The 124,544-nt window shown below is 41.6% G+C and overlaps 1 protein-coding gene across 5 annotated transcripts; it reads left to right on the top strand.

Moving 5' to 3' along the window:
- The first annotated feature begins 33,487 nt into the window (after positions 1-33,487).
- On the top strand, positions 33,488-122,830 carry LOC137378171 (zinc finger and BTB domain-containing protein 46-like). 5 transcript variants are annotated; one of them, XM_068048319.1, is made up of 8 exons: positions 33,488-33,620; positions 51,110-51,221; positions 64,860-65,839; positions 87,251-87,496; positions 96,837-97,003; positions 97,313-97,376; positions 108,084-108,259; positions 119,645-122,830. In XM_068048319.1, exons 2-8 carry the CDS (start codon positions 51,163-51,165, stop codon positions 120,455-120,457), a joined length of 2,505 nt encoding a protein of 834 aa, XP_067904420.1. In that variant the 5' UTR covers positions 33,488-33,620; positions 51,110-51,162; the 3' UTR covers positions 120,458-122,830. The 5 variants fall into 5 exon arrangements, with proteins under 5 accessions (XP_067904420.1, XP_067904419.1, XP_067904422.1 ...); XM_068048318.1 differs by having other exon boundaries at positions 51,106-51,221; XM_068048321.1 differs by lacking the exons at positions 108,084-108,259; positions 119,645-122,830 and adding an exon at positions 97,462-99,637 and having other exon boundaries at positions 51,106-51,221.
- The last annotated feature ends 1,714 nt before the right edge of the window (positions 122,831-124,544 follow it).

The following is a 124,544-nucleotide window of genomic DNA, read 5'->3' as shown; positions in this document are numbered from 1 at the left end:
TGGTTGGGCAGAGGTGATAGTAGCACTGAGTGCTGGCTCCCCTGGTCCACAGCAGTGCAGAAGAGATAAAGAAAAATAATTGCATTTATATGGCGTCTTTCACGACCATTGGACGTCTCAAAGCGATTTACAGCCAATGAAGTACGTTTTGAAGTGTATTTACAGTGGAAAATAAGTTTAACAGCCTCATCAGGACCAGGACTGTAAACGAGACACTCTTCCTTTTCTCCCTGAACGTCACTCTTCACCCTCGTAAAACAACATTTAGTTTTAGTTTAGTTTAGAGATACAGCACTGAAACAGGCCCTTCGGCCCACCGAGTCTGTGCCGACCATCAACCACCCATTTATACTAATCCTACACTATTTCCATATTCCTACCACACCCCCCCCCGTCCCTATATTTCCCTACCACCTACCTAAACTAGGGGCAATTTTATAATGGCCAATTAACCTATCAACCTGCAAGTCTTTGGCATGTGGAAGGAAACCAGAGCACCTGGAGGAAACCCACACAGACACAGGGAGAACTTGCAAACTCCACACAGGCAGTGCCCAGAATTGAACCTGGGTCGCTGGAGCTGTGAGGCTGCGGTGCTAACCACTGCGCCACTGTGCCGCCTCACTACATTCACTTAAGGGGGTTCTAACTTGGGATCTTACACTATGACCACCCAGTTCTCCCATCAGCTATCACATATGCACAACCCTTCCTTTGCTTTAACAGGTTGATATCCCTACATCTCTTACTTCCAACAGTTTCATGCCTCTTGGTACATGCTCCTCAGCAGCTAGCCTTCCCCTCATTTACTCTAGCTGTTTGCTACACAAAATGGTGCACAATGCCTGACAGAGGTAGGCCATTGGAAAGTGCATTCCTACCCTTAATCCCTCACATCCTATGAGAAGGCAGCTATGGAGCAATGGGAAAGCACTCTGCTCCTGCCATGAGAGACAGCAAGATCAGAGGTATGTTGCTTGTGCCAGATTAGTAACTGAACACCTACACTGTCGCCCTGGCATCCTGGTGTAGACCAACTCAGAGATAACCTCCCAACCCATTCTCTGTCTCTTTAATCCCAAGGGAGTAATGCTCACATTCTTTGCATTTACCTTCCTTTCCTGCAGATCCATCACAGCAAGGGAGAGAGCAGAGGACAATGATGGAGAGGAAATGATGAGGATCAACAGCAAGGAAGACATTTCTTTCTTGTCAACTGTAGCTATTACAATGATGAGGAACAGGATGACGAGGGGGTAGGGGGGAATGTGGAGTAATCAGTTCAGCCATGAACCTACTAAATGGCAGAGCAGGCTTGAGGGGACAAGTGGCCTACTCCTCCTAATTTGTAAGTTCAGAGGCAATTGATAGTTAGTGCAGATGTGGCACCAGGTGATTCACAGAGCAAATGGAAGCGGAAGGACTAAGAAGTGGAAGTGTGTGTGTGACAGAGGCTAATGAGAATGCTGCCTATGGCTTCAGAATTATAGGACCCTGGACTCACGGTTACCAGCCTAAAGAGAAGGATGTCTGAAAAACATCGCAATTAGGTGCAGAATGCAAGGCCAATCTAGGATGGTGTGGGGCAACTGGCAGGTGTAGCTTTTGAGCCTACAAAAAAGTCTTTGCGGAAACATCTTTGAAATTTTGTCTTTATTGCAGGAACCGATGAAGTGAGTGGTAGCTTCATCAGAATCAGTAGCAGGTCCCAGAGTTGAAAAGTGACCAGGGACCAATCAGTGTCTCCACTTCCACAGAAGCACAAACTACAACTCTGGTCACAATAGGGGAGAGAATAGTGTGGGATTCTGGAATGCATCTAGTACCTGTGGAAATATACCCAACATAATGAGAGGAACAGAAAATTAGGATGGCGGTGGGGTGGGGGAATAGTCACTGATCTGCAAATAAGTAAAACACAATTGTATAACAAATAAGTAGAGAAAATATAAATATCCAGAAACTTGAGACATTGTTCAATACATTTTGTTAGTCTGAGTGCAATATTGATGATGTTTTGACTTCTTCCTGTTCTATAAAGCTGTGGCTGAGCATTAGCCTCCTAATCTTTTACCACATAGCTGAGAATTGAGAGATCAAAGCTTTCTTGAATCCTTGCATCAAACAAAAGTTGTCAGCAGTTTGTAAGATTCCAAATCTTTGGCAACACATGAAGGCAGCTAGCTCCATAGAAGTCTACTCTCCCTCCAGTTAAAAACATGCACTTCATTCTTTCCATTAGCACAACTAGATATCAGGAATTTGCTGTTTAAATGTAATACTTTGGAAGATAAGAACCTCAGAACTGTGACTTTTTGTAACCTGAGTTCAGAAGAAATATCAGAAATGGACTAAATAGGTATTGGGTAACAATTGGAATCACTGCAAGCCCAGACTCTCTTTCTTGAAGCACAAGTAAAGTGATTCCTACTTGCTTCTGTCATCACGGTGACAGGAATTTTGAAATCTAACCAGGGGAGTCACCGTTCATTAAATGAAACATACATCCTTTGTAGCCAAACAATAAAAATATTTAAAGCCAGCTTAAGACATGCAAATCCTATAAAGACATTGACCACAAGAATAAACTTGAGGCTGCTTGATACTGAGCTGCATAATTATTACATGGCCCCTTATGTATCTTCTCAATCTTACTAAGCTGCTAAATAATTCGATCAACTGCAGGTTGGGTTCACACACCCTTACTCGGGCATTTGTTTCTCAAGTATTGCCTTCACTCAAATGGCAGTACAATTGCCTATAAACCAGAAATTTGTTTGTTCAAGTATTTTAGGATTTAATCTGATAATCTAGAGTAACACTACTGAAGAAATTCTGCACGGTTAGAGATTCCATCCCTTAGATAAAACATTACAGTGAGGAGCTGTTTATTTCTGTTGTTCATGTGCATGTTACAGAACCCATGACACAATTTGAGAACAGGAAGTTCTACTGGTGTCCAGGGGTAACATTTCTCCCTCAAACGGCACCGATATTTACCTGCACAACGCTACTTCAGATAAATTTACTGTATGTGAATTGCTTTCAATGTTGGTAAGAGATATGATAACATAATATGATGCTGTATGAAGGCAAGTCATTTTTTCTTCTTTCTCCTGATTTCCTGACCCAGAACAAGTCTTCACCTGGATGGATCTGTAGGTGCAATGATACGGCTCCACCCAAAAACATTTGACTCCTCTACAGCCCTTAGCTCTGCCCTTGCAACCCTATAAGTACTTGGCTATACTCACATTAAAAATTCAAAGAGTAATTTTTAACTTTTCAGGAAACATAAAGGTTTCTGTAGCTGTTGCAATGCAATTTTTACAAAAATATACACCCTGACCTAATGTCCTTTCTTGCCTGCTCCAAGCTGCATAAATCCCTCCCATGAAATGGAGTGAAGGCAAGGTAGAAAAGAGGAGAAGATGTCAGGCTGTGAAGAGCTTGATGATGATGAATGAACAAGGATTGTGATGGTGCGTGGGTGGTTAAAATTAAGTCATGGAAAATACTGAAAAGATTCAGATAGAAAGTTATGAGTTACAGAAAATTTGGTAAGTGTGAGTATGGAAGAGGTTAGTGGGATTAGGTTTTAGTAGAAAAAGGTTAGCAATGAAAACGTAGTGAGCAAGTTAAAAGTAGTGGTCCTGAAAATGCATGGACTTGTCAGCAGATTCAGGGTCACCAAAAAGAACACAAATACCTTAAACAACAATGAACAAAAAACTCACAAACACAAAGAGTAGTGCTAACAAACAGTAGACTGTACTTTTAAAAAAGGACAATGAAAGTTGGAGCTGAAAGGAAACAACAGGGCTCCACCGAGAAACAGAAACATTGGGGGGAATTGGAGGCGGGGAGCCATATAATAGGGTGGGATGGTGGCAGAGTCCCGCCCCGCCCCCTTCCCACCAAAATTAAGTCCGTGGTGGGAAGGCCTATGAATGGCCTTCCTGTCCTGGTGCCAATTGAGGCCCTTAACTGAGAAATTAATGCCCAATTGAGAGCCTCATCCTGCCGCCATTAGCGGGCAGACCTGTCGCCACAAGGAAAGCATGGCAGAAAAAAACATGCAGCCTGCTTGCCGGCTCTGATGGGGGTTGGGGGGGCGGTCCCTCACTAAAACGCACTTAGCATCTGAACAAGGGACCCGGCATCGGGAAGGGCCCACCTCCTGTGCCACCCAACCCCTCGATGCACCTCCCGCCCTGACCTTCATGTGGCCTGGATCCAGCACCATTCCAGGGCCTCAGGTGGGTGTTCCACCGGCAGCAGCCGCCACCTCCGCAGTGGCATTGCTCAATTAAAGAAAGTCTGTGTGTAGACCTCCAGTACACAAACTCCAAGTGTCACTACGTGCTGAGGTTCTATCTGTCCCCGGTGTTGCAAAGGATGGGCCTGGTCACATTGCTGCAGAACGCTCCATGCAGTTGGACCGTGCCGTACTACCTATCCTTCGTGGAGCAGTTTCTGCGGGAAAACACCTTTGACCACCAATCCATCAGGCAGTGGTCTGCACGGAATGTCCTCAAGGCCCTACGGGAAAAGGAGACAGTGGATCCTGTCGGATGGTTCCCCGAGCAGACCGCCAAAGTCATTTGGCGGAATGCCTCATCACCAGAACTTTCAAACAAGCACCAAGATGTAGCTTGGCTGGTGGTGAGAAGAGCCCTCCCCGTCAAATCCTTCCTGCACGCCTGAAGTCTCGCCCCCTCCGCGCAATGCCCCCGCGGTGGCTGTGGTGGGGAAGAGATGGTTGCCCACCTCCTCCTGGAATGTGTCTTTGCAAAGCAGGTGTGGAAAGAGATGCAGTGGTTTTTGTCGAGGTTCATCCCAAGCAGCTCTGGAACACAGGAGTCTGTGCTCTACGGTCTGTTCCCAGGGACGCACACCGAGACAAACATCAACTGCTGCTGGAGGACTATCAATTCGGTGAAAGACGCCTTTTGGTCTGCCCAAAACTTGCTGGTCTTCCAGCACAAAGAGTTGTCCACGACCAAATGTTGCAGACTGGCACATTCCAAGGTCCAGGACTACGTGCTGAGGGACTCACTAAAGCTTGGGGCAGCCGCAGCAAAGTCTCAATGGGGAAAGACCACTGTGTAAGGTCCCCCCACCAAGCTGAACGGAGGGGCTGGATCCATGAGAAACCCCTCGAACTGTATCTGAAAAATTTTCATTTGCTGTAAAATGTAAAAATGAAATTGGCATGACAAATGTGAAATGGAAGGGTTGTGAGGCAACTCATGATTGTAATGAAGCAAACGGACCTCCTTTGCACTGTTTGTATTTTTGACTTGGTGCTGTTTGAAACTGGTAATGTTTTTTTTGCAGATTTTTATGAATAAAGTATATTTTGGAAATAAAAAAAAAATTAAAGGCTCAATGGGGAAAGACCACAGTGTAAGGTCCCCCCACCAAGCTGAACCGAGTGGCTGGATCCATGGGAAACCCCTCGAACTGTATCCGGAAAATTTTCATTTGCTGTAAAATGTAAAAATGTAATTGGCATGACAAATGTGAAATGGAAGGGTTGTGAGGCAACTCATGATTGTAATGAAGCAAACGGACCTCCTTTGCACTGTTTGTATTTTTGACTTGGTGCTGTTTGAAACTGGTAATGTTTTTTTTGCAGATTTTTATGAATAAAGTATATTTTGGAAATAAAAAAAAAATTAAAGGCTCAATGGGGAAAGACCACAGTGTAAGGTCCCCCCACCAAGCTGAACCGAGTGGCTGGATCCATGGGAAACCCCTCGAACTGTATCCGGAAAATTTTCATTTGCTGTAAAATGTAAAAATGTAATTGGCATGACAAATGTGAAATGGAAGGGTTGTGAGGCAACTCATGATTGTAATGAAGCAAACGGACCTCCTTTGCACTGTTTGTATTTTTTGACTTGGTGCTGTTTGAAACTGGTAATGTATTTTTTACAGATTTTATGAATAAAGTATATTTTGAAAATTAAAACAAAAAATTAAAGAGCTGTCTTTGCCTCGCTCTTTGCCACGGAAGCCTCCAAGATCATCTTCCAGTCCAGAGTCCGCTCCATTGAGCAGGATGAGACGTGCTCGCGTTACTTCTTCCAAAAGGTACACAGAGAGAGCTCTGTTATCAGCAGCCTGAAGGAAGAGGATGGCTCGGTAACGTCTTCGCAGTCCGACATACTAAGGATCAGCAAATCCTTTTATGCTGGGCTGTATGACGCGAAGCCCACAGACAGCAGAGCCTCCCAGTCCTTCCTGTCATCTATCACAGAGGTCTTAGATGACAGCAGGACGGAGAGACTGGTCAAGCCCCTAACTCTGGACGAGCTGACAAAGGCCGTCAAGTACTTCGAGACGAGTAGAACTCCCGGAAGCGATGGCTTACCGGTTGAGTTGTATTCAGCCCTGTGGGACTGTGTCAGCCCGGACCTGCTGGAAGTATACGAGAGTATGCTCCTGGCCGGGAGCATGTCAGAACCCATGAGGAAAGGCATCATCGCCCTCATCTACAAGCGGAAGGGGGAGAGGGCGGAAATCAGAAATTGGAGGCCCATCTCACTGCTTAATGTTGATTACAAGATTCTGTCCAAAGTCATAGCCAGTCGAGTCAAGTCTGCTCTGGAGTTGGTGATCCACCCTAATCAGACCTGCACTGTACCCGGCAGGAAAATCTCCGATAGTCTCGCGCTACTCAGGGATACGATCGTCTATGTACGGGACAGGAGGGTGGACACCTGCCTCATCAGCCTGGACCAGGAGAAGGCTTTTGACAGGATATCGCACACCTACATGATGGACATGCTTTCCAAAATGGGGTTTGGGGAGGAAATCTGCAATTGGATCAAACTGCTCTTCACAAACATCAATAGCACAGTCACAATCAATGGGTGGTAATCAGAAAGTTTCCCGATCCAATCTGGAGTCAGACAGGGCTGTCCTCTCTCCCCTGTCTTGTTTGTTTGCTGCATTGAACCCTTTGCTGAGTCTATTAGGAAGGATGTGAGCATAAGAGGGGTGACAATCCCAGGCAGTGGAGGCACTCAGGTTAAAACCTCTCTGTACATGGATGACGTCGCCGTCTTCTGCTCGGATCCGCTGTCTGTGCGCAGACTGATGAGCATCTCCGACCAGTTCGAACTGGCCTCGGGTGCCAAAGTTAACCACGGCAAGAGCAAGGCCATGTTCTTTGGGAACTGGGCTTACCGATCCTTTGTCCGCTTCACCGTCAGGTCAGATTACCTGAAGGTGCTGGGGATATGGCTCGGAAGGGACGGGGCGTGCACCAAAACCTGGGAGGAACGAATAGCTAGGGTACAACACAAGCTGAGCATGTGGGAGCAGTGATCTCTCTCCATTGTGAGCAAGAACCTGGTCATCAAGTGTGAGGCGCTCACGTTGTTGCTGTACGTAGCGCAGGTCTGGCCCATACCCCACTCCTGCGTTGTGGCGGTCACCCGAGCCATTTTCTGCTTCATCTGGGGATCCAAAATGGACCGGGTCCGGAGGGACACGATGTTCAAACCTCTGGATAAGGGCAGGAAAAATGTACCCAACATCGCCCTCATCCTGATGACCACCTTCGTGTGCGGCTGCATCAAGCTGTGTGTAGACGTCCCGTACGCAAACTCCAAGTGTCACTACGTGCTGAGGTTCCATCTGTCCCCGGTGTTGCAAAGGATGGGCTGGTCACATTGCCGCGGAACACTCCATCCAGTTGGACTGTGCCATACCACCTATCCTTCGTGGAGCACTTTCTGCGGAAAAACACCTTTGACCACCAATCCATCAGGCAGTGGTCTGCACAGAATGTCCTCAAGGCTCTACGGGAAAAGGAGATGGTGGATCCTGGCGGATGGTTCCCTGAGCAGACCGCCAAAGTCATTTGGCGGAATGCCTCATCACCAGAACTTTCAAACAAGCACCAAGATGTCGCTTGGCTGGTGGTGAGAAGAGCCCTCCTCGTCAGATCCTTCCTGCACGCCCAAAGTCTCACCCCTTCCTCACAATGCCCTCGAGGTGGCTGTGGTGGGGAAGTGATGATTGCCACTTCCTTCTGGAATGTGTCTTTGCAAAACAGGTGTGGAAAGTGGTTTTTGTCGAGGTTCATCCCAAGCAGTTCTGTAACACAGGAGTCTGTGCTCTACGGGCTGTTCCCAGGGACGCACACCGAGATAAACATCAACTGCTGCTGGAGGACTATCAATTCGGTGAAAGACGCCCTTTGGTCTGCCCGAAACTTACTGGTCTTCCAGCACAAAGAGTTGTCCACGCCCGAATGTTGCAGACTGGCACATTCCAAGGTCCAGGGCTACGTGCTGAGGGACGCACTAAAGCTTGGGGCAGCCGCAGCAAAGTCTCAATGGGAAAAGACCACTGTGTAAGGTCCCACCACCAAGCTGAATGGTGGAGCTGGATCCATGGAAAACCCCTTGAACTGTATCGGGAAAATTTTCATTTGCTGTAAAATGTATATGGCATGAAAAATGAAATGGAAGGGTTGTGAGACAACTCACTCCTGTATTGAAGGAAACTGACTTTCTTTGCGCTGTTTGTATTTTTTTGACTTGGTGCTGTTTGGAACTGTTTTGTCATGTATTTTTTACAGATTTTTATGAATAAATTATATTTTGGAAATTAAAAAAAATTAAAGAGCTGTCGGCCTCTGATTGGCTGGCAGCTCTCAGAGAGCAGGACTTCCGTTGCTCGAGTCCTTGATCCCGTGGAAGGCCCACTACTGTCCAGTTAAGTGCCTAATTGACTCTTGACTCAGCGGGCCTCCCACAGAAAAGGCAACGTGGTGTTCTTGCCGTCTCTTTTGCCAGACATCAAGATCCCCATCGCCTGGGTAAAATCTCGACCATTTAGTGCAAAACCAAAAGAACTACACAAATGTAACAAACAGGTTTTTTAAAAAGCACAAACACCATGAGAAGAACTAAAAAAGACACAAATCAATGGATAGTGGGACTCACACTTTTGCTGATATTTCACACTTCATTGTTGCAGCTTCACACTCAACTTTGTAAAGTTTGGAGTGTGAAAGGCAGCTGGAAGCATGGTGCGGGACCTAAACAGTATAGAATTTCTTTAAATTTTAAAAGGGGCCAGAAGAGAATGCAGCAGAGTGCAGTGTGAATGAGCCAGAGCTGGGAGCTAGGCCTCGACAGTCGGGAGCAGGGCCTGAATAAGCGTTTAAGTGTTGGAGCAACGCCAGCAGTGACTGGCTGGCATGGCACACTGTTAGTCAGAGGAGTGTTTCTCTTACCTGTCTTTGCTGTGTCGCTGCTCTTCTCTCTTTTTCTTTCTGCCTTCTTGTCCATGTCAACCACTTTAGTAAGCTCCTCTTTTCACATTTTGGGTGGAATGGGTGTTGGTGCATCACTGTTAGGGCGTGATAAAGCATTAAAATGCATTTCCAGTTCACTCATCCTCTGCCCTACATCCTATTGAATTCCAAGGCCTGTTCCTTTTACCATCAACCCTACCATTCTTGCTACTCATTCAGATTCCTCCTCACACCTTTGCCTTATCCCTCACAGCTCCCCACCGTCACCTATATGGACTATGCCGACCAGAATGTAAGATTATATATAAAACATGTACTACGTATTGTATGAGATACTATGTATACATTATATCATTAAGTGCATTCAACTTATCTATAAATCTTCTTCTTTGGCCTCCTTGTCTCGGGAGACAATGGGTAAGTGCCTGGAGGTGGTCAGTGGTTTGTGGAGCAGCGCCTGGAGTGGCTATAAAGGCCAAGACTAGAGTGACAGACTCTTCCACAAGGTCTGCAGAAAAGATTGGTTGTCGGGGCTGTTACACAGTTGGCTCTCCCCTTGCACTTCTGTCTTTTTTCCTGCCAACTGCTAAGTCTCTTCGACTCGCCACACTTTAGCCCCGCCTTTATGGCTGCCCGCCAGCTCTGGCAATCGCTGGCAACTGACTCCCACGACTTGTGTTCAATGTTACAAGACTTCATTTCACGTTTGCAGACGTCTTTAAAGCGGAGACATGGACAGCCGGTGGGTCTGATACAAGTGACGAGCTCTGTGTACAATATGTCCTTGGGGAACCTGCCATCTTCCATGCGGCTCACATGGCCAAGCCACCTCAAGCGCCGCTGACTCAGTAGTGTGTACAAGCTGGGGATGTTGGCCGCCTCGAGGACTACTGTGTTGGAGATGCGGTCCTGCCACCTGATACCAAGGATTCTCCGGAGGCAGCGAAGATGGAATGAATTGAGACGTCGCTCTTGGCTGACATACATTGCCCAGGCCTCGCTGCCGTAGAGCAAGGTACTGAGGACACAGGCTTGATACACTCGGACTTTTGTGTTCCGTGTCAGTGCGCCATTTTCCCACACTCTCTTGGCCAGTCTGGACATAGCAGTGGAAGCCTTTCCCATGCGCTTGTTGATTTCTGCATCTAGAGACAGGTTACTGGTGATATTTGAGCCTAGGTAGGTGAACTCTTGAAACACTTCCAGAACGTGGTCGCCGATATTGATGGATGGAGCATTTCTGACGTCCTGTCCCATGATGTTATTTTTCTTGAGGCTGATGGTTAGGCCAAATTCGTTGCAGGCAGCCGCAAACCTGTCGATGAGACTCTGCAGACACTCTTCAGTGTGAGATATTAATGCAGCATCGTCAGCAAAGACTATATAGATAAATACTATTCCAATATAAATACTTTTAGGATACAATTCATCAGAGTTGAATCGTGCCATTATTCCCAAGGAAATACATGTGTAAGTGATTTACGCCAAAGCATTACTACATGCATATTTCCTTAATCATTTGAGGCACTCCTGAGTTGCATCAGTAAAAGCCCTACTTAGCTTATTAACATAACTTCAAACCCTATGCAACCAGAAAACCCAGATTTCCAGCATTTATGCCAATTCTGAAAGTGCGTAAGTATATACCCAAAGTTCTAGCAGTAGCAGGACTCAAAGTCACTATTTCTGGTGTTTTATAGCATTATTAATTCTTAATGGCTTTTTTTTTGTTTCTCCTTACTGACTTCAAGGAAGTAAAAATTGGGAGAAATGTAAAATAGGCTTCCGACTCACTATCATGTATTTTACACTGCAGCACAAAATCAAGATCTACCTTTGTGATTTATTTACCACCTTTTTGACTTTTTTTCTGGTAATGTTATTTCTTATAAATACAGACTTGTCGGGCTGGGAAGGGGGGCCAACTCTGCATTTTTAGTGTGGGGGTAGGGTGAAAGGGTGACCTCTGCATTTTGTTTAGTTGGTAGGGAGAGGGGTGACCTCTGCACTTTGTGCAGTTGTGGGGAGAAGGGGCCAACTCTTCAATTTCAGTGAATTGGGGAGGGGGGAATGGGGCCATCATTTATTTTCTGTGTAGCGGGTTGGGGGCGGGGGGGGGCGCCATGGAAGAACTTGAAAACACGGATGAGAATTTTAAAATCAAGATGTTGCTTGACTGGGAGCCAACGTAGGCCAGCGAACACAGGGATGATAGGGGAATGGGACTTGGTGCAAGTTGGGAGATGGGTAGCAGGGTTTTAGATGACCTCAAGTTTAACAGAGAATATTACCATCTTTCGTGCAGCCTCTTTTTTAATAATTATGGCTAAGTCACAAATATCCCAGATATTATAAGGGTCTGGGAAACTCTCTTCAATACGTATCTCTCCACTTAAAGAGACACAGAGAGGGGGTTCTTGTAGTTGTATGTAGAATACTACATGAGACAATTCATTAACTTTTATATATTTATTAAAGAATTGAACATGGATAAGTATATCACAATATCAAATATTACTAAGAAATGTAACACATGATCTTATTTCTAAAATAGAATCCAAAAGCTCAACCTTGATATTGTTACAGCAAAATATCTTAGAATATCCAAAAATTTAAAGTAAACATTTACCTTAAATTCCCCGAGTAAGCCATAGGGTGAGAAGTATTGATGAGGAATTCAACACTTCTAATTTTTGCCTCAGAAACCCTCATATTTATACTGTTTCTAAGGTGTCATCTGACCTTTTAGCATACAGATGTTACCTTTTTGTGTGTGTTTTTCCTGCTTTTGAAATCTATATATTGTAGTATCATTAACTAACATCTCCACTTAATGTTTTGCTGGAATTCCTCTGCTCTTGAAGTTGTAAGCATTTATCTGGTCAAAATGTTTATAATTATGTTTACTTGACATCTGTTCCTGTAAGTATTGTTCCATTTATTATTTTATTATCTGTAATTGTGTTCTTTATGGTACCTTGAAGCAACCTTTTGAGTTGCTCTGTCTACATTTTACTAACACGATCAATTAAGTTTATTGTTACCTCTTACTGATATCACACAAGATGTTTCAATGTGTGTTTATCCTCCAAGTCCCTGGTAACAGAGATGCTGAAATGGATTTCCCAACTTAAAAGGTGTTTCTGGTTCACATCCTATTCTAACAGGGACCTTGAAAGACCTTGAAATTTCTAACTCTAACTTTCTTAAAGGGGAATTTCAGGGAGTCTTGAAAACTGACCATTTAGCATACCTTTAATTCTAAAAGGTATAATATATTAACTATATCTAAATTCTACCTAATTAAGTCTATTATACCTATGTTTCATCACAGAGGGGACAGGGGAGAGAGAGGAGTTTAAGAAGACTTAGAAGAACAAGGGCAGCAGATGCATGGAACACCACCACCTGCAAGTTCCCCTCCAAGTCACTGGACCTGGAACTATTTTGCCATTACGTTACTGGGTCAAAAATGTGGAACTCCCTCTCTAACAGCACTGCGAGTGTACCTACACCACATGGACCGCAACGGTTCAAAAAGGCAGCTCACCACCACCTTCACAAGGACAATTAGGGATGGGCAACAACTTCTTGCCTTGCCAGTGACACTTACATCCCATGAACAAATAAAACAAATTCCATGATGAAAGCTGTGGAAAATTCCTCAGGACATTTTCCCAGCCCCCGGAGCTCAGAAATTTCCCAGTCATGGAGTACCAGAATTAATTGGCAGCCCATTTGTTGAATACTATGCACCACTTACAGGTCTGACTGAACTGATATAGTGCAAAAAAATGTGGTCTTAAGGCCTTTCCACAACATCATGATAATTATAGATGAGGCAGGCCATTTAGCCATCTTAATTCAACCACCCAATTTTCACATTAAGTAAAATAAAAATAATAATTAATATATATGAGTAATTGTATAACAAATGTTCAGACAGTAAATACTTGTTTTTTGCTAACAGGGACTCTGCCAAATTTTTATAAGGGAAGGGGAGCTTCAGAAGCAAAAAAGGTTGAGAACCCCTGTAATAAATAACTTCGGAACCCAGCGTCATGGTCAAATTGGGGTCAGAACCCCACATTGTGGACTGGATTTCGGCACATTGGCGCAATGGTTAGCACCTCAGCCTCACAGCTCCAGTGACCCGGGTTTGGTTCAGGGTACTGCCTGTGACCGCGTAGGTTTCCGCTGGCTGCTCCGGTTTCGTCCCACAGACAAAGACTTGCAGGTTGATAGGTAAATTGGCCATTGTAAATTGCCCCTGGTGTAGGTAGGTGGTAGGAGAATGGTGAGGATGTGGTAGGGAATATAGGATTAGTATAAATGGGTGGTTGTTGGTCAGCACAGACTTGGTGGGCCAAAGGGCCTGTTTTGGTGCTGTATCTCTCTATGACGCTATAAAATTAACGCAAGCAATTGAAACCATATTGCAAAAGTCTGTCCTCCAGCTGTTACAACATCTGCTGTAGCACCACTTTCTGTGGCACTCAACATGACTGTATTATCAGAGCAGGTTGTTGAAGGAAGTAAGTCTGGCTGAGAACTCCTCAATTAAATGACAGCACAATGTTAAATAAGGAAAGAATCAGTTCCCTAACTTGGCTATGTCAGGCTCTGGGCTAGTTTGTGTCATATATTACACTGTGTCTTTATATACTATGCCCTGGACTGTTCAGGAAGCAGACTTGATTTCAATTTGGTTCAAAAGTACATCTGCAATTTGCTTAGCCATAAACATGCAAACTAGTGCCTCTAGTGGAATAATAGGGATCCTCCTCTGTTCATAATATTTAATATAAATTAAATGCCTATATTTTAAACAATTATTCGAGATAGAAACACAATATCAGAGACACTGATACCAGCAGTTTCAAATTAAGGCATACAACTGCTTTTAATAAAACACTTAACTGTTGAGAATATTTGTAATTCTAAGACTTAATTTTCCAAGGCTCCATTTCTGCTCAGACATGGACTAGAAAATCAATGGTGGATCTTGTATACTTGACTGTCAACATGAAGAATTTTCTCAACAGCAATACTGGAATGGGGACCAGGAAAAGTTGCATCCTGTTACAAGGTTTTGTTTTTGTATTAAAATCTTAGGATCCTGTGCGTTTTTTAAAAAATTGAATAAAAGGATGTTCAGTGGATATTTAAGACTTGCAAATAGTTGACATTTTTGCAATGTTTTCAAAGGAAGTTCATAACAAAAGCTGAACTTTATGAGTGCTTTGAAAGGAAGTTGAACTTGTATAAGGACAGGAAAGTAAGCAATGTGAAGGAAACCACAGGGGTTTGACCTTCCTCAGAGCAGCTTTTTTGAGTGAAAGGGGAGAGTCTGTGTCTGGACATGTGACTATGTTCAGGAAGGTTTTTTTCACTTTGAACCCTTTAAAAAGCCAGTGAGGTGGACAAAGAGCAGGCATTTGAAATCTTTGCTTTGACCTGCCTGGAGCAAGTGAGGAAGATCCAGAAAAGTGTTACCTCTCTCTGTAAAGAAATTGTACAAATCTTGAAAAGAAACACTGTATTTGAAAGGTGGCAGATTCCTGTTGCCCCCACCTCCCCCACGCCCCCACCCCCGCTCCATCTCAGAAGAATCCCTGCTGCCTCCTGTGTTTTGGGAGATCCTGAAATCTCAACAAAGTATCTACTGCTAGACTGCTGCTTCAAAACCCAAGCAGACCTGTTGCTACACCTTTGCTGAAAGACCTGTGTGATGCCTCCTGCGGTTAAGTTGCCGTAAATGCCTACCCATCACAGACGGTTCATTAACCTCGTCTGGACAGACTTCGAGTGGCATCCGACTATTCAACTCTGGGGACACTCACCATAGCAAAAACACCCTATCAGAATGTGGTAAACTCAATCATTTTATTTCTTTCTGTATATTCCTAAAAAACAGCTGTAAACCAAAAATCCTTTTCCCCGGTGAACCAGTTTTTTTGAATGTATGTGTGTGTGCATGAGGGTTAAGGAAATAAGACGTTTTTCATATATAGAGATTTATCTCATTATTGTTTAAAACTTATTATTTCTTTTCTAATAAATAGTTAATGTTGTTGTTGTTTAAACAAACCTGGTTTGGTGTGCTTTATTCTGGAGGACAAATAAAGTGTTTAATTTGGCTATTCCTCAGTAGGTGGGAAACTTTATTTGATATGCTATGACCGATGCAGTAGTGTGACTGAATTAACCGTGTATTTCTCCCACCTTGGACGTCACATATTAATTGAGGGCTCTTGCAGGATTAAAATCCAATGCTAATAACATTAATTATGAGGGGAGTAATAACTGAAAGAGAAAGAAATAAAGGAAGCAGGTTTCTTGTGTAATAGGGTAAAGTCAATACCACCAGAATAGCAGTTGTTGTAGCTTTTCTGGGAAAGGAGAACGTGTCCCTCAGTGACTTGAAAACTTTAACCAAGATTAAACTAAAAGATTTGGCAGCACAATTAGGGTTAGAATTGAAATCAGGTGCTAAAAAAGCAGAGATAATTGAGGTAATAGCCCAACATCTGAAATTGGTAGAAGAAGAGAATAGTAAATCAGAGGGTGATGCAGTTGAATTAGCTAAATTTCAGTTACAAATGAAACAACTTGAGCAGGAAAAATAAATAGCAATAAGAAAACTTGAACTTCAGAGAGAAAGTGAAAGAGAAGAGAGGGAATTTAGGTGAAAAGAGATGGAACTAAGACAAAAGGGTAGTCTTGACTCCAGGGAAAATTCTGGTCTGGAAGAATCTAAATCCAGCCCAGGACCCAGCAAAAAGCTGTTTAAATTAATACAAGCTCTCCCTAAGTTTGAGGAAAGGGACTTTGAGGCATTTTTCATTTCTTTTGAAAAAATAGCCAAACAATTGAAATGGCCAAAGGAAAGCTGGACACTGCTCATGCAAAGCAGGTTGATGGGCAGAGCTCATGATGTTTCTGCCATATATTCTGAAAAGGCTTCTGCAGATTATGAGCTGGCAAAAAAGGCTATTCTCGCTGTGTGTGAGTTAGTCCCTGAAGCATACCCACACAAGCTTCGGAACCTTTGAAGCTTCGGAAGCTTTGAAAGAGTGAAAATAGAAAAGTCCCCTGGGCCAGATGGGATTTATCCTAGGATTCTCTGGGAAGCCAGGGAGGAGATTGCAGAGCCGTTGTTGTTGATCTTTATGTCGTCATTGTCGACAGGAGTAGTGCCGGAGGACTGGAGGATAGCAAATGTTGTCCCCTTGTTCAAGAAGGGGAGTAGAGACAGCCCTGGTAATTATAGACCTGTGAGCCTTACTTCGGTTGTGGGTAAAATGTTGGAAAAGGTTATAAGAGATAGGATTTATAATCATCTTGAAAAGAATAAGTTCATTTGCGATAGTCAGCACGGTTTTGTGAAAGGTAGGTCGTGCCTCACAAACCTTATTGAGTTTTTCGAGAAGGTGACCAAACAGGTGGATGAGGGTAAAGCTGTGGATGTGGTGTATATGGATTTCAGTAAGGTGTTTGATAAGGTTCCCCACGGTAGGCTATTGCAGAAAATACGGAAGTATGGGGTTGAAGGTGATTTAGAGCTTTGGATCAGAAATTGGCTAGCTGAAAGAAGACAGAGGGTGGTGGTCGATGGCAAATGTTCATCCTGGAGTTTAGTTACTAGTGGTGTACCGCAAGGTTCTGTTTTGGGGCCACTGCTGTTTGTCATTTTTATAAATGACCTGGATGAGGGTGTAGAAGGGTGGGTTAGTAAATTTGCGGAAGACACGAAGGTCGGTGGAGTTGTGGATAGTGTCGAAGGGTATTGTAGGGTACAGAGGGACATAGATAGGCTGCAGAGCTGGGCTGAGAGATGGCAAATGGAGTTTAATGCGGAGAAGTGTGAGGTGATTCACTTTGGAAGGAGTAACAGCAATGCAGAGTACTGGGCTAATGGGAAGATTCTTGGTAGTGTAGATGAGCAGAGAGATCTTGGTGTCCAGGTACATAAATCCCTGAAAGTTGCTACCCAGGTTAATAGGGCTGTTAAGAAGGCATATGGTGTGTTAGCTTTTATTAGTAGGGGGATCGAGTTTCGGAGCCACGAGGTCATGATGCAGCTGTACAAAACTCTGGTGAGGCCGCACCTTGAGTATTGCATGCAGTTCTGGTCACCGCATTATAGGAAGGATGTGGAAGCTTTGGAAAGGGTGCAGAGGAGATTTACTAGGATGTTGCCTGGTATGGAAGGAAGGTCTTACGAGGAAAGGCTGAGGGACTTGGGGTTGTTTTCGTTAGAGAGAAGGAGGAGGAGAGGTGACTTAATAGAGACATACAAGATAATCAGAGGGTTAGATAGGGTGGATAGTGAGAGTCTTTTTCCTCGGATGATGATGGCAAACACGAGGGGACATAGCTTTAAGTTGAGGGGTGAAAGATATAGGACAGATGTCAGAGGTAGTTTCTTTACGCAGAGAGTAGTAGGGGCGTGGAACGCCCTGCCTGCAACAGTAGTAGACTCGCCAACTTTAAGGGCATTTAAGTGGTCATTGGATAGACATATGGATGAAAATGGAATAGTGTAGGTCAGATGGTCGGCGCAACATCGAGGGCCGAAGGGCCTGTACTGCGCTGTAATATTCTAAAAACCTACGGAGATTGGCTGGGCAGACTTGTGTAGAATTTGAGAGGGTAACGCAAATTAATTTTGATCATTGGATACGGGCAGTAAAGAAAGAAGCAACGTATGAGAACCTTAGAGAATTGATTCTCTTGGAAGAGTTTAAAAATTCAATCCCTCCAGTTGTGAAAACTTGTGTAGAGAACCAAAAATTTTCAAAAGCCAGGCAAGCAGCAGAAATCACTGATGCTTTTGAGCTTGTGAATAAGCCAAAACCCTTTGTCCAACACCCCCACAAACCCGAGAAGGATAGAAAATGGGAGAGTGAAAAGAAGGCAAGTAGGAACAGCTGGGAATGCCTGAGGATCCCCTCCTCAGGCCAGAAAGGAAGGTGCTGAGTGTAGAAGTAAGGTCCGAAAGCCGAAGTATTATCAGTGCCACAAGTTGGGACCATCTTCATTCAGAATGCTGGAAGTTGTGAGGTATAGCCATGAGACTTGTTGGGGTACACAAAGCTAATGCAGAGAAAGGGGCTCTGACTGAGCGTACAGTAGACCAGTCTGCAGCATTGATGGCAGCTGTAAAACCAGATACAAAAACCAAAGTGAGTGTAGAGGTTGAGAATAAGATATCTGAAAGTTATAATGAATTCTTGTCAAAAGGAAAAGTAACTCCATATCCCTCAAGTGAGGCAGGCAAACCTGTCATTATACTTAGGGATACAGGAGCAATCCAAACTCTTTTGCTGGGGAAAGGTATAACATTTCCACCAGAGAGCGCTCTGAATGCTAAAGTTTTAGATAATGGTATTGGCAGGGAGTATATACCCATACTTTTGTATCAAGTGCACCTAGAGCAGGGTTGTCCAATCTTTTCAGGCGGAGGGCCGCTTTGCGATTTTTGCTCGGCCCCGTGGAGGCGGTGAGCAAATTTAGAAAGATAAAGGCATCAAAAATTTATCTAACTAATAAAAGCAAATGTGCATTTTTGTGAAGAATTTTTAAATGAGAAGACTAATTTATTGACTTACTTTCTTGTCACAATATTGAAAACTGATTTCGTGATATACCTGGCATTATTTTTGCTTTAATAAGTTGTCAATCTCTGCCCACACACTTGATGTAGCGATGCAGGGTATTCTGGATAGATGTCTACCTTTCAGGAGAGACCTTGATCTCTCTTCCCCCTCTCCCCGTGCTCTCTGTGTATGTGTCTCATTCTCTCTCTCCCTTCCCCTCCCCTCTTGGACTAGGGGACACAGATTGAAAGTTTTGTGCAAAAGATGCAGAGGGAATATGAGGAAACACTTTTTTATACAGCTGGTGGTCATGACCTGGAACTCGCTGCCCACAAAGGTGGTGGAAGTGGAGACGATCAATGACTTCAAAAGGAAGTTGGATGGCCACCTGCGAGAAATAGACTTGCAAGGCTATGGGGATTGAGCCAGGGAGTGGGACTGACTGCATAGCTCGGTGGAGAGCCAGCATAGGTTCGATGAACAGAATAGTCTCCTTCTGTGCTGTAAATAAATGACTTTTTGACTCTCTGTCCACCCTCTCTCTCCTCTCTCTCTCTCTCTCTCTCCCTCTGTCTGCCTCTGTCTCCCTCTCCCCTTCTCTCTGATTCCCTTTCCCCCTCTCTCTGTCTCCCTCTCCATCCCCCTTCTCTCTTTATCTCTCCCCCACCTCCCTCAACCCCCATGTCTCCAGTGTTCCCCACTCCCCACTCAGTGTTCCCCACATTCTCTGTTGCCTCCTCTCTCTCTCTGTCCCCTCCTCTCTCTGTCCCTCCTCTCTCTCAGCCACCTCCCTCTCTCAGCCGCCTCCCTCTCTCTCTGCCCCTTCCCTCTCTCTCTCTGCCCCCTCCCCCATCTCCCCTCTCTCTCTGTCCACCCTCCGCTCTCTCTCTCTGTCCTCCTTCTCTCTCTGTCCCCATCCTCTCTCTCTCTGTCCCCCCCCCATATCTCTGTCCTCCCTCTCTTTCTCCCCCCTCTCTCTCTCTGTTCCCCCCTCTCCGTGTCTCTCCCCCTCTCTCCACCCTCTCTCTCTCGCTCTCTTTCACACAGTTGCAGAGAATTGAACGTTCTTTCAAAGTTCTTTTAAAAAAGATCGCTGTCAGTTTCAGAGCCGACAGCCGCTAATATTGGAAACAACCGTTTACCAACAGACTCAAGATTTTCCGGCAGGTTCTGACTTTTTTCAAAAAAAAGCCGGCTGGAAAACCCCAAGTCTGTTGGTAAATGGCTGTTCTCGATGTCAGCAGCTGTCGGCTCTGAAACTGACAACATGTTAGTTTAAAAGCCGGTTCTGACAATAGGAAATTTCTCATCTCCAGTCAGGATGAGGTTGAGGAACGGCCCCGGGTACAGTTTACATCCGTCGGCTGGTTGGAAACATTTGGCGGGCCAGATCCTGGCCTGTGGGCCATATATTGGACAACCCTGACCTAGAGTGTGACCTAATGTCTGGGATGTAATCATAGGAGTTGTCCATAGTTTGTCGGCAGAGGGAATTGACCTACTCTTGGGGAATGATTTGGCTGGAGCAAAAGTATCAGTTTCTCCTTTAGTCACAGAGAAACCAAGTGAAGTTAAAGAAACAGAACAATTACAGAAACAATTTCCAGGAATATTTCCTGCGAGTGTTGTAACCCGAACAATGGCTGAACACGTTCTATTGTCGGAGATAAAATTGGCACCACAAACAGATAGCCGAGTATCTGAAACTTTCCTTGGGGATTGGGTGGCACAGTGGCACAGTGGTTAGCACCGCAGCCTCACAGCTCCAGTGACCCAGGTTCAATTCTAGGTACTGCCTGTGTGGAGTTTGCAAGTTCTACCTGTGTCTGCGTGGGTTTCCTCTGGGTGCTCCGGTTTCCTCCCACATGCCAAAGACCTGCTGGTTGATAGGTTAATTGGCCATTATAAAATTGCCCCTAGTATAGGTAGGTGGTAGGGAATTATAGGGACAGGTGGGGATGTGGTAGGAGTGTGGAATTCGTGTAGGATTAGGTGGTTGATGGTCAGCACGGACTCGGTGGGCCGAAGGGCCTGTTTCAGTGCTGTATCTTAAAAAAATAAATTTAGATAATCCAAATGAGATGTTTAACAAATCTTCTATAATTGCAGCATAACAAGTGGATCCAGAGTTACATGGAATAGCACAGTTGGTTCTGACAGAAGCTGAGGCAAAAGGAGTTCCACAAAGCTATTATGTTGAAGATGGGGTTTTGAGGAGGAAATGGAGAACGCTTCATAGACCTGCAGACGAAGACTGGACGGTTGTTCGACAGGTAGTGGTACCATTTAAATATTGCTGGGAATTATTAAGGTTAGCACATGACATTCCTCTTGCAGGACACATGGGGATCACGTATAAGTCAACATTATTACTGGCCAGGCCTTACAAAGGATGTGGTGCAGTTTTGTAGGACATGCCATACGTGCCAAATGGTGGGATAAAGGGCTAGGCTCTCTTTTATTTGCCACTAGAGATTCTCCGAATGAGCAAACAGGTTTCGAATTTGTTTACGGACATGACATAAGAGATCCTCTAAAATTCATCAAAGACAGGTTCTTGGAACAAAAGAATGAATCTTCAGTACCAGAGTATGTGTCTGTGTTCTGGGAAAGGCTCACGAATACTCACAAAATGGCTCAGGAACACCTTAAGGCATGCCAAACCACCTATGAAAAAATGGGCAGACAAGAACGCAAAGACCCAAACTTTTCAAACAGGGGATGAAGTATTAGCATTATTACTTTTATAGGGTGAACCATTAAAACCACGGCTCAGTGGTCCATATAAAGTGGTAAAAAGAGTTGGCAAGGTAAATTATTTGATTGACACCCCAGATCACTGGAAACAGAATCAGCTGTGCCATATCAATATGTTAAAGCAATATTATCGCAGGGAGGAGGATAAGCTAGTACAGGTATGTCAGGTAGTGGGGACTGTTGAGAATGAAAGGGATAGTGAGGATGAGGCAGAAGGAGGCTTAAACAATTCACAAATTGAACCTCCTACTATCCAGTTACCTAATACAGAATGGCTAGGAATATTGGACAACATGTACTAAGATGCAGAACAACGAGAAGACCTAACAAGGCTACTCACAGCATTTAAAAGAGTCTGTAGCGATGCGCCAAGATATACAACCTTAGCCACACAATTTTTTGGCTCCCTGGTGATGCCACTTTACACCTTGCTTTATTTGAGTGTGTTAAACTTGCACAGAGTGGCAAATTCCTCTTGCAATACAAATAGCCCGAGGAAGGTTGAGAAAATGAGACTGGCTGTGTCATTTTCCACACTGTTGCATGTTTTGGATGAGAAGGACTACTTAGTCACTGGCCATCATCAGCAGTTGCAAAGGCACCTTAGGTGTTATGTATCCTCCTGCTATTACCATAGGACCCATCTTTATAGAGTATGTCACTCTTACCTGGGCACATCTGATGATATGTTTTTGTCACCTTCACTTCATTGCAGACCACAGGAACTGAGCTGTGCTGTCTGCTGCAGCCTGACTTACAGATGACCTCGAGGACTGGAAGTCCTCTTCCTGTTCCTGTGAAGATTACCATGCCATTAACCTTCTAGATAATAGGATTCTTCCAAGCCATCGCAAGTGACATCCACCAGAAAAGTCAATTTACTGTTCATTCCTGTATAACACAAGTGATTAATGACATGTTTGTGAGGGAAACATTGCTGTCACTTTCCCTGTGAAACAGATACACCAAATCGAGGGGGCACAGAACTTTTATCACCCGAATCTCGAATGCAGGATCTTACAGAAGGAACCAAAATAGCCTTCAGGGTTCTTCAGAACAACCACAATGCACAGATGGACATGAAGAGGTAGCTCTCCAATAATGTGCAGGTGTCACCCTGCATATTAATGACCATTACCCAGGCAGCAGTCATGATTGTTTTGTTCTGCAGCAGTGAACACTGCCATCATTGTTGGAGGGTTCCGAGTAAATGAACAGATGGCTATTGGGAATCTATAAGTAACCTTTGAAACTATGGCTCAGGCCCAAAATTAGAAACCACCAAAATGAAACAGAGTACAGATACAATGAAAGCAATGGGAATCCATGAACGCTTGAAAGCAACAGTTCCATTGCTTGCATTGCTTAGTGAGGTACTGCTTTATAATCTACTGAAGGTTTGTAAAAATCATTATTGTCTGTTGCATACTTGACAATTTTGTCCTTTGAAGTGGGATCATCTTGTTCTACTGCCATAAACTCCAAATCTTTCGTATTAATTTCATCCCCCTTCCTGGTTATCGTCTCAGTCTGAACCAGACTGCTTGTGATCTCAAGGTCCTATTCACCCGCAAGCTGTGCTTCTGACCCCATATACCCTCTATCACAAGTACGGTCTACTTACACCTCCATAACATCGCCCACCTCAGCACCTGCCTCAGCCCATCTGTTTTTGAAACACTCATCCATTCCCTTGTAACTTCTGGACTCAACTATTCCAATGCTCTCCTGGCTGGCCTCCCATTCTTCACCTTCCGTAAATGTCAGCCAAATCTTTGCTGCCAATGTTCTCACCCTCACCAAGTCCTGCTCACCTAGCACTCCCTTCCTCACTGACCTACATTGGCTCCTGGTCCACCATTACCTCAAATTAAAAATTCTTATCCCTTAGTTTAAATTGCTTAATGGCCTCGTCCTTCTCTATCTCTGTAACCTCTTCCATCCCTACAACCTCCCTGACAATGAACTCTCCATTCCTTTGATTATAGTCCCTTGTGTAATCCCTTCTCCTCTGCGTCATATGGGCGCCTGTGCCATCAGCCATGTAGGTTCCCCCCTCTGGCATCTTCTTCCCAAATCCCTTTGCCTTCTTGCTGCCTTCCTTCTTTAAGGTCTTCCTTAAAATGCACTTCTTTGACCAAGCTTTTGGAACCCCTCCTAATATCTCCTTCTTTGTGTTGGTATCCATTTTCATCTGATGGAGAGTGGGGAGCACAGAGTGATCTGGGAACTGAGTGCTTTGTGAACTGAGTGAGAAGTTGGGAATTTGGTGCAAGTGGGGATTCGGTGCAGACTGGTGGGGGTGTGTGCTGCTTTTTATTTTTTGTTTTACCCCCAGTAGTTGGTGAATGTTTGTGTTTTGTCTCCAAGCTAGGAGACTGTAACTTGATATTACTAACTAATCTAATAAATAAATAGGTCAGACAGACATGGCAAGGCAGGTGGTGTGCCATGACTGCAACATGCGGGGGTTGGTGGAATGCATTGCAGTCCTGGTCAACCATATCTGCGATAAATGTCTGCAGCTTGAGCAACTTCAGCTCAGAGTTGCTGAGCTGGAGTCTGAGTTGCAGACATTGCGGGGCATTAGGAAGGAGAAGAGTTACCTGGACACTTTGTTCCAAGAGGCAGTCACAACCCTTAGGTTAAGTAGAATTTTAGAGTTGGTCAATGGTCAGGGAAGGGATGGTGTGACTGTGAGTCAGGCAGGAATGGGGATCCAGCATGTAGTGATGAAGGGGCCTCAGCCCTTGACTTTACCAACAAGTATGAGGTACTTGGTACCTATGTAGATGAGAACAAGGACTGAGAACAAGGCCTGCAGGGTGGATGGGCAATCTTACCACGGCACCATGGTGCAAGATACCATTCAAGGGGGGCGGGGGGGAGGCAGTTAGTGAAAAGGAATGTGGTAGTGATAGTCAGAGCAATAGATACTGTTCTCTGCAGTCGCGACCGGAAGTTCCAAAGATTGTGTTTCCTGTCCAGTGCCAGGGTTAAGGGCATCTCCTTGCGGCTGGAGACGAACTTGCAGTGGGCGGAGGAGGATCTAGCTGTTGTGGTCCACGTAGGAACCAACTACATAAGTAGAACTAGGGATGATGTTCTACTGAGAGATTTGAGGAGTTAGGATCCAAATTAAAATGCAGCATCTCAAAGGTAATAATCTCTGGATTGTTACCTGAGCCAAGCGCCAATTGGCATTGGGTCAAGCAGATTACAGAATTAAATGCGTGACCCAAAGAGTGGTGTGGGAGGAAGGAGTTTTGATTCATGGGGCCCTGGCATTAGCACTTGGAAAAGAGGGAGCTGTTCTGTTAGGATGGGCTTCACTTAAACTGGGCAGGGATCAGTGTTCTGACGAATAATATGACTAGGGCAGTGGATAGGGCTTTAAACTAAAAGTTGGGGGGGGGGGCGGGGGGGTGGGGTGGAGGGTTCAAGTGAAGAAAAATTTGGAAATCTAATGAGAAAAGTCCAGACAATAGAATGGTGTAGCAAATTGGGAAAAGACAAGAAGAGGGAGACAGGTAAGCACCAAGAGATTAATGGTAATCGTGCATCAGCGATTAAGGTCCATGCAAAGTATAGGTGTACAAAAATAGAATTGAAGGTTCTTTTCTGAATGCGTAATGTATTTGCAATAAGGTAGATGAACTGGTGGCACAAATAAGATAAATGGCATAGACTTAATCACCATTACAGATGCATGGTTAAATGGTGACCAAGGTTGGGGAATAAATATTCCAGGATACTTTTTTTATTTTATTTTATTTCAGAGATCCAGCATTGAAACAGGCCCTTCAGCCCATCAAGTCAGTGCCGACCATCAACCACCCATTTATACTAGTCCTACATTAATCCCATGTTCCTACCTTCCCTTAATTTCCCTACCACCTACCTATACTAGGGGCAATTTACAATGGCCAATTTACCTATCAACCTGCAAACCTTTGGCTGTGGGAGGAAACCGGAGCACCCGGCGAAAACTCACGCGGTCACAGGGAGAACTTGCAAACTTCTCACAGACAGTACCCAGAATTGAACCCGGGTTGCTGGAGCTGTGAGGCTGCAGTGCTAACCATTGCGCCACTATGCCACCCGATTAATTAAATTTATATACCACCAGTTGCAGTGGTGGTATTTGAACCTATCCCCAGGACATTAGCTTGGGCTTCTGGATTACTAGATCAGTGACATTACCACTACGCGGCTGCCTCCCCTATCTGATTACACAGATACACAACATTTCAAAAAGACAGACAGAATGGAAAAGGAGGAGAAGTAGCCCTGATAGTAAAGGATGACATAAGGACAGTCATGAAAAAGAATTTTGGCTCAGAGATCAGGAAATAGAATCAGTATGGATGGAGATTAGGAATAGCAAGGGTTAGAAAATGCTAGTGGAAGTAGTTTATAGGCCCCCTCACAGTAGTTACACCAATGAACAAAGCATTAAGCAAGAAATAATTGGAGCTTGTAACAAGGCAAGACTTTAATCTTCTTTAGACTGGACCAAACAAATTGGCAAGGGTGGTCTGGAAGATGAGTTTGTAGAACACTTTTGTAACAGGTTCCAGGAAAAATACATTGTGGAACCAACTAGATATAAAGCTATTTTAAATCTAGTATTGTGCAATAAGGCATGGTTAATTAGTAATCTCATTGTAAAAGATCTTCTGGGGGAAAATGATCATAATACAACTGATTTCCATATTAAGTTTGAAAGTGACATACTCCAGTCCCAAACAAAAAGCTTAAACTTGCACAAAGCCAATTACACAAGTATGAATGGAGAACTGGGTAAGGATGATTAGGTAAATACACCAAAATGTAGGGTGGTAAATAAGTAGTGTGAAACATTTAAAGAAACAATTCAAAATGTTCAACAAAAATACATTTCATTAAAAAACAAAAACTCAGCAAGAACGATCCATCTTCGCTCACTATGGAAGTGAAGGATAGTATTAGATTAAAAGAAAAGACTTATAATGTGCAAATAACAGTAGTAACCCCAAGGATTGGGTGTGATTTAGAAACCAGCAAAGGGTGACCAAAAAGTTGATGAAAAGGGAAAAAATTACAGTGAAGTAGCCAGGAATATACAAACAGATTATTAGAGCTTTTACAAGTACATAAAAAGGAAAGTAGCTAAAGTATATGTTAGTTCATTCGAAGCAGAGAGGAGAAATTATGATGGAGAATGAAGAAATGGCAGAGACATTGAACAAATATTTTGTGTCTAACTTCACAGTAGAAGACATAAATTACATTCCAGAAATAGAGGGTAACCTAGAGACTAATAATAGTGAGGAACTTATGGTAATTAATATCAGTCGATGAAAAGTATTGGAGAAACTTTAGGGACTAAAATCTGACAAATCCCCAGGACCTGATGGCCTAACTCCTTGGGTTCTAAAAGAGGTAGCTGCAGAGATAGTGGAGGTGCTGGTTGTGATTTTCCAAAATTTCCTCGATTGCAGAACAGTCCCAGTGGATTGGAAGTTAGCAAATGTAAGAAAGGAGGGACAGAGAAAACAGGGAACTACAGGCCAGTTAGCCTGACATGAGTCATCGGGGAAATGCTGGAATCTATTTTTAGGGAATTATTAGCAATGCACTTAGAAGATCACAATATGATCAGACAAAGTCAACATGGTTTTACGAAAAGGAAATAGTGTTTGACAAATTTATTAGAGTATTTTGAGGATGTAATGAGTAGGGTAGATAAAGGGGAACCAGTGGATGTAATATACTTGATTTCCAAAAGGCATTCGATAACGTGCCACACAAAAGGTTAATATGCAAGACAAGGGCTCGTGGAATTGGGGGTAATATATTCGCATGAATAGAGGATTGGTTAATGGACAGGAAGCAGAGAGTAGGGATAAGCAGGGCATTTTCAAGTTGGCAGGCTGTGACTAATGGAGTGCTGCAAGGATCAGTGCTGGGATCTCAGCTATTTATGACTTAGACAAAGAGTCCGAGAGTAATGTTTCAAAGTTTGCCGACGATACAAAACTATGTGGGAATGTAAGCTGTGAGGACACAAATAAAGCCTGGCTCGGGTATAAAATTAAAACACGACCCGGGCCCAACCCATCCACAGCCAACCCGACCCCAACCCGAGCCCGAGTCCTTTAATTTTTTTTTCGCGCCCAACCCGACACGAATATTGTTCATTCGTTCCGGAAGCAGGCTATTCCTGCAGATGGAGTTGTGGGGAATCATGGGTAAGCCTGATTCCGTGACTTCCCAGAAGCAGCACTGTCTAGCCCGACCCGAGCCGAGCCTGAATGCTGGACTCGGAATACAGACCCGACCCAAACCAAGCAAGCAGTCGTGTCTCGTTGGGTTCGGGTCGGGTAGCCAGGCTTTAGACACAAAGCGGCTGCAAAGAGATATAGACAGGTTAGTTAAATGGGCAACAAGGTGGCAGATGGAGTATAATATGGGGAAGCGTGAGGTTATTCACTTTGGTACGAGAGTAGAAAAGCAGAATATTTTTTAAAAGGCATGAAACTTGTAAATGTTAATGTTCAGAGGGACTTGGGGGATGTACTTGTGCAAGAAACACAGAAAGTTAGCATGCGGGTACAACACGCAATTAGGAAGACAAATGACATGTTGGCTTTTATTGCAACAGGATTGGAGTACAAGAATAAGGAAGTCTTGCTACAATTGTATAGGGCTTTGGTGAGACCACACCTGGAGTACTATGCACAGTTTTGGTCTCCATATCGAGTTAAGGATTGGAAGCGGTACAGCGAAGGTTCATTAGATTGGTTGCTGGGATGAGAGGGTTGTCCTATGATGAAAGGCTGAGTAAATTGGGTCTATACTCTCTGGGCTTTAGAAGAATGAGAGGGGATCTCATCGAAACATACAAGATTCTGAAGGGGCTTGACAGGGTAGACACTGAGAGGTTGTTTTCCCTAGCTGGGGAATCTAGAACATTAAGGCATAGTCTCTGGATAAGGGGCAGATCATTTAGGACTGAGATGAGGAGAAATTCCTTCACTCAGAGGGTGTGAATCTTTGGAATGCTCTACCCCAAAGGGTTGTGAATGCTCCATCATTGAATATTTTTAAGACTGATATAGACAGATTTTTGGTCACTCAGGAAATCAAGAGGTATGGAGAGTGGGTAGAAAAATGGAGTTGTGGCAGAAGATCAGCCATGATTGTCTTGAATGGTGGCACGTGCTCAAGGGGCTATATGGTTTATTCCTGCTCCTATTTTTTATGTTCTTATGGTTGTGCCTCCATGAAGCACCTTAGCAAGTCTTTCAATGTTAGCAGTGCTGTATAAATGCAAGTTATTGTTGCTGGTTAAGCGTGTAACTACAGGACGAGGATATCGACAAGGAAAAGGAAGAGATGGAGAGTAGCCTGTTGACTGATGTGAAAGGTTACTTCCAGTTAGTCTACACTTATTCCTATTTGCCATCTTTTATCAACCTAAGATATTTTACGCGATCCCTTCAAATAACACATTCTCTTTCTCATGCTGACCTGTCAGGTTGCCCATAATAGCCAGCACCTTGAGCCTTTTCTTTCCCTCCAACCAACATTGGAATACCAAGTGAAAGCAGAAAAAAGTTTCAGAATTTATAACTGTGCCTATGGAACATTGAAGCAAGCTATTCCAGCACAGGCACAATGGGCTGAATGGTCTCCTTCAGTCTTTCATTCTATAATTTGTTACACTGTTGGTGACAGTGCATGGTGTGCTTGACCTACTCTTTCACCTTAAGTTGTGCTGAAGTGCTCTCCAACTGCAAGAAGCAACTGATAATGGCAGATAGCCTTGGCATGCTATGTGTCCACACGGATGGTCATTGCCATAGCTCTCTAGGTTGAAGGGCCCCAGATGGTCCTGCAACAGTTAGAACTGTGTGATAAGCAGCTGTGGTTGCCAATTCCTGTCCATTTCCAAACTTGCCTTTTCTGTTGGGCGGTGGGGGTGGGGGTGCTGTGCTGTGTACTTGCAACCAGTTGCAATGCTAATTTCAGATTCCCAGCATTTTCAGCTTATTCCTTTTTGTATATGCAGTTCTGCACTTAGAGGGTTCTGGCTTGAGTGCGAAGATATGTACCCCTTTTAGAGAAAGCCACCTCTTGGACTTTTCTGAATCCAGGCCACTAGTGTTCTGCACTACAAATGGAAGATTAATGCTCTCCAATAAAACAGTTGTTAGAGGATCTGTAATGTAGGTGAAGCTTACTGTCACTATTCTTTCCAAGCTAGATTCCTTTCTTTCCAAGTCAGCAATGATTGTCAGCAGCTGAGTGCCCAAGGTCCTCCTGGTGCCAGACACAATGTTTATGAGAGAATGCTGTTTTGCAATTGTTGCCCAGTGTCACCTTAATAGTTACTTAAAAATGGCAATGTGTGGGATTAGTATGGGCCAGAAGTGGAGAGTCAGAATCCATTTCCACTCCTGCCTTTTCTGTTGGGGGAGCCGGATGGCGGGTGCTGTGGTGTGCACTTGCAACCAGTTGTAAAGCTACTTTCAGATTCCCAGCATTTTCAGCTTGTTTCTGTTTTGTATAATGCACTTTTACAGCAGTATATGTATATGCTTGTCGACAAGTTCATGAAGCAGGCATGATCTGTAGTGTACCACATGTGTGCATGTGTATATATGCGTTGATGAAGCAGGCAGGAGATGTTGTATGTGAGTTCATGAAGAAGGCAGGGGCGGTTGTGTATATATGTGAATCTGAATGGATCAAGCAGGCAGGGGCTGTTGTCTATGAGTTGAAGCAGGTATGGAGGGTTGTACATGAGTCGATGAAGCAGGTGGGGTTGTTGTTTATGAGTTGATGAAGAAGGCAGAAGCTGTTTTATGTGTGTGTGAGATGATGAAACAGGCATGGGATGTTGCATAGGAGTCGATGAAGCAGACGGGGGCTGTAGTATGTGAGTTGCTGAAGCAGGCAGGTTCTGGTGTATATGTGGGTGTGAGTTGATGAAGCAGGCAGTGGTTGTTGTATATGAGTTGATGAAACAGGCAGGTGTTGTTGTATATTATTTGATGCAGTAGGCGGGAGCTGTTGTATATGTGTGTATGAGTTGATGAAACAGGTAGGGGCTGTTGTATATTAGTTGATGCAGTAGGCAGGGGCTATTTTATATGCGTGTGTGAGTTGATGAAGCAGGTAGGGGCTGTTGTATATGTGTGTGCGAGTTGATGAAGCAGGCAGGGGCTGCTGTATATGAGTTGATGAAGCAGGCAGGGGTTGTTGTATATGAGTTCATGAAGCAGACAGGGGCTGTTGTATGTGTGTTGATGAAGCAGGCAGGGGCTGTTGTATATGAGTTGATGAAGCAGGCAGGGGTTGTTGTATATGAGTTCATGAAGCAGGCATGGGGTGTTGTATATGAGTTGATGCAGCAGACAGGGACTGATGTATATGAGTTGAGGAAGCAGGCAGTGGCTGTTGTATATGCGTGTGAGTTGATGAAGCAGGCAGGGGTTGTTGTATATGAGTTGATGAAGCAGGCAGGGGCTGTTGTATGTGAGTTGATAAAGCAGGCAAGGGCTGTTGTATATGAGTTGATGAATCAGGCAGGGGCTGTTGTAAATGAGTTGATGAAGCAGACAGGGGCTGTTGTATGTGAGTTGATAAAGCAGGCAGGGGCTGTTGTATAGGAGTTGATGAAGCAGGCAGGGGCTGTTGTAAATGAGTTGATGAAGCAGGCAGGGGCTGTTGTATATGAGTTGATGAAGCAGGCAGGGATTGCTGTATGTGAGTTGATGAAGCAGGCAGGGGCTGTTGTATGTGCGTTGATGAAGCAGGGAGGGGCTGTTTTATATGAGTTGATGAAGCAGGCAGGGGCTGTTGTATATGAGTTGATGAAGCAGACGGGCTGTTGTACAACGGTTAATGAAGCAGGCAAGTGCTGTTGTATATGTGTGTGAGTTGATGAAGCAGGCAGGGGCTGTTGTATATGTGTGCGAGTTGATGAAGCAGGCAGGGTCTGTTGTATATGAGTTGATGAAGCAGGCAGGGGCTGTTGTATATAAGCTGATGAAGCAGGCAGGGTCTGTTGTATATGAGTTGATGAAGCAGGCAGGGTCTGTTGTATATGAGTTGATGAAGCAGACTGGGGCTATTGTACAAGGGTTAATGAAGCAGGCAAGTGCTGTTGTATATTTGTGTGAATTGATGTTGCAGGCAGGGGCTGTTGTCTGTATGTGTGAGTTGATGAAGCAGGTAAGAGCTGTTGTATGTGAGTTGATGTTGCAGGCGGGGGCTGTTGTCTGTGTGTGTGAGTTGATGAAGCAGGTAAGAGCTGTTGTATGTGAGTTGATGAAGCAGGCGGGGGCTGTTGTCTGTATGTGTGAGTTGATGAAGCAGGTAAGAGCTGTTGTATGTGAGTTGATGTTGCAGGCAGGGGCTGTTGTCTGTATGTGTGAGTTGATGAAACAGGTAAGAGCTGTTGTATGTGAGTTGATGAAGCAGGCGGGGGCTGTTGTCTGTATGTGTGAGTTGATGAAGCAGGTAAGAGCTGTTGTATGTGAGTTGATGTTGCAGGCAGGGGCTGTTGTCTGTATGTGTGAGTTGATGAAGCAGGTAAGAGCTGTTGTATGTGAGTTGATGTTGCAGGCAGGGGCTGTTGTCTGTATGTGTGAGTTGATGAAGCAGGTAAGAGCTGTTGTATGTGAGTTGATGTTGCAGGCAGGGGCTGTTGTCTGTATGTGTGAGTTGATGAAGCAGGTAAGAGCTGTTGTATGTGAGTTGATGAAGCAGGCGGGGGCTGTTGTCTGTATGTGTGAGTTGATGAAGCAGGTAAGAGCTGTTGTATGTGAGTTGATGAAGCAGGCAGGGGCTTTTCTATATGTGAGTGAGTTGATGAAGCAGGCAGGGGCTGTTGTATATGAGTTGATGATGCAGGCAGGGGCTGTTGTATATGAGTTGATGATGCAGGCAGGGGCTGTTGTATATGAGTTGATGATGCAGGCAGGGGCTGTTGTATGTGAGTTGATGAAGCAGGCAGGGGCTGTTGTATGTGAGCTGATGAAGCAGGCAGGGGCTGTTGTATATGAGTTGATGATGCAGGCAGGGGCTGTTGTATATGAGTTGATGAAGCAGGCAGGGGCTGTTGTATGTGAGCTGATGAAGCAGGCAGGGGCTGTTGTATATGAGTTGATGATGCAGGCAGGGGCTGTTGTATATGAGTTGATGATGCAGGCAGGGGCTGTTGTATGTGAGTTGATGAAGCAGGCAGGGGCTGTTGGATATGAGTTGATGAAGCAGGCAGGGGTTGTTGTATATGAGTTGATGAAGCAGGCAGGGGCTGTTGTATATGAGTTGATGATGCAGGCAGGGGCTGTTGTATGTCAGTTGATGAAGCAGGCAGGGGCTGTTGTATATGAGTTGATGAAGCAGGCAGGGGCTGTTGTATAGGAGTTGATGAGGCAGGCAGGGGCTGTTGTATAGGAGTTGATGAGGCAGGCAGGGGCTGTTGTTTGTGAGTTGATGAAGCAGGCAGGGGCTGTTGTATAGGAGTTGATGAAGCAGGCAGGGGCTGTTGTATAGGAGTTGATGAGGCAGGCAGGGGCTGTTGTTTGTGAGTTGATGAAGCAGGCAGGGGCTGTTGTATAGGAGTTGATGAGGCAGGCAGGGGCTGTTGTATAGGAGTTGATGAGGCAGGCAGGGGCTGTTGTATAGGAGTTGATGAAGCAGGCAGGGGCTGTTGTATAGGAGTTGATGAGGCAGGCAGGGGCTGTTGTTTGTGAGTTGATGAAGCAGGCAGGGGCTGTTGTCTGTTTGTGTGAGTTGATGAAGCAGGCAGGGGTGGGTCTATGCCTTACCCACAATACCAGGCTGTGGTTTCCGCTGGCGAGGGGGAGCAGGTTCCTGGTTACTCAGACTTGGAGGAGGAGGTGGCTTCTCGGGATCATTTCTTTTTCCCTCCTGTGCCGGAGTCATTGGTTTCGGGGCTGCTACACACATACATGGGTTAATCGGTGAGTGTTGGGTGGCGTTCGCTCATTTTGCTGAGGGAGCTTATTCACTGTATTTTATTTTGTTTTGTTTTGCTCCTTCCTGGTCTTTTACGGCGGCGGCTGGAAGGGTTTGAACCCGAACTGAGTGCAGCCTGCACCGCAGGGCCAGTGAACGGAGTGCTGGGGCTGCGGGGGGAGGGGGGGCGGGCCGAGCCTGAGCCTGAGCCTCCATTCGTGCTGCGTCAACGCCCGTCTTTTGGCTCCAAAAGCCCCTTGGCCTCGGCCGAACTGCGGTCAACTGTCCCTCGCCCTTTTCCCCCGTTTCCCTCCGGTTCGGGCCAAAGTCGGGGAGAGTTGAAACACGTCTTTAAAAAGTGAGGGGAGAGTGCGGTGTGAGGCCGCGGCCTGGCCGGGTATTGTCTCCCACTGAAGCCTGACTTTGTTTGGAGGGAGCTGGTGTTGGCTGAGGGGGGTGGGGGTATTATCCAGCAACTCAGACTTAAACCGGTAAATGCAAAACAGCTTCAGCATCTCGTTCTGTGAGAGAAATTCATCTTATTTTTAATTGGACTTTTATTTCTAAGGGGTATAATTTAATAAATCTGGTAACTTATTTAAAAATCTCGTTAACCCCATTTTATTATGTAAAACTCAGATTTGGAAGACTTCGTGATTAAAAGCTATTAGTCTGTACACATGATTTCACCATGTGCAACTTCCGTTTTGTTGCTGTTAAATAGGGTGATTCGGGTTATTTACTCATCTTTAAAATACTTATGAACGGTGGAATTTCTGTAAGTAACAGGTAGCATAATGAAGTGAATCCCACAGTGCTTAAATATAGAAAGCAAAGTTAGCTGTATATTTACGTACGACTTTTCACTATAAAATAAATACAAAAATCCTTCTGAACTTTTACGCCAATTGCTTCAGTCTTTTGATTTTCTTACTTTTCGGTTAAACATAAACTTAAGAATTTTTTCAGTTAATGTTAACCTCTTGGATTAAATGTGCGATTTTATTACTCAAGGAAATATGGTGAACATACTGACTTGATTATCTATACCATACGATGAAACTTTCCAAAATTTGAAATGTAAAATGATTTGGCAATATATAGCCAGTTATTATCTGTAAAAAAAAAAGTTGCGAGTTTGCTTTTTGTTGGAACCATGAGCATGCACTTTAGCAAGGTTTGATTCTTTTAAAAAATACAGTACTTTAAGATTATTTTTCTCACTTAGCTATGTTAATTAAATATATCTCGTGGGGGTTTCCACTTTGGTAGGAGAACCTGATACATTGGCTACCAGCCATAGTTGGGGGGTGTTGTTTGCCCACATCCTCCATTCTGTTGGCAAAAGTGTGCTCCAGCAGTTAATGCACACACACAGAGCTGTGGAGGCAGTCACAGTCCTACTCGACCACTTCCTGGTTGTAGTTTCCAGTGAGAGCAGAGATGTCCCAGAAAGGGCTTCCCCATTCTTTGAAATGTTCCACTGCTGGGGTTCTGAAATAAGTAGTAAAATAATATTTTATTTCACAGTTTATATTTTGTGAATGCATGTTTGAGGTATTTCCTTATGCAAGGGCTATAAGGGATAGTAGTTGCTGTGATACTATGTTTTAAATCACTTTTTATATAGGAAATGATTGGTTATGCCTGAGGATCTTTTGTAGGATGCACAACAGAATTAATTTGGACAGTAACATTTGTTTAATTAGACATTTATACATAACTAGGAATTTGTGCAAATAAATCCGTGTAAAAGATGTTAAAACTACTTCAAATTTGGGGAGAGTTGGAAGTTTGCAGTAATTATCATTCTCTATAATTTGTATTGGGATTTTTTTTGTTGATTTTGAACACTTGGAATATATGGTAGTTTTAAGGAAATTCATTGGTACATGTATACAGGTGGTTACGAACTGAGTGAAACTGCACAAGTAAATTTAGAGTAGATGGGATGTGGTAATTATTTTTAAGGGAAATTGTGGGCTGAGGAACTGGTGGGGTGGTGGCTAAGATGGAGAACTAAACTAACCCCTTATTTTGCTAGTGCAGCAAAATTGGCACAAGATCTAATATCACCTCCAGGATCCTTCTGCCAGCAATATTGATCTGTGCTGCACGAATACATGAATAGGATGGGAATAGAGGGATACGGTCCCTGGAAGTGCAGAAGGTTTTAGTTTAGGCAGGCATCAAGATCGGCGCAGGCTTGGAGGGCCGAATGGCCTGTTCCTGTGCTGTATTCTTGTTCTTTGTCAGGAGGCCTAGTCAAGAGATGATAAAGGTTAGGTCACTATAAGGCTACTGGTATCAAGTAAATTTGCCTAAATGTCGCATCTGCTCCACTCTTCTGCATCCATGCCCTTTTTTTTTCATTCCAAACGTAAAGAAATTACTAAACTCTTATTTGGTATGTTGTGATTAACAAATGTACCAGATGCTGAAACCACCAGAGATCTCGGAGCTTGGGCGATCAAGAAGAGGTACTGAAGCTCTTCTGATACTTCCTTTTGGAAAAAAAAGTGCAGTAAACTGATGCCAATATTTAAAATTTTGAGAAGCTGTGTAAATCTGCATATTTTACTCTGAGTTCATTATGAGAAAATTAGGCTGTTATTTGTTTCATCCAATGAAAGGAATAGATTAAAAGCTGTGCTACATGTTTGGCTGAATATATGAATGGGTAGAATGAGAACTTTGTGTTGTGATCCAGTAATACTCCCAGATATGGGGGAGGGGGGAATTATGTTTGGAATGCAGAGTATTTAAACAAATGCATTCTACATGTTTTTGAGATGAGGACTTGAGTATTAGGGTAGGCGGTAGCGTAGTGGTATCATCACTGGACTAGTAACCCAGAGACCCAGGGTATTTCTCTGGGGACATGGGTTCGAATCCCACCTCAGCAGAAGGTGGAATTTGAATTTAATTAATAAATCTGGAATTAAAAGCTAGTCTAATGATGGCCATGAAACCATTGTCGATTGTTGTAAAAACCCATCTGGTTCACTAATGTCCTTTCGGGAAGGAAATCTGCTGTCCTGACCTGGTCTGGCCTACATGTGACTCCAGACCCACAGCAATGTGGTTAACTCTTACATGCCCAGCAAGCCACTCAGTTCTTCCTAACCGCTACAAAGCCAATAAAAAGGAATGAAACCGGACGGAACACCCGGCATCAACCTCGGCACTGGAAACGACAATGGCAAACCCAGCCCAGTCGACCCTGCAAAGTCCTCTTTACTAACATTTGGGGGCTTGTGCCAAAGTTGGGAGAGCTGTCCCACAGACTAGTCAAGCAACAGCCTGACATAGTCATACTCACGGAATCATACCTAACAGACAATGTCCCAGACACTGCCATCACCATCCCCGGGTATATCCTGTCCCACCAGCAGGACAGACACACCAGAGGTGACGGGACAGTGGTATACAGTAGGGAGGGAGTTGCCCTTGGAGTCCTCAACATTGACTCGGGACCCCATGAAGTCTCATGGCATCAGGTCAAACATGGGCAAGGTAACCTCCTACTGATTACCACCTACCGCCCTCCCTCAGCTGATGACTCAGTACTCCATGTTGAACACCACTTGGAGGAAGCACTGAGGGTGGCAAGGGCACAAAATGTAGTCTGGGTGGGGGACTTCAATGTTCATCACCAAGAGTGGCTCGGTAGCACCACTACTGACCGAGCTGGCCGAGTCCTAAAGGACATAGCTGCGAGACTGGGTCTGTGGCAGGTGATGGGGGAACCAACACGAGGGAAAAACATACTTGACCTCGTCCTCACCAATCTGCCTGCTGCAGATGCATCTGTCCATGACTGTATTGGTAGGAGTGACCACTGCACAGTCCTTGTGGAGACGAAGTCCCACCTTCACATTGAGGATACCGTCCGTTGTGTTGTGTGGCACTATCACCGTGCTAAATGGGATAGATTTCGAACAGATTGAGCAATGCAAAACTGGGCATCCATGAGGTGCTGTGGGCCATCAGCAGCAGCAGAATTATACTTGACCATAATCTGTAACCTCATGGCCCGGCATATCCCCCACTCTATCATTACCATCAAGCCAGGAGACCAACCCTGGTTCAATGAAGAGTGCAGGAGGGCATGCCAGGAGCAGCACCAGGCATACCTCAAAATGAGGTGTCAACCTGGTGAAGCTACAACACAGGACTAACTGCGTGCCACACTGCGTAAGCAGCACGTGATAGACAGAGCTAAGCGATCCATAACTAACGGATCAGATCTAAGCTCTGCAGTCCTGCCACATCCAGCCGTGAATGGTGGTGGACAATTAAACAACTAACGGGAGGAAGTGGCTCCACAAATATCCCCATCCTCAATGATGGGGGAGCCCAGCACATCAGTGCAAAAGATAAGGCTGAAGCATTTGCAACAATCTTCAGCCAGAAGTGCCGAGTTGATGATTCATATCGGTCTCCGCCTGAAGTTGCCAGCATCACAGATGCCAGACTTCAGCCAATTCGATTCACTCCACGTGATATCAAGAAATGACTGAAGGCACTGGATACTGCAAAAGCTATGGGCCCTGACAATATTCCGGCAATAGTACTGAAGACCTGTACTCCAGAACTTGCCGCGCCCCTAGCCAAGCTGTTCCAGTACAGCTACAACACCGGGAAAATTGCCCAGTTATGTCCTGTACACACAAATCAGGACAAGTCCAACCCGGCCAATTACCACCCCATAAGCCTACTCTCAATCATCAGTAAAGTGATGGAAGGTGTCATCAACAGTGCCATCAAGCGGCACTTGCTTAGCAATAACCTGCTCAGTGACGCTGAGTTTGGGTTCTGCCAGGGCCACTCAGCTCTTGACTTCATTCAGCTCTTGACTTCATTACAGCCTTGGTTCAAACATGGCCAAAAGGGCTGAACTCTAGGTGAGGTGAGAGTGACTGCCCTTGACATCAAGGCAGCATTTGACCGAGTATGGCATCAATGAGCCCGAGCAAAACTGAGGTCAATGGGAATCGGGGGAAAACCCTCCGCTGGCTGGAGTGATACCTAGCGCAAAGGAAGATGGTTGTGGTTGTTGGAGGTCAATCATCTGAGCTCCTGGACATCACGGCAGGAGTTCCTCAGGGTAGTGTCCTGGGTCCAACCATCTTCAGCTGCTTCATCAATGACCTTCCTTCAATCATAAGGTCAGAAGTGGGGATGTTCGTTGATTGCGCAATGTTCACCATTCGCGACTCCTCAGATACTGAAGCAGTCCGTGTAGAAATGCAGCAAGACCTGGACAATATCCAGGCTTGGGCTGATATGTGGCAAGTAACTTTCGCGCCACACAAGTGCCAGGCAATGGCCATCTCCAACAAGAGAGAATCTAACCATCTCCCCTTGACGTTCAACGGCATTACCATTGCTGAATCCCCCACTATCAACATCCTAGGGGCTACCATTGACCAGAAACTGAACTGGAGTTGCGATATAAATACTGTGGCTACAAGAGCAGGTCAGAGGCTAGGAATCCTGAGGTGAGTAACTCACCTCCTGACTCTCCAAAGCTTGTCCACCATCTACAAGGCACAAGTCAGGAGTGTGATGGAATACTCTCCACTTGCTTGGATGGGTGCAGCTCCAACAACACTGAAGAAGCTCAACACCATCCAGCCCAAAGCAGGCTGCTTGATTGGCACCCCATCTACAAACATTCACTCCCTCCACTACCGATGCACAGTGGCAGCAGTGTGTACCATCTACAAGATGCACTGCAGCAATGCATCAAGGCTCCTTAGACAGCACCTTCCAAACCCGCGACCTCTACCAACTGGAAGGACAAGGGCAGCAAATGCATGGCAACATCACCACCTCCAAATTCCCCTCCAAGTCACACACCATCCTGACTTGGAACTATATCACCGTTCCTTCACTGTCGCTGGGTCAAAATCCTGGAACTCCCTTCCTAACAGCACTGTGGGTATACCTACCCCAAATGGACTGCAGCGGTTCAAGAAGGCAGCTCACCACCACCACCTCAAGGGCAATTGGGGATGGGCAATAAATGCTGGCCTGGCCAGCTTCACCCACATCCCATGAATGAATAAAAAAAAAATTACATTTCTGCTCATTTTTGTCTTTATTATTACTTCCAACCTCCTTCCTTCCATGCCCCCCTCCCCCCCCCCTCCCAATAATTATTTAGGGATTCACTTTCCAGTAGTTCCAACCTTTGTTCCTGTGGGTGATGATGGCTGTTGAATATAGTTTTACCAATGAATTCAAGTGCATTCTGCACTCCAAGGTTCTGTTTCAGGAGGTTTCTGCATCACAGCAAAACAATATTTAATCCATGACTATCAATTACTTCAAATGTTAATTGTTTGATTGACAGAAGTTAACAATCAGTGTAACTAGTTGAACTAAGATGGATTGGAGAGATTATTTCAGTAATGGTGATAGACCTTCACAGTTAGGTTTGAATAGTTCAGTGTGTGCTGTAATATTGGTTTATTGTACTTAACTATGTATTGTAGAAGAAAGCATATTTAGACAACAAATAGTGCCTCCATTGCAGCTTACTTAAGAGCATCTTCAAAAGTAGTGTAAATTCTGATGAACACACCTCACTTAATTTGTACTAGAAATATCTGCACCATCCATAGTTGGGCATACATGGTCAAGCTGTGACACAGTAACTTCTGATGCTGAACAGTTATCTCTGAGGGGATCATCTTTCGTGAACGGTGATGTCGTAGACTATGCATGGAATTTTGCAATCCGATTGGTAGTCTGGAGGAGTTGCAAATATAAAGGCAGCAAAATGTACCCATACTTGCACAGATTTTTTCACTTGGGGAATTTGTGCTAAAGTTATTTTTTAATTGTGTGCTTGTGGGTGTTTCCCATTACAAATTTCCTGTTCAAAATGGATGATGTGGGGGAGGAAGCCTCTATGACTGGAACACCCACTAAGGCAGTTAAGTGCTTAAACTGATTATAGGAACCTTTTTTGAAGATATACGTTTTTTAGCTTCAGTTTCAAATAGTGCGGTTTGGGGCCCCCAACAATGTTAACTTCAGAATAGGAAGATAACATTTTATCTTACATTTTGGATGTGGGCTGCTTATGGGTTCTTCCTGTCCACTTGAGCAACAGGAACATTCAAAGGAAAATTTTGGATGTAATCTTTCATCCAGAAATGTAATAAAACCACTCTGAGCACTCAAGTATATCAGTTCATTAGATGGTGATATTACAAGCACTTTTTTAGTCACTTTAGCCAGATGTAAACTTATATTTCTGTATGCAAACAAATGTTGCTGAATGCTGTGGAGCTAAAATAATTACTCTGTTCCCTTTGTTGCCTGATGCAAATCAGCAGTTTTTTTTGCACTTACCTGCAGAAATATGTTTTATTCTAATGATGTTTGCGCCAGTACTGAATCTTTGATTGTTTCCTTTGTACTTTAGTTTATGTTTCTGTGCTTTTTAGAAAGCAGTAACAGCTTAATAACACACATATTTTAAAATAAGGAAGAAATGAGATAATTCCAAGTGGAATTCTCATTTTTTACCATCATCCATCTGTTGCATTATGGAAATTGGCTACTAAGTGTCTTCAAAACTTGTTCTTGTATGGATACTTCAGGGATGAAGTGAAAAGTACAAAACAAATATTAGTTTTATTCTGGAAAAAGAGATAAATGGAAAAGAAATAAACCTTGGGCTTTGCCATAAGGAAATGCCTCATTTTTTTAGTAATCTCATGTAGAAACATTTCAAAAGAAATTTGAAGAGGATGATGTAAAAAAATTAGTATTTAAATCTGAAGTCAGTCACGCATCTTGCAAAGTTAGTTTTGTGATAGTTACCTTCAAGTAATAAATGCAGCATACTAACGTAACTTAGTATTGTACACATTTCAGTGTTTTTTTCAGTCAGGATGGCACTACAGTAGACGTGAAATCTGTGTCCCAAGTTTGCGTATTTGTGACGTCAAGTTACATTGCAGTCATGGTCTTATTGAATGTCGAAGTAGGTATGAGGGGCCGAATGGCTTACTTCTCCTAATTCGTATGTTCATTTAAGCTGTAACTTAAGAAACTAGGTTTTGTCTTTGTGTATCATACTTAATGCATCTCTTTTGATAGTTGCATAGCTAGCTTTGAGTGGAATTTTTCATAGACAAGGAAGTGACTGTCTCATCATTCTACTGTAACTGTACATGGTAGTCTGCAATGTGGCATGACTATTGGATAATTGGTATTGTTAGGACCAAGGTGGGACGAGTGCATTGTTAATTCAGTCCCACCTCTCCACAGGTCAAAACATATTCTTTGACTGTTTCAACAAGTAGAAAATTTAATCGGATACTCTATTTTTTTTCCCCCAGAATAGAACTCCTTAACCAGGTTTCTTTAATGAATAACAAAATTAATAGTTTATTATAAAACAAGTCTTAACTGGTAATGAAGTAAAACAATAACAAGCAGATCAAAATTTAAAATATTTAACTTTAAATTTTATAAAGTCCTCTTTTCTACCTTAACCAAGTTTTCAAGTCCCTTATTGCCTTAGTCCCTTCACACTCGCACCCCCACATGCTTGTATATATTCCTATACATAAATTGGTTAACCAGAAAAGGTAAAAAAGGATTTTTTTTCAGAGCTCTCTGATAGTCAAAAAAACACACAAATCACTTGCTTATTTTTTTGAAGTAAGCAGATGAGATATGTTTTTCCAAACTGGCATACAGTCCAACCTTCTGAGCACATGGATTTAAGATCTTCAGAATATTCCAGAAATTAGTTCTGTTTAGGTGGCTTTGAAAGTAATTTAGCAGGCCGCCTTGAAATACAGCAAGCAAGACGAATTCACAGAGGACTTCACTGGATCCTTCAGAGATATTGGAAAACGAAGCTGGGTTATGGTCTTTCTTGACTTCTGCTCCAGGTTTGATGGACACACTGACTAACAGCCGAACTGCTTGGCAGTTCTGTGCCTGCTACTATGCTTGTCCATCAAAGGAGAGTTGTTAATTTTGTGCCCCTGGGTGCCATGGCTTCTGCTCTAAGCCGAGCCAGAACCAACACTGTTGCTCATCAAGCCTTCACTGTCCTCTTGATTAAAACATTTATTTAGCTTAACTAAAAATTCCTTTTTTAAAAAAAAAAAAATTATTTTTAACAGAACAGTCACTTTCATAACAGTATAGGTAGTGCAAATGCATCCTGTTATTCTGACCATTTTCTAAAGGCTTGGCATTTTCTAAATGGGTCTCCTGCCTTATAGTCCCAAGTGTATCTAAGGCTAGAAAGTTAAAATTCCAATTTTGTAAGAACTTTGCCATATATTGTCCTCAAATATTATAACAGTTTAACATGGGGAAAATGGGTTATATCTGTATTGCTTTCTCATTGATAATACAGACCTTGAGTATTGCTTAAAACAAACATTTTGTCGAAGCTTTTCGTCTTGCACTCAGAATGCCAAAGTAAGGGAAGCAGCAGCAGCAGAGTGTTGATTGTTTGGCAAGTGGACTGATTATTAGAGCTATTGCCATGGAGAATGTGCCAATTTATGGTGAGTGACAGTTAACTGCCCAGCTTTGTTTGAGAATTCAACGAGGTAGCTTGATTCTGGTCAAGGCATCTCCCTGAGGAATGAACCAGCGAATGGCTGTCACTTATTATGTTTAGCTGAAACAGGTGCAATGTATGTACTTGTTCTTTCTGTCTGCTAAGAAAAGGGCCCTGTCTATTAATATATGTAGCTTCCAGTAAGTGCAAATGCACCACACTGCGAGCCCGACTGACCATCTTAAATTGGTTGTCAGCACAATTCATAGAACGCTGAGGATTATTTAGAAAATGTTCTCCAGAATCTCATTAATGTTAGACACTGTTGTGAGTTTTGCAAGCATGGGCTGATGGATACGGCTTGCACCATGCCTGTTCTGAACAGCGGAAGGGACATGTTTGATATGATCCGCCAGTCTTTGGGATGCACGGCCTATATACGTAACATCACACTGGCACTGAAATTCATATATCACATCACCCATTTGTGTGACAGGCAGAACGTCTTTTTGGCTTGAAGGCAGCATCCTGTTAGTGGCGAACACCACGTGTGTTGCTGCTGCATAGGAGCAGCGTGAAACAACTCGTGTCATTTTCGGCCCTGAAACGTGCCTAGTCTACCTCAGATTACCCTGGAAGGGTAATTTATCCCAAAAATTTGAGCAACAGGTGAAGCTAGCTGTTTCACTCTGCTACTATGCAGTGGCAATACATGTAGTGTTTGCCACTAACAGGATGCTGCTGCCAAGCCAAAACAATGTTCTGTCTGTCACACAAATGAGTAATGTGATGTATGAATTTCAATGCCAGTGTGATGCTAGGTATGTAGGCTGTATGTCCTGAAGACTGGCGGATCGTATCAAACGACATGTTCCTTCCGCTATTCGCCACGGGCAAGGTACAGGCCGTACACAACCAGCTTGTGCTTGCAAAACTCAAAACACAGTGTCCTGTGTAAGATGTGATTCTGCGATTGGACAGTGTTTTCTAAATCTTCAGTGTGCTAAGAATTATGCTGACAACCAATGTAAGACTATCAGTTGGGCTCACAGTGTGGAGCATTTGCACGTGCTGGAAGCGACATATATTAATAGACAGAACATGTACACACATTGCGCCTGTTTCAGCTAAACAAAATACGTGACAGCATTTGCTGGTTCATTCCTCAGGGCAACGGCTTGACCGGAGTCAAGCTGCCTGGTTTAAATTTCAAATGAAGCTTGGCAGTTAACTGTCAGTCAGCATAAACTGGTGCATTCTCCATGGCAACACCTCTGCCAATCAGCACTCTTTTCTCATACTGTATAAATATGTTGCTTCCCTTAAATTGGTATTCTTGCATATTGTCCAGATGAGTGCAAGATGAAAAGCTTTGACAAAATGTCTCTATTTTCAGCAATACTCAATTTCTCATTGGTTAAGCAGCCTTTCAGGAGGTTTGCTTACTGTAAAGATGGATGGAGTATGTGCTACACTCGCTGAAAGTTAAATGTAACAACAACTTATATTTATATATTACCTTTAATGTAATAAAACATTGCAAGGTGTTTCACAGGAGCGTTTTAAAACTAAATATGACACTGAGCCACATGGGGATTTTAGGTCAGATGACCAAAAGTTTGGTAGATTCCTTGGAGGAGATTAGAGATAGGGAGGGATGAGGCCGTGGACGGATTTGAAAATTAAGATGAGAATTTTAAAATCACAATGCCTGACACGTAATTGCAATTATTGGCTCAAGTGTGAAGAGAAATGTGAATCAAATGACCAGCTGTGGGGCTAGTCCAGTTGAGTGTATTTTTTTTTCCCTGCTTTTCTCCCTCCTTAAGGTAATGAATCATGCTGAGATATGGTTGCATGTGCTCTGGCAAGTCTCCAGTGCCCTGCCCAAATCAGCGTTCTTCAAATTTGAGCCAAGTCAGTGACTGGCAGCAGTGGAGTGAGGGAGGAAAGAAAAAAAAAAAGCATCAAAACTGAACTTGATTCTGTGTATACTTCCTAGCAGAGGTCATTGGCTTGCCTTCATATGCATAAAATCTGTCTCTTTATTTCCTATCCTTTTTGTTTTTCCTTTCTCCACCCTCTTTCCCCCCGCAACCTCCATCCCAGCTCGAATGTTATGATTGCTTGTAACTGATGAGAGTTTTTTTTAAAGGAGTTGTGATATGACTTGTTCAGTTGGGTTCTTAAAGGAAGTAAATTTATTTTATGCTCTTCTACATTTTACTATAAAAGTGGTAAATGACCTTTTGCGGATAAGAGCCTTGCTCTGTATGTTTCATTTCTGCATAGTATTCAGAGCAATACAGATAAAATTCTGGATTGGGTGGGGGAGGGAGGGTAGTTGCATTTCCTTTGGACCTGTGCCTTATTCTGCGACTGAATTTCAGATGCCCTGAAGTAATTTGTAGCTTTATTACAGGAAGTTGATGAAACAGTTTTCAATGAGAACAAGAAAATAAACAAGAAAAAGCTGATAGCATCAGTAAATATTAATGGTGCTTTACCTTCACAGATTGGCAGTCACGTTTTGAGGATTAATTTACTGTGGCATATTTTGAACTCTTGTTCCAATATGGTGAAAAATTGTTAAAGGTAATTGCTCTCCCAATAGCTAAGAGTAAATGCACCACCTGGTGCTCTATTGAACGGTACAGACTAAGGTGTCATTCTCCCAATGACACCTGCTGAAGTGTACATGTTGGAGTTGAGTGAGTCCAAGCTTGAACTTTCTTCTGGTGCTTGCCGAGGTCAAGTGACCTGTTGATATTTGTTTGGGCAACAAGAGGAGTGGCTTTTTGGATAGGTATATGAGGATGACCAATGTCCAAGTAACTATGCCCTATATAAATCATTGCCTTGGTGTTGTGAAAGAGAGGAGGAAGATGGTTTAGTTACTTTGACAATAGCAATGATGTGCCTGTTATCATGTCAGTAAACCTCTGGTTGTACTAAAGACTAGCAAATGTAGATATTCTGCATGCTGCTGCTATTTTTGTTGCTGTGACATTTCAAACTTTATCATGCTGAAGGAGATGAGTGATCAGTTGAAATGATTTGTATGGTACCCATGTGATTGGAGGGAGGATTTATTATGGCAGTGTTTGTTTTGGGATATGAAGTAGTGTTGAAAATAAGTGTAATACATTCATCACTTAAAAGATCTATGTTTAAAATGGGCATTCTAGTGCTTTTTGGCCAATTCATATTCTTGCACAATTTGCACTGCCAGCCATTGGCACTGAGAAGGTCACTGATTTTTATTTTGCAAGTCTTTTTCCGATTTCTGTTCCTTCAGCCTTCATTAGCTTAACCACAATGTGGCATGAATTATATTGTACGCATGGAGATCCCATATATAATATAATGGCTGGTTAAATGCCTGAAGAAAGTTTATTTTCTCCCTGTAACAAGCTACTCGCTCCTCCCTGAGTTCCAGCCTCTTCAGTGGGAGTGGTTCAGATGTCAGTGATCAATCAGTTTGTGATTCTGCTATGGTGACTGGGTATGTCAAAATTAAAAATTTTGCTAATGTCAACTTTGCAAGAACAACAAACATGTATAGCAGGCAAATCACATTCCCAGAACACGCCCACTATAAACAGTGGAAACTGTTAACCAATTGTATGACTGAAATAATGAGCATTGTTGAGGATCTTTGAATTTTCTCCTTGGAATGGTGCAGCAAAATTAACTTTGTGCAAGTTAAGCATATTTTGTGCATAAAAGGTTAGCCCTCTTTGTACGTATCAGAAATGTGAATGAGAAACCCATGAGCTATTTGACTTCAATATCATTGGATGCAAACAGCTCACTGAATAAAAGTTACAACGAGCCAATTCTTGAAATCCACAGTGAAGAAAAATGCCTGAATTTCCAAATGAAAATGAGGGATGGCTGAATTCCATTAAAAGGTGAACGTCATGTTTTGTGAAAATATTTATTGCATACTAACTGGCAGTGGTATTTTAGCCATTAATTGTAGTATTTTGGTAGTTTGCATGAAATTGAGTTAGTTTTTAATTTAATATCAGGACCCAGGGATTTCTGACTATGGAAAGTCAAAGTAAGACTTGCATTGATTTTTTGAAGTGTAAACACAAGTTTTCATTTTCGAGAAAGGATCTCAACTTAATAGATATCACGGCTTGCACAATTTTTTTTCTATATGTAAAGTCCTTACTTTAAATATAGTTAAGGATGAAATTGAGAAACATTTGTTCCAGTAGATTTGTTGCTTAACATGGCCAGTCATGGTAAAGCAACAGTTAACTGAGCTAATAGAATACAGAACATTGGAGTGAAAGTCAGAGGAAGTGATGCTGAAACTGCTGGTGCTCTGAGATAACACCCATGAGTGTTGTGCCCACTTCTGGCCACTGAGACAGGTTGTGATACCTAAGCTTTGAACATGATTCAGAGAAAGCCCATGAGACAGATGTTAGTTAGAGCTGTGAGGGGAAAAACTGGACCAAGTTGAGCAATTCACTTTGCAAAGAGTTGCCGTAGATTTGACCTCGTATAGAGATGTATAAAACAGAAAATGATATGGAAAAGGTAGATCTGGAACGCTAATTCAAACTCGACTCTTAACAGTGGAACAAGGTGGCACAGTTGCAATGGCAAACATCAAATTTAGAGTTGATACTGGAAAGGTTTTTTTCACACCTAGTGATTAATGTATTGAATGGACTAATAGGGTAGTGGAGACAAGAACACTGAAATAATACTGTGATTGAGAAAACCAGTTGGGTCTGTGTGGTTGAGCTAAGACAGGCCAATTCCATTCCCTAGTTATCTTGTGACTGTTGCTGATACCAGAACTCTTAAAAGGTTAAATGTATTCTTCTGCATAGCTCTGTAATTTTAGTTATTGGAAAGGGAAGCCATCTGTTATTTTCAATTATTTCTTTGCTTTAAAGCAAGCGCAGCCTAAAAATTCCTTCTGCAATAACCCACTGTCTAAATTCGAGATGGGAATGTCACAATATCACTAGGGAAATTCTGAACAAACAGTTCATTCCTCGTACATTTTCTGGTGTAAAATACAGAAAGGAAGGGTAACTGGAAAAAGTCCTGTAAAGTACGTTTCTGCACAATATTTCACTTAAAGATTATTCAGATGAGCTGTTAAATTTGTCCCCTCAGGTGGATGTCAAAGATCCTGTGACATTATTTGACGAAGAGCTTGGAAGGCCAGCATTTATCCTTCAATCAGCACCACTCGAGCAAATCTTATTATTTATCTCCTTGCAACTTGTGGGACCTTGATGTGTGTAAATTTTCTAACATTGCAACAGTGACTGCATTTCAAAAGTATATTAATTGGCTGTGAAGCATTTTGAGACATTTGAGGACATGGAAGATGCTTTATAAATGCAGTTTTGTTCTTTCTACATGAAAATGTTGTGTTTCTCCTGTCTTCTAAAATCTTAATAGGGCTTTATTTGTACATGTGTGCAAATTAGTTGGCACATTTCCCTCCATTACAATTCAGAGGTACCTCTCGAGCTGTAAAGCCATTTGGGGTGCCCTGAAGTCATGAAATGTGTTCTGTAAATGCAAGTTTTTCTCCTTGTTAATTAAGAAGGTTTAAGCACAAATCAGTTTCTGTTCGTTTGCCTACAGGGTGACATGTCGAAGGAAAATGGTGTGACACTGTTCTGCAAGTAGGACAGATTTACCCTGACAATTGATATTGCTTCAGAAATATGACCCTCTTAAAAATGTACATGCATACACAAATTGAGTTCATGTTTTTAAGGTTAACTGAAGAGTAGCATCAGTTTATTTTTTCCCATTCGTGCCTGGGATGTCAATGTCAGTGGCAAGGCCAGCATTTATTGCACATCCTAATTGCCCTTGAAGGTAGTGGTGAACTGCCTCCTTGAATAGCTGCAGTCTGTGGGGTGTAGGTACACCCACTGCACTGTTAATGAGGGAGTTCCAGGATTTTAAACCAGAGACAATGGCCGATATATTTCCATGTCAGGATGGTGCAAGACTTGGAAGGGGCACTTGCAGGTGGTGGTGTTTTCATGTGCCTGCTGCCCTTGTACTTCTAGGTGGTAGAGGTTGTGGGTTTGGAAGGTGCTGTCGAAGGAGCTTGGCGCAGTGCATTTCGTAGATGGTGCACATTGCAGCCATTGTACGTCTGGTGGCAGGGGTGATTATTTAGGGTGGTGGTGTCGGTCAAGTGGGCTGCTTTGTGCTGGATGGTGTCTAGCTTCTTGAGTGCTGTGGGAGCTACACTCATTCAGACACGTGGAGAGTATTCTGTCACACTCCTGACTTGTGCCTCATTGGTGGACAGGCTTTGATGAGTCAGGAGGCGAGATAGTTGCTGCAGAGCTCCCAACCTCTGATCTGCTCTTGCAGTCACAGTATGTGGCTGGACCAATTAAGTTTCTGTTCAGTGGTGATCCTCCAGGACGTTGTTGATGGGGCACTGGACAATAGTAATGCTGTTGAATATCGAGGGGAGCTGCCCAGCACTTGTGTGACGCGAATGCTACTTGTCTTTTATCAGCCCAGGTCTTGCTTCATGCAGACATGGACTGCTTCATGATATGAGGAGTTGCGAATGGAACTGAAAATTGCAGTCATCAGCAAACATCCCTACTTCTGACTTTGTGATAGAAGCAAGGTCATTGATGAAACATCTGAAGATGGTTGGTCCTAGGACACTGCCCCGAGGAACTCCTGTAGCGATGACCTGGGGCCTGCAACAACCACAATCATCATCCTTTGTGCTAGGTATGACTGCAACCAGTGGAGGCTTTACCCCTGGATTCCCATTGACTTCAATTTTACTAGGGCTCCATGATGCCACATTCTGTCACATGCTGCTTTGATGTCCAGGGTCGTCACTCTCCCCTCACTGCTCGAATTCAACTTTTTGGTCTGTTTGGATCAGGGCTGGAATGAGGTCTGGAGCTGAGTGGCCCTGGCAATATCAACTGAGCACTGGCCTCAATTTGGAATAAAAGTAAGTGTTTACTGGTGCTGTTTTGTGAATTCTTGTTGCAGTCTTGAAAATTTGTTGACTTAAGGTTCAGAGCTGACTCGTGTGCCTCTTCTAAGTGTGGCATGGTTTCATGTATAATTATGAATTTTGAACAAACTTTGAACTTTAGTTTAGATTTTATACAAAACCCAACTGACTAAAAGTTCATTTCTTTTCAATGTAAATTTGCATTGATATCAGGTGAATTATTGGTGATAAATTAGGGCCAAGGCACTGTAATTATTTCTTGGTTTATTCTGTATATTGCCATATTGTGGAATAAATTTGAACTTGTTACTTTTTATTCATGGAAAATATTTTTTATACGATTTTTTTGGAGAATGCTAGTCTTATAAATGTCTGAAAACTATTTTTATGGGGATTTGAATGCGGTGCTGCTAACAGATATGCAGCTGCAAGTACAATAAGTGTCTTCAGTAATGGCTGTTTTTCAGTAGTAAACTTCAGTATATTAAGTATTAAGATTATATATTGTTTGCAGTAATTATAATTTGCATAGATTGGTAAAAAATACTACCTTTTCAAAAATGACATTTAGGAGGCAATAAGGAAGTCACTCATTTTTAGGTAAAAATTACTCATTCAAGTTCCCTATATCCGAGTTTATCTGTTCCTGCTACTGTTAGACTTTTATGGACTAATTTTCATCTTTTGTGCTTTCCATTAGTATTTAAAAAAAAAAATGATGGCAGATTCATTGAAATGAGGTAGAAACAAGGAATAATTTGGTTACATTTTATGTTGGTTATTAAAATGGTTCATATTTCGTGGACAAATGTTCAAATTTGGGCTTCAACTGAATTCCGTAGCTTACTCAGCTATTTTTTGTTACTTTGTCCCTGGCTGCGAAAGACATTACATTAAAAGTGCTTATGTACAATGCGATATTTGCTAATCAGCTGTTTGGTTCCAGGTAGGATTCCTCTTCATATCAAAGCACTGGGAGATCGTGAACAATCCTGGGGACAGAATGGGGAGGAACTGGCACTACGTTGATGAAGGGGAGGGACAGCGCGAGAAAGAAAGACAGTAAGCAAAAATAAATTAAAATACTACAACAAAGAAATTGCAATGACTATTAAACTAAGTGGCTAACTTTTTTTTTAACAAGGAGGAAATACGGGAAAATCAGCAAAGATCTGATAACTGGTCTAGATTTGGTACTTGTAACCATTATCCTCCGTTAATTCAAAGCTACAGAGAAGTCTCTGATATCCAGTTCCTAAATGCACAAACGTGTACTCCAGAGGATCACAAAGTGTTAAAGGTGAAAGCACTGGTACAGTGATCTCGTCAGAAGCGATCGGCTAGGTGGCAGAGTAACTATTATAGCTGTGCACTGATGTTGGCAGGAAATGAAGTAACATTGCATTGGAATGGGGGCATGGTACTGCTGAGAGCGACCAAATGGTTGCTTTGCCACTCTTTAAGAATTTCATTGTGCTTAAAGCTGAGATGGAGACCACCATTAGGGGACTAATTGAAGCACCTTACTTTTATGGACAATTTATACCAATATAATCTCATACTTTTATAGTGCTTTGCTCTGGATTAGTCCACAGATGCTTCAATTCCAAAGTGATTTGGCACATCTACATTGTTAAGCAGGAATGTTGAGCACATTTCTTCCTCTCTTTCCCCCACTTGACCCATATGCATTTATTTTGTTTGTCACAGGAGGTTGTACCAGATGGCTGCTTGCTCTGAATTACTTTTACACTCTGCAAAATAGTGTGCAAAATTTCAGAATTACACAGAGCAGAAGTCCCTTTTATCTTTTCCTGTACCTTCTTGAAGTCAACAATGTGTTTGGTTTTGTGGGCAGCAGAAATATTTTGGGAAGTGCCTTTTATTGAGGTGTGAGACTTGGCATTGAGTATTTGACCCTCAAATACATTACAGCCAAGCCTATCCTGTCCACACATGCAGTTTTCAACAGTGGTAGCCAGGGATTCCTGGACAGTTGCCAAGAGTGGAAGCACTGAGCTTGTTTTGTTTCCTTCCTCTTAATTTGGCCATATGCAGGTCAGCTGTAGCACCCTTGCTGCTGCTAAGCTGTGATAGACCAGCTCAGTACATAGTCTGGATTGAAACTGAACCTTTTCCAGGATCAATGCTTCAAGGGGTACAGGAGCCAAACAATCCTTGTTGCAATCGTGATTTTACTGGCCCACTTGGATTTTAAGAAAATACCTTTCTGAGCTCTGCTTATTGTGCAGCTAGCACAAGGTGGTCTTTTTTTTTCTCTTTTTGTACCATTCCATTCCTAAAAGTCCCTCACTGTATGCAGATTTGAGCCATATCTAATTTGTAAATGGATTTCTGATTTTATGTTCTTTGCTTAAAATGTGCTGGCCAGAGATAGTGTTGGATCAGGCATCTGTGCACTGTTCCCCTTGCAATGATCTTGAAATTGTAGTCCAGTGTCATTCGGAATCAAAGGCCTGAATTTTATCAGCGTGCCGTGCTCCGCGGCGGCACGTTGTGAAAGCGGCAGCCTTCTAACATGGAAATGCTGCCGCACAGCCCCCGCAATATTGAGCTTGAGGCTGATTTAAATGGAAGGGGCGGAGCATCCGCCCCTGATGAGATAGAGAGGGCGGCCGCTGCATCCCCAGTGCTGTGCTGGTGCCATTTTTGTAGGGCATCAAGCCCTTCAGTAACATCTAAATTTTTCAAGCTCCTGGTCTCCGGGAAGTAAAAGTAAAATTTAAATACCACTTTAAATCCTGTCTCCTACCCGCCACTGGGGAAATCGATATACAAATTGCTATTTCCTGCCAGAAAAGACTTTTATTTATATCCTGAACTTTAACCCCAGAAATTTATTCCCTTTTGATCCTCAACCCCTTCCCTCCATCCTTGCAACCAATAGAGATAGTTTACCCTGCTCATTTTCCCCCCCCTCCCGTCACCAATGTCTCGCCTCGGAACTCCAACAGAGTTCTGAAGGCATGCGAGTGGCAGCCGGTTGGCCGTAAAATCGGCGTGGGACAACTGTTGGCATCAGGTAAGTTCATTAGCATGTAAATGTGGCTTATGGTGGCTGCACTGAGGCCTTGCCACCGTCGAAAAAATACAGCTGGGCTTTCTCGACGTTTGGGGTCGTGGTGGCCCTCTCCTGGCAGAATTTTATGACACCCCCCCCCCCCCCGCCCCACCCCACCACAACCCCTGCTGTCGAGGGGCTGGTAAAATTCAGCCCAAAATCTTGTTCATGTAGAATTCTGTACGGAAGATCGAATCCCACGTGGTCTCTGAAAAGCCATATTAGAATGTAAAACAATGGATGCTAGAGACTAATAAGTGTACATCTCTTAATTTCATTGGTTAACTAGCTATTCAAGGAGTGCTTTTCTTTACAAATGTTTTTCTTCTGGCCTTAAAGGGGAGAGGGAAGGGAGAGTTGACGTGGCAAACTTAGGAAGATTACGATGGGCTTGCTGCCAGATCTGCATGTTGGCAGTTAGCAGCCCTTTTAAGATCAATATAAAAGCAGCTCAACAGTCTTGGGTCATAGAAAAGCATTGACTTTGTTTTAAGAAAACTAACATTGAAATGTAGTTACTAATCTGATCAATCTGTTTTGCCAAAAACACAAAAATGATGCATTCAGAAGTTAGGTTTGGTTTGTATAGTTTGGCTAACATTTCAGCCAGGGCCTTTAGCATTCTGTTGCTGCTTGAGACCAATATCAGTGGCAAGCCAAAACAAGTCTGCGGCACAGGGAATGTAGATTCTCCACGTTTTCTAATGTTTGGGATATTTTGATATATTTACATTTAAAAGAAAAAAATTGGCTTTTGTTTAGAAGAATTATGTATTTAAAACTGGTTAAACTGTCTACTGTGCTCAGAATCTGCCATATCTGCTGCTGAGCAGTTTACAGTGCTGTGTCAGCAGACTTTTCACCTAGCCAGGTGACACAGCTAGATGTCAAGTGATGGCCAATATCTGAAACCAGTACGTGGTTTGAATATGTATGGCATCAGCTGACATCAATCTTTAAATTCCCATTGATTCGTTTTACGTTTCGCATCTTACGCATTGTGTGTAGGTGAAGTGTGCAAGGTATGAATTTGGGGTTAATGGAACCATTTGGACTCAACACCAAGGGTTGGTGTTGGGACATTGGGTATTGATTGCAATACAGTTAGAATGGAGAAAATGGGGAAAGTGGCAGGAGGTAAATTTTGTAGCAATTCCTATGGCATAGGAATTGTAGAGCACTGGGAACTAGTCATCATCCTACTGCACATTACTGTGTTGAGATTTTATAGGAGCACCAGTTCTGACCAAATACTGTTCATTGCTCCACTTCAGAAGTACTTCATTGGCTGTAAATCATTTTTGGGATGTCCTGAGGTCATGAAAGGTGCTATGTAAATGCAATTCATTCTTTTCACTTAAAAAAGTAAATTGTTACTGGCAGTTGAATTTTTTTTTGTACAACAGAGATTTGCATTTATATAGTGCCTTTTGGGGCCTCAGGACATTTGAAAGTGTCTTAGTGCCAATGAAGTATTTTTGACATGTCACTGTTGTAATATCGGGAAATGACTGAATATCAGAAACTCTGTCCACAGTACTACCAGCTATTGCGTTATTGACAACTGTGGACTAATTCTAAATAGTTTCATAGGCAGGTTTCCATGTTGACAACAGTGTGATCAAAAATCATGGCCACAGGAAAGGCACTCGGACAATTTTTTAAGTGTGTATGTATAAATATGTAATTTGCTTGAGTAGCCCTAGTGTTTAAATTAGTACAAGTGGTTAAAACGAAGTGGACAGTTGTATAAAGATGTGTCTCAGATATGCACAGCTTTCTTAGTATAAGATGAATTTCATTGGCAGGTTGAAGATTGACTACAATCAGTAAGGCATTAATCAATTCAAAAATGTATTGTTTCACAAATCAACTGTGCAAGTTAGTGATCAACTGAGTAACTTTTATAATTTTTCAGGCTCCAGATCTGAAATTAAGCCAAAAGTTTCCCAATGAAATTATTGTTGTTCTTCAAAATGCTAGGATATGGCATGATTTCTAGCCAGTGTCTGCTATCCAATGATCTAGTGTTATCATTGAGTACTTGCAGGTCAGTTATAGCTGGGTATTGGGTAAATCAAGTGAGAGTGTGATAATCATCTGTGCCAGCAAGCCTCTCAGAAGTTAAATTTTACTTTATTGGCTGTGGATAGCGATCTGCAGACTAGCCTGAAATCAATTTTTAAAAAAAACATCGCGAGACTCATGCTATATTTTATGGCATTATTTCAGTGATTCATGTCATCAGTGTTGAATTTTGCTTTTGATGGCAGATCATGAATACTGGGAGAAACTAGAAATAGTGTAACATCATCGTATAAAACAGTATAGGAAAATTGTTGTGAAGTTGAATTTATCAGCAGTCTATCTAGATATTAGAGATGTGGCCCAAATGATGGTACTGCTTATTTTTTGAATGCAGAACCAGAAGAAGCTGGCTAGTCTGGCAGTTGAATGGCCCAAATAAAGATGATCTGTGATTAGGATTATTTTTATGGAATGGATAAATCACATTTTATTTTTATGGCATGGGATGAAGGCATTGTCTGTAATTTTCGATCGATGTTTTGGGACTTGTATTATTTGTGTGCTGCACTGGGGAGATGAGTCAGAGAAAGGGCAACAAAATGCAAATTTTCAAACCTGAATGACAGTCAAGCTAGATCCAAAATAACTTGTAACGAATCTTAGAAACAACATTGGCCCAGAATTTGCTGCCAGAATAATGCTGGGTTTAATGTGTAAATTGTCCAGCAACTTGTGGCAATTCATAATTCACAACGTTACCTTTTTCCTTGCCCCAAGATGCTGGAAGATTTGTGTGTTTTACCATTTATCAAGTTGTTGCATTTGTGTATTAATTGCCAATTAAACTTGTCAAATATTAGGGTTGCTACTTAAATACCTTTTTAATGAGGCTACAAAATGTTTTATCATTGCTGGGCGATGTCGCCACTTCAGATGTTTATCTCATCATGGTGCACAATTCTGATTTATCCCATTGATTATATTGAGCTTTATTTACTACACTGAGCGCTGCTTAATTCTTGTATTAGAGATACAGCACTGAAACAGGCCCTTCGGCCCACCGGGTCTGTGCCGACCATCAACCACCCATTTATACCAATCCTACACTAATTCCATATTCCTACCACATCCCCACCTGTCCCTATATTTCCCTACCACCTACCTACACTAGGGGCAATTTATAATGGCCAATTTACCTATCAACCTGCAAGTCTTTGGCATGTGGGAGGAAACCGGAGCACCCGGAGGAAACCCACGCAGACACAGGGAGAACTTGCAAACTCCACACAGGCAGTACCCAGAATTGAACCCGGGTCGCTGGAGCTGTGAGGCTGCGGTGCTAACCACTGCGCCACTGTGGTTGAATGTTTTATGCATTGTGACTTCAATATTTTCTTCACTATAGTCACAATCCATCGTTGATGAAGCAAATCGGAGACATAATTTTCTGCTGTTGATAACAATGGATAGTACTGTGTGAGTGCCATTGTGGCGTATTTGGAGACTAGTAACTTAATCTGAAAACTGGTGATGGGGCAACTGTTGGCAGCTAAGTTCACTATTGTGGATGTAGAACCAGACATCCAAAGCATTTCAGGAAGGTAGGCTTGACGACTGGAACAAAGAATTCCAGATTAAGGGAACAGGCTGCAGAGAGAGCTCTTGATGGAGAATGAGACAAAGGGGAGAAATTCTCTGCTGAGGGGGGTGTCATGGATTCAAGTATTTCCAGTAATTCGGAAATTGGATTTTAAGAAAATTCAGTTCTTCAAGCATAGTTTGCATTGGTCCCAAGTATGGAAAAGAGACTATCAAGACCTGTGTAATCTGCAAATTTAACCAAGATTCATGCAATGAAAATTTAAGATAATTAAATGTAGGAAAACCACCTACATCTGTCCTGCAATTCCAAACAAAAACAACTTAAAAGTACTTTCAGATCACAATTTCTGTAATAATTGTGCAGGTTTTGCACTGCCTTTAAAAGCAGGGGCAGTTAATTTTTGATAATTTGGGACATCTATATTACATATTATGCAAATTCAACACTAGCATTATGCAAACTTAAAAAAAAATGGTTTGTCCTGCAAGAAATATTGCATGCACCTTTAGTTTTCAGAATCATTGGTTATTTTTGTGGGAGTTATTTGTGGAGCGGCAGATTAAGGCTGAATGACCTTTAGCCTTAAATAAGACTTATAAAAAATGGAACTTTGTTCGGTCTGTGCTATATTACCAACAAGTGAGTTTTTTTGGTCTTGTAACGATTGGTCAATTTGAGTTCCTTAACTATCATTGAAATTGCTGATTTTCGTTTTAAAGCAGCTATAAACGTTTTCAGATGTTTATGGAAACTTGTATTGGTAACTTATTTTTACCAACTATTTGAAATAGTTGGTTGTAACTCTGACCTAAAAATACGGTTGCTTGGCGATGCGCATTGTTTTTGTATCAAATCCTTTCTTGTCCAAATAGATGTGGCAACTTGTAAATAAATGGCAACATAAATATTTTCTTTTTTTTTTCAAGCAAACTACATGATTATCAAACAGTTAACTATGAATCCAGATAGTTCATTTGGTATAATCATATTCTGAAATTAGTGTGTGCAATTAGATCTGAGAACCACATATGTAATGAGTTTAAGGGTTACTGGAATTGGAGCATTGGATGGAACTTCTGATGAAAGCGTTTACCTGCTGGGTTGAAATGGAAAGAAAACCAAAAAGTTGATCTTGATACGTCAGTGTGGCACATATGATGCATTTTCCTGAAATCTGGAGTTCATTTAATTAAAAAAAAAGGCATCCTAAGTACAGCTAGGTTGTGAGAAGAGATGAAAATTTGTTGGTAAGGTAGCTTAAAACTTCGTGGAGAACTGTACTTTTTCCAAGTGGATTTGGCTATGTACTTGAGGAAATAATTGCAGGGCTATAGGAAACGAGTGGGGCTAAGAACAGGCACGAATGACTTAATCTGTACTGTAAGATACTATGTAAATCTGTTTCTGACAATCTTTGAAGTTGTAAAGCTCATGACATCTGGGGGTGACCTCATTCGCGAAATTGTTGACTGGAGCGCACCCTTGGTAAGGAGTGAGTTGGAGGGGGGGGGTGGGGAAAACAAGTAAAAGAAGAATTTATGTCGTGTTATTCATATTACCAAGCCGTCTCAAAGTGCTTCATAACTAGTAAATTATTTTCAATGTAATGCTGGTAGCAAGCACAGCAGCTAGTTTGCATGTTGTAAGGTAGGGAAAATATCAGTGATGAATGGCGGGTTAATCTATTTTGGTGCTGATTGAGGGATGAGTGTTAGCCAGGACACCAGGATAATTCCTTGCTCTTCAAATGTGATATGGGATCCACCTGAACTGATGAGCGGGGCCTTGGTTTAACATGTTGAAAAGACAAGGTCTTTGATGACAACTTGTATTTATATTGCCCTTTAACATTGTAAAATGTCACAAAGTGTTTCATAAGAGCACTATCAAACAAAATTTGACACCAGGTCACAAGGAGATATTAGGAAAGAGCTAGGTTTTAAGGAGTGTCTTAAAGGAGGAGAGAGAGAGGTTACGAGGTGGAGATGGTGAGGGAAGGAATTCCAGAGCTTGTGGACAAGGCAACTGAAGACATGGCTGCTAATGGTGGAACAGTTCAAAATTGAGGATGCGCAAGAGCCCAGAGCTGGAGCAGCACAGAGATCTCACAAGCTTGCAGAGTTGGAGGAGGTTACAGTAACAGAGGGGCAAGGCCATGGAACTAATTGTAAACAAGGATGAGAACTTCAAAATTCAAGTGTTGCTGGGATCGGATCCAACGTCAAAAGGCACGGGGTGATGGGTGAATGGGACTTAATGCAGGCTCAGTTACAGGAACACTAAATTTTGGATGAACCTAAATTTATGGAGTGTGGAAAATGGGAGCCCACCCAGTGGAGCATTGGAGTAGTCAAGTTTAGCAGTAACAAAGGCATAGTTGAGGGTTTCAGCAGCAGATGAGCTGAGGCAGGGGTGGCGCCTTGCTATGTTAGAAGTGGACATAGATGATCTTGATGATGTGGTGGATATGTGGTTGGAAGCTGATCTCCAGGGTTGAAAAAGGTCTGGTTCAACCTCAGACGGTGACCAGGGAGAAGAATATAGTTGGTGGCTGGAGACCAAAGTTCATGTTGGGGAGCACAGGTGCGTGTCATGGACAAGATGAACTCAGAGAGGTTATGAAGGGAGATGTGAGAGAAATGAGAGAAAGTTGAGAGTTCAGAGCTGGGGCAAAGGGGAAACCAAGGGCAATTTTGACTTGGGCTCAGGGAAGCAGCAGAGGCAGCCGACAAGGTGGTTTCAGTCTTAACGACAAATAAATCTGAGTGAAGGTGTGAGTGTGGAGGAGGCAGGGCTTTCTGAAGACTGCTTGAAGATAAGAGAATCCGAGAGTTATCTTTGCATTCCAGGTGGATCCTTGAATAGTGAGCAGCATTGTCAAGGCGAGCAGGGTCTTTTTTTTTTGTCCAGCCAGATCTGATGATGAATTGCTATACTTGTTGGTCATAAACATTCAAGTCTGCATCCCTTGTACTTAAGGGAGCTGTGGTGAGCGTACTCCCTGGGGAATGACCAGTGTGGGAGAGAATAATGGTCTTGGGGCCAAGTGCGTCAAAGGTAGAGGTGGGGTGTGATTGAGCCGATTGGTCATTGCAGAAATGTCATGGTGAATGGAGCCACAGGCTGTGCAGATGGGAATTGGAAAGTGCAGTTCCAAATGAATTTGGGAGTTCCTCCCCTGGGGAGGACACAGTAGGAAGTGGGATAGATAGGGGATCATGGAATCATAGAAAGTTTAAGGCACAAAGAGGCCACCAAGCCCATTGTGTCTGTGCCGGCTGAAATTCTAATCCCATCTTCCAGGATTTGGTCCGTAGCCCGTAGAAGGTGAGATGCTCAAAGGAGAGGGACAAGTGGCAGCTGAGCAGGGGGGTGCAGACCAAGGTGTGATTTGGTAATGAGGGCCACCCTGCCACCATAGTTAACTGAACCTGGTTGAAGGTATAGCCAGGTGGGAGGCTTCATTCGGAGGGGGAAGGTGTCATCACCCGTCAGCCAAATTTCTGTCAAAGCCATGATGATGCAATCATCTGCAACAAGCTGATGCATGACAAGAGTCTTCCTCACAATTGGAGATTCTGGAGGGGCATGCGGAGAGGGGCAGTGATTGACAGCTGATGCTTGTGTCCTAACTTGCATCAAGTCTGATTGACTCATAACTCCTATGTTCACTGACCTACATGGACACCCAGTTAAACGATGCCTTGATTTTCATAAAAGAAATTCTAGTTTTCAAATCCCTCCATGGCCTCACCGCTCCCTATCTTGGTAATCTTCTCCAGCCCCAAAACCGTCAGCTATCTGCGCTCTAGTTCTGGTCGCTTGAGCATTCCTGGTTTTAATTGCTTCATCACTGGTGGTTGTGTCTTCAGTTGCCTAGGCCTTGAGCTCTGGCATACCCTCCCCACATCTTTCCACCTCTGTACCTCACTTACCTTCTTTAAGACACTCCTTAAAACTTACCTCTTTGGCTAAGCTTTTGGTCATCAACACTAATATCTCCTGATATTTAGCTCAGTGTCATATTTTGTTTTATAATGCTCCTGTAAGTGCCTTGGACTGTTTTATTACATTAACGGCACTATATAAATACAAGTAGTTGTTCATTTGGCAGAGTCGACAGCATCAGCAGTGTGTTGAGTGAGTGGGATGTAAAGGAGATTTGCAAGGTTAGCCCCAAGCAGGTGTGCTGGGCAGGAAGTTCAGTGAGTGAGTGGAATTGGGCTTGCTGCAACTAAGGAGGCAGCATTGAAAAATGGACAGCATTGCATTTAAATGTCAGTGAATTGTGTTTATGTCCTGAAGTGAGCCTTGAACCCACAGCCATCTGTTTCCATAATTGAGAGGAACAGGATTAATCTCCACTTGGAGAGGCATGGATTAATCAAGGATAGTCAGCATGGCTTTGTCAGGGGGAGATCGTGTCTAACAAACATGATTGAATTTTTCGAGGAGGTGACTAGGTGTGTAGATGAGGGCGAAGCAGTTGACGTAGTCTACATGGACTTCACTAAGGCTTTTGATTGGGTCCCGCATGGGAGGTTGGTCAAGAAGTTAAGAGCTCATGGGGTCCAGAGCAATTTGGCAAATTGGATCCAAAATTGGCTTAGTAGCAGGAGGCAGAGGGTGATGGTCGAGGGTTGTTATTGCGAGCGGAAGCCTGTGACCAGTGGTGCACCACAGGGATCGGTGCTGGGACCCTTGCTGCGTGTAGTGTACAATAATGATTTAGGCGTGAATATATGAGATATGATCAGTAAGTTCGCAGATGACATGAAAATTGGTGGTGTCATAGTGAGGAGGAAAGCCTTAGATTACAGGACGATATCGATGGGCTGTTAAGATGGGCGGAGCTGTGGTAAATGGAATTTAATCCTGAAGTGTGAGGTGATGCATTTTAGGAGGACTAACAAGGCAAGGGAATATACAATGGATGGTCGGACCCTAGGAAGTACAGAGGGTCAGAGAGGCCTTGGTGTACTTGTCCATAGATCACTGAAGGCAGCAGGTAGATAAGGTGGTTAGGAAGGCATATGGGATACTTGCCTTTATTAGCCGAGGCATAGAATATAAGAACAGGGAGGTTATGATGGAGCTGTATAAAATGCTAGTTAGGCCACAGCTGGAGTACTGTGTACAGTTGTGGTCGTCGCACTATAGGAAGGATGTGGTTGCACTGGAGAGGGTGCAGAGGAGATTCAGCGGGTTGTCGCCTGGGCTGGATCATCTCAACGATGAAGAGAGACTGTAGAGGCTTGGGTTGGTTTCCTGAAAATAGAGAGGGCTGAGGGGGGACCTGATTGAGGTATACAAAATTATGAGGGGCATAGATAGGTTAGATGGGAAGAAACCTTTTCCTTCGTGGAGGTGTCAGTAACCAGGCGGCATAGATTTAAGGTAAGGGCAGGAGGTTTAGAGGGGATTTGAGGAAAAAAAATTTCACCCAGGGGGTGATTGGAATCTGGAACACACGACCTGTAGGGGCAGGAGCCCTCAACTTTTAGGAAGCATTTAGATGAGCACTTGAAATGCCATAGCATACAAGGCTATGGGCTAAGTGCTGGAAAATTGGATTAGAATAGATGGGCTTGATGGCGGGTGTGGACACGGTGGGCCGAAGGGCCTGTTTCTTTGCTGTATAACTATGACTCTGAGACAGTTGATACTACTTGGAGAGAAAAATTTGCTGTGTTTATGGTCAACAAATTGCATTAAAAATATTTGGTTTATGAAATTTGCAGATAATGAAGTCTTGGTATTAACAGTTTTGTTTAATTTGTGCATTGGATGTGGGTGTCAGTGGCGAGGTCGGCACTTATTATTATCCTTAGTTGTCCTTGAGAACGTAGTGGTTCACCTTGAACCCCTGCAGTCCATATGATGTCGGTACTCCCAACAGTGCTGCTGGGTAGGAAGTTCAAGGATTTTGATCCAGCAATACTGAAGGAGCAGTAATCTATTTCCAATTCAGGATGATGTGTGACTTGGGAGGGAAACTGACAGGTGGTGGTATTTGTGACTGCCTCATGTCCTTGTCCTTCTCACCGGTAGGGATCATGGATTTGGAAGACGCTGTTGAAGCAGCATTGGCATGTTCCTGTAGTGCATCTTGTAGATGGTGCACACTGCAGCCCCTATGTCCCAGTGGCAGAGGGCGTGAATGTTTCAGGTGGTGGATGGAGTGCCGATGAAGTGTGCTGCTTGGTTCTGGATTATGTCGAGCTTCTTGAATATTGTAGCTGTATGCATCCAGGCAAGGGGAGGGTATTCTGTCACACTCCTAAATTGTGTCTTGTAGATGGTGGCGAGGGGAGTCAGGAGGTGAATTACACGCTGCAGAGAACCAAGCTTCAGATCTTTCTTGTTCAGCCACATGTTGTGGCTACCAATTAAGCTTCTGGTCAGTGGTGACCCCAGGATGCTGATGGGACACTGAGCAATGGTAACAATGGTAAAATATGGACAATAGAGCTGAATTTCAGAGGCAAAGAGAGAGTGACTGCCCTTGACGTCAAGGCAGTATTAGACCAGTCAATGACGTCACGGAGCCCTAAATAAAACTGAAGCCAATGGGAATCGGGAGAATTCTTCACTGGTTGGATTCAACAGTGTTAACATTGCTGAATGTCAAGGAAAGGTGGTTAAACGCTCCTGTTGGAGATTGTCATTGCCTGGCAGTTCTGTGATGCCAGTGCTACTGCCACATGTCACCCAAGCCTGAAAGTTGCCCAGGTTTTGCATGCAGTCATGGACTTTGACATTATCTAAGGAGCTGTGAATGGAATTGAATATTGAATACTGTTCAAAACGTTGTCGAACATCCCCACTTCTGACTTTATGATGGAGGGAAGGTCATTGAAGCAGCTGAAGACAGTTGGGTTTAGGACACAGCCTTGAGGAGCTCCAGCAGTGTCCTGTGGCTGAGATGATTGGCCACAACCATTGTTTTGTGTTAGCTATGACTCTAACCAGTGAAGAATTTTCCCCTGATTCCCATTGGCTTCAATTTGATTTAGGGCTCAGTGATGTCATTGACTGGCTTAATACTGCTTTGATGTCAAGGGCAGTCACTCTCTCTTTGCCTCTGAAATTCAGCTCTATTGTCCATTTTTGGACCAAGACTATAATGAGGTCTGGAGCCGAATGGCCCTGGCGGTCTTCATATCTTCAATGTAAAATTGTTCATGTTCCCTTTTATCCTTGGAGCTTTATAAACTGAGTTAACATGAACATAAAATACAAAATGTACCCAGCCAATGGGTCAGAATAAAACTTCATGTATGCAACTTCAATTGTAATTAGGAATGGCTGCACAAATGATGTCTAGTGTAAAATTTGGTAATTTTTACCTGAGAAATTATTTTAATATATCGTAGTATTTCATAATGCATTGTTTATTTGCATAACTTTCTTCATTCTGTTTCATGAATTCTGTGCAAAGGTGCTTTTGTGCAGTGCCAGTCTTCTATGGGTAAGCTTTGATTCAGTGTAAGCAAGGAAGGCAGTACAGAGGAGGATGATACATAATAGATTATTTCTTGTGTGGACACCCTGAGTTGGGTATGAAAGCAAGCCAACTGAATGCTACTGCCTGTCCTGTTCGGTCTTTCATGGGCAATGTTTGTCATCTGACTATTAAATGCTGAGTACTAAACAGTGTAAGGAAATATTGTTTTTACAAGTTACATTCTTTGAAAAACTTCCCTCCCCCCCCCAAAAAAAATATTGTTACACTACATGCTGCAAGTTGCTGTGCTCTGCAATACATTTTGTCTGATAGAATGTAAAATATGCAGGAATTTTAATTGAAAATTGCTATTGTTGGTTCTGTTTACCTTACAAGATAACTTCGTATTCAGTAGAAACTATGTTGCCTTTATTAAGCACAAACCTACTTTTTTAAAATTAAGAATAGAGTTCTAATTTAATTTTGCCACCCAAGTCTTATAAAGTTTATATTAAAATTTTCTCCACTTTTTCCTGTTAGGATTCAGAAGCAGCAACAATATTTGTCAATGAACAACCGCAAGGACGACATGGAGATCACCTCCCATTATCGCCACTTACTGCAGGAATTGAATGAACAGCGGCAGCATGGCATCCTGTGTGATGTGTGCATCATCGTAGAGGGGAAAATCTTTAAAGCACACAAAAATGTTCTGCTTGGTAGTAGCCGCTACTTCAAGACTTTGTACTGTCAGGTGCAGAAGATGTCCTCGGACCAGGCTACTGTGACTCATTTGGACATAGTCACAGCTCAAGGTTTCAAAGTAATCATCGATTTTATGTATTCAGCACACCTAGCACTGACTAGCAAGAATGTCATTGAGGTAATGTCAGCTGCAAGCTATTTGCAGATGACCGACATAGTTCAGGCATGCCACAGTTTTATCAAGGCTGCTTTAGATATCAGCATAAAGACTGAGCCATCAGACGATATTATGGAGTATGATATGGGAGGCCCCTCAGGCAGCAGCATTGACGTTGTGACGCCAGTAGCAGTGGGCAGAAGTAGTTCTCCGTGGTTGGAAAGACGACGAACAAGCCCGGCAAATTCTTCTGGAGATTCGGCGATTGCAAGCTGTCATGATGGTGGGAGCAGTTACAGCAAAGAGGAACATGAGCAGAAAACGGACAGTCATGATGACATTTCATCACAGTCACTCTGGTCCAGTGATGTTGGTTACAATTCATTTAGAGTCAAGGAGGAACAGATATCTCCTTCGCATTATGGAGGTGCTGAACTGAGAGAATCTCACCTTGGCAAGAACAGCACTTCAACACAGAACACTCTTTCTGATCAGGTCCCTGAGGTGTGGCAGCTTCCTGGCCGGAAAAAGAATCGTAAAAATAAACAAACTGTGCGCCATATTACACAACACGTTGAAGTGGATAGCAGAGCCAGCTCCCCAATGCCATCAATGCTTACAGTTGCTGGATGGCCATATAATAGCCGTGATGGGACGGGTAAGCAAAAAATTAAATTCATGTTTGCATCACTCTTGTTAGGGGATGTACTTAAATTTTGATAGCTATTATCAAAGTCATTAAATCTTAAATCACAGAGCAAGGTTTTTCACTCCATAGTGCTTATGCTGGCTTTTTGAAAGAGCTATCCAATTAGTCCTACTCTCGCTTTTTCCCCATAGCCCTGTACTAACACTATAGTAAATCTGATTATATGTAATACTTTTATAACTTTGTAACTTAAAGTTAAATAGTCGTAGTATCAAGTAAAGTGCTTCAAATGAGAAATCATGAAACGCATTTTGGGGAAAAGCTTTGCAAATTAATAATGAAATGCTAATTTATTGAATTTTTATAGTGTTTAGATAAATTGTGGTACTGGGATTCCATCAATAATATGCCAATTAAGGACCTATAACTAAAATTATCCTCACTTTAAAAGTTTAAAATGGAATAGCACTCTGGCTACCAGTCATAACTGTCACTTTACCATAGGGTTGGTTGTGTAGCCTGCAACTGAGTGTTAACATGTCTAAATTCTTAGGTCGGTGGGATAGAACTATGGAGCGCTCTCTCATCAATTACTTCAGTTGATTTGGAAGCTGATGCTAGTTGGGTTGAGAATATATTGAATATCCTTCCCTTTACCCTTTCCAATATCTGAATATTCTTCTCTGTAGCCCAATAACTGAATAACATCAGCTGGAGTATTGCATCCAGTTCTGGGCGCTGCGTTTTAAGAAGGATGTGAAGGCATTAGAGAGGGCGCAGAAAAGATTCGCGAAAATAGTTCCAGGGATGAGGAATTTCAGTTATGAAGGTCGATTGGGCAAGTTGGGGACTGTTTTCCTTGGAGAAGAGAAGGCTGAGAGGTGATTTGATAGAGGTATTCAAAATCATGAGGGGTCTGGGCAGAGTAGATAGAGAGAAACTTACCACTCATGAAAGGATAGAGAACAAGAGGGCACAGATTTAAAGTAATTGGTAAAAGAAGCAAAAATGATATGAAAACTTTCTTCATGCAGTTAAGGTCTCGAATGCACTGCTTGAGTGTGTGGTGGAAGCAGGTTCAATTGAAGCATTCAAAAGGGAATTAGACAGTTGTCGGAAAAGGAAAAATGTGCAGGGTTACGGGGAGTAGGTGTGGGAGTGGCCCTAGGTGAAATGTTCATTAGGAGAGCTGGTACAAAAACGATGGGCCGAATGGCTCCCTCCTGTGCTGTGACAGTTCTGTTGTTCTATGAATTTTTCTACTGTTTGTGAAGAGATTTGACATCAACCATTCTCTTCTAGTGGTTGTGTTAGGTAGAATCCACTATTTTCTGAGTGCAGTTATTTCTTGGATGTGTTCCCAACCCCTTCTTAGAAGTGTACCCAGTCAGTCCTTGAGAGGGTAGAGAGGAGATTTTCCAGAATGATTCCAGGGATTGAGGGATTTTAGCTACAAGGTTAGGTTGGAGAAGCTGGGGTGGTTCTCTTAGGAGCAAAGGAGATTTCGGGGAGATTTGATAGAGATGTACAAGATTATGACAAGTTTAGGTAAGGTAGACAAAGAAAAGCTGCTCTTATTAGCTGATGGTACAAGGACTAGGGGACCCTTTTAAGGTTTTGGGCAAGTGATGCACGGGGGGGATGTGAGGAAGAATCTTTTTACACAGTGAGTGGTAGCGACCTGGAACATGCTGCCTAAGAGGGTGGTGGAAGCAGTGACGATTAACTACTTCAAATGGATATTGGATGGACACTTGAGGGAAGTAAATTTGCAGGGCTACGAGGATAGAATGGGGAAATTGGACTGATTGGATTGCTCTACAGGGAGCTGACGTCGACTTGATGGGCCGAATGGCCTGCTTCTGTGCCTTAATGACGGACAGTTACCTACTGGGTGTGTGAATGCTGTTCAGTACTTAACTGCATTAATAAGTTGATTGTAAAATTTTCTGCCAGCATTTCAAAATTCATAACTTAGAACAATTGTTGGATAAATGAAAAGAAAACATCTGTCTCTTTTGCCCCGCCTTGATTTGGAATGCATTCTCAGTATTCTTGCCATTGTTTCAGAAGTGGAAGCAGAACATGCCTGCTCGGGAAATCACAGTGTTTAGATGTTGCATTTAGGAGAATGCTGATATAACTTTGAGATTTGTGATATTGGTAACTGGAATCAGTATGTAATTAAAAATCATTCCAATTTCTCTTTTTTAAAATGCTCGTATATGTTAATTTTAACACTGGGTGTAAAGTTAGTTTTTATCTTTGAGTTTGTCTTGGTTCCAGAATAATTTTATTTGATGTTGAAGGCCTAATTTAACGTCTTGAAGCTTCAAATGTTCTGTTGTGTTGTCCCGTTGTGCTTTGGATGTCGAATGTTTGAATTTTACAGCGAAGCATTTTTGGGGTTTCTGTAATTTAAAGAAAAAACAGCTTTATTCGAGCCAATAAAATTACCCATTGCATTGCTCTGTAACCTAGGCTGAATATTCAGATTCAATTAATTCTGAACAGGTTTTTGTTAGTTTCTTCTATTAGTCCCACTTTTTCTTTGACTGGGTCCATTTGTGCTTTAACCAGCTTTCTTCAGTTTCTCTTTCGTACTGCCCCAATTTATGGTTGTAATATCTATATGGGAAGTTAAGTTCTATGAAAAGTAGTTCTGAACAATTAAAGGAAAGGAATCAGAGAAAGGCAAGGCTAGCTCTAGGGGAGCAGGTAGCTCGAGATAAATGAAAACTGAAGTGCATGTCGGAAGGGGAAGAAAAATGGCATGGAAGGTGTATTATAGACTATTGAATTTTAATGGACCTTATTTTAAAATTTGAAGCAAATGACAAAAAATAATTAATCTTGGCAAACTCTTAAATACAAAAAGAATTGAAATTGCCATTTGCATGTCTGCTTATCCTCCAGCCAGTTATTATAGAAGCTCAGTTTAAGTCTGTGATTGTCATTTGATCATTATTCATATTTCCTCTATTTATATTTTCTGCAGTCAAATCGCAGAGTACATTTCTTTATTTCTGAAGAAGCAGAAATTCAGGTCATTAAGATGCTTTCCATTTCAAACCTATCAAAACAGTTGTGGAATAGGATTAAGATATCTAAGATTAGTTATGTTCCTCAGTTTTATTTACGAAACCTATTGCAGGCTTGCACTTGAGTTTCTTCACAGCAATATATTAGTTCCTTAGCGAAGTAAATATGCTGACTTGCACGAGCAATTGACAGTTATGATCAGGTGAATGCTGCAGTCATTCAGTAGAAATCCTGCATCATAAATATTGCGTCAGTAATTGTGTAACAGAGCTAACTTACCTCAGTCAGTAATTCAATTTATGTAATAGTTTTCAAGTTTGTGCATCAGATGATGATAAGCTCATAATCCTGAGAAGGTTGCACAGTGAGGATAGATATATATATATATATATATATATATATATATATATATATATATATATATATATATATATATATATATAATACCACTCTTTGAATACTTGAGTGAGAACTAAATCAGCTTAATCTGTATTCTGTTGGCTGAGCAAATTCCCCAATTTATTCTTAAATGTTAGGCTGGTTTTGAGGTCCTATTTGTTCCTTTCTTTGTTGTTGTCTATACACAAACTGTCTTGACATTGGGTTGATGATTGCAAACCTCGTCTGCTTTCCTACTCCATTTCAGTCTATCAAAAAGGTTGCCTTCCCTACTAATATACCATTTTTGTTGAGCTGCATTAACTTGCATGGGTTACTCTGAGCACTGCAAGCACCTCCTCTTGTTCTCATTTATTCACTGGGGTAGGCAGCTGTGAGTGAATTATTTAACAAAAAAAAACTCTTCCTGTCCCAAAGTTCTATTTATTTCCATTTCAACTATTCAGATATTGAAAGGAATCAGACATTTGTTTAAAATACTACCTTCGCTCAGTAATTTCTTATTTAGCAGTCTTTCAGTCTGCTTATGTATCTTAGGCTTCTGAATGGTGCTTATTCATTCGCATCTAAATTGCCTTAATTTATCTACGTGGTAAACCTGAGAGAATGTCTGCTTTGAAACTCTGGTTTCCACTTTACAGATGTTTTCATGAAGGCTTTATATTGCAATGATTGGAGCGTACATTATTAGAATATTTATTTTCTATGGTGTTATGACCAGGTGAGAAAGAGGTCTCGGGTTCCCTTTCAGCCTTCACCTGGTCTTAATATAACAGGGTTTAATTTTAATCTTTTTTTTTTAGCTTCCCTTGGTGAATCCTTGTTCACCGCTTCCCAATTATAAAGCAAAGAAACCAGCACAAACAGGCTTTCTTAGGTTTAAAGAAGAAAAGTTGAAATTTATTAAACTTAAACTCTAATTCGGTTAATGCCATGGATACGCGACGTGCCCACACTCGCATGCATACGCGATACACACATGCAAATAGAGACAGAAAAGAGCAGAAGAAAATAAAGTGGAAAAGTTTGAGGCAACATCTGAAGAGTTTTTGTTGCGGTTCTTCGAGCTCACTGTAGAGTCCTTGATTGTAGGTAGATCTTTTTGTTGCGGCCCAGTATTCTTCTTAAACCTTGTTCGTTGTAGGAGACTTTTCTCTCTTGGGGTTCATGTGTCTTCAGTGGATTCAGAGGCTTGTGAGAAAGATATGGGAGCAGACAGGAGAGGGATCTTCTCAGTCCAGGGGCAAACATTTTCTGCCCAAACTGTTTGTACAAATTCAAAAAACTCCGGTTGCCAGCAGGTTAGTCATGTGACTTGCTGGTTTGACCATGTCCGTTTGTGTATTCGGCCATCTTAGCAGTCAACCTGGAATGCGAGCTCCCCCATCTTCAACGTCTGGTGATCAAAAGTCTATTGTGGGTTGAATGTCAGGGAATAGCTGCTTTGTCCTTCCAAACACTGTCTGTTATTATGCAGTTGGCTTTTCCTGCCACGGCTGATCTGTTCAAGTCCTCCCCTTACTCCAGTAACAGTTTAAAATCAATGTTCATGACAAAATTAATGTGCCTCATTCTTGGCAGGTGGCGACCTAGCATGACAATGACGATGGTAATAACAGAAAATGTTGAAAATACTCAGCAGATCTGGCAACATTTGTGGAGCGAAATAGAGTTTATGTTTCAAGTCAATGATCTTTCATCAGAACTGGGAAAAGTTAAAAATGTAACAGGTTTTAACCAAGTGAGTGGGGGAGGGTGGGAAAAAGAACCAAGGGAAGGTCTGTGATTGGGACAACAAGAGATTAATTGACGAGTTGATGGTGCAAGGCCAAGCGGAGTAGTAATGGGACAAGTTTTGAAAAAAAAAGTGTCAAGAGGAGGTGTAAATGGTCGAATCATGAACAGCTGCCCTCCGAAAGCAAAACAAAAGGAAAAAGAGAGAAACCAGGTGGGAATAAAAACAGCAAGGAGGAAGGGAACAAAGTCGGTGTAGAGGTTATGTTTTAAAATTGTGGCATCAGAGTGAGGCGAAGGAGAAGGAGGATCTGGAAGGGTGTAGGGTATTCATGAGTTGTTGAAGCTTGCAATCCTTCACACCTGAAAGGAAGAAAACATTTTTTTTTTTTGTTGAATTGCCAGTTGAGACAAAGGATGATATGTAACTGCGGGCCAGGACAGCTTTGATATAGAGTGAGTCAGTACTGTTGGAGAATGCCATTGAGTGTGGATCTCGGGATGTGGCAAGAACAGCAGTTCAAGGAACTCTGAAATCTAGGAGATGTATGTAATTGTGGTGCATCTGAAACATGAAGGGTGAAATTTTAGCATGTCATGGCATCGGCCATCTCAATTGCTCTGTTGCCCTCACTCACCTTTAAACTGTCTCCCTTTGAACTTGCACCACTCTGTTCTCTCAGGTCCAATTCTAACATTATCAAACTTCCTCCTACTTACTCCTACCTCCTTCCCCCACCTGTCCATTTTCTTCCCACCTGGCTGAACAGCTTCATCTTCAACTCCATTCACTTCCTGCAAATAAAAGGTATTGCATTGGGTACCTGCATGGGTTCCAGTTGTGCTTGCCTTTTTGTGGGATTTGTGGAACATCCTTTGTTTCAGTACTGCTCAGGCTCCCCCCTCACCTCTTTTACTGGTACATTGATGACTGTATTGGTGCAGTTTCCTGCTCTTGCCCTGAACTGGAAAATTTCATTAACTTTGCTTCCGATTTCCATCTTTTCTCTCGCCTACACGTGGTCCATTTCACACTCTTTTTCCTTCCCTTCCTTGACTTCTCTCTCTCCATTTCTGGGGATAGGCTGTTAACCAATATTCATGATAAGCCCACTGATTCCCATAGCTACCTCGACTGCACTCCCTCTCGCCCATTTCCTGTAATGGCTTCATTCCATTTTCCCAGTTTCTTTGTCTCAGTCGCGCCTGTTCTGATGATGCAATCTTCCGTGCTAGCGCTTCTGATATGTCCTCCTGTTGCCTCAAACAAGGAGTCCACCCCCCCCCCCCCCACCGTCCCACACCATGGTTGACCGGGCCCTTAACCCTGTCTGTTCCTTTGCCTCTTACCCAGAACCAGAATAAAGTTCCTCTTGTCCTCAACCTTCCGCCACAGATCACCCTTCCTCATTTCCACCACCTCCAGAGTGATGCCTTCACGAAACACATCTTCCCCTCCCCTCCTCTTTAAGCATTCTGAAGGGACAGTTCCCTCTGTGATACCCTGGTCCACTGCTCAGACATCCCTCCCCTTCCTAAGGCATCTTTACATGAAAGCGCAGGAGATGCAGCACCTGTCCTTTTTACTTGCTCCCTTCTCACTGTCCAAGGCCCCAAACACTCCTTCCAAGTCAAACAGCGATTTACTTGTACTTGCAATTTAGTGTGCTGTATTCGCAGCTCATGATGTGGTCCTCTCTGCATTGGGAAGACCAGTGCAGATTGGGTGACAGCTTCGTGGAACGCTTCCGTTAATCTGCAGATGTGACCCTGAGCTTCCAGTCATCTGTCATTTTTAATTCTCCACCTTATTCCCACTGATCTTTCTGTTCTTAACCTCCTACAATATCCCAGTGAAGCTCAAGTAACAGCATCTCCACTTTCGATTGGGTATTTTACAGAGTTCTGGGCTCATGTTGTTGAACAATTTTAGATCATAACTCTGCCCCATTTTGTTTCCTTTTTCTTTGTCTTTTCCCCCTTGTTTCTCTTTTGTTTTGCTTTCGGAAGGCAGCTGTTCATTTTGTCATTCACACCTTCTCTCGACACACCTTTTTGTTTCTTTACTTGTCCCATTACCACTCCCTTTGCCCTTGCACCAACAGCTCTTTTTTGTCACTTGATCTTTGCTGTTTTACAGCCTATCACAGACCTTCCCTTTTGTTCTTTTTCCCACCTTGCCCCTTTCACTTGCTTAAAACCTAGTATATTTGTAACTTTTCCCAGTTCTGATGAAAGGTTAGCGACTTTAAACGTTAGCTTTTTCTTTCTTCACAGATGCCAGACCTGTTGAGTATTTCCATGATTTTCAGTTTTTATTCTAGAGTTCCAGCATCTGCAGAATTTTTCTTTTTCTTTCCATGTTTTGTACTAAGTTATAATCATTGTTTATTGTATTAGGGCGGCGCAGTGGTTAGCACCGCAGCCTCACACCTCCAGGTTCAATTCTGGGTACTGCCTGTGCAGAGTTTGCAAGTTCTCCCTGTGACCGTGTGGGTTTTCGCCGGGTGCTCCGGTTTCCTCCCACCGCCAAAGACTTGCAGGTGATAGGTAAAATTGGCCATTGTAAATTGCCCCTAGTGTAGGTAGGTGGTATGAGATTACTGTAGGGTTAGTGTAAATGAGTGGTTCTTGGTCAGCACAGACTCGGTGGGCCGAAGGGCCTGTTTCAGTGCTGTATCTCAAAATAAATGAAGTATGTAGATTTTATCTGATTTTTATCAATAGTTTCCTGTTGAAATCAAACACTGTGCTGCACACCTGTGTGATTCTCAGAATTCTGTGCACCATTTTCACGCGGGAAGAATTGTTGGTTTACCAAGCATCCAGTGCAGTTATACCCCTTGCGGAAAAGAAATTTTCAACTTTTGTTCCTGTTCGAGTTACTGTTCATCTTACCATCATCACTGTGTTTGTCCATTTTCCCAACTGTGTTCTCTCTGGATTTTGCCTGCTTTGCTCTCCATGTGCTTATTACTTATAAATACTTGCAAGGATAAAATCTAAGAAAGCAAAGACACAAAACAAGGAATGGAGAAAAATAGAAGTTAGAGCAGGAAAGCACATGGCACAGCCAAGAAAAAAAAAAGTTAGGCTGCTGTTTTCAGTATAAGGGGTAATTTCACTGCCGTTGCATCCTGGGAATGGAATTATATTCCATTTTCTATTTAAGCAGTTTGCATTTTCATATTTCATGTATCTTACCACACAACCATACGAATTAGGAGCAGAAGGAGGCCATTCAGCCCATCGAGCCTGCTCCTCCATTTAATAAGATCATGGCTGATCTGTTTCTGTCTTGAATTCCACACTGCCATCTTAGATTCTTGTGGGGCAAGGGAATCAATCTACCTCCACCTTAAAAATGTTCAATGACCCCGCCTCCACTACGTTCTGAGGCAGAGATTTCCGAAGTCGCACAACCCTGAGAGAAAAAATTTCTCCTAATTTCTGTCTGAAAAGGCCAACCCCTAATTTTCAAACAGTGCCCCCCAAGTTCTGGACTCAACCACAAGAGGAAACATCCCCTCCACATTCACCTTGTCAAGACTTCAATCGATTATGTACTTCAATCAAGTCTCCCCTCACTCTTCTAAACTCCAGTGAAAACAAGCCCAGTCTGTCCAACCTGTCCTCATAAGACAACCCGTTCATTCCAGGTTTCAATCCAGTAAACCTCCTCTGAACTGCCTTCAACGCATTCACATCCTTTCTTAAATAAGGAGAACCAAACTGCACGCAATATTAGAGATGTGGTCTCACCAATGCCCTGTATAACTGAAGCATAACATCCTTACTTTTATTTTCAGTTCCTCTCATAATAAAGGAAAGCATTCCATTAGCCTTCTTTATTACTTGCTGTACCTACATGCTAACCTTTTGTGACTCATGCACTAGAACACCGAGATCCATCTGCACCTCAGAATTCTGCAATTATTCCCCATTTAAGCAACACTTTGCTTTTTTTATTCTTCCTGCCAAAGTGAACAACTTCACATTTTCCCACATTATACTCCATCTGCCAGGTTTTTGCCCACTCACTAGTTCAGCTGGTACAAGACTGATGGCTAACTGCTCTGTAGTTATATTTTGAAATCTTCTGTAGGCTGGTTAGAAGCCGGGTGAAACTACACAGTTTCATCTTTGCATGCACAGATTTGGTTTTGACTTGCGCGTAGTTATAAGGTCCTGCAAAATTTTGAAGATAATTTTAAGAATTAGCTCCTCGTGTGAAGCCCACTTAACTCAAGAATTGGCAACAATTAACTCAATTAAGATCTAGAATAATGAGGCCTAATTTCTCATCAGTGACTAATTTGTTGCTGAACTTGTTCTGTACATTAACATGCTTATCATGATGCCATTTTTACATCATATAGCAGAATGCTGGTGCATTGAATTAGCCCAGTGCGCAAGGAGGTCATTGTTCCGGTGTCAGTTCTGTCTTTGGTGCAGGGACAGGGTAGGTCATATCACTGATAGGAGTGCAGCTGATGGCAAAAAAACATCTAGTTTGCCACTGCGGTTAGTCACCTCAGGATGAACTTGTTCAAATTTGCAATGTAATTGAGGAAATGTCATAAGCTGGAAAGTTCTGTGAAATAAGGGCTTTTGTCAGGTCAGCCACTGGATTTGCCTAGTTATCTGGACTAAGGGGAGAACAGCAGGGAATACTTAGGAGGACATGAATAGAACGCAGGATGTTTCAGAGCAACCCCAGCATGGTCTCTGACATTGAAAAGAAACAGCAAATGACTGCAAAAGACAAGGCTCAAGTGTTTGCAACCATCTTCAGCCAGCATTGCTGAGTGATTGATCTCAGCTTCCTTCTGAGATCCCCACTATCACAGATGCCAGTCTTCAGCCAATTTGATGTACACCCACATGGAATCAAGAAATAGCTAAGCACACTGGATACAGTCAAGGCTGTGGGCCCCAATAGCATCCCAGCTGTTGTGCTGGAGACTTGTGCTCAAGAACTAGCCATATGTTTAGCTACTTTGTTTCAATACAGCTGTAACACTGGCATACACCTGACAAAGTTGAAAATTTTTCAGCTATGTCCTTCCCACAAAAAGCAGGATTGATCCAATCCAGCCAATTAGCACTCCATCAGCCTAATTGCAATCATCAGCAAAGTGATGGAAAGTGTCAGAATCATTTACGGCATAGAATGAGGCCATTCGGCCCATCAAGTCCATCACCGACATTATCATCATGTGGCACTTAGCAATGACTTGCTCTGTTCATGTTCTGCCAGGCCCACTTGGCTCCAAACCTCATTACAGCCTTGGTCCAAACATGAATGAAAGAGCTGAATTCCAGGGGTGAGGTGAGAGTGACTGTCTTCGACATCAAGGCTACATTTGACTGAGTGTGGAACCAAGGAGCCCTTGCAGAATTGAAGTCAATGGGAATCCAGGAAAAATTCTCCACCTGTTGGAGTCATATCGAGCCCAAGGTGGCTGTGGTTGTTGGAGGCCAATCACTGCAGTAGTTCCTCAGGGCAGTGACCTCGGCCCAACCATCTTCAGCTGTTACACCAATAACTTTCCCTCCAACATAAGGTCAGAAGTAGAGATGTTCACTGAGCAGTGTTCAGTTCGAATTTTCTCAGACATTGAAGCAGTCCATTCCTGCATGCAGCAAGACCGGGACTACATCCAGGCTTGGGCTGACAAGTGGCAAGTAACATTTGCATCAAACAAGTGCTAGGTAATGACCATCTCCAACACGAGAGAATCTAACCACCTCTCGATGACGTTCAACGCTATTGCCATCAGCGGATGCCCCCCTATCAACTTCAGGGGGTCATCATTGACCAGAAACTTAACTGGATCAGCCATCAAATTTTCAAGGACAGCTAGAGATGAACAATAATTGCTGGCAAGTGACGCCCACATCATGTGAATGAATACATATATGTTTTAAGTAGATGGTGTGCAGGGGAGGCGTGGCATAGTGGTAATGTCACTGGACTAGTCATCCAGAGCCCAGGCTAATGCTCTGGGTACATGGGTTCGAATCCCATCATGGCAGATGGTGAAATTTGAATTGCATTAATAAAATCTGGAATTAAAAAGCTGGTCTACTGGTGGCCATGAAACCATTGTCGATTGTTATAAAAACCTATCTGGTTCACTTTTAGGGAAGGAAGTCTGCATCCTTACCTGGTTTGGCCTACAGGTGACTCCAGACCCACAGCAATGCGGTTGACTCTTCACTGCTCCGAAATGGCGCAGCAAGCCACTCAGTTCAAGGGCAATTAGGGATTGGCAATAAATACTGGCCTAGCCAGCGACGTCCACATCCCACAAAAAAAATTACAAAGCTTTTGGCTGCTATCATGAAAGAAAATCTTGAGCGATATTTGTTCTTGTCAGAATTACTGCTTAACAATCAAGATATTTGCTATCGTTTCCTCAAGCCATGCCTTAACCGCACGAGTAGAATCAGCACATTTATCCCAACAGTTAGGAAAATTGATGTTTTATCAGGATCGGAAACATGTATCCAAGTCAACTAAGTACCCAGAGTTAAAATGAAGCTTGAAAGTGATCATCTGTATGTGGGGGTGTTCAATTAAATAAATGTTTTTTGAGCATCAGATATTTCACCCCAAGGATTTTTAACCTTTGTGGCAAAAAAAATTGAAATCTTTCAATGTTGTGAATTGCTGAAAAATCTTGTATTGCTCAAGGCTAGTAAAGTTATTTTGTTTGGATTTAAGTGTCAAAACATCCACTAAAATTCATTCCTGTAGCAATTTTACGAAACTCTGAAGGTGTAATCTTTAAGACTACCTCTAATATTGAGGCGTCAGGTTTTCAATACATACTGAAAATTATCCAATCTCAGACCAGCTGGTCAGGAGTGCTCCTCATTAAATTCAATTTTAATAAGTGCTTAGAATCTTATTTGGTTTATGTTGGTTGGTTTGGAAATGTATAATCCATCTAATTTATAGGTTTCGAATTTCATGTGTTGTCAAAACAATAACGCGAAGTACGTAATTTTGCAGAATATTTGTTGTGAAATACAGCCCTTTGAGACATTACTTTACCATAATTACTGTAGCTCTTTGTGACGTCCACCAAGGTTTATTTGATAGACTTGAGTTGCATGCTAAGTTTCGCATCACTCCCATTAGTAACTTCAGCGATATACAGTAAGATTGTCGAACATCAATTGGGATGGTGGATATAGCTTTTTAGTGAACTTTTTATGCGAGATGCAGTTGCAGCCTCACTGCTTTCCAACCTTGCCTGGCCTCCATTGCCTTTGAAACCCATATCCACATTTTTGTTACTTCTGGACTCAGTTTCTCTGATGTCCTCCTTGCTGGCTTTGCAAGCACCTCTCTATTTGTCCAGAATTACATTGCCCATGTTCTGTCTTCAGCCTTTGCCCTGTCCCTTGCCAAGCTTCGTTGGTTTCTTCGCTCGACATCCAAGCCCATGCCCTTCGGTTCTCCTGTGCATTTCCAGTGCTACTTAGAAGTTGTGCTTCCTGTTTTTGTAACTCGAAGGACACAAATCCCAACTGAGAGATTCTATAACCTTTTTTAAAAAAACAGCCACTTGTTTTGTGCCATTCATTCCTTTCCTGTAATTTTGTGACATTGGCCATTTTATGTTAACCCCAGTGCTCTTCATAAACCAACCAACTCCCATTCTTTAACATTAAATAATATGTTTTATATTTGTAGCAAGTTAGTATTGACTTTAGGTTTAGCAGTATGTTGGTACACTGATGGTGTAGAAATTAATGAAATAACACACATGCTTTCTTCAGGAAGGTCGTGAGTCGGAAATGGAATTTGTCTTTATTGATTTATGATTAGTTGTGTCAGTGGATAGAAATATATTTAAATATATAGCACAGCAGTTACATAAATGCAAACAACCCTTTTTCAAGTAAAATAAATGAGAGATTTCAATTTATAATTATTTCTGAAACTCAATTGAATTTCTTTTCAGTTTTCAGCTAAACAAAAGTCACTTTCTGATGGCTTCAGTTTTGTTTGGAAAACTGGTGTCCTAGCCCTTCTAAGGGGAGCTGTAAATATAACTGTTTTAGTTCAGCAAGTATTTTAAAGGCAGGATTATTTCTCTCCCTCCCCCCCCCCCCCCCCCCCCCGCCCCCACTGCGTCATACACACGCACACAATTGACTTTTTAATGTTCACATGTCATCCATCCTTATTTTGCCTTTTCAGTGAACAGGAAGCCGTCTGTTAATAGGTTCTGTTACTCTTGAACTTGCCATTAGGAAGCACACAAAGAACAATACGAGTGAGCTGACTTTTTTTTCCCTCATGGAAAGTGTCTTTTCTCTGCCTGATGCTGCTTTCTTGAGCAATTCTGATCTCAGAACTTGTATTTGAGTAGACTTATAAAGCTTTGAAGTGGTGAAACCTTGAGTTCAGATTTATGTAGCAGCTGGCAGATGATATTGATTGAGAAGTTATGTAGCAAGATATTTCAGATAGCTGCAGACCTTTCAACCATGCAACTTGCATTCCTTCTTTTCCAAATAGATTTCACTTTAATATCTTTAACGTCAGTGTCTGTACTGGTAATTTCTTCCCTTTGTTCATTAGTCATTTTCTGAGAAATTCTACCTGTATTGCCTAATTAGTTCTCATTTTTGAATATGTTTCCTGGTTTTGAGTTTCCATAAATAGCAAATAAAAATGAGAGTTTTCATCTTCATGAACCCCTTGGCAGAATTTAATTCAGGTTAAGGTGCCAAGTGAGATGTGGAAGTTTCAGAAGACTAACCAGGAAAAATAAAAGTCCTACAGAATGGAGCAATGAAATTAAACATCCACGCAAAGGCAGCAGCACCTCCCTTGTTAACTGGGTTAATGATGTGAAGGCTGGACCCAAGACAACGGAATGCTGCAAATTGAGAGGGAGAAAAATTAGACTGAGTAAAAGGAGAAGAGAAATTGAGATGGCCAATGTGATGCCGGCAGCTCTCAATGAAAATAATCAAGACTGGGTAAGAGGCCAGAGGGATTCAGGTAAAAGGAGAATTCTGAAGGCTGGATGAAGGGTCTGCTGTGTGGGGAAGCCTCCTGGCAAATGTAACATGGAGGCGAAGGTGGCAGAAGAGGAGCTCGGCATTATGAAATTCACTGAAGGAGAGCTGTTAGGAATGAAGCTGAGACGTTTGCTGAGAATTGACCATTTGAGTTCATAGGGGATGGTCAGGGGAGATAGTGAAAAAACATGAAAAAGGGTGAGGAAGGAAAAGGTCAGAAGAAAGTGAAGGTGAAGCATGTTCAGGAGAGGCATAGAAGCTTATGGTCCTTGATGCCAGAAAGGAAGTAACTTGTTTATGTTGACTACTCTTGATTTGTCTTTTTTATCATAGCATAAAACTGATGCTTATTTCCTCAATAATTTGACCATTGACTTCCAAATTTGATGCAACTGTTTCTACCACTGTGACAACACAGTGTAAATGTTACAGGGCTTTGAAATCTGTAGGAAGACCACTATTTGGACGTCAGAAACTTTGTCAACTTCATACCCAGTTCAGTGATTGGAATGGTCAATGGATTTGCAGTCCTTCAACACCAGAGTTGATGGAGGTTTTCTCACGTTCATATTGCTGAGTTTCAACCATTTGGAATTTCGAGCTCCTTGTATACCCATTGTTTCTCCATTTGTCTTGCCAATGATTCATGCAAAAATGTGCAAAACTCAACATGGACGAATGGGTTCCACTTGAGTGCAAACACTTGCCTGTGCAAATGAAATCTGAGATTGACACAAGTACAATCAATACCTGTCATTAAATGAGTGGGCTTTCAAATTAGGTTCTCGCCAGCGATGCCATTCTATCGCAGAACGATAACTGCAGGATACAAAGCTGCAGCCTTGGGGAGTAACTGGTTTCTTGGACTTGGGATCCTGGGTTACAAGTGCGATTGTGCCCCTGTGCAACAAATTATGCTTCCAAAATTTTCTTGAATGTCTCAAGTCCTCCTGCAAAGACAAGTAATTGCTTTTTGTTGGCAATCAGTCCTCGGAAGTCAGCCATCTGAGGTTTTGTTTTACCTCCATCCCAAAAGGAATACTTAATTGTGTTTTATAAATTTTATCTCTTCATAGTTATCTTCCCCACTTTGAATCTTTTTTAGATTTGAGTCGCTTGCCTTAACCACCACTGAGTGTTGTCTGCACATTTTACTTTCTGGATTGTATATTGATGGGTTGTCCATAGCAAGTGTACCGCATTGCCTTCGTACTTAGAATGAAATTGAAGATAAAAGATTGCTTTGCATTTAGGTTTGGGTGAGTAGGCACCTCAAAGAACCCAAGAACAGAGGGTGAAAAGAAAGCATCAAAAAAATTGGACAAGAAAAGTCAATTTTCTTTCATGCATTCAATATTGTTCTGACATCTCTAACTTTTGCACACATCATTTTTACTCCATTGAAACCTTAAGAAAACTGTTCTTGCAGTTTTTTGGGGGATTTATGAGGATGTGTTATGTTGCACCATCAACATTGTTGTGAAATGATTTTCCTGAGGTTAGCCTTGAGACCTGTTTTGCACTATGAAGTATGATTCCATTGAGGTGTTTAATCAGGTTTAAAATGTGTTCTGAGGAATCACTTGTTTGTTTAAACATGCTTTGGTCCCCTTATTGCCCATGCTCAAAAGATTTAAAGGCTAACTGACTGGAAGTGAACTTTAGGCACATGCAAAGCATTCTTCCGGTTGGGACTGTTTGAATTGCACATGAAGGTCTGATCTTTTGGTAATGTAAATGCACAGTAAAATTGAGTTTGACAGTTTCTAACTTGAATATTGACTTAAGTGGTGGGGGGTACCGAAGATTGGGATTATGATCGCACAGAATTTGCTGGAACATCCAATGCTTCAGGTTAGACTGACGTGCAACCTGATCCTTCAATGCAGTATTACTGCAGCAAATTGAATAGAGAAGTTAATTTTATTGGGATGGGGCTGGGTACAGTATGGGTGGAGCAGAACTTTTATGGTAATAGATTTCTTTCACTGTTACGGCAAAGGTCACAATTCAGAGGGTTCCAAGAAATTGTGATACAGTCAAAGTTGTGGATCGAGACAGCCACCTCGCAATTTACTCAAATCTGTGTCATAATGGCGTACACAGTAAATGCGCAGATGTCCCACAAATTCCAGTCATATTTTGTGTTTAGGCTCCACGTGTTGGCTGATTTAGTGCTGAACATTGTAATTCAAATGTTTAGTTATCTACAAATGTGCAAATGCAAAACTTATTTAATGTCTAGGTTACCATTTAATAGTTCCTCATGTGCAGCCAATTTTTTGTGCTACATGATTTGGTAGTTGATTAAAATGGGATATTAACATTCTGATAAAACAAAGGTTCAGAGAAATTTGTGGAAAAGTTTTCAGTGATATTACCAATATACCTTACTTGACGCACTCTAGTAACCAGTTTTTGTGATTTTCTTAGTTTTAATGAGGTTAAACTCAACTTCACAAATCCTTGTATCAAACTGCAGTTAATTTTAGTTTACCATCCATGACTGAATGACATGATTAGTAAAATTATACATGTTTTAAACTGTAGCTCACTACTGGAAGAAAGTAGGGTTTCTTAATTATTAACTTTAGTTTAGCTTTAACTGGCAAGCACAGACCAAAGACTTGTTCATAATCAGTGAATTTAAATATTTTTGCGCAGTTGCTGAAGCAACGAATGCTCATGTTTGAAGACGGAACCTGCACTTGCAGTAATGCTGCTGTAAGGTTGATAAATCCCCTGGACCAGATGAGCTACATCCCAATATGTTGAAGGAGGTGGATGCACTGATTGCAGAATCTGTAGAATTTTGAAAGATAACAGACTGGAAAGTAGCAAATGTAACCACACTATATAAGACAGGAGCGAGAGAAAAAACTGAGAACTGTTAATTTGATGCAGTAGTAGAAAAAATGTGAGAATCTATTATAAAGGATGTGATAACTAGACATTGAGAAAATAATTATATGTCTGGGCAGAGTCAACATGGATTTATGAAAGGGAAATCATGTTTGACAAACATGTTGGAGATTTTTGAGGATGTCACTTATAGCACGGATAAAGGAGTATCAGTGGATGTGTGTATTTGGATTTTCAGAAGGCTTTTGTTAAGGCCACACACAGGAATTGAGTAAACAAATTTAGAGCACATGGGATTGGGGGTAATGTACTGGTATAGATTGAAAATTGGTTAACAGAAAGCAGAGTATGAACAAATGGGTCATTCTCAGGATGGCAGGCTGTTACTAGTAGGGTACCGCAAGGATCAGTGCTGGGGCCACAGCTGTTAACAATCTATATAAATGATTTGGATGTGGGGACCAACTGTAATATTTCCAAATTTGCTGATGACACAAAACTAGGTGGGAATATAAGTTGTGAGGAGGATGCAAGGAGGCTTTAAGGGGACTTGGACAGGCTCTGAATGGGTAAGAAGATGGAATTTAATGTGAATAAGTGAGAAATGATCCACTTCGGTAGAAAAAAGCAAAGGTAAGAGGTTGAGAAGTGTTGATGTGCAAAGAGACCTGGCTGTCCTTGTTCATGAGTCACAAAGCTAGCATGCAGGTGCAGCAAGCAATTAGGAAGGCAAGTGATACGTTGGCCTTCATCGCAAAGGATTTTGAGTACAGAAGTGAAGAAGTCCTGATGCTGCAATTGTATACAACTTGGTGGGACCGCATTTGGAGTATTGTGTACAGTTTTGGTTTCCTCATCTAAAGAAGGATATAATTGCCATAGGAGTGCAATAGAGGATCACCAGACTAATCCCTGGGGTGGCGGTTTTGTCTTGGGAGGAATTGAGGCAACTGGGCCTGTATTCTCTAGAGTTTCGAAGAATGAGAGGTGATCTCATTGAAGCTTATGAAATTCTTAAAGGGCGTGACAAGATGGATGTAGATAGGATTTTTCCCCTGGCGGCAGGGCGGGGTGGGGGGAGGGGTTGCTGTCTAGAACCAGGCGACATAGTCTCAGCAAAAGGGGTCGGCCATTTAAGACTGAGACGAGGAAGAATTTCTTGGTGAATCTTGGGCATTCTCTACCCCAGAGGGCTGTGGTAGCTCAATAATCACAAGACTGAAATCGATTGATATCTGGATACTAATGACATCAAGGGATATGGGGATAGCGTGCAAAAGTGGCATTGAGGTAGATGATTAGCCATGATCTAATTGAATGGCGGAGCAGGTTCGACAGTTTGAATGGCCTACTCCTGATCCTATGTTCCTATGTAACTTCTGCTCCTCATATCCAAATGTATATCAAAACTGATGAATTCCTTTTGAAGTATAGTTGTAATGTCGGCAAATATGCCCACATCCCAAGACCATTTTTTTAAAGGAACAAGTGTATTCTTGCAATCTGCGGTGTTAAACCTATTTCTTTAAAATGAGCATCGAAATGAGTGATATTTAGCATTCGTTTACAAAAATGTGGCTGAGATGTATTATCAAATGTTTAAGAATACCCAGTATCTGTCGTATGCTGAACCATCTTAAATTTGTTCCTTTTGCTAAGTATTGAGCTTTTTAATGGCGTCAACTGTGGTTTGGTGGCAACACTCTGTCGTTTCAATCAGAAGTTTGTGGGTTCATGTCCCACTCCAGAGATATGAATACATAATCTAGGCTGACACTCCAATACATAAGAACATAAGAAATAGGAGCAGGAGTAGGCCATTCAGCCCCTCAAGCTTGCCGAACCATTAAATAAGATCATGGGCTGATCTGTCCCAGGCCTCAACTCGTCTTTAGGGCCTGCTCCGCCTAACCCTCATCTCTCCAAGATTTCAAAAATCTATCTACCTCCTCCTTAAATACATTTAGTCACCCAGCCTCCACAAATCTGAGGCAGAGAATTCCAGAGATTCACCACCTTCTGAGAAGAAATTCCTTTGCATCTCAGTTTTAAATGTGTGCCCCCTTATTCTGTAACTATGTCTCCTAGTTCGAGATTCCCCCGCCAGTGGAAACATCTTAACATCTCCCCTGTCAAGCCCCCTTAAAATCTTGTATGTTTATATAAGATCACCTCTTAGTCTTCTAAACTCCAATGAATAAAGGTCTAATCTGTTTAGCCGTTCTTGATAAGACAACCCCTTCATCCCAGGAATCAGCCCAGTGAACCTTTTCTGAACTGCCTCCAATGCTAGTATATCCTTCCTTAAATACAGGGATCAAAACTGTACGCAGTACTCAAGGTGTGGCCTCCCCAACACCCTGTACAGTTGTAACAAGACTTCCCTATTTTTAAACTCCAACCCCCTAGCAATGAAGGCCAAAATTCAATTTGCCTTCCTAATTACTTGATGCACCTGCATGCTAACCTTTTGTTTCACATGTACAAGAACACCCAGATCCCTCTGCACTGCAGCATTTTGTGCTCTTTCTCCATCTGAATAATATGCCTTTTTATTCTTACCAAAGTGGCTGACCTCACACTTTCCCCCATTGAACACCATCTGCCAAGTTTTTGCCCACTCACTTAACCTATTTATATCGCTTTGCAGATTCTTTGTGTCCTCATCACAACATGCCTTCCCACCTATTTTTGTATCATCAGCAAATTTGGATACGCTACATTCTGTCCCTTCCTCTAAGTCATTAATATAGATAGTGAATAGTTGAGGCCCGAGGACCGATCCTTGTGGCACCCCACTAGTTACGGCTTTCCAACCTGAAAAAGACCCGTTGATCCCGGCTCTCTGCATTCTGTGTGTGAGCCAATCTTCAATCCATGCCAACACATTACCTCCAATACCCTGAGCTCTTATTTTGATTAATAACCTTTTATGTGGCACTTTATCAAACGCCTTCTGAAAATCCAAATACACTACATCTCCCAGTTCCCCTTTATCCACTCTGCTTGTTATATTCTCAAAGAACTCTTAACAAATTTGTCAAACATGATTTCCCTTTCATTAAATCATTTTGACTCTGCTATTTCTTCCTTCTAGCATTTTCCCAATGATGGATGTTAAGCTAATTGGTCTGCAGGTTCCTGCTTTCTGTCCCTCCTTTCTTGAATAGAGGTGTCACGTTAGCGGTTTTTCAATCCGCTGGTACCCTACTGGAATCCAGTGAGGTTTGGTATATTATGACCAATGCCTCCACTATCTCTGCAGTTACTTCTTTTAAACCCTTTGATGCAAGCCATCAGGTCCTGGCGACTTGTCTGCCTTTAGTCCCATCAGTTTGTCCAGCACCTTTTCCCTCATGTTAGAGGTTGTTACAAGTTCCTCCCTCCCATTTACACCTTGCTCATCTAATATTGTCAGGATGTTTATAGTGTCCTCCACCATGAAGACCAATGGAAAATATTGGTTTAAATTATCTGCCATTTCCCTGTTGCTTGTTGTTAATTCCCCAGTCTCATCCTCTAAGGGTCCCACACTTATTTAGCTACTCTCTTACTTTTAATATACCCATAGAAGCTCTTACTGTTAGTTTTTATATTTCTTGCCAATTTACTCTCATCAATTTTCTCCCTCTTTATTTTTTTCGTCGTCCGCCGCTGCTGGTTTCTAAAATAAATTCCCAATCCTCTGGCCTACCACTCGTTTTTGCCGCATTGTATGTCTTTGTTTTTGATTTGATACTCTGCTCAACTTCCTTTTGTTATCCACGGGTGGTTCATTGTTCTCTTCGAGTCCTTCCTTCTGACCGGAATAAATGTTTGAGTGTTGTGAAATATTTGCTTAAATACAGTACTGAGGGAGTGCTCAACTGTCTTGAGGTGCTGTCTTTTGGATGCAATGTTAAACCAAGGCACTGTCCCCTCAAGAAAGTAAAGGATCTAATGACACTATTTCAAAAAACAGCAGAGGGTCCTGGCTAGTATCAATTAATTGCATATTGCTACTGCAGAAAGTTGATTAGAGGCTCAAACAGTAGTATTTTAAATCAGCAGCAGTCCTTAGCACCAATACTGTAACTTGCTTACCGGACTCCCGGAAATGGGTAATTGTTGCCTTTTATGTAGCCATTCATTTAGAAGTTGTCTGAAAGTGCTTCAGAGATGCAGCAAATAAGCAAACTTACCCACTCATACAATCCTTTAAATGCTCATAATTTTGAACAGTTAGCTTGAACAGTATTTATATATTTGACATCAAGATTCATTTAAATCGGCTAGTTGGATTTATGCATTTATAAAGAACTCGCATAGCTTACTAACCTGCTTGTGTTTCCTTAGGTGCAGATGTCACTGAGCCAAGCAGTTCAGATAGTCGGGGCGACAGACCTGATTTCTGTCAGAATCCGGAGGAGCCGCTAGCCGGTGTAGAATCAAATTATCTTTCTCAGTTTGTTGCCTCCGTGAAAGAAGAACAGCAGGCATCTACAGTGGCCAACTTGAGAGCTGCACTTCTGAGCAAGCATAACTTCTTGTCTGACCAACCAGGAGATGATAATCCTATTATTTTTGAGTACTTGCCTAAAGGTAAACCATGTATTTTTTAAAAAATGTTTCCACAGTTTAGTAAATTGGGTATAGTCTGTTATAAAGGGTCTGAAGGACCTGGTTTTAAAATTCTTTATGTAGATTATGCAGGAAAGCTTAATTGCTGTTTTTAGTGGAAAAGTTTCCACGAGATGGTTGGTGCAGAGGTTCGATAGACTGCCACTTCTTGTTGGAGTAATAACTGGTTTTAGCTGGAGAGATAAACCAGAAAGTGTGTTCGCCAGATGTGTTGACTTTTAAGATGCCTGTTAAAACAGCAGGCCCTCTGAATCTATCTATATTAATTCTGATGAATGAGTTTCTTTGATGCTCAGCCTTGATGGTTGATTTTAAAGTTGGTGCATTCATCCTTTTCTAATGAGCCGCCTTGTCTAGTATTTCTCAGTGCCTATTATGTCGTCGCTTAGCTCCATCCTTGGGAATTTAATCAGATCAATTTAGCTACCATAGTCACCCCTTATTCTTTCACCAAAGCTATATAGAAGTGTGGTGCTGTATTTTGTCTCTTGTCTTTAAGCCTGTCAGTAATGAAATGCAAATGCCTTACAGCAAATGTTTTGCCATTGCTTCATACCATCTTGAATGTTTTTGCATGTGTAGTTCTTCAGTATAATATTTACTGTATAATCATTAATACATAAAACCATATAACTTAGCCAGTAATTTTCTTAGGACTGCAGCAGTGTGCCTTTTGTATCTTCTCAATAGCTAAGTGAATGAATATCACTTAAGTTTTTGAAAGCAATATTTTTGGTCCACCTATGGAGAAATTGAAGTAAGAAGGCTTTTTATTTAACAAGTGGAACCGGAAGATAGTTGCTGTATTCATGGAGTAGTGGAGGTGATAAAGGCGAAGTCGAGGAAAATTTAGTTGCGTAGAATTCCGTGAGTTCTTAGCAGTTACTATTAGGAGTGAGGGCGGTGCAAGAGACCAGAGGCAATTGGTCATGGAGAAAAAGCATTTTGGCACGTCTGTGTCATCCAGTATGATTCTGAAGTTTCAGACTGTTGTGGAAGGATGTGACACAGTTATAGTCGACTACTTCACATGGTTAATTCAAATCAGGTAGTTGATAGATATGCACCATGTATTCCTGCTTATTGCCCTCTGATTTGAGGGAACAAAGCTGCTTATGGAAATTATGGGTTAGGTGGTGGTAAGTAACTTTTAAGGGGAAAATGGCATTTAAGTGTTGTGATGGGAGGAAGGCCAGAGAGGAGAGAGTTAGGGGTTTGAGTATGAAATTGAGAGCTGAGTAGAGTCTCTTTTCCCCCATGGTGAGATGGTAAGTATCGTAGGGTGGACGAGACAGGGGATGATGAGAAAATAAGAGGTGAACTTGGCGATCATAGGACTGACAAGGCCGCAAGAAATAAGGCATGGAGTGGCAGTATAGATGGATCTGGCAGAGTTTGTAAACGGTCAGGCTACGTGGACCAGAGAAGTCAGAGGAGAGGGGTTTTAGGGTTTTAAAAGTGTTGGTCGAAATCACTGATGCTCAGGGAAGAAGCTGGAGGTCCTTTGGGGCAGTACAGGACCAAGGATTTTCAATGAGAGGTAGGAGGGATGAATTAGGGTGAGATACTTGTAGGGAAAAGGTACTAGAGGAAAAAAGGCAAATCCAAGGGATTTGGTGGTAAAGGATATGTTACCGCTGATTGTTTCGACTGGCCAAGTGGTGGAAGAGACTTTGGTAAGGAGTTGGAATCTGTATTAATGGGCTTTGTTTCAGTCTGTGCCAGAATCTCGATGGATTCATCCATGATCAAAATCTGGAATGAAAGGTATTTGTTCATAAAGGTGTAAGCATCCTCTGACGTTATGGTAATATTTCATCCATGGTCACAGTGATGTGGTTAAAAGGGTTAATTCTCGGAGTTGGGGGGTGAGGGGGTGGTCGGTGACTCATTGTTGGGAGTGGAGAACGTCACACAACAGCAACCCCAATCATGTGATTTGCTGATGAATACCACGTGAATTGAATTGGGAAGTGCTAGGCTCATTTACAAGGGACTTGAAACTTTGGACAATGCTGCTGTGGTGGAAGGGAGTGTGAAGAGATGCATTTAGTTTGGGTCGAAGTGGAGGAAGTAAAAGATATCTCTCTTGGCACAGTGTTAATACACTCGCTTCTGAGCTTAAAAACTGTTAGATTTATGCCCACTCCAGAGGCATGGGCACATAATCAAGGTTGACACTTGAGTGTAGTACTGAGGGGGTGCTGCACTGTTGGAGATGAGATGTGAAACTGGGCCCTACTCAAGGAGCAGAGTTGGAACAAGGAACTAAGTGCAAGGAATGGAGCTTGGTCCAGGAGACTAATAGGGGAGTAGATAAAGCCCAGCAAAACCGGAGCAGGAACCCACACCTGGAGGAAGGCAAAGAGCAAATCCAGTTCAAGTTACCAGTACAGTGAAAGTGTGTCAGTGAAACCAGTGGTGCAGTACACATCAGATTAGGATGCAGTGGAATAAAACTCCATTCCAGTGCAAGATCAAAATAGATAGCTGACAGAATGGTGGAGTGAACAGCGTAGCAGATTTCAGCTCAGGAGCCACTGCAAAAAAGAACTTAGCAGCAAACAGTGTTGGAATCTTCAGGTTTGCAGGGGAAGACATAGGAACAGGAGTAAGCTGTTTCCCCGCGAGAGGGAGCTACCTTTTACAGGGTGGGTCAGTGGAGCAGCAGGGTTGTAAGTGGTTCGAATGCTTTTAAGTTTTAGCTGGGGGAGGGAGGGGAGGTATTGGCAGTAGAGAAACTTTCACTTGTGTAGCAAAACTTACTGAAGTAAAGAATCTGAATTGTAATTTTTAAAATTGTAAAATCAAATCTGCAGTGTTGCATTACTTATTGACTTGTGTATATTTCAATTTTAAATAATTGGACAGTATATATGCCTGTTTATATTTCTTTGCTACATGCAGTGATAAACAGCTGAAACAAAGGTAAAATCAAGGTCTTATTTCAAAGGATTTCATCTTAAAAAGAATGGTTTAGAAAACAGTTATATAAACAAAGCTCCTGATACGTGAATAGAACTGAGTGTAGAATGAGAAAAAAACCTGGTCTCTGCTTAAACTGGGTTTTTATATTGTTAAAGGAGGACTTTTAATTGCCTTACAGCATTGGAGAGATCTGTTGTAATTAACCTTGCTGCTGCAGTAGTGTTGTATTGTGTATGGACATGTGGCTCTATTCCCCATTTTTAAATGCACTCCCTTCCCCTCCCCCATGACCTACCAAGCTTCCTGTTTGAGCTTGGAGGATATGATGAAACAGGCTTGTTAGTTCTGACAATTGTCAATGCTTGGGGCCCTCCATAGGGATGTGGGAGCAATTTTCTGCACTTGCAGAGATTTAATCCTGGTCTTGGCTGAGTCTGGAATTTTGGAACTTTGCCAGAGTAGTAACATTTGCAAGATTGCTGTAATTTGCAATGTGGCTGAGTGCACTGGGGGAAAAAAGAGTTATCTTTTCTGAGAGTGTTCTCCTATTGTTGGAAACTTTGGTGACATTGCAATTTCCAACAGGTCAACTTGATAGCTTAAAAGTCTGATGCCAATGGCAGTCGATTCATTTCTGTGGACAGGATTAATTCTGATTTATTATCCTTTCTCCCGATATGCCCCTTCCCCCTCCCTCCCCCAGCTAAAGGCAACCTAGAGTTTACGCTGGTAGACTGTTCTCCATTTAGTAGCTGGCCCAAAAAACTGGCAAACTTTACAATGGGTAAGCAGTTCAAAATAGCACTTATAGGTGGGTTTTAAATTTGTAACCTGAGTAGGATGGGATTACAATCTACCAAATCTAAAACTGTTAAACTGTTTTTATTGTAAGCATTTTGTTAACTCGAGAAATCAGTTGGAAGACATTTATTTTCAGTTTTCCGAAACAGAGATGAGTCAACGTCCATAATGTAGGATACTGCTATGGTTGGGGAAATTTTAAACAAAAACGTGTCCGGTAGTGATGTTGAACTGCTTCTGACAGCCTGTAGTTCGTAGGAGGAAGTTGCTTGAAAAGGGAGAAAGGGATAGACAGAGTAATTCCCGGCCAGTCAGCCTAATATCAGTGGAACTTGAAAGACTGCAATAGCAATGCAGCAACGCGATTGCTGAAACAGAAATAAACTAAAAGAAAAATGAAAGTACTGGAAATACTCATCAGGTCTGGCAGCATCTGGAGAGAGAAACAGAATTAATGGGCTGAATTTTGACAGCCCTGAGGAAGTCTCGTTGCCAGGGCTGAAAGTTGGAGCCGACTCCACTTCAGCTGCCCACCCCCAAGAGCTGCCAGCCCAATCAGAGGACCGGCAGCTTAGTATCCACAGCAGTGCCACCACTAGCGGTGGCCATTGGTACGTCTGCATCACCAGAGAGAGGGCATCTGAATGGCGGGATGCCCTTGAAGAGAGAGGTCTGTTTGGCTGAGGGAAGCCAGGGCCTGGCAGCCAGGTCCTGGTGATTGGGGTGGGGAGGAGGGCTGGTGCGGGTGATGGGGTGTTTGTGTACCACTGTTACTGTGGGGGTGGCCATTGCTGCCGCCGGGCTTTTCTGTGGGCATGGAGAGCCAATCGTGGCCACCAGCAACATCCCCCTCACAACCCACTGGGAGACAACCAGGGTTTACCCGGTGGTCTCCCTGCACAGCAGTGGGCCCTCCAGATGCCGGTGAAATGCCCACAAAGGTGGGAGGTGGTGCTTAATTGGCCATCCCATGGGCAGCAGTGCTGCTGAGATGCCCGCCACTGGCAATATGCCATGGCAGGAAGACATCTGGCTGTCCTCGTGATGCCTTTCCCCACCATATTGCCTGCCAGCCTGCCACCTCCCAGCCCATCTCAAATGAGCTGGGAAATTTCAGCCCAACATTTCAGGTCTGTGACCTTTTATCAGAACTGAAAAAAGTTAGAAATGTAATGAGTTCTGAGCAAGTGAAAGGATGGAAAGAAGAGCAGAAGGGCAGGACAGATTAAATGACAAAAGATTTCATGGTGCAAGGCCAATGCGAGTGGTAATGGGACAGAAGAAGAAACAAAGGAGGTGTGAATGGCAGGATCCTGAAGAGTTGCCATTTGAAAGCAAATTTGGGGAAATACGTGAGAAGAGAAAACCAAGCCATTGAGGAAAAATGAAACAAAATGGGGTCAAGGGTTATAATCTAAAATTCTTGAACTCCATGTTGAGTCCAGAAGGCTGTAAAGTGCCGAGCCGAAAGATGAAGTGGTGTTCCTTGAGCTTTAGTTGAGTTGCAGTGGAATGCTTTAGGAGGCTGAGGGCAGAAAGGTCAGAGTGGGAGCACGGTGGAGAATTAAAGCGATGAGCAACTGGAAGCTTGGAGTTATGCTCGTAGACGGCAAAATGGTCACCAAGTCTAAGTTTGATCTTCTCAGTGTAGAGGAGACCATATCGTGAGCAGTGAATACAGCGTACTAACTTGGAAGAATTACGCAAGTTGCTGTTTCACCTGGAAGCAATGTTTGGGGTTTTGAATGGTGAGAAGGGAGGAGATAAAAGGGCAGATGTTGCATCTCTTGTGTTTGTGTTGAAAGATGCCACAGGAAAGGAAGGGAGTGTTGAGGGTAACTGAGGAGTGGATCCAAGGTATCGCGGAGGGACTGGCCTCTTCAGAATGCTGAAAGGGAAGGGGAGCGGATGATGTGTTTGGTGGTATCACATTGGAGATGGCAAGCTTGTAGGGGTTTGTTGTGGTCTTTGGTTGAGGAAAAAGGAAGACGTATTGAAAGTGTTAGTATGGAATGTTGCTTTGTCCAAACAGATGCGACTGAGACAGAGGAACTGGGAGAATGGAAGAGAGTCCTCACAGGAATCAGAGTGTGAGGAAGTGCGGTCTAGGTAGCTGTGGGAGTTAGTGGTGATAGTGATACAGAAGTTGTGCCTCTGTGAGGACATTAAAATGGCATTTATACTAGAAATTCAGTGTCTCGAATGCATAAGCAGTGTTAATAGTTTGGAATCAGTACCTGATCTGATTCTGTAGAAGAATGGTGAGAGATGCCCTGGAGGAGGCAAGTTTTGCTTTTCTTTTGATTTGATGGTGTATGGCGCATAACTCCTGTGCTGTGTCAAACCAGGTTGCTTAAATATGTTGGTGTGGTTGTATTAAATACATAAGCATGCTTGCATGTAGTTCTCCCTGGTTTGGGAGAATTCGAATCCGAGCAAAGCATTATAAATAAGATGTTGCATGGTCAGAAGTTATACTTCAGCTCCAAATCTTGATGAATAAATGTAACAAATACTTTTAATATTTCTAGTCACTGAAAATTGTATGAGGTGAATGATTTATTTTACTTGGCTCCAGGTTTTTTTTAAACAACTGCCAATTTGACAAAAGTAGAGGCATTCATCCCTTGTGTGTTCAATATGAAAGTAAATATGTCTAACTGTCCTATATGTGACTAGGAATTGAATAGAATAATTTAAGGGAGCACATTTTAGTTGAAATCCCCCTTCCTTGAAGGAGGTATGATGGTATGTGGTGTGCAAGACAAAAAATGCTGGAAATCCCCAAGTCTGTCGTCGTCTAAAGAGAGGTGGAAGACCCTTCCTCATACATCAAACTATGTAAATTTATCCATTTAATTAATGCTTCTTGAAAGTCAGCTGCATACAAATGCCTATGGTGTTGGCCTTCCTTTGACATCTATGCCTGATTATCAGTGTTCCTCATGTAAAACTCAGAGCAAAACAAAATCCAGCTGTTTACAGCTAATAACCGGCATTGTATAAAAAATATCCTTTGAGTAATATGACCCTACAGTTATTCAGCTGGAAGATTGGGTTGTATTTCAGGTGACTAAGTTGGGGAAACTGATTCTCAAGTTAGTGATGTTGTCTTTGGTTGCTAAACCCTTTAAGAGGTTGCCAAATGCAATTGAAAACAGGAGAATCAAGTGTTCTCACTTCACAAGTCACTTTTGCCACCACCGTGTTTGATTGGTGGGGGGGGGGGGGGGGGGGGGTTTTTTTAAAAAATACACGCGACTTGTTTATTTTTATAGCAGTTTCAACATGATTTGCCTGTGTCATCATTCATTTACAAAAATGGCACATGGTTCACTAACATTATGAGTGTTTTATTTTCCATAATTGTACCATAGTTTTCAATGAGCAACCATCTGAAACTTGTTCAGTTTCTTTTTGAAAAGGAACATCTGCACAGAGCTCGGATAGTGGTGCATTCAGTTTTCACTTTGTCTAACTATCTGCACCAGACAGTTTTGAAATGGAATGTCGTGAGCCAACTAAGTGGATCAGATTAGGAGTAAAAGGGCAATGAGAACCTTTTCAGTGAGGATTTTACTGGTTGGTATTAAGGTTCTGAAGTAGTTCCAGCGGCAGAACAAAAATGTGGAGTATGGCACCACATTGTTGCCTGGCAAGATAAGACAACTAGCCTGAGGTTTGGAACATGCTTGGATGTACAACCAAGCTGATGCAGAAAAGACAACTGATTAGGTTGATGTTGGATTTCTATTGAAAAATCATCGAAATCACCGATTTCCTTGCTGATACAAATTCAATGCTTAAGAAGGTAAAATTTAGATTTCATACAAAGGTAATTCATGAATGTGTTAGATTTTAAGGTACGTGCCTAGGGATTGACAGTATAAGCTGCTAAATGATCGTGCTGCGTACGATTGAACTGTGATGCAAAAGCCAAATGTAATAGTTGCTATTAAGTAAAGTATTTCCAATGATATGGATTATACATTGAATGAAGGTTAGATTATTTAAATTTAATATAAAGCATCATTAGATCAGCTATCCAATATCAAGATAAATTGAACAACATGTACTATATTGAATGAAGAAGCAAAAAACAGGTCTTGTTTCAGGCAAAATAGCTGGCATATTTAGTTGAATAATATCCACACTAACCACCCAAAGATTAATACTGTCATTTAAAAAAAAAGCTGTTATTTGAACAAAACATTAGATAAGTATTATTGAATGCTCCTCTACAATGGAGTGAAAACTGAATTTGTCCATAGTTGCTGTATACTGTTTGTAATGCCTAAGTTCAAAGCTTTGTAAACACACACACACACACACACACACACACACACACACACACACACACACACACAAAGTGTCTATGTGTTTATGTATGTGACTTGTATTAATAGAAGTATTGTCTGGAGGCTTGGGACTAATCCATGAAACTTTAGGGCGAGTTCAGAGCTTGTACTTTTATGCTGTGATGAGCTAGTTATACTCATTTGGTCCTTTTTATTCAGGTGATATCCATCTTTGATTGTGTGGCGTTAAGATTTTGCAAGTGATTAACAAAAAAGGCCAAGGAGATTTTGTATTGTATTCTGGTTTGGAAATGTTCAGCTTTTTCTGATTTTCAGGTGAGGAAGCTGGGTTAAAGCCATGCAGATTCTTATACAGCAATTTCAAGCCTCAAATTTTACTATTCAGATTGTTACGGCAAAACTTCTGGCTTATGTTTTACCATTTTGGTCAAGCTGCAGTTGTTTTCTTAAGAACTGTCCTATTGCTGCATTTTATAGTCTCAGCAATTTGGATCGGAGGACAAATCTTTAGCACAAATTAATCTTTGTCAGGTTGTTAAGGAATGTCGTCTTATGTCAAGAATATAATAGCAATTGAGAAATTTTAAATGCTGATTCAAATGTGAGCAGGGTGGTGATGAAATTGAGGCTACTTCCCTAACTTCTTGTGCTTTCATTCTATACAGTGTATCTATTACTTCTGTTACATTTAAAATCACTTTATTTAGGGTGTAGTGATAATTTAAAGCATAATTTTTGCATTTTCATAACTAGTTCTGAAATTATGAATATTAAGCTCAGTCGTTTGGTACCATTTAAGCATTTATTGGAAGGTGTTTGTGGGAAGTTGAGATGACTTATGTCTTTTTCTGAACAGGGTTTGCACTTCATTAAAATTACTGGTATACGGTTTTAATAGAAAGTTCACTTAAAATACAAATTGTTGAAGTATGTTTTGTTAAGAATTTGTGGTACTGCAAGAATAGCTTGTATTTTTGGCTATTGCTAAATTGAACATGCCAATTTGTGTTCTTTAACAGGGGAAACAATTTAGTATGTTTTGCTCATTCAAGAAATAACCTTGAAGACCTTGATTAGTTTAAGAGACTTAGTTTTTTGAAACTATGGGCAATTCCTTTCAAACTTTAGGATCTCCTTTCCTCTTACTGGCAGAAGAGAAACAGAAAAACACTTTACTGCAGTGTGTTTCTTTTTTGTCGAACGCCAGCTGGTGCTAGTTTACGTGGGTGAGACTCGTTTCCTGTGTTCCTCAGGGCCCGGAAATTACTTGAATCATACAGAAGATGCACATGATTTCCAACCAAGAAATTTGTCTCCACTGACTTCCCAATTTCCAGAACAGAGTCCTTCTAGGATGTTGCAATGTGATGAAATTGTAACTGAACAAATGTCACATAAACCAACTGACTCACCATCACAGGTAAGAATCAAAGGCTATTCTGTGAACCATTAGAGTTACAAAGGAGTTTAAATGTTTAAGGAATGTTAAAATGTAAATAAGTGTGGGAAGGGGCTGCTAATGTGTATACATGGAAGAATTTTAGTTTTGTGTAAACATTTTTGCATCTTAATATTTTCTAAGGACACCTGTATCCCGTGGAAAATAGTAAGGTTGTAATTCATTTTAAAAAGTGCATTATTTTTAGTACGTTATGTCATTTTTCTATATTTAATTTCAGAAGACTAAATCATAGTTCATTTATTAACTTGTCCCATCTTGCAATTACAGATCAAGGTAGATAGTACAGAGGAAACCCTGACAGGGTCGAAGTCTTATGAAAATTCCAATTCAGGTAAAGTCAGCATTATTTTAAATTTGCATAATTTTTTCCCTCAGAAAATTTACTGAAATCTAATGCACGGATTTCCTTCTCTAAGGCCTTGATGTCAACATGGCAACACATTTCTTGAAAGGTGAAGATCCAAAAATGGGGACCAGCTTGATTCCAGACAAAGTTTTAAAGGATTCCAGTTTCCCACTGCCAGCCACAAGCTGGCATCAAGAAGAATTGGTGTGTAGATTCTGCAAATTAGGGTTCAACAGCCCTGAAAAACATAGAGAACATGAGTATCGACATGCACTAATGATGCTGCCTGTTGATACTTCTGATTATGTAAGGCCAACCATTACAACTGCAGGCCTCTATGTGTTTCCTGGGCAAGCTTTGCGGTATCGGTGCTCAAGGTGCCCTGCCAGCTTCACATTGAAATCAAATGCTGAACGTCATGAGAAAACTGTCCACTGCAAACGCAAAAACTTGCACTGTTCATTTTGCCTGAAATCGTTCCGTGATCGAACTGATCTAAATCGTCATGTAGCATCTGTACATTCATGTGAACGTGCTTTTGTGTGTAGTAACTGTGGAAAGAGTTTTGGTATACAGAAAAACTTAATGAATCACATGAGAATTTGCTATCAGGATAGTACCCAGGTAGGTATTGAGCTTCCTGACCAACTTTTGGATAGTGATGTCCTAAAAATTGAGGAGCAGCTTGAATGTTATGATGATACACCAGTACTTGGCTCCATTGAACAGCTCTCCACTTCACAACCTAGTGAAATTGAACTGTCAGAATAACTTCATGTGTAACAAGTTAGATTTTGCTCCTGTATTACTCCTTTCGCATAGTCAACACTTGGACAAGCCCGAGGCACGTATACAGAGTTTATTATGTTTTGTTACTTGGTGAATCTAATTAGGCCGTTTCAAATCTTAATAGAAATATTTTCTTCTTTTTCTTCTGTGCTTTCTTTGCACTTGTGACACGTTGACTTTGCAGAGCAAAGTTTGGTGTTTTTAGTTTACTAGGCACTTTTTTTAATATGGGAAAGTATAGTGGTTAGAAGTGGATAAATATATTTTATATTAAATTTTGTGCAAAATCCTATATACTTCGCAATTGATCAGGTTTTTAATGTCTTTGCCCTAATCATACAGCACTAAAGAGGGTGCAGCCCCATAATATTTTTCTCATCATGTATGTTCACTTATCCAGTTGCAGTTTTTTGTTTTTCTTATTGAATTCAATGTTTTGGACTAAGTGATTTTCTTTTTTGAAATCTCTACTTTTGATTTCAGTGATGCGTATTTACATCATGTATAAGTATCTGTTTAACAGGACTCTTCGAGAAGTTCCTGACTAAAAGATTACAATATAAGCAAAAGCAATATGTAAATTTAAATTGACTGGTATATTTATATGTTTAATTTCTTAACATAGCTAGAAGTATATTTGATGAATGTCAATCCCATGTAACTGGGCTTCTAGCTATTTATAGATGAGAAATTACACTTTACCTTTTTTGTAAAGCTCAGTATTAGCTTCTTTGAGTTTCAGGAGCTTTGCTATTTGAGTTTTCGCCATTACCTCCGATCTTCCCATCAGTGCAGGAACAGAATGAGTGCACACTCTTTTGTCAGTGTGACGAGAGGTGAAATTCATTTTTATCTCTACTGGTAAGCTCTCGTCTCTTGTCTAGTGCCACCAAAGAAAAGGTTTATCTTCCATCTCTTTCGATTCATATTACTGGAAAATAATTTTTTGTATACCCAAACTACTGTAATAGTGAAGTAGTAGTTTACTTTGTGCCATATATGTCTACAGTAGTATTAATTTTGTTATTGATTACATATTATGTTTTGTAAATTTGACAGTTGACTCTAGTATGTTTTGTTCTAGAATTGCTTATGCTAACATCCTGCTTTTTTAATTATGAACTACAATCAGTTTCCGTAGTTGAACCATGCTCTTGGTTTTTACTAGTATTTGCTATGTTTATCTTAGTGATGTGGACTGGAGACTGCTTTACCTATAGCTGTGTACTTGATTTGTTCAAGACAGAAAAATTAGAGGTTATGTGTAACTATGATGGTTGTCACTAGATTGGAGATTGATTACATGCTTATTATGCAATTCTCTATACATTTTCATAAAGGTTGTAATGTTACCTCATTTTTTGTAGAAATAGAAAATTATACATTGCTGTATAGCACACTGGTGTATTTGGTCACACTGTTTTAAATTGCTTTAAATTCAATAAAATTTAGATGCCAACAACCTATGAAATGTATTGAGTTCCTATTTCTGTCCTCACTAAGTGTTTTTTTCAGTTAAAGAACAGGAAACCGAAATACTAGCATTTGATGAAAATTTATCAGGAATTGGCTACCTCATGTTGGCATATCAACACTTGTTTAGGTACTAGTGCTGTTTGTTGTAAATTTAACATCGTGTTCAGTGTGTTGCTACAATCTGAAATTTAGGAATTTGGACTTGTGTGATTATTAAGTTGAAAAGTCAAGCACGTGTAGACACTGCTGTTCCACTAATGCCTTCTGTTGGATTTTACCTGCGTAAGTACATGCCTGCTTTCTGGTGCAGATCGAAATGAAGGTTTCACCATCGTCTCTACCGCTTCCTTCCGATGATTCTGATGTTACCGTACTCTTCTCAAAATTTTTGCTTAGTCTTGTTCTGAGCAAAGTTTTTGCTAAGGCACCAAGGAAAATACTTCAGCTTCAGTTCTGCAGTTAGAAATAACTTGAATTGCATTTATGTTTCCTTAGTCAAATACAGTGCTTTGGGACATCCTGAGCTTGTGAATGGCACTGTATAAATACAAGTTTATTTCCTTTATCTTGCTTTCTAAATTTAATCACTTTACCCTTTAAGTGGATTGTCTTACTGATTTTTCAATTAAATTCTTCATATTTGGCACTATATTTTGTTTGAAGTTGTATTTCAACATATAAAATCTCCTTAAGATCTGCAGTATTAATTGAAATAATATCGTTCTATACCTGCTCCAAGTTTAACAAATAAGACTATAAATATTATCTAGATTGCTCATACATCTTTAAAATAAATTTGATGTTCACAGACGATGCAAAGTAAATATGTCCAAACTGTAACCTTTGGGGTCATATGCAGCCAATGAGGCCAGGCAGTACAACCTTAATTATGCTTATATTTGTAATTTGTTGGGTTTGCCTCTTTGCATTTTTAGTATATTTTGGGAAAGGTCATTTTTAGTGCTGTTAACTTAATACTGTAATAAAGCCTGAATCAGAATGTCAGATCTGAGTATCAGCAACTTGACATGTATTGAAATTATTAAGAACATGGTTTTTAACTTTATATGTCCTCTGCCAAGCACCTGTGGAGTTCCAAGTGACAAAAATCTTGGTCCTTCTCTGTCTGAGGTTATTTGATCCTTTGCAGTAAATTTGTATGGCAGCTATCAGTGCCAAATGGAAGCATTAGTTAGATATTTGCTTTTAAAATAAGGTAAGAAAATTGCCGCATTTACTGTGTTGGGTTGCAGATGAAGTTTGGATGAGAGAGATTGTGGTTTCCTATTTTGTAAAATCCACTTGAATTAAATTTGAATTTGAAAGTAGAAATAAACAACAGGCCTCTCAGCATCTGAAAAGGGCAAAACTGTTGACATTTAAAATGTTTATTTTCAACATGTACAGTTACAAGAGCCCTAATACTAACTTGCGTTAGTCAACTTGTTAAACAGAGGCGGAGCAGTTCCGTTCCTTTATTTCAGTAATATCAACATAAACCGGGCAGCAGCAGCCAAACCAGTGCAAAATATCAAGGAATTTAGAATGCAGGAGAGTCATAACAAAAACCCTTGCCTTGCCCAGAAAATTTAATATATTCCCAGATAGTCTCTGCATTTTTGCAGATTGTGCTGTTTCAGGAAGGCTCTTCAAATGCACTCATTTTCTTCAGCACATGGATGCTAGTAGGTACACTTTAAATATTTTTTCATATCAAAATATTTAATTTAATATGAAATTGACTAGTGTGTACTATGGAAAGTAATTGATAGATCAGTATGTATTTTAAAAAATTATTTTCTGTGCTTTTTAACCTTCATCGGTCGGAGGACTGGACACTTATGCTTATTTTTTGTGTTTAAAACGTATTCCGTTGTGCTAACCAAATTCCGAATACCATTCTAAAATTCATCAGGTACTTTTTAATGGATAGTAATAATAAACTATAACATTCTATTTCACTGTCTGATTTTGCAGGTTCATGGAAGATTTTATGTTTGATTATGCAGAATAGTTGAAACTTGATCGCTAGTTCAGCCACAGCTGGAGTACTGTGTACAGTTCTGGTCGCCACACTATAGGAAGGATGTGATTGCACTGGAGAGGGTGCAGAGGAGATTCACCAGGATGTTGTCTGGGCTGGAGCATTTCAGCTATGAAGAGAGACTGGATAGGCTAGGGTTGTTTTCCTTAGAACAGAGAAGGCTGAGGGGGGACCTGATTGAGGTACACAAAATTATTACGGGCATAGATAGGGTCGATAGGCAGAAACTTTTTCCCTTAGCGGAGGTGTCATTAACCAGGGGGCATAGATTTAAGGTAAGGGGCTGGAGGATTAGAGGGGATTTGAGGAAATTTTATTTCACCCAGAGGGTGGTTGGAATTTGGAACACACTGTCTGAAGGGGTGATAGAGGCAGGAACCCTCGACTTTTAAGAAGCATTTAGATGAACACTTGAAACGTCATAGCATACAAGGCTACGGACCAAGTGCTGGAATGGGATTAGAATAGAAAGGTGCTTGATGACTGGCATGGACACGATGGGCCGAAGGGCCTGTTTCTGTGCTGTATATCTCTGACTCTCTGACTCTATAGCCTAACGTAGCAGCTCAATTTAGAGTGCATTTTAGGCAAAACTTTCTGATTGTGTCATAAGCCAACAGAATATATTATACGTCATCATTACAATGAACTTTACTCCCCCTTTCTGAATTTATTGGGCCAGTTCCATAAAATCAGTTCAACTTCTCATCACCGCCACCAGCCCTCTTCCCCCCCACCAACCCACTAATTATTCTTCCAGGGTTAAATAAGCTTTCTTCAAAAAACAATTTCTTATCTCCTCAATCAGCTTTCATTCATAGTTTTACTTTCCCCCACATATTCCCTCTCATAGCATTTATCTGAAAATTTTTCCCTGGCCACCTCGTATTTCCTCTTAACTTTAAAAACTATATAGAAATTAACTAAGTTTTGCAATCTAACTGAACCACAAGTACACTTTTGCAAGTACATATTGTATAAAATGTAATTTATCTCAGCTTTGTCTGTTCAGAGCTTGTTTATTGGTCTTTTTCACCGCCCATCCCTTCCTGAGTTCCATCAGTGGTTTATAAACATCAGCTTGTTATTTGTCCAAATGATTCAAAGTGCAAGCTGGATTTTTGTTGCATGTCGCGTTGTTGTTTTGAACAGTAATATTACAGCAGTAACTTAGCACCATTGAGTGTAAAGGGTAACTCTAAGTTTATTCACTATATAAGAGCCAGTAGCCTCTGGTAGGTTTTTGCATTACATTTGTTTTCAAGAAAGATGCTTTACATCTTTGGTCACAAAATGCATCAAATGCCAATAGAAGAGGGGATATTCTTGCCCAAGTGAATACTGCATGTGAGTGTGACTCATCAGTTATTCAACTCTGAGGGGGAGAGGAAGGTGGGTGTGGTTGAAAGAAAGGGGTCCGAGACTATCGGGAAGGGCATCCATCACAGCCATGCTTGTTATAACCCAATATCCTCACATATTCCCTTCCGGTAAGTGACAGTATATAGTAATTGTAAGTGGCTGATTTGGCTTTTTTGGGTTTGTTTACCTCCCTGTATCTTCCCTGACCTAGGCATGCAGAGGCCAATTGTGACATTTTAATTGCCACCCCAAGTCAGACCAGCTAACTTGACACAGAAGGGGAATTGCTTGGTAATTTCATCTGTACTGCTGAACTGCTTAATGAATAAACCAGCTTAAATATTGGAGGAGCGATTTGCTCACAGTTATGGATTTTACTGTGGAAAAACTGTTATATTATTTGTGTAGGAATGTCTGCACTATGCAGTTGCTTGAGTGGAATACGCAAGTGTATTGTTACTGGTGAAATGATTTATTGTTTCTCCTTTTTTGATATTATTATCAGGGCAGAGGTAAATCTGCATTGCTTACGCCGGATGCTAGTACATGCATCAGAGTAGTGTGGGGTGATGCTCTTGCTTATGGGGAATTTTTAAAATCCCCTGCCTAGTTGTTGCATTCAAGATAGAGAAATTGCTATGTTGTCATCACTCCACCAAATGGTGATGGTTCAGAATCTATTCTATTGGTTTGTCCCTGTCATGTTGGTATTCTGTGTGTCTGTTGAAAGTACAGCATGTATAAGGAACTAAGAGTACATTTCATACTAGTATTTTGACTGCTCTTCTAAGTTACTAGTAGGGATTGTGAAGATTAACACCAGGTGTACAATCTGTTTAGCAAAATGGTTTTTTGTTGTATCCGTTGCCAGTAGTCAGTTGCAGCTTAAATCAATGAAGTCTAATTCAATAAGCCAGTGCATTCTGCATCCTATAATTCATCTCTGCGAGGGTTGGCGAAATGTTGAGGTATTTTCTCTCAATTGAAAAAAAAACAATAAGAATTGGATCACTGTTGGTGAAAAGTTGACAATGCACTTTGTTTCCACAATTTTCCCCAGCATTGGCTGCATTTTGGTGGGAAAATAATGCCATGTTAAAGATGCATTTCATTATTGATGGTCAAATCAGCCAACTAGGGATTAAGAGATGTGCTGAGTTTTGGATCTCTGGAACTTGCTGGTTGATTTACACTGTTCTGCCATTTGCTTCACACAAATGTGATCTCTCCCTTGGTCTCTCCGTTATTTTAAGAACTTGCTGTATTTGCTTATTAAAGTTGGAGTAAGTTAAGTCTAATAACAAACAGCACAAGTACCTTTTTAGTAGGGTAGTTGTTAATGTCACAGGAGTTCATGTCGCGCTTGCAGTTTACACATTTCAAACATACATGTGGATTTAAATTAAACCATTAATAATCTAGAGACAAGTTTGTCAGAGGGTACACCTATTATAACCTGTAAGTGATCTGCCACATAACTCAAGTCATCAGATTAATTAGTATTTTTTGGGTTAAATGTAATAATTGCAAAATATGCATTGATACTTTTAGTTTCATGGTGGAATTATGAAATATTTAAATCAGCCACTTAGTCTCTGATGTGTAGCAGAAAAGTACATTTTCTTTGATTTCTGATTTATTTCTGTCCGACACGATTTCACAGTTGAAGTGTCTGGTACAATAGCAACTTCCAATTTCACTGTTACTCAAGTAACTATTTAGATTAGCATGCTTAAATAGTTTAGATTTCCAATATTGAAATATAACACATCTCTGCAGCACTTAATGCTATGTTCGTGTAATAAAAGATACAGTTACTATGCTATTGCACATATTAGGACTATTATAGTATAGTCTTGGTTCCATCTGGTAAGCCAACAGCCAAGGAAATATAATTTTGCCTTTGATTCCATTTGACAAACGAACTGTTTTTTCAAGAGCTTTTTAAAATTAAATCTGGCAACAAAACCCATTTCCACATTGTCACCTTTTTATGAGTTTATCTATGTCACGAGTTTTGTGTCTGGAATGAATATGGGGATACTTGGGTCTGCAATGAACGATTTGCTACTTTTCTTTAACCATCCATCTGTTTTTCCCCCACTATTTTGTTGGGCAGTTGCTGTCTTCTTCCACATTGCTTGTGTCTCCAGATTAATCTGTTACCTATCCATCCATCAACACTCTCCTGGGTACACCGCCCCACTTTTTTTTATTTCATGGGATGTGGGCATTGCTGGCAGTCCAGCATTTGTTGCCCATCCTTAAATGCCCTTGAACTGAGTGGCTTGCGAGGCCATTTTAGAGGGCAGTTAAGAGTGAACCAAATTGCTGTTGGTCTAGCATCACATGTAGGCCAGACCAGGTAAGGACAGCTCATTTCCTTCCCTAAAGAACATTAGTGAACCTGATGGATTTTTACAACTATCATTGAACGTTTCGTGGCACCAGTACTGAGTCTATCTTTCAATTCGAGATCTTTATTAATTTAAATTCAACCAGCTGTCATGGTAGGATTTGAACCTATGTCCCAGTGCATTAGCCTAGGCCTCTGGATTACTAGTCTACTGACAATACCACTACACCATCTCCTCACCACTCGCCCCCCACCCCCAAACCAACAGCATTACACCCTGGATGTTCCTGAGGTTTCTAGTAACTGGTTGTGGTATATTGAAATTTGATTTTTGCGTAGAAATTAATATTTTGCCAGCTTATTGTTGTCTGCATTGTTTCAGTCAAAATTAAGTATTGAAATGAAAGCCGCATGGTAGACACATAATTAATGTCTTTTAGAACTTGGTAGCCTCACCTTGCGCATAGTTTTAAAAGCATCCTCAAGGTTTCCTTCACCGTAAACCAAAATACCATGAGTCTAGCTAGTTGTGATCTTGCTTGCATTAATGTTCCTTGAAGACACTCCCAAAGAAGCATACAAAAATATTTTGATGTGCGAGACACACAAAATTTGAAAATACTACCAAAACCAGTAAAAACAAAACTAGCATTCTGTTGCAGTCAGTTTTGTCCCTTCCAATGTGATTAGATTGGCTTAAAATCTGTTAGTTTAAATTGATGCAACTCTTCTGAAGTTCCACTTCACACACTAGCATTACTACATTCGACCTTTCTAATGCACTGTCATGCTTTACATGCCAATTTGGCTCAGTTGGCAGCGCTGTACCTCTGATGGTTGAACCTCAGCACCTAGTTTACTGATGCAGCCCTGAGGGAGTGCTACATTGATGCAGTCTTTTGGATGAGATGCTAAATGGTCTGCCTTTCAATTGGGCAATACAAATCCTCTGGTACTACTATAAGAAAATGGATGAATTTTCCCACTGTCCTAGCCAACATTCCTCCCTCAACCCACTTAAAAAAAAAATTAACTGGATGGTAATCTCATTTGCTGTATGTGAAATCCTTGATTTGCATGAATTGGCTGCTGTATATGTCTGCATCATAGTGACTACATATCAAAAGTAATTTATTAGATGTGAATTGCATTAGGATGCTCCTGGGCTGGACATGAGCTTTATTGATGCAAGCTCTTTCCTTCTCTGCAGTTAACTTTTTTTCTGTCATGCAGGAAATGTTCAAAATTTGAGTTTAATATGCTTAAGGATTTGTACCTTGTCTAGACTTGCAGCTAATTGGTTTCATATAATCCAAAAGGAAGTGGCTTTTCTGCATCCTCTCAAAGAAACCAAGTGAATACAGAATCTGGTACTGTGCAACTTAATTGTAAATCTTGATACTCACTAAACTTTAACTTTAATCATACATTACCAAATTGTTTCGGAACTTTTTTCATACCGTCAGTTTGGCAGCATCAACTTTGTTAGTTTGTCAGAGGAATATTATTAATCTCCTCGAGATCAAATCTGTTTCTCAATTTTTTCAGTTTTGGCTGGTATTTATCACTGCTACCAGTCAAACCTGAGAAGGAAAGACTGATTCATATGTAATTTAGGATTTATGCCCATGATGTAAAAATGAGTGCTTTTCTGGGTATGTGACCTGATGATAGAAATTAATTGCAGTGAACACTGCTGTCATTTTAAATCACTCATTTTTGGCCTAATTATCTTGAGCCATTATATATTTTGCATATATTAATCATCTAGACATAAATTGCAAGCCTTCTGTTGTCCTATACTTCAAGCAGTTATTTACTGTGTGTGTGTGTAAATTCATTTGAGTTGAATCGCTCAAATGTTGCGGAGCCATGTGTTTTGGGAAGAAAAGCTCATACTTGCTATTGTTTCCCATGAAAACACTTAGTTGCCTCTGGTTAATCTGTTATTCACAGAAAAAGTACTTAAATGTCATTTCAGTGTTTGGCCTTCTCTTCTTGCTCTTTGACCACATCTGCCCCTCACAACAGAATAGATTTTTTTGTTTGGGTATTTTTTTTAACCTTTTCTTAGGATTTACAATCATTCCTCACCATGTCGTGTGCCTTATTTGTGTTTTTAGCCTTCATGTGAGGCAGGTGCTTAACATAAAATTTCACCGGGTGGTTTTAAAATAAAGATGTAGTTCCCAACTGCAATTTTTCTGTTTTCTCTCCTTGAGGTCTTGAGGCTATATAATATTTCTTGATTAATGGGGTTACTAATATCGAAACAGCCACTAGAAATTGCCCAAGCTGGCTGATTATCTGGGTATTTGTTGAGGTTCATAACTCTGCATGCTCCCAACTTCTCTGATATCATTGTTCAAGTCAGGAGTTTGCAGGTTTCAATGTACATTTCCATCTCCATAGTTCTGCGCATTGTAGCGATAGTTTCTTAAAAACTAAAGTAGAAAGGGTGCTCTGAAATTAAATGAATATCGAAAATGATAAGACCATAATGAAAAATGTGCTGTCATCGCCACTTTGATTTTGATGCTTCCTACCTGTTGCAGTGTACAAATCGCTGGTACTAAAAAAAATAATTAATGGAGCATATAAATATTATAAGCAAATCTGTTGCTAATGAATAAAAACTAAACAAATTTTTCTTCACATTTTACAGTTAATGAATTTACTGTGATAAGAAAGAAATTTAAGTGCCCATACTGCAGCTTCTCTGCTATGCATCAATGTATCCTGAAGAGGCACATGCGCTCACACACAGGCGAAAGGCCGTACCCTTGTGAAATCTGTGGCAAGAAGTTTACTCGGCGGGAACACATGAAAAGGCACACATTGGTAAGCATTATTCATGATCATTGGTGCCAAAAGTGAGCCCTGCAGACTGTATTTAAAACATTTAACATTGTTTTTAAAACTAGCTTTAACAGTAATATTTGAACGTGCTACAAGACTATAAATGTTGCCACAGCATAAGTAGTAATTTCAGTAATCTCGGCATTGAAGCAATGAAATTATGAAACCAGTGATTATTAGAGAGAATACGTGCAATGTTTAAGTGTTAAATATTCTTTGCATTGATCAAAACTAGGCTATTAGATATTAAATGCAGCATCCATTTAATGTGCAGACTAATTTTTGAGTCCTGAATTTTTTTTTTTGCTAATTTTGCACTATAAATGTGGCTAAGCGATTCCATAACCAACGGATCAGATCTAAGCTCTGCAGTCCTGCCACATCCTGCTGTGAATGGTGGTGGACAATTAAACAACTAACTGGAGGAGGTGGCTCCATAAATGTCCCCATCCTCAATGATGGGGGAGCCCAGTACATCAGTGCAAAAGATAAGGCTGAAGCATTTGCAACAGTCTTCAGCCAGAAGTGCCGAGTTGATGATCCATCTCGGCCTCTCCTGAAGTTCCCAGCATCACAGATGCCAGACTTCAGCCAATTTGATTCACTCTGCGTGATATCAAGAAACTACTGAAGGCACTGGATACTGCAAAAGCTATGGGCCCTGACAATATTCCGGCAATAGTACTGAAGAACTGTGCTCCAGAACTTGCCGCGCCCCTGGCTAAGCTGTTCCAGTACAGCTACAACACTGACGTCTACCCTGCAATGTGGAAAATTGCCCAGGTATGTCCTGTACACAAAAAGCAGGACAAGTCCAATCCGGCCAATAACCGCCCCATCAGTCTACTCTCAATCATCAGTAAAGTGATGGAAGGTGTCATCAACAGTGCCATCAAGCAGCACTTGCTTAGCAATATCCTGCTCAGTGACGCTGAGTTTGGGTTCCGCCAGGGCCACTCAGCTCCTGACCTCATTACAGCCTTGGTTCAAACATGGACAAAAGAGCTGAACTCAAGAGGTGAGCTGAGAGTGACTGCCCTTGACATCAAGGCAGCATTTGACCGAGTATGGCATCAAGGAGCCCGAGCAAAACTGAGGTCGATGGGAATCGGGGGGAAACCCTCCGCTGGCTGGAGTGATACCTAGCGCAAAGGAAGATGGTTGTGGTTGTTGGAGGTCAATCATCTCAGCTCCAGGACATCACTGCAGGAGTTCCTCAGGGTAGTGTCCTGGGCCCAACCATCTTCAGCTACTTCATCAATGACCTTCCTTCAATCATAAGGTCAGAAGTGGGGATGTTCGCTGATTGTGCAGTGTTCAGCACCATTCGTGAATCCTCAGATACTGAAGCAGTCTGTGTAGAAATGCAGCAAGACCTGGACAATATCCAGGCTTGAGCTGAAAAGTGGCAAGTAACATTCACGCCACACAAGTGCCAGGCAATGACCATCTCCAACAAGAGAGAATCCATCCATCTCCCCTTGACATTCAACGGCATTACCATCGCTGAATCCCCCACTATCAACATCCTCGGGGCTACCATTGACCAGAAACTGAACTGGAGTAGCCATATAAATACCGTGGCTACAAGAGCAGGTCAGAGGCTAGGAATCCTGAGGCGAGTAACTCACCTCCTGACTCCCCAAAGCCTATCCACCAACTACAAGGCACAAGTCAGGAGTGTGATGGAATACTCTCCACTTGCCTGGATGGGTGCAGCTCCAACAACACTCAAGAAGCTCGACACCATCCAGGACAAAGCCGCCCGCTTGATTGGCACCCCACCTACAAACATTCACTTCCTCCACCACGGACGCACAGTGGCAGCAGTGTGTACCATCTACAAGATGCAATGCACCAAGGCGGCTTAGACAGCACCTTCCAAACCCGCGATCTCTACCAACTAGAAGGACAAGGGCAGCAAATACATGGGAACACAACCACCTGCAAGTTCCCCTCCAAGTCACACACCATCCTGACTTGGAATTATATCGCTGTTCCTTCACTGTTGCTGGGTCAAAATCCTGGAACTCCCTTCCTAACAGCACTGTGGGTAGACCTACCCCAAATGGACTGCAGCGGTTCAAGAAGGCAACTCACCACCACCTTCTCAAGGGCAATTAGGGATGGGCAATAAATGCTGGCCTGGCCAGTGACGCCCATATCCCATGAATGAATTTTTTATAACAATTTTTTTAGCCTTCATTTAAACATTTTTCAGACCTTGGAAGTGTTTGGGGTAACTTTTTTTGTAAAAAATCACCCATGTAAACTTGATGGGATGAGTGATGTCATTCTATGTTGTAACATTCTCTGATTTATGTTAAAATGTATGCATTATGTTGGGCCTTGAATTAAGGTGCAGACTGGCACCTTTTCAGAAACTACATTCACCGAATGTATATTGTTCTGCAATTTGTGGTTTACTTTGGGACCAATATTTCCATTTCTGACATGGCATAAAGTTTGAAGGAAGTTTAGAATAAGTGAGAAGTTGCATGCATTGTGTCAGTGTGCAGTGTCAGTGCATGTGCAGTGGTGCTGAATAAGTGGCAGGTTGACATCAAACCACAAGCAACCTCACACCCAAGTTGAAAGTGAGGAATGGGGCTCCTTGCTTTCTTCAAGTCTCAAGGAAGACTTAATACAATCACCACAATTTAAAAGAAAACTATTTCTTCAAAACTGAAGTTTTATTCAACAGGTCACATTTTCTTTATTATTGGTGCCCATTCTTGCAACACATATTAATTCTTGATTGCTGTTAATTGAAAAGTAATCTATCCCACTGAACAGCTTACATAGGGTATAATGAATGGAATGGTTATAAGATGAAATGGGATCGTGTGAAAAATTGAGAAAAATCATTGGGTGAATTACAAACAACAGCAGATCAATGTTTTCCATTTTGCTCCCCTTCCAATCTAGTATATAGAGTAGAAGGCCATTTTGCTTTTTTGTACAAAAGCCCGACTTAATTAATCCTCCAGATGTGACTAGTTTAAAATTATTTGATGTAAATTGCATTTTTGGTTGAGCGAAAGTTGATTGAATGTCATGAAGCAATTACGCGATTTATATTTCTCTCAATTCTCTCTCCATCTCATTTGTTCCTTTCATGTTCTCTGTTCCCTGCTCCTCGCTACATTATTTTTAGGTGTATGTTACATTTTAAATTAAATATTTTGAGCAAGCGTTTCAAAGAAAACTTCAGTAACTGCAATACATTTTACTCTGATGGACACTTTTAGTGCGAAAGATGCCATGAACAATAGCTGCTCTTTTATAATGAGTGTTCCATGTTATGATTGCAAAATCTTGTCATCCACTTCCTACAAATCATAGCAAATGCTTGCAATGTTTATCATCCATTTTTTGGCTCAGTAACTGAAATTTCTGCCTTCCAAAATGGGGGTCTAAACAAAATAAGTTTAATAATGACATTTTCATAATATCATGATTGGATGTACCAATCGATGACAAATGTACAGAGATGGCTAAGTGTGCTGGATACAGCAAAGTCTATAGGCCCCAGCAATATCCTGGCTGTGGCGCTGAAGACTTGTGCTTCAGAACTCACTGCGCTCCTAGCCAAACTGTTACAGTACAGCTGAAACACTGGCATCTACTCAACAAAGTGGAAAATTACCCAGTTATGTCCCATCCACAAAAAAGCAGGACAAACCAATCCAGCTAATTACCACCTCATCAGCCAAGTGATGGAAGGTGTCGTCCACAGTGCCATCAAGTGGTACTTGCTCAACAATAACCTGCTCAACAATGCTACGTTTGGGATTTGCCAGGACCACTCGACTCCAGACCTCGTTATGCCCTTGTCCAAACATGGTCAAAAGAGATGAATTTCAGAGGTGAAGTGAGTTTGACTGCCCTTGACATCAAGGCAGCATTTGACAGAGTGTAGCATCAAGAAGCCTCAGTAAAATCCAAGTCGATGGGATTCGGGGAAATTCTTTAATGGCTGGTGTCATATCTAGCACAAAGCAAGATGGTTTTGGTTGTTGGAGGCTAATCATGCCTGCAGGAGTTCCTCAGTCCAGTGTCCGAGGCCCAGCTATCTTGCAGCGGCTTCATCAATGAACTCCTTACCATCATGAGGTCAGTAATGAGGATGTTTGCTAATGATTGCAGAATAGTGAATAGACTAAACACCACGCAGCTAATGAAGCTGTCTATGTGTGGATGCAGCAACACCTGGATAACATTTAGGCTTGAGCTGATAAGGGGCACATAATATTTGTGCCACACAAGTGCCAGGCAATGACTTATGTGCAGTGTTCTAATCCAGATAGCCAGGTGGTGAAAGATAGAATGGGAGCCTAATATTTACACACTTTTTATAAGCTTTTATTTACAGTTATGGACAAAACAAACATGCACCCTCAAACCCCACAATTAGTTTCAGTCTGCTCCTATATATATAGGAGCATAAATGAATCCCAGTTCATGTCTACCACCTGAATACAATTAGACTCAATTAACATACAATTAACTCTCGACTCCTCTAACCCTTTACATGAATCTACAAGGCACAAGTCAGAAATGTGTTTGAGTACTCCCCACTTGCCTACTTGGGTGAGTAGCTCCAAAAACATGCTCAACACCATTCAGGACAAAGCAGTTTGCTTGACTGGCACCCCTTCCATACCATTAAACATTCACTCCCTCCACCACTGGTGCACAGTGGTTGCAATGTGTACCATCTACAAGATGCACTGCAGCTATTCGCCAAGGCTTCTTGAACAGCACCTTCTGAACCTGTGACCTTCACTATCTAGAAGAACAAAGGTAGCAGGCACATGGGAATATCACCACCTGCAAGTTCTCCTCCAAGTTACACTGTCCTGATTTGGGAATGTATTGCCATTCCTTGATTGTTGCTGGGTCAAAATCCTGGAACTCCCTACCTAACAGTGTTGTGGTTCAAGGAAGGTGCTCACCCCCACCTCGAGGGAAATTAGGGTTGGGCAGTAAATACTGGCCTTGCCAGTGCGCACCCTCCTCTCTCCCCATCCACCCCGCCTCCCCCACCCCAAACATCTCATGAACAATTTTTTTTTGAATTTGGATCGAAAGACCAGTAAAGTCCATGTAACCTGCCCCATACGGTTATGATGCCTTCTGCATAAAGTTGAGAGACTCACTACTCTCTGTGTCATAGTCTACTAGAAGAGGCAAAAAATCAAAATCCCGGCAGGAACACCGAAGACTTCAGGCAAAAGGACAGAGCATTGGTGCAGGAGTAAGAGAAGACTGACCAGCATTCAATCTACAGAGCAGGAGGGGGAAAGATTTGCAAAAATAAATGTTACTCTCTAAAAAGAGCAACGGGGCATGGTACTGAGAGTAGTCTCATTCCTTTTCAATTGATAAACTGAACTTGGGGGCTCAAATTAAACTTTCCGTAAGGTAAACTTTCCTGGCTCGAACAAAAGCGACAGCTGGACACCAAAGGCACAAAAATGTTACCAGGTCCAAATGACAGGAAATACATATGCATGACATTGAAATACACTTGGCTGTATGTGAGCGTGTATATTATATGTCCAGACCCACTTCTGTGACAATTTTAACATGCAGTAACAGAAGTAGGGACCCAGTATAATGGAGTTTCCAAGTCACGCCAGATTCCTGAAAGTTTAGTCCTTGTACATTTAGATGTATCAAATCTTATGTTTAGCATGTGTCCTTTGCACTGTTACAGATGTAAAATTATCTTTAGCATGCCTGGCTTTTCTGACATGGAACCTGAAATTTATAAGCAATTTTTTGACTTTAAATAGGCCTCAACAGTTCAAAAGTCACGTTAATTACCTGCATTCCCACATGAACAGTGCAGGTAGGTCAGCTTAGAACTAAATATCACACCCGTGTCCTTGAGTACTGCCATAAGAGATTATATTAGAGATGGATGGGAAGAGATCAGAAGGTCCATTGAGTCTACCTCATTCAGCCATGTTGTAAGTAAGCAACATGACCCTCAGTGCACCTCTCACCAGCAGCCAAGTAATCTCTTGGCTGAGGTAAAAAAAATCTGAAAACTAAACTGAGAAAATAAAAGCCTCAGAAGTTCTTCTCTGCCTCCTGAAGGTGATCATTACCCAATATCCTGCCTACCTTTTGTACATCTCGAGATTGGCCTTCTCCGGGAGCTTGTGTCGCTCCCTTTTTGGAGTTTGCAAAGAATGTCTACCAACCATGCAAGCTGGCAATGTTCCAAACGTCACTGAGACTCTGGGAAAAGGAAAACTTCATGACATATGACCTAATTTCCTGCTCAAGTAATTTGTACTTATGTCCCCTCACTCTCTGTCTAATTCAAATAATCTGTCGGCATGTGAACAGTTTAGTCCCTTGATCATTGTATATATTTTAGTCAAGCCTCCGCAAGGTCTAAGTTCTGCTAGAGTAAAAAGACCCAGCTTCTGGAACCTATTGTGATACCTAAGGGTTTTTAAACTAGTAGCCCTCTGAAACATCTCCAGAGCCCCTCTATTTCCCACCATATGAGACCAGAACTGAAAGTGGTATTCTGCATGTGGCCTAACCAAGGTTTTGTACATGGACACATTGGTGCTCTTTGTTTTATGGTGAATCATCCTAGCTCTATACCCTGTTACAAGAGTGCCTCTGTTCTGTTAACTATTTTTTCTGAGGATTCATTTTTTGAAACATTGAAGAAATGTTAAACTTTGGGGTTTTCAAAGGGGTTCATGGGAAGGTCACTTGACTTGAAAAACCGTCCCTGGAAATGGTTTTTAAAATGGGCACTCTGAGATCTGGTGAGGAAAACAAGCCTTTCCGGGAAACCACCTGACTTCCAGCTGAATAAGCAGAGAACATGGGCACCTTGGAGAAATTGTTTACGAAGAAGTGAAAGGTCAAGATTAATGGAGGTCAAAAGGTTGTTGGTTTTGCTTTTGAACTGTTTTGAGTTGAGGTATAACTGTATAAAAGTGGAGAGACCTCCCAAGGAGAGGAGAAGACCACAACCCAGCTCAGTTTTCCAGCACCTCTCTAAAAGACCCTGAGAAGTCCACTATGTCAACTCATCTCGTCTCCTGTCTTTGGAGAAAAGCCTGCTAAATTAATTATCAACGCTGCCTGAAAAGAGCTATTCTAAAAGATCCCAGGGACCTGTCTACATATACTCGGAGGCCAAACTGTATGCCAGTTTTGGAACACAACATATCTCATCTGTTGTTGCTTCAAGAATGAGCAAGTATTCAGCCCAAGTGTCTTTTTTTTGTCTGTAATAGAGTTCTAAAAACAAAAATCCTTTTATTTTTCTAGTTAACTGTATGTGTTAATGTGAGCGTGAGGGGCTAAGATAAAAAGGGAACTTTAATATTTCAATCTGTGTGGTTTATACTTTATTTCAATACTGGTTAAGACTTGTTTTATAATCTGATAATTTTGGTTTTTATTGAAGAAACCTGGTTGGTGTGTTTTATTCTGGGATAAAAATAGAGTCTATTTCACCGTATCGGTAAGTGGGCAAAAAATTAAATATATGCGGTGACCTGTGGAGAAGTGGAACTAGAATAAAGAGTGCAATCCTCCTGCCTTGGTTGTAACAACCCTATACTCTTGGCTTTCACTAAAGCTTCTTCGCATTGGTCATGGACATTTAGAGACACTCGCATATCAAGTCAACTGCAAAACAAAACCGCAGTAACATGGACGCTGGTATCACCATCAAAATGGAGTGGTGGTTACGTGATCCCTCCTCTACTGGAAATCAACAAACCTGTTTGCAGAGCTGGACCTCCGATAACCTCCTTTATTCAAAAAGGGAGGGAGACAGAAAGCAGGAAACTGCAGGCCAGTTGGTTTAACATCTGTCTTAGGGAAAATGTTAGAAGCTATTATTAAAGATGTTATAGCAGGGCATTTAGAAAAATTCAAGTTAATCAGGCAGAGTCAACATGGTTTTGTGAAAGGGTAATTATGTTTAACCAATTTATTGGACTTCTTTGAGGGAGTTACATGTGCTGTCAATGAAGGGGAACCTGTGGATGTATTGTACTTAGATTTCCAGGAGGCATTTGGTAAGGTGCCACATCAAAGGTTATTGCAGAAAATAAAAGCTCCTGGTATAGGGGGTGATGTATTGTCATGGAAAGAAGATTGGTTGGTTAACAGCAAACAGAGTATGCATAAAAAGATCATTTACTGGTTTGCAAGATGTAACGAGTGGTGTGCCGTAGGGATCAGTGGTTAGACCTCAACTATTTACAATTTATATAAATGATTTAGATGAAGGGACTGAAGGTATGGTTGCTAAATTTGCTGATGACACAAAGATAGGTAGGAAAGTAACTTGCGAAGAGGGCATCATGAGGCTACAAAGGGATATAGATAGGTTAAATGAGTGGGCAAAGACCTGCCAAATAGAGTATAATGCGGGAAAGTGTGAAATTGTCCACTTTGGCAGGAAGAATAAAAAAGAAGCTTATTATCTAAATGGTGTGAGATTGCAGAGCTCTGAGATGCAGAGGGATCTGGGTGTCCTAGTGCATGAATCGCAAAAGGTTAGTCTGCAGGTGCAGCACGTAATTAGGAAAGCTAATAGAATGTTATCGTTTATCGTGAAGGGAATTGAATACAAAAGTAAGGAAGTTATGCTTCAGCTATGCAGGGCATTGGTGAGACCACATCTGGAGTACTGTGTACAGTACTGGTCTCATTTCAGGAAGGATGTAAATGCTTTGGAGGCAGTACAGAGAAGGTTTACTAGACTAATATCTGGAATGGGTGGCCTGTCTTACGAGGAAAGATTGGACAGGCTAGGCTTGTATCCGCTGGAATTTAGAAGAGTGAGAGGCGACTTGATTGAAACATCCAAGCTCCTGAGGAGTCTTGACAGGGTGGATGTGGAAAGGATGTTTCCCCTTGTGGGAGAATCTCAAACTCGGGGTCACTGTTTAAAAATAAGGGGTCGCCCATTTAAGTTAGAGATGAGAATTTTATTCTGAGGGCCGTGAGTCTTTGGAATTTTCTTCCTCAAAAGGCAGTGGAAGCAGAGTCTTTGAATATTTTTAAGGCAGAAGTAGATAGATTCTTGATAAGCAAGGGGGTTGAAGGCTGTTGGGGGTAGGTGGAAATGTGGAGTAATCAGTTCAGCCATGAACTTATTGAATGGCAGAGCAGGCTCGAGGGGCCGAGTGGCCTCCTCCTGTTGCTAATTCGTATGTTTGTACATATCTGAAATAGCTCTGGGGAGAACTCCTTTGAAATTGAAAAGAGCACTATTGCATATTAATGACTCTTAGCGACATGAATGAACTAACAAAGGATTTTGAAGACAGACTGGCTCACAGCCCAAACCAAAATGAGTGGGTGTGGAGTAGTACCGTGTTACCAGAATGGTCCCCATTCAGACATCAATCGATAGCCATGGTTATCATATCCTGGCCCATTGTGTGGTCACGCCAGGGAAGAGGGCCATGTGCTTCCTAACAGAAACACTAATGTAATGGATTTTTACCTTTAAAAAGTAGCCCTCCGGAGAGAGAGGGGAGGTCAAGCCAACACCTTCAGAAAGCCAGTCAGAGGCTGTGCAAGTTATTCAGCAAGCAACAAGAGCCCTGCTGAACTAGAACTGAACAGCTGCTACAGCGGAGACATCACAAAGCAGCTTTGAGAGTCTCTCCATCTGGGAAGGTAGCAAAATCCACAGCACCACTTTTGTGCTGATTCGTAACTAGTAGAAATCTACAACACCTCAACAAGTTCAAGATTATAAACACCCATGCCTTCACCTTTAAAAGAGGCTGTCCTAACAGGTTTTAACATGTTTATTGTAAACCACAAATACTCAGCACACTTATAATTTTAAACTACCCACCCTTTCTCTCTGTCTGTTGTGGATGTATGTGTGTGTGTGAGGTTGCGACTTTTTCAGGAATTGTGTAAAAATAAAGTTTTTTTTTTAACCTACGAGAAAACTTGTCTTTTGCCTGTTTATTTGACCCAAAAGACAGTCGGGCTAACTCAACATTTTAACAAAACATGATTGTGGTCAGTTGGGAGGTGAATAGTGCGAACCACCCACACCCCTTTCCACTTGTCTGTAACAAGATTTTAGTTTAGACCCAGCATGGTATGCATTACATTACAGTTAATCTCACCACCCCCCCAGCAGCCACCACCCCCCCCCCCCCCCCAACAACCCTGCAACACTCCCCAGATGTTGGCCTATCCTCCCATTGCATCTATATCAGATTTTTTTTTTCTCTCAAGGGCTCTGATAGCAGCATTGATATTTGAGTCATCTATGAACTTGAAGACTGTACCCACAACACCACCATCCAGATCATTGTCGGAAATAGTGAAGCCGAACAATCCTAACACTGAATCCTGCAGAACTCCACTTGTAAATAGTCTTCAAGCAGAGCTTCTATTACTGATGACAACCCTCTGTCTACAATAACGTAACTAATTCACTTGCATCCCAGGGTCAGCTCTCAACTCCAAAGTACTGTCTTGTATAAAAACCTAGTAAATATGCAAGTAGATTTGAAGGCAAATAAGTTCTTTATGAATATTTCTTCCAGAAACTGGAAAGCATATTCTCATTTTTTATTTTTCTTGCTGCCACCATTGTTCTGCCAAGTGGGTAAGAACAATTAGAGCTGTAACTCCCACTGCTATTGCTTTTGAGTTGTACAGGCAATTTACAGGATGATTTGTTCACTTTTTTTAATGGTCTGCTTCAGCTACTGTTTTGGCAGAGATTTGTCAAATCTTCCTTCTGTGCGATGATACAGTAATGGTATTTCTAGATTTACATTTGCCAGTATTAAATGCTGTAAGGTTGCTTCTCCAATGGTTCAAAAATTTTATCTGGTGAGTAGTTGAGTCATGTGAACTAAAAGGGTTCCTGATTTGAACCTCGGGCTGTATTATCAGCTCATCTCAGCTGCTGTAGTGATAGGAGTTTTAAAATTGGCCTTGTACACCTGGGTTACAGAGAGGAAAATCAGCCAGGCTCCCTGCTTCAGATTGTTATCTGGTGACCCTGTTGAAATGTGCATGTGGATGTTGAGGGCAAGGAGATCAAATAACCTGCCAACACTTGCTGTCCAGGCGTACAAATTTTAAATAATGACCACTTGTGAGAGATGTAAAAGAGTGCCTGTAAAACCACACTGCAGCAAAATTATACAACAGGGAATAATTTGTGATGGAAATATTTTCTGCAAGCTTGTTTGCGTCACAGCTGAGATGCTTTTTTGAGTGATCTCCCAAACCAATTCTACCGATTTTATTTTTTACTAGGGGCTTTTTAAGTCTAATCACTTTTTAAAGAAAAATTGCTAAATATAATTTGTTTTATCTGTTTAGGTGCACAGCAAAGACAAAAAATATGTCTGCAAAGTCTGCAACAGAGTCTTCATGTCAGCAGCCAGCGTTGGCATTAAGCACGGCTCTAGACGCCATGGAATATGTGTGGATTGTGCAGGTGGAAGTCTGATGTCTCAGCTAGACCAGGATGGTGCAGATGAGTCTCCAGATGGAATGTTCTCTGCAGAAAACCCATACCCTGATGAACATGGGGAAATCCAGTACGCTGATGAACATGTTGACAGCCAGTACCCTGAAGATCACGGGGAAAGCCGGTACCCTGAAGATCACGGGGAAAGCCGGTACCCTGAAGATCACGGGGAAAGCCGGTACCCTGAAGATCGCGGGGAAAGCCGGTACCCTGAAGATCGCGGGGAAAGCCGGTACCCTGAAGATAGCGGGGAAAGCCGGTACCCTGAAGATAGCGGGGAAAGCCGGTACCCTGAAGATAGCGGGGAAAGCCGGTACCCTGAAGATCCCGGGGAAGGCCGCTTCCCTGAAGATCCCGGGGAAGGCCGCTACCCTGAAGATCCCGGGGAAGGCCGCTACCCTGAAGATCCCGGGGAAAGCCAGTACCCTGAAGATCCCGGGGAAAGCCAGTACCCTGAAGATCACGAGGACAGAGAAAGGGAGGTTGATGAAGAAATGGCAGATGGTGAGGAGGAGATTAAGTGGAAGGATGATGTGATTCCCCAGGCTGATATAATTCTGGAAGATGATAAGGAGGTGATAGAGTCCCAACAAGACCAAGAGAATCAAGAAATTCCTGTAGCAGATGACAAGGATTTTGGGTGGATTTCACAGGAAATGTAGCCTTTGGGTTACTTTTACATTCGAGAGTGCATCAGTGCACCATAGTTCTTTAGAGTGCTAGCTGTTTCACTAATGTACATGTTAAATTGTAGTCGGGCAGTTTTACAAGAACATTATATTTACAAAGAATACTGTTCAGAAAGATACATACACCACAGTGATTTTTCAGGTTCATTGTCCACTTGTGAAATTTAGGATTAGATGTTAAAATTTGGGGGCATTGTACCAGTGGTTCTATACACCTTTCTTAAATTTCATAATATTTTTGAAGAATATTGATAAATTTAGAGATTTTCAATCACTTTATGAGCTACTGTTGTCCTTAAAATGTTAATCTGGATTGCCCATGTATATGCAGTATCCAAAGCACATTGCTAACTGTTGAGATAATGAAACAGCCATTGAATAACAAAGGTTTTATCTGTTTGCTTCCCAAGTACCAATCTATAATTGTTGAAGTTGTCATTCCTTCCTGCAGCCCAAAAATGCATTTTGATGTGAAAACCCCATCATTTTGTGTGTTAATAGATTAGACATCACTGACAAATTATGTGCAAAAACAAGAAAGGTGTACATTCCCAAAAAAGATTTTCCACTTTGCAAACATATGAGACATTCCTTCATTCTGTAACGTCTCTGTGCACACAAATTCTACCATAGATTTAGTTTTCTGAGTTAGTGCATTTTAAGAAGTGTTTCATAATGGGGCTTCTTCGCTATGGCGGGTGTGAGTCATGTGCTGCATTGTGTTCTTTTAACATTTTCAGTGTCTATATTTTTGGCCTTCTTGTGGAGATTAATTTTGGCTGTCATGACATGAAGCTTTCACAAAGTTCAAAGCTGTGCCAGATCTCTATTCTCTTTAGTCAAGGAAGTAAGGAGTTAACTTATTTGTTGCATTGATAAAAAGGTAGCACATGCTTTTTTTTAGTCATAATATACACTAAATACTGAATATATACCAAATTATATGTTTTAATAGAATTTACTTTGGATACTTTACTGATGATTTTTGTTTATCATTTAGAAAATGCAAAAAAACTGGAATTGTTCAATATATTTCAGAAAATCAGATCTTATCATGTTTTGGCTTGTTAGTGGTAATATGTGCAAATCCTTACTAAATTAAGCCATAACTATGGTTACTTTTTAGAAATCTATATTGTTGTATTTCAGATTTCTGCCTTTTACATTAGGAGTTTACCCTGATGAAAGTTTTTAAGAGTGCTGTGTGAGTATGCTCTCATATATTTATTTTTTCAACATGCTTTCAGCTGGATTTGTTAAAAGCGCTTAAAGCTGTTGAAATCTTCTCTGCTTGGAATATTATTCTATATGATACTGACTTTGTAATTATAAACCTGTGTTTGTATTCAAGATGTGTTTAATATTCAGAGTTAGTTATGAGTAGTGGGAGAAGATGACCGTGCATTGTACTGATCTCTGTAAATGTAGTAATTACATTTTTTTTAGGTGATTATGCTTTCTGTATCTTAGGCATGCCAAAGGTCTGCCTAAAGTTCATGTGCTGGGAATAGCTTGGATATACTCACACCCAAATCAATCTTAAATAAACCGGGAAGTGCTGCCAAAGCAAACCAATGCTGTGCTCGTTTTGAAACTTTTCTGTAATATCTGAACTTTGAGTGCTGTGTTTCATTCAAATGTAAAGAGAATGCTGTATGTATACTTTTTATGCAAGTAGTAATATGCACTACTTTTGAGAGTAGCCTATCAAACACTGAACAATGGTTTAAAAATTATCATCTATGGAATTTGAGCAGAGTACAATAATGCAGGATTGCCATGGATCATTATGGCTAGTCTAATGCTGCACTGACCTCCTGCTGTCCATTACCTTTTTACTCCTGTGAAAGTTAAATTACTGACCTACGCATGGATGCAAAAAATTGATTCCAGTCAATTATATAAATGCAAAAAGATGACTTCGAATCCATTGCTTAATTTATCCATTTGATAATGTTGAAAAGTAGTTTCCTACATGGGATTGTTCCATTGGACATTCTGGAGCTCTGACAATGCAATGGCCATCATAGTTTTGTCTATCTCAAGAATCTACACTTCAGAGAAACATGTTAGTCAATTTTTTTCAAAGTTAAGAAATATCTTTTGTCGTCCTAGAACTTTTACTCTGGATAACCTAAAATCCTGTATTAGCAATACCTGAAAGAGCCTGTTTGCTTGTAGCAGAACACTGCATTGTGCCAATTTGAAGAATTGCAATAGTAGATGTTCAAATTATGAAGAAAATTTTTGAATCACATTTTGATTACTTTACAGAAGGACTAGTGAAATATGAATAACAGTTGATTAATTCTGTCTTAATACTGAAGTAGTTAATAGCACTTGCAAACTCAATAAGTATACTCACTGTGAGCTCAATTGTCAAATTAAAAAAACTCAAAATAGAAATAAGTGCCAGCTACGATAATGAATTCATCTAATAATTTTCATTTAATGCTCATTTAATGAGTATCACTGCAGCGTGGTGCAAAACAATATTGGCAAAGGTATCTGAACAAATCACCAACCCACTGAATAATGTTTGATGGCTGGACCTTTGAGAAATGGATCAGAAGAGGGCAATGTATTTCCAATTTAAATAAAAATGTTTTATCAATATTAGATAGTTTAAAAAAAAAACTCTTCAACCTAACCATTTTTATACTAGTGCACTTACATGCAATTTCTATTATCAGGTAAGACGTTGGCTAGATTGAGTTCCTTTTTCTTTAGAATAACAAATAAATTCAGCTGTTTTTTTAAGGAAAGTAATGAAAACTGCGTTGAGAAAAGAAGGACGCATTGAGTCATGGAGATAGCTAAAATCATGCAAATAAATATCACAATGAGCACCTTTTTTAACACAAGTTCTGCTAAATGAAGTCTGGCCTGACTTAGCTCAGTTGGACTAATCTTGTTGCTTTTTCAGCCAATGTTGCTTAATTTTAGCCTTGAAATGACTAGAGGCAAGGTTGAAAGAGATACTGGAGTAATAAGACCCTACGCTTGCCAGAGAGAGCAGAAGTCAGCAAAGTAAAACAGAACATTCAACTAGTTTGCCAAATCATTAGAGCACAAGCATGGAGATGTCCTTCGGAAATGCTACGGTCAGGACATGGCATGAATACTGTTTACTGTGGCACAAGAGAATCTGCCAAACCCCAGAACTGATGCTGATTCTTTGTCTCCACTGTATGAGGCAACATTGGGAAAAGCATGCACTTGAAAGGAGGTGAGTGAGAAGGTACAAAGTGGAATAGAAAAAGTTAGTCCTAAGCACTGTTTCAAATTAACCAATAGCTATTAGACAAAGGGACACAAGTACAAACTAGTCAAAGGAAAGTTCAGGACTGATTTGAGGAAGCACTTTTTCACAGAAGGAGTCATTAATACCTGGAATGGTCTTCTGCGCAGTGCAATGAAAGCAATTTCTGGAATCTTTCCAGCGGTATTTGGATGGGGACTGAAGGTTTTTATGAAATATGAGCTGGATGTGTTAAATAGTCTCTGCCATCTGTATCTTTGTTGTTTAATATGTTCACATTATTAAGTACAATACAGGAATTGAAGGCAGTTGAGATTTTTATATTGCAGAAACTAAAATAACGAATGTATGCTGATTCAGTCTTTTTGTTAATCCAATATAAATTCGAAAGATTTACTCTCCTTTTTAATTTTCCCCTTCCTTTCCTTCATTCGAGGTGTTGAATCTTTGGTGAGCTTTGGTTTAGAGGATGCTGATCGCCCTCCAGCTCATTATCCAAATGACCACTATTCGGGCTGAATTTCACCAGCCCTTTGGCGGCGGGGTGGGGGTTAAAATTCTGCAGGGAGAGGCCCGCCTCGACCCGTGACATCGAGGATGGCCCGTCGCATAATATCATCGGCAGGGGGACCTTGGTGTGGTTCTCCCCACCGCCGGGCCCTTCATCTACATATTAAAATGAACCTAATTGATATACAAGTAAACTTACTCGCAGGCAGCGGCTGTCCAATGCCGATTTTACAGCCACCGTTGATACTTTGTGTGCCTTCGGACCTCCAAGGTAAGAACCTGGTGGGG

This window comes from Heterodontus francisci, chromosome 16, assembly GCF_036365525.1.
Source record: "Heterodontus francisci isolate sHetFra1 chromosome 16, sHetFra1.hap1, whole genome shotgun sequence".
NCBI classification, from domain to species: domain Eukaryota; kingdom Metazoa; phylum Chordata; class Chondrichthyes; order Heterodontiformes; family Heterodontidae; genus Heterodontus; species Heterodontus francisci.
The sequence above is the reverse complement of the archived record's forward strand: the minus strand, read 5'-3'. Positions and strand labels throughout refer to the sequence as shown.

Bases quoted from the DNA above. Each gene is read 5' to 3' on its own strand.
- LOC137378171 (XM_068048319.1), top strand. From the start codon at position 51,163: ATGGGGAGGAACTGGCACTACGTTGATGAAGGGGAGGGACAGCGCGAG. The intron at 87,497-96,836 runs GTAAACCATGTA...TGTGTTCCTCAG, and splicing joins TTTTGAGTACTTGCCTAAAG to GGCCCGGAAATTACTTGAAT. The intron at 97,377-108,083 runs GTAAAGTCAGCA...CACATTTTACAG, and splicing joins TTATGAAAATTCCAATTCAG to TTAATGAATTTACTGTGATA.